Here is a 143,570-nt window from a genome sequence, read left to right as displayed (position 1 = left end):
CAAACCCAATGCATGTGTTAAAAAAAAAAACGTTTACTACTTACCCGAATCCCCGCGCTGCGGCAACTTTCTCCTTACATTAGCAAGATGGCCGCCGGGATCTTCACCCACGATGCACCGCGGGTCTTCTCCCATGGTGCACCGTGGGCTCTGTGCGGTCCATTGCCGATTCCAGCATCCTGATTGGCTGGAATCGGCACACGTGACGGGGCGGAGCTACGAGGAGCAGCTCTCCGGCACGAGCGGCCCCATTCACCAGGGAGAAGACCGGACTGCGCAAGCGAGTCTAATCGGGCAATTAGACGCTGAAGATTAGACGGAACCATGGAGACGGGGACGCTAGCAACGGAGCAGGTAAGTGAATAACTTCTGTATGGCTCATAATTATTGCACGATGTATATTACAAAGTGCATTAATATGGCCATACGGAAGTGCTGAACCCCACTTGCTTTCGCGGGACAATCCCTTTAACTCTTTCCAATCCAATTTGTATCCTGGTATTCCTAGGGGGCTTACTCTTTTTCTGCCGTTATACTACGGTGCTATCTGCTGGCTAAAGCCAGTACTGCATGAGATGACACGTTGGATAGGCTCCGACAGCAGAGAGGCTGGCAATATACAGTAAGAGAACCCCGACGGACGTCTTCCAACATCAGAGCTGTACAGCCTTAAATCATAATGTCTTCAGACGTCAGACAGTGGATTGGAAAGGGTTAATAACATGAGTTGTGACCCTGTGTGTTCATAAACTCCCAAGATTAGATGTAAGTTAGTATGTTAGGCTTAAAAAGACACATGTCCATCCAGTGCAGCCTATTAACCCCCAATGTTGATCCAGAGGAAGGCAAAAAAGAAACAATGAGATAAAAGCCAATTTTCCCCATTTAATGGAAAAAAATTCCTTCCTGACTCCAATCTCGCAATTGGAAAAAAAAAACCCGAATCACCGACCCTTTTGAAGTAATTAGTGATATAACATGTTATATGGTAAGGCTCAGGAAAGGCGTCCAGGCCACTCTGTTATTGAATATGCCATCACCATGTCCTCAGGCAGAGAGTTCCAGTCTCACTGCTCTTACAGTAAAGAACCCCTCCTATGTCAGTGTAGAAACCTTCTTTCCTCTAGACGCAGAGGGCGCCCCCTTGTTACTGTTGTGGTGGTTCTGGGATCGTTTCCTCTCTAAATATTCTGGTACAGGTTTTGTACTTGTTTCACTATCTGGTGGGACTGGTATTAGGTGAGACATGCTTGGCCTCACCTGTGGGTGATTTCTCAGGACTATTTAGGCTGGCCTGGTGCTGTTTAATTTTCAGTTTTCCTTTGACTGTGATAGTCAGAGTTGGGTGCTAGATCTCTGGTTTGCCTGAGTCTTCTCTAAGATAAGCACTGCGCTTGTTATTTTTGTCATCTTGTTTCCTGTGTTCATCTCCTATCCCACGTAGGGCCAACTAGTGACCTAGGTACATGGTCAGGTTCGTCCTTGTCAGGGCGGGTTACCTGCTTAGATGTGACATATTAAACAGCCTACAATTACTCAGTGGCATACCTTTGCTTATATCTTGGTATGGAGCCCATTGAGGTTTTGTCAGACCAGCTAAGGAAGCTGGCAAGTGAAGTCGCTGAGATTAGAGAGTGGCATCCGATTTTGGTAGCTCCAGTCCCAGGAGCCTAAAGTTGAGTTATGTGACCGATTCTCTGGAAATAGACAAGAATTTGTTTCAGAGAGTTTGTGGGCTTTACTTCAGGCTGCTCCCGTTTCCTCAAGTGACAAGTTACAGAAGGTGGGCATCGTCATTTCCAGGTTGCAGGGGGGCTCCACAGGCGTGGGCTTTTCCCTTGCCTCCCTCATCTGAAGCTTTGTCCTCTGTGGATAGTTTTTTCCTTGCTCTAGGTTTAATCTGTGACGATCCCAATCGCCAGTCACTGGCAGAGGGTAAACTGAGGGGTTTACATCAGGGGGACCCTTCTATTGAGGATTTCTGTGCTGAATTCCACTATTGGGCAACAGAAACGTAATGGAATGACCCTGCTTTACGAAGCCAGTTTTATTGTGGTCTGACCAATAAAATTAAAGATTTATTTATTAGTTGCAGTCTTGATGATGCTATGTCCCTAGTCATCAGAGTTGGTCGACAGATTAAAGAAAGGCATAATGAGCTGTCCTCTATTTCACCTTTCATGCCTGCTGATGGAGAGGAACCCATGTGATTGGGTTCATTAGTTGGCAATGTGAGGAGAGGGAAAAAGGTTCAGTTTAGAGGATGGTGCTTTTTCTGGAATCATACTGGACATTTTGTTTGGAATTGTCCTCGTCGTAGGTCTTGGCCGGAGGAACTAGGTGACCTGGAGGTTGGAGGGAAGTTCCCTCTAGGTCCACAGATTGCTTGGATATCGTCCTCCTGGCTGGTTCTTCCGGTTGAGATCCTTCTTGGGGGTGATAGTGATCCGATCACAGTTTTTCTTGATTGTGGAGCTGGTGTCCACTTAATCCATCATGAACCGGTCAAACGTTTAAGATTAGAGGTAAAACCTCTGGATTCACTCATTGCTGTGTCCGCCATCGACGCCTCTCCATTATCACAGAAGTTTTTGAAATTCTGTGTTTCGGATGTGTGTTTGATGATCGGATTGTTCCATACTGAGACTATCACCCTATAGATCATGGAATCCCTCCCGACGCAGGTAGTCTTAGGTTTGCCTTGGTTGCGTTTGTATAATCCTGTGGTGGATTGGGAAAATGGAGATGTCTCTAAATTGAGTCCTTACTGTAATTCTTGTTGTATATCAGTAAAGGTGTCTTCCATGCAAGTTGATGAATTGCCTGAATATATTACTGATTTTTCTGATGTCTGCCCCCTCCTAAACAAAGACAGGTTACCGCCTCACAGAGAGGGGGGTGGCTTTATTGAATTTATCCCAGACTGTAAACTACGGAAAAGCCGTATGCACAACCTAACTGCTCTTGAGAGACAGGCTCTTAAGATTTATATCCAGGACAGTTTAAGATAGGAGCACCTACGTCCCTCACATTCTCCACTGGCTGCCGGTATTTTTGTCAAGAAAAAGGACGGGGGTTTGCGGCCTGTCTTGATTTGAAAGAGCTAAATAAAATAATCAAGAGTAATCCTTACCCATTGCCTCTTATTACGGACCTGTTTTCTCAGTTAAATGGTGCCAACTGGTTCTTGAAGTTGGAATTGATCTGGATTATGGTTTTCTCCAGCAGGTTTCGGGGTATTTTGTAGCTTCCAAATTGTATAGTGTGCACACTTCATCGAGCAGATCAGACACAAGCTATCAGTCTCCTATCCAAAATGGCTCTCTGGTCAGAAACACCCAGACAGCCCCTTTTATTGTAAAGCATACAATGGGCGTGCAACAGGTTACATCAGTAACCTATAGGATTCTCATTTGTCGGATCATATAGAATCCCCCGCCTCTCTGCCCACCCTTCTCCAAGTGTTGATGTGGTGTGGACTTTGTCCTAGCTGAAGTCATTTCTGTGTGTGTGTGTCAACTCATTATTTAACTAGATTATGTGTGAGAAGTGGAAGAGGGCTAGGTAAACACTCAGTGTTGAACACAGATATACATAGAACACTATGAACATTACCTCTTAGAGGCTCTTGTGCAATTCTACGTACTCAGCTAACATTACATCACACATCTATTACCTGCCATTGTCTAGCAAATACCATGAGGAGATTGTGTGGCCATCAACCTCCACTAAGTTAAAAGTCATTACAATAGCATAATACATTTGGTTTATACAAATCGATAGACATTTTATACTAACTAATCATCATGTCTATCACAGAATTACGAGGGGCATATAATTTGATTTAGATTAAAGAGAGGGGCGAATGGAAAACCGCCTTTAACATGCCCAAAAGTGACTATGAGAACCTGGTGATGCCTTTTGGTCTGACAAATGCCCCTGCAGTTTTCCAGTCCTTTATTAATAAAGTTCTCTATAAATTTATCGGCCACTTTGTACTGGTATATCTCGACGATATTCTTATATTTTCCCCAGATTTTGATTTGCACATTTCTCATGATCGTCAGGTTCTTCAAGCATTACGCAATAATAATTTGTTTGCTAAAAAAGAAAAATGTGGGTTTTTTTCCGTGCAAGAGATCATATTTCTGGGATACATTATTACCCTAATAGGTTTCAAGATGGATCCAGAGAAGATCTAGGTGGTGCAGGACTGGGTGCTACCAGAAAATGTTAAAGCTCTTCAAAGGTTTCTGAGGATCACCAATTACTATCGAAAATTTATTAGTGTTTTCGGTGGTTGTTAAACGTCTGACTGATATGACAAAGAAAGGTTGTTTCCCTACTAAATGGTCCCCGACGGCATAACAATCTTTTCCTTACTTGAGGTATTTTGCAATGGCTCCGGTTACAGCGCAACCGAACTCATCCAGACCTTTCATGGTGGATGTTGATGTCTCGGAGGTTGGATAGGTTCTTTCCAAGGGAACCGATACATTGCAAAACATAAATTTACTACTGCTGAGCAAAATTAAGATATTGGTGACAGAGCTGTTGTCAATTAGGTGGGCTTTTGAGGAGTGGCGTCATCTCCTCAAAGGGGCTCGACATTAAGGTGATGCTTTTTATGGATCACAAAAACCTGATCTACTCAGAGCTAAAAGACGTAATCTTTTTTGCATTTCGACTTTGTAGTTACATATTGTCCTGGCAGTAGAAATGTAAGAGCCAATGCCCTTTTGAGAAGTTTTGTCCTGGTGGTTTTGGATGAACTTCCTGCACCCATTCTTTCTGATGGGGTTGTGGTGTCAGCAGTTTCATTGGATTTAGAGGGCAGGTCTGTAAATCGCAGGATTTAGCCCCCTCGAGATTTCCTGTGGAAAAGCTTTTTGTCCCTGTTCATTTGAGACTATAGGTGCTGTCTGAAATATATAGTTCCATGTAAGTTGGTCATCTGGGAATTATTAATACCCAAAAATTACAAGTATTTTTTGGTGACCGGAATTGTGACGAGATGTATATAGTTTTGTCTCTTCTTGTGAGGTTTATGCCAGAACAAGATCACCTCATAATCTCCCTGCCGGGAGGTTGCTGCCTTTGTCAATACCTGTGAAACCTTGGACTCATTTGTCTATTGACTTTACTACAGATTTGCCACCTTCTGAGGGTAACACTATCATCTGGGTTGTTTTTGATAGTTTTGGCAAAATGTGTCATTTTCTTGCTCTTCCCGGTCTTCCTAATGCTAAAACCTTGGCTAGATTGTTCATTACTCATATATTAAGAGATTACATGGGTTACAGCAAATATTGTCTCCGATTGTGGGGTCTAGTTTGTTTCCAGATTGCAGCGTTTTGTTTGCTAAGGTTGGGAATTTAGCTCTCTTTATCCTCGGCATATCATCCAGAGACTAATGGCCAGACAATGTGTGCCACACAGGCATGCCAGCCTGGGCTCCTCCAGCATCTATAGCAAACCGCATGCATAGCAAACACACACTCATAAATGTGGGTGTTAGTTAGTATTTTAGGTCCAAAACACGTAAGCTGCTGCGCCGCTGCAAGGCCACCGTGCTTATTCCAGAACTTACACAAGCTCACAATTAACTACATAAAATCACAGAGGTGAGAAAAAAATGTTCAAATTTGTAGTCATCCGTCCCCTACCCTGGGTTGAGTTGAGTGGCTGCTTAATCAGTCTGCACATGAACATTTTTGTTCCTCTATGTTGCAATCTGGCTTTCTGCATGCTACCAGGTTAAACGGCGATCGAGCCTTTCCTGTAGTATATATCCTGTATCTGGCTTCTTTTTCTGTGAGTTATGTCTAGCAGAAAAGTTACAACCACCAAAATCTACCTCAGAACATACAGTAAATTTGCGTCATGGCGTGACGGGAAAAGATTCCGCATTCACATATCGGGGCATACCGTTAATCTTCAAATTTTTCCAAGACTACCTAGACATGGGCCTCTCTCCCAGCACACTAGTGGCTCTTAGTGTATTCCATGACACTAAACTCACAGACATTAGATGGATCGATAAATAACTTATTCCCCTCATGGAACATGAACTGAGTTTTAAGAGCCTTATCCTTGACTCCGTTAGAACCCATAGACTCTATTCTCATTAGAGCCTTGGCCATAAATGCTGTCTTCTTAACAGCCATAACTTTGGCACGAAGGTTGAGCGAGTTTCAGGCCTTTTCAATCATCAATCATTCTTTAGGGTCACTAAAAATAAGATCATTTTCAAACTAGACCTTCCATTTGTGTCTAAGATAGCATCATCCTTCCATAGGTCCCAGGATATCATAAATCCTCTTTCTGCAATAAGCTGAAAAATGATCAGGAGCAGAAGTTTCACTGCTTTGATCTTAGGAGAGTTGTACTGCAGTACATCAGCTCCACAAGTCAGTAGAGGCTGGACAAGCGAAAAAAGGCAGCTAAAAGCTGTATTTCTAGATTAATCCGCCTAGCTATCACCGAAGCCTATGCAGCGCTAGATAAAACAACACTAGAGGGGCTTAAAGCCCACACTACTAGGGCAATGTCCACTTTGTGGGCAAAACGGGCCTTGGCTTCCGTAAAGCAGATATGTAAAGCAGCGGTATGAAAAAAAAAACTGCACACCTTTACTAAACATTATAGGTTAGATATTTGGGCAGAAGATTTAGCCTTTGGATGCAGGGTCCTGTCGGCTATAGTCCTGCCCTGATTTAATTTAATTGGTACGCCTCAGGTGGTGCTGTCATGGAGACAACAGGGAAAAGGTAGATTAGACTTACCGGTAATTGGGTTTTTCCAGGAAGTCTCCATGACAGCATCCGTACATTTTCCCCAAAATACTTTATTGCGCTCTTAAGAATACCATTATAAATAGTTATTTCAGTTAGGCTTCTACCTGTTAGGTTGTGCTGCTGGGACCTGTAGTACTATGGTTCCTAGAAGCACATTTCCACAGTTATAGCATGATTGAGCTAGCTGGGTGTGGTGATCTCCTGCTAGGCAATCCCCCGGGTCTTTGCTCACATATAAACCCAGCTCCTGTCAGTGTCTGTTTGGTGTCCAGGGTGAGCAGTCATATTTCCTTTGTTGCAGCTTGCTGTGTGACTTGTGTCCTGTTATTTCTGTGTTGCAGCTTGCTGTGTGAACAGTGTCCGGTGCTGCTGGATCATGTGTCTTGTTAGAGTAGGGACTGCAAGACACAAGGAGCCTTGATCGCGACCTTGCGGCTTAAGTTCATTGGCCAATGCACAGACTAATCCCTCATATTTTTATAACAGCAATTCCATCTGCTTTAGCGTGCAGGAATGTTTGGTGAGTGTGTTAGTCGTTTGTCCTTTGTTATGGCTGTCCGTGCGTCCAGTCCGCAGTATGCAGTTCTCTGTCCAGTTGGTGTTTCTTTCAGCACGTCCAGTCTGAATTCCATTTTAGGTTTCCTTGTTTGTGTTATCCCTGCCCTTTTTGGGCACATGATGTACTTGTGCTGCGCACGCATAACAATAAATAAATTGAAATATATATACACACATACACAAAAACCTCTTTCTCTTTGCTAGGTTAGTCTGTGTTGACTTTTACAGCAAAATATCACACCTTCAATTCATTCTTGTATTGTATTAGAACCTTATGGCAAGGTTAGTGGAGTGCAGGTGGGATTGCCATCCACTCTGGTGCAAGTGATAAAATCATGTGATCTCATAAGCAAAAAAAAAACATCTGAATATATGACGGACTTGGCTGCCCCTGGCCTGAAATCTGCTACCTTTCAGGGGCATTTTCAGCTTGGGGGGAAAAAGCGAGAAATCACATGGAGCCATGCCACTGATGTGCGCCCATCTTTGAAGCGGTTGTACCACGCCTTTACCTGTGTGGTGCCCATTGCTTCGTCCCCAAAGGCCTTTTGAATCTCGCGGATTGTTTCCACTTGGGAACCACCAAGCTTTACACAAAATTTAAAGCAGTAGCGTTGTTCGAGTTTTTCTGTCATTTTAACAAAAGAGAAAATCAGAGGGTGCTCACTTGCACTTCCTCACTCATCGCCTGCCTGCCGGCGACTGACCGCTTCTGCAGGTAGGAAAAAAATTCAAGAATGCACATTATGCTCACCTAAATGCGTGCACCAAACCCTGTGCCTCCTTAGCTTCATTTGTTTACGCACAAACAATTAAGTTTGGATACTTTTTGAACACACCTCCTATATGTTATCTATCTCTAAAGACATTAGTTGGTTAATGTATATTACTGGTAGTGTTCAGTAATTAATAATAGATTGAGGCTTGCAAGAATAAAATTTATATGTGAAATATGTGTGTGTGTGTTAAATTTATATATGTACACTCACCTTAAGGATTATATGAAGATTATATACTATATTACATACATATAGAAAGAGAGTTACATAAAACTAATTATCATCTCTTTCAGTATACTGGCCACTTAGGAAGATATCTGTTTCTAGCTTTTATTACTTAAAGGGGTTGTCCCGCGAAAGCAAGTGGGGGTATACACTTCTGTATGGCCATATTAATGCACTTTGTAATATACATCGTGCATTAATTATGAGCCATACAGAAGTTATTCACTTACCTGCTCCGTTGCTGGCGTCCCCGTCTCCATGGTGCCGTCTAATTTCAGCGTCTAATCTCCCGATTAAACGCGCTTGCGCAGTCCGGTCTTCTCCCTTCTGAATGGGGCCGCTCGTGCTGGAGAGCTGCTCCTCGTAGCTCCGCCCCATCATGTGTGCCGATTCCAGCCAATCAGGAGGCTGGAATCGGCAATGGAACGCACAGAGCCCACGGTGCACCATGGGAGAAGACCTGCGGTCCACCTTGGGTGAAGATCCCGGCGGCCATCTTAGCAAGATAAGTAAGAAGTCGCCGCAGCGCGGGGATTCGGGTAAGTACTATCCGTTTTTGTTTTTTTTTACCCCTGCATCGGGTTTGTCTTGCGCCGAATGGGGGGGCCTATTGAAAAAAAAAAATCCGTTTCGGCGCGGGACAACCCCTTTAATTTCATCCCCCCCTTCTTTCCCAGTGGCCTGCAGGAAGCTCCCATCTTGTTACACAAATAGTAATTGCTACAAAGTAGGTTTTTCACAGGGACCTTGCATTCCTTTGAGTTCCTTCATCAACTCAGGCATATGGATATTCGTTAAAAATGAAGAGAGAAAAGTGTAAAAAAGAAACTTTAGAGAACAAAGGCAAGATGGCGTATAAGAAAACATTATGGCTTCTCTCAAACTGATTGATTCCTGCTTTGACCTGTGTCTGTCCCACTCAGCTTTCCGGCCCTCTCATGCACACGCAAGTGGTTCTGGCTTGCATCTTCCTATGCAGTGCACAATCCACTGTGATCTACAGGCTGGTTACTTTCCTACCATTTATTGTGTCTCTTCCGTCTGGCCTGGGCAACTCCATATTGGGAACATGGCAACCCTCTTACCAGCATCATCTTGAGTACCTTCCGCATCCTCAGTCTTCGTGGAGCCCATGCTTGCATCATCTGCAGTGTCATCATTGTTGCACCTGTACCAAAGCACCATGTCTGTTGGACAATGTGCCGTACAGTTCCACCTCGGTCTAGCTGCAGGCTTGGAATAATGAAGCCCTCGTAGCCACCTTCTGCGGAGGTCCCACTGGCTGAATCAAGAACAAATATGCTGTCTGTGTCCTCCTAGCACCCTGGATCACTCTGTCTACAACAATTTCAGTTTTGAGACTATCGGAGAGAGATTTCCTTACCTGGCTCCAGCCTTGTAGCAGCCTCTATAGAAGTTTGTTTTTGTTCCAGTCGTAGAGCCTATGCAAGTCCATAGGATAACATTAACCTAAGAGCAGCATCCAAGGAGATATGCTGGTTAACCGTGTCTTTACTGTGGTGGCTACGGAAACTATGTCCAAGTCTGTATGGCTAAACAGTGAAACTCAATTGGTAAGGGCAAGTTGGAGAGACTGTATTAGGAAAAAACAGAACCCTCTCTGAAGTTTTCTCTTTTGATGCAGATGGTTCTGACCCCTGTTTAGTGGCTGGTGCTTTTAATTGCAAGCCCATTAAAATCAATCGGTGCTGTCCCTGCAATTACCAGTGCCAACGACTACACAGGAGGCAGAGCTAACCGCTTCCGCTTCGTTCCCCTGTGTGTTGTGGCGCGGACAGCAGGCACCCGATCAGCTGGGGCCCTGAATGGTGAAACACAGCTCATTAAAAGTATTTGCCAGAACTTGACCATATAGCAATGGTCTAATGAATCACATCTTACCTGCTGTGCATGGCCGGGAGCATGTGGGTTGTTTTTCTGAGGAAGAGATGGCACCAGGATGCACTATGGGAAGAAGACAAGCCGGTAGAGACAGTGTGATGGACAATGTTTTGCTGGGTCATTGTACAGACCAGTACCCTTTTCATGACAGCAGGATTCGCTAATGGCAGCAATCACTTTCAACAGGACAATGTGCCCGGCTGCATGCAGAAACCGTTCAGGAACATGACCGAGATCAAGGCGATGACTTCTCCCGGATCTCATCTGATCAAGAGAAACAAGTCATGGAGGCTGTACCGAGTAACTTACAGGATCTGCTGTGGACATCTTGTGTAGATACAACAGGACACTTGAGAGGTCTTGTAAAGCCGTACCTTGATGGCTCAGAGCATGATGGGAACCTACACAATATTAACTTGGTCTTTTAGCAGATCATTGGTGAAGAGCAGAACATCATTATTTAGTCCTGTTAAACCTAGAAGAGAAGAGGAGTCCTGTATGATGTATAGATATAGAGGAGCTCATGTATTCATCAGTGTGTGCTTGTGTCTCCACAGATGGACCTAGGAGAGGAAGCTGTGTCTGTACAGTGATACCACAGGGGCTTGGTTCCTTACAGTGTCTTATACTTGGATGCATCTCTGTAAGTCCAAGGACTTTATATGGTTCTTTGGATTCTCTATACCTTTCATATCTAAGTATTTTTTTCACTTTAATGTTTAGACGTCACATTGTTAATTTCCCCTAGTGGAATCTTTCATCTATAATATCTTACGGCCTTTGACCTTATTATAAGCATGGACACTTGAGCATCTGCTCAGTAGTGCTAATCACCCAGTTTCGATCTACACTTATAAAAAAAACCCTGACGTATCATTAGACAACCCACGTCTGAATCCATGCCAAGTCTGGTGGTCTCTCTTCTTTGCAGAATTTGATTTTTGTTTGCACTGTTGTCCAGCCAACAAGAACACTAGAGCAGACAACCTCTGCCATTCATTTGACTGCACCAACCTCTTCCCTGAGCCACCGCACATTCCAGCCCAAATTGTCTCTGCCCCCTTAAGTCTTCCGACACATTTCTCTGTGGAGGATCTTTATTAAGGACAGATTTGAAGTGAAGTAAACTGGTGTTGAAGGGTTTTTGAATGGCTCCCACAGTCCTCCATCAATTTAGATCTCATTTAAGGGGAGGCACTTGTGTCTGGGGTTGGCACGAGTGTTCTGTATTTCAAAGTGCCATGGAAATAAAACATGGCCGATGGGGTAGGAGACTGGTATGTAATGTGAGCTACTCAAGAAGACTGAATTTCAACCCCTATTACTATTACAGTTTCTATCGTTTTAGCTCTGCTCCAAAGCATACAACCAGTGTTCACTGTTAATACCTTTTATTCCCAACAGTCCCTCTCTTTTACCCTTGGTATACTCTTATCTACATCAGCACCTCTCTCCTGCCCTTGGTATACTCTGTTAACATTAACCCGTCTCTCCTTCCCTCTCCCATGTTCAGTTCAAATGCACTATTCACTTTCTTACATCATCTTAACCCCTTAGTGGTGGACCCATTTTATGCCCTAATGTCCAACTAATTTTTCATTTTTTTTCCCCCATCGTCGCATTCTTAGAGCCAAAACTTATGAAAGTCTAACTCTCACTTTGGGTGACTTGTCACTGACTACCCAATGTCCTTGTCTGCACATCATTGCTATGAATAACCTACTCTACAGTAGCAAAAAGGATGTGAAAAGAACTGGTATGGAGGCGCAACACTCTAAGCTACTAGAAGATGTAGATCAAAGTCCAATGTGTGATGGTAAAAGCACTTCTTTTTTATTATTTTTTCAGGAGGACAGGGGAGAAAAAAGTGCTTTAACCAAAAGTGCAGGTTAAAGCACTTTTTTCTCCCCTGTCCTCCTGCACACAGGACCTCCGACACATCCTATATATCTTTGGAATCGTGTCACCCCTAGGCATCCTGTTGTCCTATCCAGCCGAACTGACGAAGGGGTTCTTCCCCGAAACGCGTATTCCATTGCTGGTTTTTAATTTCTGAAAAAATAATAAAAAAGAAGTGCTTTCACCATCACACATTGGACTTTGATCTACATCTTCTAGTAGCTTAGAGTGTTGCGCCTCCATACCAGTTCTTTTCACATCCTTTTTGCTACACTTACGCCCACACTGGTGGAGCGTCATCTGGTTGGCAGCACCTCCACCATTCAAAATACTCAATCATTGAAAACTCTGTGTACTCCATAAATATTCCACTACCCTCACTGGGTCTTGCTCCACCCTCCTTTTTCATTTCTTCTACTCTACAGTAGGGTTGCTCATTGTGATTAGCCAGGTGATAAAATCACTGATTTTTGCAGAATTGGATCTGGTCAGCCTGACTCACTTTTTGACATACTTCAACATGGTGGTGCCTTTTCAGTGAATATGGCTCAGTGGTTAACAGTGTTGCCCTTCAGTGTTGGGTCATAGGTTTAAATATCGCCAGGGATAACATCTGTATGGATTTTGAAAACTCCACACCGATGTTGCCCATGGTCACATTTGATCCTAGAACTTTGTGTACAAATTTAAGGTTTTTTTTTTTTAACTCTTTATTCACCGTTTCATTTGGGGAGAGGAAATTAAAAATCAAACAAACTGCACAGCAGATCCTCTGAAGGATCCTCCAAGGCCTCCTTCTACCTCTATTAGCTACTGCGCAGCCACTACAAACAAAATAGAGCATACATATGCTACCATGTTTCCCCCAAAAAGACCTACCCTGTAAAAAAGCCCTAGCTTGATTTTTCTGGATTTTCAGGGGGGCTTGAAATATAAGCCCTACCCCGAAAATAAACCCTACTTAAATAAAACCAAAAAAATAGGAGTACATTACCAGTGCGATTCCTGCAGTCCTCAGCCATCCACACAAGATCCGTTCCCAATTACGGGATTCATAAATCCGGCCTCCACAAAGCAATGGTTGTGATTGGCTGAGCAGTGCTTGAAGAACCAATCCCAGCCATCGCAAAAGCAAGTTTCATGAATTCGCTGATCTGCAGCTCAGCCAATTCATAATTCCCGGCTTTAAGACATGATGACTGTGTTTTGCTCATCGAGCGCCGCTGTTTAGCCAATTAATGCAGTGCTCGAAAAAAACCAATCACATAGAGATGGGATTTATGAATCCTGTAACCAGGAAGTGATCCTGTATGGGCAGTCGAGGACTGCAGGAATCACATCGGGTCTCTGGAGAGCAGTGGAAGGGACCTGGATGGAGCCTGCTAGGTAAGTAAAATAAGACATTATGTCCAAAAATGCAAGCATTCATAGAAATAAGGTCTAAAAATGAAATAATATTTCCATGCAGCTTTGGGGGGTGATCTCAAAATCAATTCCACTGGTGGTCCCTAGGGACCCAAGTCCGACAATGCTTACAAATCCTAGTTCAGAGCACGGTTTAAAAAATTATTTCACATTCTGTTTATTGTTTGCATTCAGTTCCATCACATTTATCTTTATACTGTATGAACAAAGATGAAATCTATATATATTTTTTCTATGGCGCTCGGAATTCTCCTGCAGTGCGGGTGGATTCATGAATACAGTAAAAAGCGAGGTTCATGGTGACAATTCACTGTCACAGCTATGATAATAAACAAGGCTCCTCTTCTTTATTTCCACCATACTATTCATCCATGGATCCCTCTCACAGTTGACCTCAGAAAAATATAAATTGGGGCATTTGGCAGATTTAGTTCTACCCAAAAATAAACACTTTATAATGTCTGTGAGGAACCTGAAAAATTGGGCATCTTTTTTTGCTCTGATAGCATTGACCAGTAATCTATCTTCTTGTTTTTTATCTCTAGTTTTCAAGAACTATAAACTATATAACCGGAGTGCCCCTCCTCAAAAAACATATGTATGCCACAGCGGTAGCTCACTTGCTTAATGGTACTTTTTTGAGCAGGGGCAATCCGGTTCTCAGGAATGTTTCTTACAGCATTGGCACTCTGGCTGTATAATTTGTGTAAGGGGTTTGGATACTACTTTGCACATAGTCCTTTGATTAGCACCTTTTACAAGGGGGAACCACATTTGAACAAAAGGGACCCGATTATGCTATATGGGACTATTAGGTGTTGTAACAGGGTCTCTATAGCAGGGCCACCCTTCTCAGGGCGATCTCCCCGACTTACGATTTTTATACGACATAACAGCCAATACGGTCAAGTAGGGACAGATACTTATGGTCCTAGTTGTCTGTTACAGATGCTGAAGTGCCCTCTAGTCATGGTTCATTTTGAAGTATAAATGCCCCTGGGATCGTCAGACCACGTCTGAAACATCGGTAAGAAAGGTCACCCTTACATACGAGTCTTGATATATGCAATACAGAAATATCATTGGATTTTGCTTGGTACTGGTATAGTGCTTTGCTTTCTTGAACTGATGGGCATAGTACTTGTATTTACATTGTCATAAGATGATAAATTCCACCTACTTTAATTGCATAAAATAAATTATGCAAGTTATTATTTAATGTACCATATAATGTATTTAAAAGCACTGAAAAGTTTTTAGGTAGGGTGAAAAGGAAAAAAAAATCCACATGGGGACTTAAAGGGGTTGTCTCGCGAAAGCAAGTGGGGTTATACACTTCTGTATGGCCATATTAATGCACTTTGTAATATACATCGTGCATTAAATATGAGCCATACAGAAGTTATTCACTTACCTGCTCCGTTGCTAGCGTCCCCGCCTCCATGGCTCCGTCTAATTTCGCTGGCTTCTTGTTTTTTAGACGCGCTTGCGCTGTGCGGTCTTCTGCCTGGTGAATGGGGCCGCTCATGCCGGAGAGCTGCTCACGTCGTCATCGTAGCTCCGCCCCGTCACGTGTGCCGATTCCAGCCAATCAGGAGGCTGGAATCGGCAATGGAACGCAAGGAAGGAGAAGAAAATCCACGGTGCACCATGGGAGAAGACCCGCGGTGCACCGTGGGAGAAGACCAGCGGCGCCATCTTTAAAAGAAGAATAGAAGAAGCTGCAGAACGCTGATGCAGGTAAGTGCAATGTGCTTTTTAAAAACTAACCTATGCTTTCTTTTTAACAGGGCAGAATGCGGGGGTAAGTGAAAAATTTTTTTTTTCGCTTTCGCCGCGAGACAACCCCTTTAACTTTTTTTCTGCAAAAGCAGTATGAATGTGGGGACAGCAAATTTATAGAGCTTTTTATGTATTACCTTTAAAAAAGAAAGACCTTTTTCTTTTAAAAAGTTGTTTTCTGTTGTCCATACGTAAAAAAAATAAATATATATCATATATATTGATGTTGCATTAATTGGGGCCTGATGTGCAGTCAGCATTGAACACGGCATCCAAGGAGTTCAACAGCTGTGATCGGCACCAGCACTGTCATGGCAGGTGCCAGCTGCCAGAAACAGCTGGCACTCTCTGCCTTGGCTTCTGAACCCGCAGCATAGCCACTTGTGGTACCCTGCCATACACTTATGGTGGGTGATCATTAAGAGATTATTTTCAAGTGCTGTACAGATGAGAACAGGGGTTTAAATAGATTATATATGCAAGATGACAGGAACAATACAACTAAATGATGTACAAATTAATACAGAGGACTATGCCTGCAAGGGAAGCTGGAGAAAAATAGACAGTAGGTGGAAACTGCAGTGCCAGCAAGGCTAATGTAGACTGGAGTTTTTTCTGAAGGTAATGTAGATTTTTAGGTTCTTTTTGAAGCTTTCTAAGGTTGCAGCAAGTCTGATGGGTTGGAGTAGCAAGTTCCAGAATTTAAGTGGCGCATGAAGAAATCTTGGATATTTTGAACATGAATACATTCGAAACAAGAATGTGATTTTTCTAAAATGTGAATTCTGTGATTAGTTTTTGAAAAGTTATTTCCTTCTGCAAACATGTTTCTAGTTACAAAACCTTAAAAAGTCATCTCTCTTGCGTGACTTCTCTCATGTAGTACAAGACTTGATTTTTCTCTAAAGCATTTTCCACATAGTGAACATGAATACGGCTTCTCTTCTGTGTGAATTCTCTCATGTTTAAGAAGATCCGATTTATTTGTAAAACGTTTCCCACATACTGAACATGAATAAGGCTTCTGTCCTGTGTGACTCCTCTCATGTATAACAAGACTTGATTTATCTGTAAAGCACTTCCCACATACTGAACATGAATATGGCTTTTCTCCTGTGTGACTTCTCTCATGTCTAATAAGAGCGGATTTATTTGTAAAAGATTTCCCACATTCTGAACAGCAGTATGGTTTATCTCCTGTGTGAATTCTCATATGTATAACGAGGCTTGATTTTTCTGTAAAGCATTTCCCACATAGAGAACATGAATACAACTTCTCTCCTGTGTGAACTCTTTCATGTTTAACAAGGTCTGATTTATTTGTAAAACATTTCCCACATAATGAACATGAATAAGGCTTCTCTCCAGTGTGAATTCTTTCATGTATAACAAGGCTTGATTTTTCTGTAAAGCACCTTCCACATAGTGAGCATGAATACAACTTCTCTCCTGTATGAATTCTCTTATGTCTAATCAGATCTGATTTATTTGTAAAGCATTTTCCACATTCTGGACATGAATACGGCTTTTCACCAGTGTGAATTCTCTCATGTCTATTAAGCTGAGATTTTCCTGTAAAATGCTTCCCACATTCAGAACAAAAGTACAGCTTCTCTCCTGTGTGAATTCTGTTGTGCGTACAAAGACTGGAGCTTCTTGCACACTGTTTCCCACATTCACCACATTGAAACCTTTCACCTTCTTTCAGATCTGTCTGTGTAGTAACAATCTGTGATTGGTCAGGAGAAGGTTCCTCGTGATTAGGGGGATTATGAAAAAAGTTTGTACTGTGAAGTCCTGGATGTACATTAAGGGTAATACGATTTTCTCTTGATGAGTGGTGCGCGATATTTTCATTTTCTATATCTTCAACTTCTACTTTATAACTTTGCATAACCACCAGGTTTCCTTCAGAATATTTATTTGAATTTTCTGTTCGGATTAAAACAAATTTCATGATTTTTTAAAAATCATAAAGTAGACAAATTCATAACTTATTAAAATGAAAACACATTAAAGAAAATCTGTCACCTCTGAAAGCCCAACTCAAATATATTATATATAAAGGCGAAAGCCCTCGTTGACTGACTGCCTGGCCATTAATTCTCTAACCTTCTCGTATCGTACAAACATGAAGTTTGGAGTGACCATTCTTTAGAATAAATAGGGAAACTAATGGGGTCACAACTTGATTATTCAATTCTAAGTGAAAAAGTAAGTGACCCCCTATGTAATGTAACTAACACACATCTGTACTGCACAAATGTGAAATTTGGCATGACCATTATTAACATCCAAAAAGTTTTATTGTATTTAATTTAGGGCTGATTTACATGGTCGAGAAAATCACAGAAGTTCTGTGCGTTTGTGCGATGCACACAACTTGCGTAATTTATTAACCCATAGTTTCTAATGGGTTAATTTATATGGGTGTGTTCCCTCTCACGGCAATGCTGCCGCTTGTCGTCTTTAATATCACAGAAAACTTGCCCACTATTTACTATGTGCAGAGTGAAAAAAAAATATCAAAAGTACATGCGAGTGTGATGTGTTTTTTAATTATTTCCTATTGAAACAATGTAATTTTCATGCGTGTGCAAACTGCATGTACTGCGATTTCCTCCCATAAATGCAACGCACTGGCATAGAAATCACAGATCAAAAGGCAAAAGCACATGGCCGTATGTGCAGGTACGCTCGCTGCTACAGGGGGTAGTTACTAGAGTTGAGCGAACATACTCTGCCAAGCTTGATGCTCGTTCGAGTATTAGCGTACTCGATGGTGCTTGTTACTCAAACGAGCATCAAATCGTGTTCGTCCCCGCCCCAGCTTTTGGCTCCTCCCCGCTGTGATGTACCTGTTTTGGCCCCTCCCCGCCGCATCGCAAATTTTTCGTCTGGTAGGAAGGAGAGAGAGAGAGAGTTACTCGAGTAGAGCTCTCGAATTTTACGAAAAGCTCGACTCGAATAACGCGGACCCGAGCATTTGGGTGCTCGCTCATCATCTCTAGTAGTTGCGCATGAACAGGCTTTTTCTTCCTCAGGCAGTTAAAACACGATAGCGTGCGAGCTTGAAAAACACAGCAGGAATATTGGACTTGCCTTTTTCACGCGTACTATTAGCGGGTGAGAATACCGCTAATGAAAATTAAACCATTGAAATCAAGGTTTTTGTTTCGTCCCGTTATGCAGCCGTGATTAGCTCTAACATGAGGGGCTTAAAGTGTACAATCATATGTAATGTAGAAGTTTCCCAAAACAAATATGGTATTAAAGTGACTGCAGTCAGAAGCTCAAAAAGTTATATGCAAGTCAGTAACTGCAGGGGATTATTACCAGCTATTTATTTTCCTCAGTGCTTGCTGCTCTGCTACTTGTAGCTCAGTTCTATTAGGTCAGAGCTGTGATCTGTGACTACAATTTAGCTACATTGACTACAGGAAGTCTGATGTAGTCTGAGACACGCCCCAAGCCTCATCATTGGTTCAGGTTGCACCTCTATCCATCACCCTGCAGCTCTGCCTCCTCTGATTGGTTGCAGTGTAAAAACATAAGTCTAATACAAGCTAACCAAGTCGGTGAATGGAGAGTTGATATCCATTATAACAAGATCAGAATGATTATAAAAAGTATAAATTATAATGCACCAATGAAAAGAAATATTATGTAAATGCCACATGTGTACTTAGGGAGACTAACCTTAGTAAGGCCTGACGCACACGGGCAGATTTGAATTTCAGGATTCCGTGGCGGGTGTCTGCCCCTGGATTCGACAGCAAATACTGCCTATAGCATGCTATGGCAAAGTGATTTTTCATGCACATGAGCGGAAATCAATAGCGATTTTCGCTTGCGTAGGAAAAAAAAACTAAAAAAAAAATCACAGCATACTTCATTGCGGAAAGGTGGCAGGATCCGTGTCATCACCTAGTGACGGGGTGGGAAAATCTGTGCACACACATAAAACCATGGTTATCTGCCTCTCCTTACCCTGTGATGTAAGCGGCCGGTGATCCTCCATCATGACCTCCTCGTACAGATCCTGGCGTCCTCCTATATACTCCCACTCCTCCATGGAGAAATAGACAGCCACATCCTGACACCTTATAGGAACCTGACAACACAATATCCAGTCATCACCCAGACCCCTACTGTTACTGTATAATGTCCCCCATCCCCCGCAGCATCACCTCTCCTGTCAGCAGCTCCATCATCTTGTTGGTGAGCTCTAGGATCTTCTGCTCATGTATCGGGGAGGGAGGCTCTGTGGTGGGGAAATGACTCCTGCTCCATTCTCCTGACTCCTGGAGATGGATGATGGGAGTCACACCGTCCCCCGATGTCTTCTTCACTATTGTGTAATCCTGTGTATGGAGAGACACTGAGAAACATCATCATGTACACCATAATAAGTGACGTCACATCCCCCTTTCTAGAGGATTGCAATCTGCCCCCGTCCACCCAAACTGCCCTCATTACACTGCAAACTAGGAAATACCACTGCTACCCTCATATTGTGGAAGAACTCCCTCATCACTTTATAAGGCTTAAAAAATACAAGTCCATGCAGTTCAGTCAATTCTCCTGCCATGGTATTCCAAAGGAAAGTAAAAACCCTCCAGAGGATCAGCGCCCCGTCACCAGTAACCATAACCCGTAATATTATTACACTCAAGAAAGGCATCCAGGCTCCTTAAAAAGGAAGTCTGTCACCTCTTTTTGGACGTGTAAACTGAATTATATTATAAGACTAGCTGATATACCCGGCTTCGCCCGAGTTAATTTGGTACTGGTGTTTATCTGGTGTTCACACGGAAAATCTTATGAAGTCGTGGTTACTTTAGAGATACTGAGGAAAAAAAATATGTTCACCATTTTGCATAGTTCTCTGCGTTACCCAGGAAACACCACGGGAGGTAACCATGCGACGTTCCTTTATATAAAATGACATCAGGAAGTGAGAGAATTAGATTACATACGTAAAATTTGGACGCTAATTCTTTTGCGCATAAAATTGAATAATGGAGTTGGGACCCATTAGCTTTTCCTATTTATGACATGATCAATGCTCGTGCCAAATTTCCTGTTTCTATGACACCGGAAAGTGAAAAAATTACATTCCGCACGTAAAATTTTGACGCCAATTCTTTTGCGCTAGAATTGAATAATCGAGTTGGGACCCATTAGCTTTTCCTATTTATGACATAATCAATGCTCCTGCCTAATTTCCCGTTTCTATGACACCGGAAAGTGAGAAAATTACATTCCGCACGTAAAATTTTGATGCCAATTCTTTTGCGCATAGAATTGAATAATCGAGTTGGGACCTATGAACTTTTCCTATTTATGACATAATCAATGCTCGTGCCAAATTTCCTGTTTCTATGACACCGGAAAGTGAGAACATTAGATTCCGTACGAAAAATTTGGACGCTAATTCTTTTGCGCATAGAATTGAATAATCGAGTTGGGACCCATTAGCTTTTCCTATTTATGTCATAATCAATGCTCGTGCCAAATTTTAAGTTTCTAAGGCCTTGGGAAGTGACAGATTTAGATTATGTACGTAAAATTTCGACGCCAATTCTTTTGCGCTAGAATTGAATAATCGAGTTGGGACCCAATTACTTTTTCTATTTTGGAGATAATCTATGCTCGTGCCAAAATTCATGTTTCTACGATATCGGGAAGTTGGAGAACTTTTGGCGAGTCAGTCAGTGAGTCAGTGAAGGCTTTCGTCTTTATATATATATATATATATATATATATATATATATATATACATATATATATACATATATACATACATATATATATACATATATACATATAGATGTGGGTCTTGATGAGAATGATAGTTTAATCATCTTGAACAGGCTCTCCAATCGAAACTGGATGGACATATGTCTTTTTTTTGCCTAATATACTAGGTTATGTTACTATGAGTTTTGCTCATAGTAAGAGAAACCAAGTAATCTTGTAGATAGGATACCTTTTAATGGCTAACAAAAAGACATGATATTATAGCGACCTCCCGAACCTACTTGGGGTTCTTCCTCAGGCTTAATGTAATAGATCTGAAGGAGTGTGTGTATATGTGTATGTATGTGTATATATATATATATATATATATATATATATATATATATATATATATATATATTTCCATCTTTCTTTCTTTAATTGTGTGACGATGAGACCTCATCCTCACTTTCAGTTATTGTCCTGTTTCTCCAACATAAAGACCCCCAAGAGTACATTTGCAGCACAGAATCAGGTACACAACATCAGATGTGGAACGTGACTGTCCCGGGATCTTCTAGTCCTGCTGTGTGTTGGGGATTTGTATCCTGTTCGTGGCCAGTATATGTCAGCAGGTCTTGCAGCTCCTTACATTGCAGGGATAAATTCCTTTTTGTGTGTTGGAGGGCAATGCAAGTCTGATTTATGAAGTTCCTTAAATTTGGAGGTTGCTTGTATTATAGAAGGAGAGGGTCCGGATATAGGATTTTTAGACTGTCATCTTTGTGTAGGGTATTATGGGGTTTCTTTGCATTTTTCCTTAGTACGTCTATGTCAGGGCTCGAACCTGGGAACCCTTATGCTCTGAGCCCTCAGAAAAGGTTAAGAGGTACTACGAGAGGCCCAGAGGGGAGGAGTACGAGATGGAGAAGATCCTGGACGCTAGAAAAAACTTTGGTACCTGGTCCAATGGTGGGAATATGGCCCAGAGGAGAATTCCTGGGAGCTGGCCTCCAATATCCATGCCCCTTGGCTTCCTACGGAGTTTCACTGTAGTTATCCAGGAAAACCGGTTCCTAGGATGTCTGGTGGCCATCCTGGCAGGAGGAGGCTGCTGTCAGGACTCAAACCTGGGAACTCCTGTGCTCTGTGCCCTCAGCCTTTAAACCAGCTCCTACCTCTCTCTACCTGCTCCCTTTTAGAAGAAAATTGCTCTCTGTGTACAGACCACTGGCTTGTTCCTGACTATGTCTCTGCTGAATCCTCTGTACTGCATCACACCCCCGGCTGGCCTGACCACACTGCCCACCTTTGCTAGCTACCACCCGAGTCTTCAATCCAGTGCCAGAGTCATGACAGTCTAGCTGTGACTTGTAGGTCCCTACTAGAAGCACATGATAGTTTTCTTCCTTTTCTGTGTATTGGTATAGTTGACTTCTGGGTATCCTGGTGGCTCTGGTGATTTGGTCATCAATTAAGGTGAGATGGAAGCTCTGATTTAAAAATGTCCTTTTAAGATGATATAAATGTTCATCTCTGTCTGTTGTGATAAAGCAGATCCGGTTGTATCTGATGGCCTGGCTGTAGACAATGGACTTTTTGATGTGTTTGGGATGGAAACTGTCCCATCTGAGATATGTGGGCCGATCAATAGGTTTTCGGTAGAGTAATGTCTGTATGGAGCTGTTCAAAAATTTTATGATTGTGTCCAAAAAGTTGATTTCTGTATTCAAGCAGCTTAATGTCAGATTTTTATATAAATTCTTTAGTTATAAATTTTGGGGTGGGTACAGAAAGAAAAAAGGGAAATCAGCTTGTCTGGATTGAAACCCGGGAAGCATGTGGGAAAGAAAAACAAGAAACAGCTTCTCTACGAACATGCAGAGAATTATTAGAATAACAAATTAAAAGTAGGCGATTCTGCTTAATTATCCAAACAGATTTATGGTGGGACTGAATGCATTGAATCTCTCATGGCATTTTATTAGTTCTTGTTGAGTGTTGGTCCCGATGATTAAGACGTCATCAATGTAGTGGAAGTAGGCCAATGGTTTGATGGAGCAGAAGGCCAGGAAGTCACTCTCCAGTTTTGCCATGAAGAGGTTGACCTATTACATTGCCATTTTACTGCTCATGGTGGTTCCAGTGAACTGAAGGTATGTCTCTTTGCCAAAGGAAAAATGTTGTGTGTTAGGATGAATCATGTGAGTTGTAACACCAATTCATTGGCCTAAAAGGTGTACCTGGCAGGCAGTCAGTCCATCTTTGTGTTGGGATGTTGGAATATAAGGATTCCACATCAATTGTGGCCAGGATGACGCCATCGGGGAGGGGACCTATGGTTGACAGTTTGTTCAGTAGGTCCGTGGTGTCCTGCAAATAGCTGGTTGTATTTCCCACCAGTAGTTTGAGGACACCTTCCACCAATCCTGAGATTCTTTCAGTGAGGGTTCCCGCACCGGAGATAATAGGCCTCCCTGGGTTGCCAGCTTTATGTAGTTTTGGAAGCATGTAGAATATTCCAACCCTGGCTTTCTCCGGTACACAGTCCAAATGTTTTGTGGAGCCCACAGACAGGCTTCTGATGACCCTTCTCAATTCCCTCACATATTTCTGAGTCGGGTCTTGATCCAGTTTGGTGTAGTATCTGGTGTCCGTCAGCTGTCTGATGTATTTATGAGGACTATAGCGCCACCCTTATCTGCAGGCTTAATAGTGATCTTGTTGTTTTTAAGTGCATAGATGGTCCTTCTTTCCTTCATATTGATATTAAATGCTTCCTTTTTCTTTGGGTTGTTTTGAACCCCTTTCAGCATTGCTCTTTGTGCGCTTGGGCAACAGGACCCTCCTAGGGAGAGTAGAACAGTCCTGTATGTTCTCCATCTCTAGGAAATAACCCTGGACACTGAAGTCTTTAGTTTTTGTAGCTATGTTCAGTCTCACATCTCTATAACATATCTTCTGAAAGCTGTTTGCATTGAAACCTGGTTCACAATAAACAATTTTTCTTGAAGAGCAGTAACAATGGCTGAAGTAAAGTCTGATGTTCAAAAACAGAGTGCTAACTTCCTGGGGCGACAGCCCGGGAACGGACAGCCCAGGAAGTATAAAAAGTACACCCCCGTCTCCTTGGGACCCATCTTATAACCATCTTAAAGGGGTTGTCCCGCGCCGAAACGGGTTTTTTTTTTTTCAATAGCCCCCCCCCCCGTTCGGCGCGAGACAAACCCGATGCATGTGTTGAAAAAAAAAAACGGATAGTACTTACCCGAATCCCCGCGCTCCGGTGACTTCTTACCTACCTTGCGAAGATGGCCGCTGGGATCTTCACCCTCGGTGGACCGCAGGTCTTCTGTGCGGTCCATTGCCGATTCCAGCCTCCTGATTGGCTGGAATCGGCACACGTGACGGGGCGGAGCTATGAGGAGCAGCTCTCCAGCATGAGCAGCCCCATTCAACACGGAGAAGACCGGACTGCGCAAGCGCGTCTAATCGGGCGATTAGACGCTGAAAATTAGACGGCACCATGGAGACGGGGACGCCAGCAACGGAACAGGTAAGTGAATAACTTCTGTATGGCTCATAATTAATGCACAATGTACATTACAAAGTGCATTAATATGGCCATACAGAAGTGTATACCCCAACTTTGTTTCGCGGGACAACCCCTTTAACTTAAAGTTGATGGTGCTTATAGGACGTGGTAGGTTCCCTTTAGCACAGAGATTCACTTATTTTTCTTCTTGAACGGTGAATAATTACAACAGACATGAATGGACGACTGCCCGTGTTTATAATTAGGACATTACTATTGATTTAAAAACGATAAAAGTTTAGTACGAGTTAGGTTGCCTGTCCACAGCCGTGACAGAATATCGGTAGCAGGGTAGCAGGGGGGAGAACTGACAGGTCTCCACAGTGAGGCTATCTGATAGATAGGCTTACCGCAGAAAATTGCAGCATGCCGCGATTTGAATCCCGCGAGCGGAGAAACGCCTTGATTCTCCGCTCATGGACGTCGGGCTGCACTTTCCACAGTTAAGCCTATGGAAAGTGTTCACTGCGTTACCCACGGCCGGATTACAAAAATACATATGTTATAGTGAGCTTTTGAACTTACTGAGGGTTCTTCAGCAGGCTTAATGTCCATTATGCCTGAGGAAGAACCCCGAGTAAATTTGAACGCTCGCTATAATATATGTATTTTTGTTAGCCATTAAAAGGTATCATATCTACAAGATGACTTGGTTTATCTTACAGAGAACAATCACATATTGATCAATCCAGGTTGCTGTACATATGACAACAGGGCATTTAGGATAATTAGACCACAATTATTAGTAATCAATGCAGAAATCCAGATAATTCAAGTTGGTTCACCTTCCTGCAACTGTAGATCTGAAACTATGGGGGCAGGGAAGGAGGAGAAATTGATGCTAAATTTCAGATACCTTATCCTCTTGTTCTCGGCCCTCTCCTCCTCCTCCCCTCCGAACTACACTCTGGCCTCTGATCCTCTTGTTCCCGACTTCCTCCTCCTCCTCCCCTCCAGACTACACTCTGGCCTCTGATCCTCTTGTTCCCGGCTTCCTCCTCCTCCTCCCCTCCAGACTACACTCTGGCCTCTGATCCTCTTGTTTCCGGCTTTTTCCTCCTCCTCCCCTCGGGACTACACTCCAGCCTCTGATCCTCTTGTTCCTGGCTCTCTCCTCCTCCCTCCCTGCAGTGTACACTCCAGCCTCTGATCCTCTTTCCCGGCCCTACCTTCTTCCTTCCCTGCAGTGTACACTCCAGCCTCTGATACTCTTGTTCCTGGCCCTCTCCTGCTCCTCCCTCCAGACTACACTCTGGCTTCTGATCCTCTTGTTCCCGGCTTTTTCCTCCTCCTCCCCTCGGGCTTACACTCCGGCCTCTGATACTCTTGTTCCTGGCCCTCTCCTGCTCCTCCCTCCAGACTACACTCCGGCTTCTGATCATTTTGTAAATAACACAAAAATAATAAAAATGTAGAAGCATTCACCTCTCCGGTCAGCAGGTAGAGGATCCCCAAGGTGAAGTCTGATATTCTTCTGGTGATCTCCTTCCTGTCCTCGGCCATCCTTGGTTGGTCATTCAGGAGAAGGAGCGGATTGGATGAGAAGTTGAGAAAATGGGATGAACTGGAGGTTGTAGAACTGCAGGAACCTTTATAAAGAAAGGAGCGGCTGTAAATCCTACAGGGACATCATCATATGTGATATACAGAACCTCACTTATAGAGCAGCCACAGAAAAGCCGTCGCCATGTGGAGTAGAGGGGGATTCTCCGGGAAGAAGAGATCTCATGAGCTATAGGAGGAATCAGTCCAGGAGGGAAGTTCTGCTAATACATGAGAGCTAACGAGGCAGCAGCATCCTGGACACACAGACCTCTCATCCAGCATGTATTACTGGGAGGGACACAACCACATGAGGAGAGTCTGAAACTAGAAGCAGGTTGTAAACTGCATATCAGGGGTTCTGAAACTGAATGAAGCAATGAAAATTACAGTCTGAAACTTAAGTGTAATTTTTCAAAAACCTTGGATCCTGGCATCATGTTGATGTGACACATACCACCAACCTAACATTGCAAAGACAACTATAACCTTCATGGTAGCAGAATTCCCTAATGCCAGTGTTCTTTCTCAGCAGGATAATTAGCCTAGCCACACTCTTTGTAATGAGGAGAGTAATAGCCACATGTGACATGGCAATGGCCAAATTCAATACTTGGTAAGAGCATTGTAATGTCAGAAGCTCAGGTGACGTTCTCAAGACACCCAACTGTCTAGCAGAGGTGACTCTGAAGCACATGAGTGTTTCCAGAGCTCTGTAGCAGATGCAGCCTCTAGAAAGGAGATCTGGAGGCATTGGGGAAGTGTCTGCACATAATAGGCTGTGTGATAATTGCGGGGGTGCACAAGTGGAATTTCTGGGGTGAGGGGACTGATTTGAGAAGCACATGGGGCACAATGGGATGCACAGGGGCAAGGCTGGATGCTACTGTGAGACAATTTTATTTTTGTTAGCCATACTAAGGTATTCTATTGTAAGAAATAAGGGCCTTAGTATATGGTTATATAAGAGCAAATATTTCATTTAGGTAAATCAAAGATGGAGAGTTTAAGGTTGGATGCATATCTGAATGGAACATAGTTTATCAGTATACAAAATGCTCATTGATTACACAAATATCAAGGACATGTGTACACAAGACAATATTAAGGTGACCCTCCAGTCAGAAGCTGATAGAATGATGTGTAAGTCAATAACTTCCGCTGACGATTACCTGCAATTTACTGCAAATCTTCCTTTGTGACTGTTTTGTCCAGCTCTATGACAGAACTGTGATCTGTGACTATGGCTTATCCATAGTGTTTTCAGAGAGTCTGAGACCCGCCCCCTGTCTTACCATTGGCTCAGACCGTTACTCTATCCCTCCCCTTGCAGCTCCGCCTTCTCTGATTCTGTGCTGTGTATAAACACAAGTCCATCACAGGTTCAGTACAAACTCAGTGTTTGTAGAGCAGATTTCCAGGACTGCAAGAGCAAAAGGAGTATCTCACTGATTAATAATCTGGAATTTATAAACAAGATTACCAGGAAGCTGCCACATGTGTACCGAGACATGTCATTACACAGACAAGAGAATTAAAGGGGTTGTCTCGCGAAATCAAGTGGGTCTATACACTTCTGTATGGCCATATTAATGCACTTTGTAATATACATCGTGCATTAAATATGAGCCATACAGAAGTTATTCACTTACCTGCTCCGTTGCTGGCGTCCCCGTCTCCATGGCTCCGTCTAATTCTGAGGTCTTCTGGCGTTTTTAGACGCGCTTGCGCTGTGCGGTCTTCTCCCTTCGGCTCGGCTCTGCAGCATCGGCGTTTTGGCTCCGCCCCCTTGTACGCGTCATCGCATAGCCCCACCCCCGTCACATGCCGATTCCAGCCAATCAGGAGGCTGGAACCGGCCACGTCATGGGGCGGAGCTACGCGATGACGCGTACAAGGGGGCGGAGCCAAAACGCCGATGCTGCCGAGCGGAGCCGAAGGGAGAAGACCGCACAGCGCAAGCGCGTTGAAAAACGCCAGAAGACCTCAGAATTAGACGGAGGCATGGAGACGGGGACGCCAGCAACGGAGCAGGTAAGTGAATAACTTCTGTATGGCTCATATTTAATGCACGATGTATATTACAAAGTGCATTAATATGGCCATACAGAAGTGTAAAACCCCACTTGATTTCGCAAGACTACCCCTTTAAGGCTTTATAATAGCCGCTAGTGCCAGCAATTGCCCACAGATTATATACAAGGGGGTGCTGATAAGTCCTTGAGTTTGACTTTCTATCCATGACGCCCTGGAGGGAGTAGTCGTGGTACGCCATATCCTGGGGGTGAGCTGTGCAGCCGCCAGAACAAAGAAGTGCAACAGCCCTTTCTTTGCTTTGGAAATGGGTCCCGGAAATATTGATAGGAGGGCAGTTTCCGGAGTTGAAGGGGTTCTGTCATTAGAAAACAAAAAATCTATGCTTACCTATTTCTCCCCAGGCATCCTTTCTATTGAAACTTCTCTCTTCCGATCTTCTCCTGTCTCCTGCAGTTTCCCCGGGTCACCTTACCTCCAGTCAGTCAATTCTTTGTCTTCCAGTGACGAAGTGTCTATTGCCTGCATCCTCCTTCCTGCAGAGCAATATGCGCCACATCAATAGTGATGTAGCACTCATAGCCTAGCAGGAAGTGCCGAACTATTGCCGAGACCGCACATGCATGCTGTCTCTCTGCAATAGTATAAGAACTCTCGCGTCGTGACAGCACGCATGCACAGTCTCAGCAGTAGATCAGCATTCCTTCCTAGGCAGTGAAAATTAGGTCTCTAGTGACATAACCTACACTGACCTGCAAGAAGAAGAATGCATATAATGAACGGATCATAAGAAGAAGAAGAAGAGGATCTGGCCGGCTGGAGGCGAGGGGGACGGAGAAGATAGGTGAGTAGAAAATACGTTAAGAAGACTGCCTGGGGAGGAATAGTTAAGTATTCTTTCTTTTTTTTTTTTTTTTTAAATGACAAAATTCCTTTAAGGCAACAGAGGAGTCGCACGCTAAGCTGTAGAGAGACAATATCTCGCCAGAGGCGGCCACTGGAGGACATTCCCACCATAGGTGGATAATGTTGCCCATCTCAGAAGAGCATCTCCAACATAGGGGAGAGTGCTGACAGTACATTTTATGTAGTTTCCCGGGGTTCTGTACCATTGAATTAGAATCTTCTAATCAACTCCTGCAATCGACAGGATAGCACTATCTTGTGCTATAAGAGGAAGGCCTTGTGCCAGAACTCCACCGGTAAGCACATGCCTAGTTCCCTCTCCCACATAACCATAAAACTCGGTTGGGAGTCCCCCATCTCTCGATTCAGCAGCGCCTTGTAAATCACCGAGAGAGTGTTTGGGAATGGGGGGGGGGGGGGGGTCCATGGATACACACCGAGCCTTGAATTGGGTTTGGGATCTGGTGAGGTTTTCCCCCAGGTGTCAGTGGAGTCCAAACTTCTTAACTGAAAGTATTGTAACCAGGCCCCAGCGGGAGTCAAAGATTCTCTAAAGAAGTCCCTAAAGGGTCTCAATCCTCTTTGTGAGTAAACATCTCTTAGATGTGCTAGGATGTCATGCTTTAATCTTGGTCTACATCGCCTCCAGACAAATCTAGAGATCAGACGGCGGATGTTCATTAAATAGGACCTGTTTTTGGAGACCTGCCGGTGGCCGCAGCAACACGTACACTGTACAAGTTGCTACTTTTCTATGCCAAAAAAGTCATTTTACTTAACTGGAAGCACCCTGGGAGGCCGACCAGGAATGCATGGGTTCGGGTGGTCAACGCCGAAATCCCGATGTACAAACTGACATACATGGCCAGGGGATGCCCTGAAAAATTTGATAAGATTTGGGCTGGTTGGGTGAGTTGCTCTGCGACGGCGTCGGGAGAGCCTAGCTAGGTGATAGAGAGGGAGTGAGGGAGAGGGAAGGACACAATGAAGGACATCTGTTCAACTTGTTCCCCAAGTTAAAACCCTATTCTTAGAACCTTTTTTCTGTTTTCACAATTTTCCTTAAAAGAGTCGCACCAGAGGGTTGGGGGGGGTTTCCTTTTAATTTCCTTAATCTCTTTTCGCCTCTTTCTCTCTTCCTGGTTGATTACAGCTAATTCATTTCAAGGTTAAATTGTTGTTTAGTAATAATTGATAAAGTTAAAGTTTAAAAAAGAAAAAAAGCTCTAGCCAGGCACTATGTATCAAGAAGAAATGAACGTGTATATACAGGTAAGGCCTATTCTTATCCTGTTTACCATGCAATGTACTGTCCACTGAATCTGACACCTGTGGTGTCAGCTGCCTATGTTTGTATGTTGATTAATCAACTTCTGGCTAAATAAAGTTCCTTTAAAAATAAAAAAAATCGGACCTGTTTAGTTTCATGGGTAGGGTCTGGCATAGATATAGGAACCGTGGCAAGACATCCATCTTAACGGCGTTAGCTCTGCCAAACCATGATAAATATAATGGGCTCCATCTCTCCAGATCCCTGACAGGAATAGTTGCAAGTTTAGAGAGAAAGCCTGGGAAGTGTCCGCTGGCAAGTGTATCCCTGAGTATCTGATGGAGGTATGATGCCATCTAAAGAGGATCTCCCTCTCTGGCAATGTGATATTTAGGATCTCGGATTTTGTTAGATTAACTATGAAATCACAAACCCTCCCGAATTCCTGAAATGACGATACACAAGCAAATCATCCGCGAAAAGTGAGATCTTAAACTCAGAGCTGCCCACTGTTGCCACTTTAACCCCTTCATGACATGGCCTATTTTGGGCTTAAAGGGGTTGTCCCCCGATAGCAAGTGGGGTTATACACTTCTGTATGGCCATATTAATGCACTTTGTAATATACATCGTGCATTAAATATGAGCCATACAGAAGTTATACACTTACCCCCCCCCCCCCCTCCGGTGCTGGCGTCCCCGTCTCCATGGCTCTGTCTAAAGCTGCCTTCTCCTTCCATTAGACGCGCTTGCGCTGTCCGGTCTTCTGCTCTGTTGAATGGAGCCGCTCCGGCGTGCTCGCGCCGGAGAGCTGGTCTGGGTTTTTTACTCTTTTTATTTTTGCTTTTTTTTATTCATTTTTTTAATCTTTGTTTTTTTACAACATTTGTGTCCCTCTGAGGGACTTTGACCACAGCCCTGATGATCGCTGTCATAAGGCATGGCAGGGCTACTGCTCTGCCATGCCTTATCGTTTATACAGCGATCTCAGGCACAGGTAACACAGGACACCAGTGTCTGGCATCCTGTTACCATGGCAACAGGCCGGGCTCTCACAATAACATCGCGAGAGCCGGCCGGAGACGCAGAGGGAGCGCGTGCTCCCTCTGTGAACTCTTTCCCTGCCGCGATCTACTGTTGCAGCGGGACACCGGCTGTGACTGACAGCCGGCTCCTGCTGCGGGATATCGCAGGATCATATGTGATCCCGCGCTATCCCCAGGATGTAAGTTTACGCCCTGTTGCGGGAAGTACCCCGCTCCCAGGACGTAAACTTATGCCCTGGAGTGGGAATGGGTTAATAGTCGTTTCGTCTGATCGCATTAGTGAAAGACTCCATGACAAAGATGGCTCTAAACATTGTAAGAGAAAGAGTTGGGTCCATAACTCAGGATCATGTGGACATGAGGAGGTTGTCTGCCAAGTGGGTCCGAATTGTTTGCGAGCAACTCTAAAGTGTGCCTGAGTACAAGTGTTACGTGTGCTGCTGGAACATGTTGTACTATTGTGATTCCAGCAGCACAGCACTCTCAGGGTTTATGATTGAGCTGGCTGGGTGTGGTACTGTGTGTTAGCCAATCCCCTGGATCTGTGCTCACATATAAACCCAGTTCCTGGTCAGTCTCTGCATGGCCCCTAAGGTGAGCAGTCATGAATGCTTGTCTGGTGGGGTTTGCAGTGTGATCTGGTTCATGTCCGTTTGTACGTTTAAATTCTGTCAGTTTTGTGTTAGCTTGCTGTGTCCTGTCCTGTTGCAGCGTGTGGTGAACTCTGTCCGGTTCTGCTGGACTTCTGGTTAGTGTAGGGACTAGCAGTATAACCAGGAGCCGTGAAGTGGCCTGCTAGCTTTCAACATCTTATACAAAATGTCAACCAATACCTGGTATTTATATTCAGCTTCCAATCTGGTACTAGTGGTTGCATGTTGTGTGCAGTGTATTCTGGGTCTGTCATGTGGCATGTTAATGCATCCTGTTCTGGTGCGTGGCTCCTGGGATCAGCTAGGGCCCAGATCCGAAGACCGCTGGGCTGCCCTTATTGGGGCAATGTCCCCGCTTAGGTAGGGCACTGCCAACCTCCTTGTAGCACAGGTTAGTTTGCAAGACACCTGTGTGTTTACCTAGTCCTCCCCCTTTGGTCACGATCGTAACAACAAGCCTCTTGGGGAATTCTGCATTGTTTTCAGCAGGCTATTGATGCCTTCCTGTCTCGACTGTTGACAATGGATGAGACAGATTTTTATGCATGACACTGAGTCAAAAGAATAAAGACACAGTGGTTCCCCCGCATTCAAAGAAGTTCAAAGTGCAGAAGTCGTCATCAAAGGTGATGGCATCTGGGGCGTGGCCTGAGCATGGAGGAGTAAAGCAGCGTTCCCCGGAGCTCCGCCGCTGCTATCACTCAGACGACCCTTCTACCGACACCATGCAGCGCCTACCCACAGTAAAGAGGGGAGGAAGAAAGAGGGGAGACCCACCGTCCACCAGCAGCACCCCGATCAGCCGCTATCTCAGCGGCACAAGCCCCGCCGGGACGCCGATCAGCCTCTCCAACATGGCGCCGGCAGAAAGCAGTGAGAGCGCGCCCGACCGCACTAGGAACCCGGAAGCACCAACACCGTCATGGGACAAGCAGCAGCAGGGGGCTCTCAACGGGAGAAACCCTCCCTTGGATAGCGGAGCCCAGACAGAGCACTCGCCGGGCAATGCACACGCGGCAGACAACCCGCGCTACACACCCAGCACGGAGCCAGACTACCATGTGGAAAGGGCACCAGCCAGCGTGGGGGACCCGGCGGCGCTGCCGCAACAACAGCCACGGCATAAGGTCAGTGAGGGGACGGGAGACCTGCAACAGGGAAGGCACCAGAGCACCCAAGCCCCAAAGAAGACCCCCCAGGGACTCTCACCTGCAGCAGCAACCATCACTGAGGCACTGGGGACACCCCACAGCGGCAGCCCCCACGACCATAAGAAGACCAAGGGCAGTACAGGGGAAATGACAACCAGCCGGAACAGTCATGGGCCCACAGCAACAAAAAACCCCACTCGCCCCACAACCCCCCTGACGAGAAATAACAGCAGCCCCAACCCGGATATCGCGGGCCATGACGATCCAGCGCGTCGGGATCCAACAGGACCCCTCAACATACAGGGCCCACCACAAGATGATTCGCAGACTCTACAAGCACTATGGGTCATGATCCGCGCCTTGCCCACCAAAACGGACCTGGAGTCACACCTAAAACGCATAGAAGAAAAGCACACGGCAGAAATCAATGCAATCAACCACTCAGTGCAGGAGCTGGCAGAACGGGTCACGGTTCTGGAACAGAACACGGAGACCCCGAACATGGACTTTCAACAAATGGCGCTAACGATCGAAAAGCAACAGAAACAACTCAGAGAACTGACGTTCCACCTCGACGACATAGAAAATAGAGGCAGACGCAATAATCTCAAACTAAGGGGCCTCCCAGAAGACATTCCTCCAGAAGACCTCTACGACCATGTGACCACGATTTTCAACAAGCTTCTACAGCGTCCCGATAATAGGATGATTGAATTGGACAGAGTCCATCGACTACAAGGCGGAAGAACTCGGAACCCAAATTTCCCAAGAGATGTAATCTGTCGAGTACATTTCTATAGACAGAAAGAAGAAATCCTACGTTTGGCATGGGAACAGGGTCCCATAAGACACAGTAACTCGGACATAACAATTCTACCAGATCTCTCCAAACTGACACTTAATAGCCGGAGAATGATGCGCCCCCTCCTGGAGGCTGCACGAAAGGCGGAAGCTACTTACAGATGGGGACACCCCTTCCATCTAATCCTGCGAAAACGCGGCCGACTCTTCACGGTCAGGTCACCGGCGGACCTAGAAGGGGCATTTGACTTCCTTGGAGTCCCCACAACATCAATCCCGGACTGGACCACACCCCAGGAGATGGCCCCACCCAACATGTGAAACTCAGGGGTCCCACGGTTCCCTGCTTACACAGACACAAGCCCGCGAATATGACGGTTCCCGCCCCAGGTTGGAGATCTGACCCTGACCAAGCTCAGACTATCACACAGGACCTCACCCCATAGGTCGCCACCACCATAACGACCTATAGGTGGCCACAATACCCAGGAGTACCGGACTACCTCCCCCCTGGACCCTGAAACATTCAAAATCTTGTCACCCACCCAAAGGCCCCCTCTTCCCCCCCACCAATAGGCGCGGGAACCACTACCCCCATGCTTATACCTTTCACGCCACCCACCCACGTCCGACAGTTTACCGACGTAGAAGTCACAAAATGCACAAGATGCAGCGGCATGGATCGCCGGAACCACTTGGATTGGATATTATTGACTCTAGCCATAGTCACATCCCAACGAACACGTTCCAGTGATCCGACCCTCTTTTTGTCTCGGCGCTCCACAGCCCCGAGATTTGGAGCGGCTTGCTCCCGAACGCTAGACCACGTTTCCCCCAGTAGGGCCACAGGGCTCCTGACACTCACCCCCCTTTTTTTTTGGCGGGAGTTCAGGACCTCTGACTAACTCGGAGAGAATAGAAAGTTTTGTCTTGTCTACCCCCAACCCCCCACCTATTTACCCTCACGTTTTCTCCTACCCACCTATAACCTAACCCCTACCACTACACACCCACCCAGTGGCCACACAGGACCGACTTCAGCTCACCGCTTAAAAGCCCCGTGGTGGTACCAGCTGACCATGCCCCCGGCTTCTTCAAACCTCACCGTTCTCTCTCTTAACGCACAGGGCCTGAATATCCCGGAGAAAAGGTCCTCCATCCTCCGCCTCCTCTGGAAGAAAAGAGCGCAAGTAGCCTTCATACAGGAGACCCACTTCCGTGATGGAGGGGCCCCTCGATTCTCCGACGCCAGGTTCCCGAACGCGTACCACTGCCTGAATCCAGTCGCCAAATCAAAAGGAGTCTCGATCTTAATCGCCAGCTCTATTCCGTGGGAGTACACAGCAACGCGATGCGACTCCGAAGGAAGATATTTATTCGTCAAAGGTAAGCTCGCCAGCACTCCAGTCACACTCGCGACCATGTACCTCCCCAACTCCAACCAGATCTCCTTCCTAGAGGGGGCCCTGGAGGAGCTGGAGGAATTCAAAGAAGGCACACTAGTGTTGGGGGGAGATTTTAACATCACGCTAGAACCACATACAGACACATCAAAAGGCAATAGTTCTCTCACACTGTCAGCACACCGCAAGATCAGGAAGACGCTCCACAAATATCAGTTGATAGACGCCTGGAGAGTTATGCACCCCGACACCAGAGATTATACGTTCTTCTCACCCCCTCACAACTCATACTCTAGAATTGACTTCTTCCTGATACACCACTCAACCCTCCCCCTACTAGCTGCAGCAGAGATAGGCAACATCACACTCTCTGACCACGCACCTATAACCCTCTCTCTGACACTCCCCACGATACATGACAAAATCTGGCATTGGCGCCTAAACGAATCCCTCATGCACAACCCGGAGACATCAGAAGACATCCAAAAAGCCATAACCAACTATTTTGAAAACAACTGCACTCCAGATGTAGAGCCACTGACGATCTGGGAGGCACACAAATGTGTAATTAGGGGTTTTCTTATAGGACTGGGGTCGCGTATTAAGAAAGAAAGAGGAGCTCACCTACGAAGACTATTAGATCAAATCCAAACGCTCGAACTCCTACACAAATCCACCCAGGACAGCACCAGAGGGGCAGAACTAGCCCAACTGAGGGACCGAGTGAGAACTCACTGTACGGGACAGGCGAGGAGCTCTTTAGTAAAATGTAGACGCCACTTTTACGAGTTCAGTAACAAACCAAGCCGCACACTAGCCCGGGCCCTTCGGACCACCAGAGCAAAAACATATGTCCCACATATCTCCTCCCCCTCCGGCCAAACAATGCATCAACCGCAGCAGATAACGGACGCGTTCCGCGCATTCTACCAATCCTTATATAACTTAACTCCTTCACGGTCAGAACAAGAAAGAGCCACACGAAAAGCCAAAATCCAAGAATATATACAACAATCAAACATGCGGGGGATCACACAAGAGGCAGCAGACATGTTAGAGGACCCAATTACGCAAACCGAACTGGCGACAGCACTCTCCGAAACCCAAACAGGAAAATCTCCCGGCCCCGATGGACTCACTCTTTCATACTATAAAAAATATGCAGAGACCCTAACCCCACATTTCCTACGGGCATTTAACTCTATCACCACAGGAAAAGAGATGCATAGAGACACACTTAGAGCGCATATCACAGTAATCCCGAAAGAGGGAAAAGACCCCTCACAATGCCAGAGTTACCGTCCCATCTCTTTGTTGAACGTGGACCTCAAATTGTTCGCAAAGATAGTGGCAAACAGGATCTCCCCCCTCTTGCAAAACACAATCCACAGAGACCAGGTCGGATTTGTCCCACTTAGAGAATCTAGAGATAACACAACAAAAGCGATTAATCTAATCCACCTGGCCAAAAAACTAGCTATCCCCACCTGCCTACTGTCCACAGACGCCGATAAAGCGTTTGATAGAGTGGATTGGGATTTCCTGTTTGCCACTATGACCCACCTGGGACTAGGCCCGAGAATGTTAAAATGGATCGAAAGCCTGTATTCCTACCCAACGGCCTCGGTCAGAGTTAACGGACAAATCTCATCCCCTTTCTCGATCTCGAACGGCACAAGGCAAGGATGCCCCCTATCACCCCTAATCTTTATCTTATGCCTGGAGCCGTTCTTAGCCCAAATCCGTTCCAATCCGAACATAAGGGGGATCAAACTCGCTGACACGGAACACAAGATAGCAGCCTATGCAGATGATCTGCTATTCTTCATCACCAATCCTCGAGTCTCATTGCCAAACTTACTAGCCGAAATTAAAAAATACTCAGAGCTCTCAAACTTCAAAATTAATTACCACAAATCTGCGGCACTCAACATATCCCTCCCACAATCGTTAGTCAGTGAACTTAAAAATTCATTTCCATTTACATGGGCCGATAACCAAATCCAATACTTAGGCATAAGTCTTACCCCCGATGTGGAGGGCCTGTACGCTGCGAACTACCCCGCACTCTTAAACAGAATTAGAACGGATCTGAACTCGTGGACCGGAGGTTTCCATTCATGGTTCGGAAGAAGTGCAATCTGTAAAATGAACATCCTCCCTAGAGTATTATACCTGCTCCAAGCGCTCCCCATAAACGTTCCCAGAAAATTTTTCCACCAACTATCTGCTCTCACATCCAGATTTGTCTGGGCGGATAAGCCAACACGCATTGCCCGTAACACCCTAATAAGACCTAAAAGGGAAGGAGGCCTGGGCCTCCCGTGCTTTACACGATACCATCAAGCTGTCCACTTGACCCGAATAATAGACTGGCACAGACACGGGCCCCTCAAACAATGGGTTAGCATAGAACAAACAGTTACACCCACTTCACTGAAGGTTCTACCATGGACACAGGAGCAGATCACCACGGACCTGAGCCACCACCCCACAATAGGTCCCACCATGGCGATAGCAACGAAAATATTGCCTAGGCCAGACATTGCCCCCAGACCCTCCCCAATGTTCCCAATCCTAGGTAATCCTTCGTTCCCCCCAGGGAACGAAAACAGCGCCTTCCTCCTCTGGTTTCGGAACAATAGATTCCGAGCTGCACACTTCCTGCACGAAGGCCAATGGCTATCCACGGAACATATGACCAGAACGCAAGACCTGCCCCCAATGCCATTCTGGCAAACGGTACAACTGAGGCACTTTCTACGCTCCCTCCCTCACCCCAATTTATTCAATCGGCCCAAAACTCAGTTTGAGACAATATGCAGTGCAGAGGGCCCATCCCGACACACGCTCTCACGGGTGTACAACATCCTCAATACACAACTAGAACCCCAAACCCCGGGCTTCATCCGGAAATGGGAGGAGGACCTTAACATTACACTCTCCCAGACAGAAAAAGGAAAAATCCTCACGCTCATTCATTCCTCATCCATATCCAGCAAAACTCAGGAGACAGGATACAAGGTGCTTACACGCTGGTATAGGGTGCCCACCCGTCTTAACAAAATGTACCCATCGGTCTCCCCCTTGTGCTGGAGATGCGGTACGGCGAGAGGGACCCTCTTACACATCTTTTGGGACTGTCATGTGCTGGCGAGCTTCTGGACGGAAGTCTGGCAGACTACCTCTATCTTTACTCAATATCCCATCCCAAAAACCCCAGCCTTTTTTCTCCTGCACCATAATGAGATTCCTCTTTCAGTATACAAAAAATCTGTGGTACGCCACCTGGTCGCAGCAGCGAGGTCCTGCATACCGAGAACCTGGCGCCAAACCACCCCGCCTTCGACAGCTCTATGGCTCAACACAATACAGGGGACGCTGGAGATGGAGGACCTTACGGCCACACTTAAAGGCACCCAAGAACAATTCACGAAGACCTGGTTCCACTGGCTTGAGTTTCAGAACTCAGCAGAATACCGCAGACTACTAGAAGCCAACCACTCAAGGTTATAGTCTAACCAGTCTAACCCCCCCCCGACCCCCACACACCTCATAGCCCCCTCTACCCAACCCTAAACGCCCCCCACTGTATCCTGTTGTGTGTCTTAGTTAATGTCTGTTTTTTATCACAAAGACCGTTGGAGTCCGAAACCCACTTAATTGTTCTCTTTTATTTTTATTTTTGAGACATGGCTCAGACAGTCACAACGTAGCCTAACTATAACAGTCTGCCCTTGTCTTAAACAAAAGATCGTACGGCGCGGTTTTAAGGCTGGACCGTACCCATAGGTTTAAGTTCAAAGTTTTCTTAAAGTTAAATATTAAGGTTCGTGCCACCAACCGGTAGAAAAGAATAAGTTTGAGCAGGAATAAGACGAGGACACAGCTCAAAAACATTGTACTGTACGAATGTTTGCAGATGACCATTAATGTTTTTTGTATTAAATTTGAAAACGATAAATAAAGAATTTATAAAAAAAAAGGTGATGGCATCTGTCTTCTGGGATATAGATGGGATACGGCGTGTGCATGACCTTTGAAAGTAGTCTACTATCATGACTCTGTATTACACAACTCTTCTGGATACACTGAATGAGGCATTGAAGTCAAAAAGGTGCAGAAACTTAACCCAAGGTGTCAAGTTCTTACACGACGATGCCTCGTCCCGTCCAATGGCCATCACCCAGAGCAAACTGGCTGTTCTTAGCTTTCTAGGTACTGGATCATCTTATTTATCGGATTTGGCATCCCTGGACTATCGTCTGTTTTCTAGTTTGAAGATAAACCACAAATTTGCCTCAATTTCTGCCGGATTTGCAGTAAATGATGATGCAGGGTTGGCCGTCCAAGCAAAAGAATTCTATTTTGATGGGTTAAAGAAGTAGGAACATCACAGTCAAAAGTGCATGGATATCCGAGGGGACTATGTAGAATAACTGTGAAACTGCATCGTTCTCTGTCAATTTTTTGTGGTCAAAGTTGGGGACTTATTAGCACCCCAGGGTATACATACAAGTGCCTCTCCTTTACCTTGTGATTTAAAAGGCTGGAAGTCCTCCATCATGACGTCCTCGTACAGATCCTGGTGTCCTCCTATATACTCCCACTCCTCCATGGAGAAATAGACAGCCACATCCTGACACCTTATAGGAACCTGACAACACAATATCCAGTCATCACCCAGACCCCTCCTGTTACTGTATAATGTTCCCCATCCCCCGCAGCATCACCTCTCCTGTCAGCAGCTCCATCATCTTGTTGGTGAGCTCTAGGATCTTCTGCTCATGTATCGGGGAGGGAGGCTCTGTGATGGGGAAATGACTCCTGCTCCATCCTCCTGACTCCTGGAGATGGATGATGGGAGTCACACCGTCCCCCGATGTCTTCTTCACTATTGTGTAATCCTGTGTATGGAGAGACACTGAGAGATATCATCATGTACACAATAATAAGTGACGTCACATCCCCCTTTCTAGAGGATTACAATCTCCCCCCCCCCCCCCAAACTGCTCTCATTACACTGCAAACTGGGAAATACCACCGCTAACCCCACATCGTGGAAGAACCCCATCAACCTATCCTGAAATGTTACTCCTGGAGACCTAATCGACTTGATTACAGATGTCAACCTTCACGTGAATTTAGTTAAGGACTCCAATTTTTCACAGTACAGGATCAATACATTCACGATATGGTTATTTAACACTCAATAGGTTGCAATTCACATCACAACCACTAGGTGGTCACATACAGTAAAGCAGCTCATCTTGTGCTACTTATCTTTAAGGCCCTTTTACATGGGCCGACAGTCTTTTGGACGACTGTAGGAGCGTTGATGTCACCGCTAAGGTAGTCCGTGCTTGTGCAGAAGATCATTAAAAGTCTTGCCACCAGCTCCCTCGCTTCTCACTCAGTGTTCACCTCCTGTGGGAAGTACTGAGCGGGGAGCATTTACACATTCAATGCGATGGCTGTGATTGGTTTATCGAGTGCTGCAGTGATTGGTATCGAACGACGCGGCTTAGCCAATCAGAGCCAGCGCTTCCTGGAGGCTAGATTTTTAACTCCCTATCCAGGAAGCGCTGGCTGATGACTACAGACAAGGGTGCCAGAGCTTCAGAGGAGAAGTGCGGCGGAGCGGACCGCACCTGTTAGGGGATGTATTGTTTTTATTTTTGTTTTTAAATGCACCTAGGGCTTATTTTCGAGGTAGGGCTTATATTTCAAGCCTTCAAAAAATCCAAGCAATCGCAATATTACTGCGAGAAAACGCAGCAACATCTCAAAGAACACAGCTGCAATATTGCTAGGATTTTCTTGCGGTGATATTACTGTCACCCGTGTGAAAGAGGCCTAATGGTTAAGATCAAGACTTTGACTTGGCTATTCCAAAACACAAATCTTCTTTTCCAACTATTCTTCAGTTGATCACTTGTATGTTTTGGGTCATTGTCCTGTGGAATCACCCGATATCTCTTCAGCTTGTGGACGACTATTCTTACCTTCTCCTGTAAGATGTTTTAATTAACCTTAGACCTCATTGTTCCACAATGATCACAAGGTGTCCAGGCCCTGAAAAGAAAAACCCCAAACCATGATGCCCCTCCACCAGACTTCGCAGTCAAATAAGGTTTTGGTGTATGTCTGCAGTGTTTACTTTTCCTCCACACTGTGTATTTCTGATAAAAACTACAACTTTTGTCTCATCACATCCATAGAACATTTTCCAGAAACACTGCAGAACATCCAAGTGGTCTTGGATCTTAATACTGTAATGTGTTTTTGGCCAGCAGAGTCTTCCTTCATGGTATCCTTCCATGATCACCATGCCTGGTTAGGGTTTCTCTAAAAGTGGATGCATTAACGGACATTTCTGCATTCTCTGGAGGGTTTTTTAAGACTTTTGCTGTTCCTCTTGAATTCTTTCTCAACTCTTTCAGGATTGACTGTTCTGCTCTTGGAGTGATATAACCAAATACCTAGGGAGAGTAGAACATTCCTGAATGTTCTCCAGCTGTAGATAATAACTGGGCATTGTCGAATACCCAGAACTTTAGCTTTTGGAGCCATTTCCAATGTCATGCATCTTTGTAACACATCTTCTGAAAGTTGTATAAACTGAGGCACAGCTTTTTAGAAAAACAGCCTTGTCAGTAACCAGGCTTTATGCGCTTTTATTTAATAAGCAAAACACTTGTGAAATCTGCACCTGCAATCACATCTCCTTAATTGTAACATATTTTCCCAATTAGCTCTTGCAGTAGTCATTGACACAGATGTTCAGTTTTTCTCCCTGCACTGTGAATAATTTCAATAAAAGACATAAGCAATATAACTTTTAATGATTTATAAGCTACATTGTGTTTCACTGTAATTGTGACTTAGATACACGCAGAGATCATTTTATTAGTGCAGAAAACCAGGGTACTGCAAAGTATTCAAGTCGTTTGACTGTAAATATGAAACTATTGGAAAAGAAAAGTCCTCCCCTCCAAACTACATGCCGGCCTCTGATCCCCTTGTTCCCGATCTTCTACTCCTCCTCCTCTCTAGACTACACACCGGCCTCCGATTTCCTCGTTTTCGGTCCTCTCCCTCTCCTCCCCCTTCCCTCCAGACTACACTCCGGCCTCTGATCCTCTTGTTCCCGGCCCTCTTCTCCTCCTCCCCTCCAGCCTCTGGTCCTCTTGTTCCCAGTCCTCTCCTCCTCCACCCCGGTCTCTGATCCTCTTGGTTACTTACCATTCTCATTACTCCTATAACATTACTATCAGTATATTGATTACATGATACATAACTGACCATATTGGTGGCCGATCTTCATGTTTTCTGCTGGTCTCTTGGAAGCTCTTATACAGGACACTAGACTCTTCCTATTACTCCCCATTATGGATTTCCATTCCCGATGACTTGGTAAATACTACAATAAAGATGATAGAAATGTAGAAGCGCTCACCTCTCCAGTCAGCAGGTAGAGGATCTCCAAGGTGAAGTCTAATATTCTTCTGGTGATCTCCTTCCTGTCCTCGGCCATGCTTGGTGGGTCATTCAGGAGAAGGAGCGGATTGGAGGAGAAGATGAGAGAACAGGATGAACTGGAGGTTGTAGAACTGCAGGAACCTTTATGAAGAAAGGAGCGGCTGTAAATCCTACAGGGACATCATCATACGTGATATACACAACCTCACATGTGAGACGCCTTCCCCAAACCAAGTCCTGTCCCTTTTTTTTTTCATCACATGGTATTTTTTCATAACAAAGATGATAACCCCATTCCTCATGCGTCATTGTGATAAATGTGTCCCAATCTGTGCCTCCTCTTATCGTACCCCAATACTGACCCCAAGTCCAAGAGATGTCATGTGGGGGCAGCAGCCTCATGTAACACGTATGACGCCAGCAGAGGGTATCACAGCGTCAATACAACCACAGGAACACGTGATGGAAGCTTACCTTACAGCTGGGAGAATGGTTGATAACAGAGAGTACAGGGACTGCCAGCAGGACCTGATCTGCAGCTGGAAGGACCTGTGTGATGTCATCATCATGTGATCAGTCCTGTGAGTGGGAGGAGCTCAGCAGTGGTGAAAATAAGTAGTGGTTGAAGGACCTGTGATGATGTAATGGTCATGTGACACGAGGGGGCGGAGCTCTGGTGTGGTGATGGATTTAGTGTCTTCTCTTCTATAGACTCCGCAATTATGTGAGAGCAAGGAGGTCGGGGAATGCTGGGAGGTGTAGTTCTCTCCTCTTATACCTAACCCAGCTGTGTAGGAGCCATCTGGTCAAGCTGATGAAATCACTTAATACCAATCAAGAAGCCACTGTGAGAACACAGTATGGGGAAACAGATTGGTTAAGGATCGGCAGAGGCGTCCGGCAGGGTTGTATCCGCTCGCCCTTCTTGTATAACCTATATGCGGAAGTGATCATGCGGAAAATGGACCGAGACGAATTGGAAATCTGGGTGAAAATAGGTAGAAGAAACAATCTCTGTTTTGCGGATGACACAACTCTGCTTGCAGAAATAGAAGCTGGTCTGAAACAGCTGATATGTAAGATTAAAACTGAAAGGGAAAAAATGGGCCGCTACCTGAATGTAAAGAAGACTAAAATTATGACAACTGCAAAAAATCGACAGCAAGGCCATAGAATGCGTGCGAGATTTCATCTTCCTTGAGTCAAAACTTGGCCAGACTGGAGAATCTATGCCAGAGATAAAACGTAGGATAGCATTGGGGTGAAGTGCAGTGCTAAACATGGACAAAATCTGGATAAAGTAGAGATATCGGTATAGCAACTAAACGCAGCATAGTGCAAACCACTGTTTTCCCCAGAGCCATGTATGGATGTGAAAGCTGGACTGCGAGGGAAGCTGATAGAGGGAGGATTGATGAGTTTGAGCTGTGGGGCTGGTGAAAGCTGCTGCGTATGTCCTGGATGGTGGGAGTAACAAACAAAGAAGTCCTGAATCGTATAAGACCTGATGTATCACTGAAGGGGAAGATGACCGGACTCAGACTCGTGGACGACAAGATGACCAGACTCACTGAGGACAAGATGACCAGACTCAGACTCACGAAGGGCACAATGACCGGACTCAGACTCGTGGACAACAAGATGACCAGACTCACTGAGGACAAGACGACCAGACTTAGGCTCACGGAGAACAAGATGACCAGACTCAAACTCACGAAGGGCACAATGACCGGACTCAGACTCATGGAAGACAAGATAACCAGACTCAGGATCACAGAGGACAAGATGACCGGACTCAGGCTCACGGAGGAAAAGATGACCAGACTCAGGCTCACAGAGGACAAAATGACCGGACTCAGGCTCACAGAGGACAAAATGACTGGACTCAGGCTCACAGAGGACAAAATGACTGGACTCAGGCTCACGGAGAACAAGATGACCGGACTCGGGCTCACGAAGGGCACAATGACTGGACTCAGACTCATGGAAGACAAGATGACCAGACTCAGGATCACAGAGGACAAGATGACTGGACTCAGGCTTATGGGTTGTGGCCATGTAATGCAAGCAGAGTTGCTAGAAAAATCTATAATGCTTGGACAGATCAGTAGCAATAGAAGACCCGGTCACCAAAAGACACAATGTCTGATACTATCAGAGCCAATACTGGCATGGATATCACATAACTGAAAGAAGCCGTGCAAAACTGAAAACATGGAGGGAGCCTTTAGGTTCTCAGAGGGTCATGAACGACTAAACGGCTAACAACAACAACCTATTACACCTCCTCTCTGTAATATCATCTCCTCTGATATCACATAACAGGCTAAGCATGCTGGGAGTTATAGTTCTCTCTTTGTATACCCCCTTCTTATAATGTCCTTAGATATCACAGACTGTTTGGACAATCTGGGACTTGTAGTTCTCTCATCTTAAGGGTTACCTAGGAGGAGATGATGAGCGCTGGCTGCACTTCCTCCTGGTTGTGCCCTGACCAGCCCCCTGTCCTAGTCCTGGGCCCTCTGGGCAGTTGGGGCCCCTGAGACATTATAGCTCATTATCACTTCCTCTGCCCTAACGCTGATCTCATCCACAATCCTTCTTGCACTCGGCTATTTCTGTTGGCCCGATTGAAGATGAATGAAGCGGCACATGTGAGACTGCTGTTACATTCAATCTCATCCTCACTGCAGGGGGGGTGTGCTACAAGCCCATTGTGAGCAGGAGAGGGGGACATGGGACCCCCTTTCTCAGGATTGGTGTGGGTTTCCAGTTATGTTTAGATTTAGCTCTTTGCTTCTTATCAAACAACCAATGTCCACTGTCAATGCGCTCCATCCACATCAGCCCCTTTCCTTTCCTTGGTACACTCCATCCACATCAGCCCCTCTCACCTTCCCTCAGTGTGCTCCATCCACATCAGCCCCTCTATCCTTCCCTCAGTGTGCTTCCATCCACATCAGCCCCTCTCTCCTTCCCTCGATGCGCTCCATCCACATCAGCCCCTCTCTCCTTCCCTCGGTGCGCTTCCATCCACATCAGCCCCTCTCTCTTTCCGTCAGTGTGCTCCATCCACATCAGCCTCTCCTTCCCTCAGTGTGCTCCATCCACATCAGCCTCTCTCTCCTACCCTCAGTGTGCTCCATCCACATCAGCCCCTCTATCCTTCCCTCGGTGTGCTTCCATCCACATCAGCCCCTCTCTCCTTCCCTCGGTGCGCTTCCATCCACATCAGCCCCTCTCTCCTTCCCTCGGTGCGCTTCCATCCACATCAGCCCCTCTTTCCTTCCCTCAGTGAGCTCCATCCACATCAGCCTCTCTCTCCTTCCCTCAGTGTGCTCCATCCACATCAGCCTCTCTCTCCTTCCATCGGTTCACTTCCTCCACATTAGTCCCGCTCTCCTTCCCTTGGTGCACTCCATTCACGGTCACAGGCACTGGATTGGAGCTTCAGGTGTAATAGCTGCAGGTCTGGGGAGTAGTCAGGGAAGAGCCAGAAGTCAGCAACGGGAGGTTTCGGTTTGCAGTACAGATAGATGAGGCAGGTAGCGTAGTCAGAAGGGAAGCCAGAAGTCATATTAGAAAGTCTTGTAGCAATAGCAGAGGAGCAAGCAAAAGTGGAGCTTGATCAATCAATGTTGTGGAGCAGAATAATCATGCGCTGGTGCAGTGGCAGGGTCAGGCTTTTATAATGAGCCCAATCAGGAACAGAGGCAGGGTCAGGACCAGGAGGCAGAAACTAAATAACTGAAATCAAGGCTGAGAGTTATGCAAGGAAACTGTCCACAGGTTGGATGGCTCAGTAGTGAGAGCTATCGACTAGAGCAAAGGAGGTCCCTGGTTTGAGCCCTAATAGTTGGCCCCTCCTTTGAGGATGGTCTCCGGACATCCCAGGACCTGGTTTACCAGGGTACCTCTTGTGAAACTCCCTTGGAGCATGTATATTTTCTTCTGGCTTGGAAGAGTTTTCCTCCGGCCCGTATCCCTGCCACTGCACCAGGTACTGAAGTTTCCCTCAGGTGTTTTCGGGAGTCAAAGATTTCCTCAATGACCAACTCATCGGGCTCCTGAACCTTCACAAGTGGGGGAGGTGGTTGCTGTCTCCTCTTGAAGGTCTTCTCCTGGAATAGCTTTAGCAGGGACACATAGAATACTGGATGGATCCTTAGGCTGCCCGGGAGCTTCAAGCGGAAAACCGCCTGGCTGACCCTTGCTGAAATTGGGAAAGGTCTGATAAACCTTTGCTAAATTTTGGAGAAGGCACATCGGTCTTCAGATTTCTGGTGGATAACCATGCATTCTCTCCAACCCAGAAAGGAGGAGCTGCTTGACAGTGTCGGTCTGCCACTTCTTTGTAGGCCTCCTGAGCTTCCTATAAAGCCTCCTTTAATTCCTTCTGAATGCCGCCAGGCTGTGGTTGACCGTAGTGACAGGAGTGTTAGCAGGAAGGCCAGGAATGAAAATGTGGACCATCATGAATAAGTGATGCCTGTGTCTGTCAGTCCTACCCTAAACTATGCCACACCTCTGCTAGACTTCCCCTGCCACTGGTAGTAGCCAGCCAAGGGGAAATGCTCTGCTCAAGCTGCTTAATAGTCTGTCCTGATACTGCTGCATTTTGTGGTACCTCACCACTGCCAGAATGAGATTTGTCATTTTGACCTTGTATTAGCGATCAAGGAGGGTGGCCACCCAGTGATGATCTGATGTTTTGATATGGGCTATGCAACATAAGTGCACTTATATACCTCAAAGTACCTAAGAGTGATGACCCACATTCCTCAGGGTCAAACCTGAGAGTGTCCTCCAGCTGGTCCCAGTGTCATTGTCTCTGAGGCCCTATTCCAGCAGGCAGACAACATGGATGGCCATACTAATCACTGCGTCATCATGACTGACCATTTCAGTTGTTTCCTCAAAGCAGGCTAAAACGGCACACACATTCTTGATCTATAACTACTGCACAGGCATTAAGTACCCAACCTTCATACGGCGTCTGCTAATGGCTTACATCATCTGGTACTCTGTGATTGCTGTCTGCTGCTGGCTTTGCCTCTGCAACATGTGTAATGTGGAATTCCACTGTGTAGGTATGTCACAGATGAAGTGGTTCAGTGGTAGCCCAAGCTGTCACTGCCCCTCCGCCAGAAAAGAGGCAGCTGGGGGTAAATGCTGCTTCCTAGCATTTTCTAGGACTGGATATAAACCTGGGTAATTGGTTAGGAAGCGTTGGACTACTAGATTCATCACATGGACCCGGCCAGGTATGTGTGTAAGCTTTCTAATGTGAAAGGCTGCCAGCAGGTCAGCCCATTGTCACACACGGCCTTGCCTGAGTTCAGTTTGTATGGGGTTATCCTGGGCCTGTAGAGCCATCAACAGCTCTTTAATGGTAGCTGTGCTCCCCTAGGCAGATAAGCTTTAGCACAGTATGGTGCCATTTCCCACGTGCCGCGTTGTATGGAGGCTGCGTTTTATGAGCTATCAATACAGATATGTGTCAATGTGTCAAGGGTGTTAAAAGGTGGAGAAAGAATAGGAGAAGATTGAGGGGGTGAGGAAGAAACAGACAAAAATGATCATCCCACAGCTCTTGGGAGTACCGTGAAACGATGACCACCACTTTTGGCTTCATGCCCCACCTCCAGGACATTGAGCTAGTGTGCTGTTAAGGATGTAAAATGCTCCTAGCCAAGCTTGCTGGACCATATATCCATGTTCAGGTGCACCCTGCCACTGACAGGTTTCTGCAATGACAGGGACAGATTAGCACTCACATGTTGGTGCAGGGTAAGGACGACTTTTTGAGCAAAGAGGCGGTGGCTTTGCATCTAGTACTGTAGGTTAGCATGGAGCATCACGTTGCAGAAGGTGTCTATGTCCACTAGCCTGAAGGGCTGCATTTCCATTGCAAGCAGCTGTGCAGTTCTTCCCTGTGCTGTGCTCCGAGTGACTAGTAATGATGAGTGATTATTGGAATAATCAGATTGGGAATAATCGGCCCAATTTTCCAAAAAGCCCACCCACTGTGCACTATTTTTGCTACTTTTTGGATGAGCACCGTGTTCCCCAGCTGTGTGGCTGTATTCCCACGCAATGTGGGAGACATTGACTGTATTAGGGACCTTCTGCAGGACAAATTAGTGAACCTGATTTTTATCCTCATTGACTTTAATCTGGATTGGACATCCTGATTCCTGACAATTTTTGTAAAATTGGACTGATTTTGATCTAAAGTGATTATTTCAAGAATCACTCATCACAACTGGTTAACATTCATTGAACGTGTTCTCCATCAACTTGAAGGATGTACTGTAGAACTCTCAGTCAGCGTGCAACAAGCTCACCACCATTCATGACTTCATTACCAAAAACTCTCACAGAAACATGGATTCAAAAGTTTGGCACCGCTTCCCTCACTGCTCTATCTTATGTTTGGCTCGACTTTACCCATAGCCTCAGACCTGAGAACAGGTGATGGAGGAGTAAAGCCATAGTCACACTGTTGAGAACGAGGCACGTTCGAGATTCACAGGCACAATTCGCATCACACACATGGACACCCCGTCCGTGTGCTTTGCGGGACACTGCACATATATCCTATTCTTGTGTGAGAGTCGCATGAAAATAGGACAGGCAACAATTTTTCAAACTTGGACCATTGGTCCGAGTGAAAAATCACTCATGTGCATGGTTAGTGAAATGTATATGACTCCATGTCCAAGCCTATGCGTAGACATTTTGTGAGCAAGCAGCCATCTTCTGTGTCAATTATTTTGTACTTTTCCTTTAACAAGATTTACTAAAATGTATTGAAGAATAAGAAGGGACCTCGATGATTAGAACATTCCAAGCCCCCAGATTGAATGTCTCAGGTTCTTGCACCCTGTTCTTCTCTCTCTCTCTAAACAATTACTGTTTCTAATTAAAGTATCTTTATTTTCTGAGAAGTTAATCATGTAGGATTCTACTGTTTCTGCGCTGCTTTTCCTTCAGCAATTTCGATGTTAAATTCCTTATCTTATATATTTATGTTTCTTTGACAAATGGTAATAAATGAATTATAATATATTTAAATTATTGTAATTAGATCATGTGCCTCTATAAAAGCTGCTGTCTGTCAATCAATAAGCAGATAACTTTGATCACGCTAAGAGTTGATGTGGTGATAGTTATTCTCCTGAGCTCAGCTTATCTGAATTTGGACCCCAACAGCATATCGTATAGCAAATATTGGTTTGCACTAACCGCATGAACCCCTTCAAATGAATGGAATAATTTTTTGTGCGAATTCTGTCCTTGTCAGATACAGACAGAACTCGTGCGTGAATATCAGCCGTGTGAATACGGTCTAAGTGTTCTTCTTTATCAACAATGTACTGCTTATTCCCTCAATTACCTCACTCACATTACCCCCCTCTTTTGAAGACCACTGTCTGACTCTTCCATCCATTCTCCCTGCAGGTGGTGATTGTATACCGCCCCCGGGCCCACCCCACCTGTTCTTGAATGGGTTAAATAAATCTTTCCTTTTGCTCTAATAGCATTTCTCACTGAGATGAAAAGGTAACATGACTGCATTTGGCCCTTACCAGAAGCGGTGGCAGTATTTGAAGATGTACAGACTATACTGGGGTGAGATTTATGGTGAATTTGGAACTTCAGTGGAAAAAGAGCACAAGATTTGTATAGTTGGACACTGGTGTAATAATTGTCTGTGTATACATTGTACCCCCTTGTGTAAAAACGGCCCAATGAGCTCCCAAACAATTTCCCCATTTATGCCAATGTTGTCTAAGGGATTAAGGTGGATGTCCCTGCTTTCATGTGTAAAGAAATTGCAGGTATATCCTGTAGTGCTCTTGCACACCTTATATAACTTGACACCATACCTGGCGTGTTTAGATGGGATAAAGTGCCGGAAGGAAAGCCGGCCCTTGCAGCTCATCAGGGACTCATCAACTGACAGGTTTTTCTTGGAGGAATACATATTTTGAAAAGATTTTTTTAGCAGGGAGATTAGGGGCCTCAAGTCATACAATCTCTCGTAAGCAGGGTCATCTCTTGGGTGGACTTGGAAATTATCGGACAAATTGAGGAAATGCATTAGCTTTTCAAAGCGGTGTCAGGGCATAACGGATGCAAATATAGGGGTTGCGGGCACAGCACTGGTAAACCAGTACGCGCAGATGGAAGATATTTTTTAACTAATCCCATTAATGGCACGATTCCCCCAAATTGTTTTTATTTCTAAAACACTGATGGGGGTCCATAGTCTCAAATAGACAGAGGTGGGAGGCTCCGCAATAAATTGTCCAGCATAGAGGTTTATCTGCTGGACAATTAATTCTATGACGTTATCGCTAATAAATAAAAAAAATCAAAAGGTGGCAAAATTAGCGACATCCAGATTTATATCCGAAGTCGCTGCAAATTGGGGTATTTGGGGGGGGGGGGGATGAATCTGCAGAATCCCAGATTGCAGGAGGCATCGTAGTACTCAGCCCTGATGGCCCAACAACTACTTCAACCAGAATGGCTGAAATGTTAAATCAGGGCTCAATCCAGATAATCCACGCATATACTCAACCCACCCATTGATGAGGTAAAATGAAGGCCGGTGAGGATGTGGCTCTGCGGAAGCTTTAAAACCAAGTGTGTCTCCTCCCCAAGATGTCAGACCCTCAGAGTGGCACCTAAGTTGCAGTCTGTCCATACCCCTTTCTACGGTGCCTCCCTGCTTATCAGGGCTTTTGGAGACACAATAGACTGTTAGTTTCTCTAATTTTGTCCCTTTTGTTTAATACTTTTTGTGTGTACTCATACGCGCCTTACTTTTTATGTACATCATCTTTTGTATTTTGTTATCTAAGCACTGATACCACTTTTTGTAGAATAAAGATTTAAACTTTATTATTCTTCCTTCAATGCTTTAAGGAATCCATGACTCTGAAATATGGTGATTGGATTGGTGTAGTGGCTGACCTACCTGTCAAAACCGGTCAGTGGTGACAGTGAGGTGTGTTGGGGTTAGGCCTTGCACGGTGCTATTTGGGCAGCATCTTGTGTGAGTGCAGGATCCAGGGAGCTCCAACTAAATCAAACTTACAGGTTTGACCCGGGTGTCAATGTCACGGGTTGGTGACTGTCGGACCCATAAACTGTCATGCATGACAATTGGTCATAGCAGTAGTGTTGTGATTTGTAACAGAAGGTATGATGACAAGGTAACATGGCTGCATACATTTGTATATATTTGATGTCCTCAAGGGTAACCTGGTTTTGTCCTGTAAGTTCTTTGAACTAGTGAAGAACGTTTATTACAGAAAAGAGCTATGGAGGGTTATTCTCCCTTGGAGAGGAGTGTCGTATTTGCCACCTAAGCCTAGGTTGTGCAGGAAGGGCAGATGGAAACTGTTCCTCCAAATTCAACATTTTCCCTCTTGTGCTGATGAGGATGATCCCATGAAGATGGATTGTTGAATATTCATAGTAGGTGCCACCCTATTACCTCACCGTTCAGTCCTAAACCAGGGATTTATCTAGTAAATTAGAGGGGAAGTGGTGCCCTGCTACCCCTTACTGAAGCGACCCAACATCACATACCATCACATACCCTGCTTACAATTGACATAGTCGGTAGGATGGCTGTGGCAGGCAGAGTGCAGATACGGACTTCCCCCCCAAGGACTGTATATGAAATTTGCCAGGTTGTTAGGGAAATGGTAACATTAAAGCAGGGAAATATTAAAAAGGGTTGAGTGGTGCCCCACTACCCCTCTTACTGAAGCAGCCTGGCATCCAAGCCAGCAAGTACCATCCACAATTCTTCAAATGGACTAATGGGCAGTTTTAAAACCTAACTCAAGGGTTGGAATTATAAAACGTGTGGGACAACAGAAATGTATGCACATTTTGAGAGGCCAACAAATGCTGAGATCTGTGACCTCCTTCCTAGCCTCTGACAAAGGGGTTCTGTCACTAAAAAAGAAAAATGCTATTCTTATTTATTCCTCCCCCATCAGTCTACTTACCAGATCTTCACTCCCCTTATCTTCTCCTGTCTCCTGCAGTCCAGGGGCTCACTTCAGCTCCAGCTGCCTGATTCTGCTCCTTCCTGTGAGGTTAGGTACATTAGGTTGGCAGTCTGCCAATTTACGTTATGTCACAGCTTACAGGCCAGCAGGAGGGCTGCCTATCTTCTTCAGAGATTGCTCATAAGAGCTGTCTCTGAAATAGATTACAATTCCTTCTTAGGCAGTGAAGCTACAGCACAGCGATGTGACCTTCACTGACCCAGCAGGAAGGAGTTTGTGATAAAGCAGCCTTCATAACAAGCTGGGCCCAGCCTGCAGTGAGCTGACCTGGGGCAGTGGAGAAGCTCAACCAGAAGATGTGATAAGGAGACTGACAGGGAAGGAATAGGTAAGTTTAGATATTTTTTTTTTATGACAAAACCCCTTTAACGACTTGCTGTACGATATAGGCCTTCCATTTTTTTTAATAACTGCTTGCTTATATTGCATGTCACTTTAATGTCTTTTTTATACAAAAAACTTTCCACTTAGTTTTTGTATTAAAGGGGTTGTCTCGCGGCAGCAAGTGGGGTTATACACTTCGGTATGGCCATATTAATGCACTTTGTAATGTACATCGTGCATTAAATATGAGCCATACAGAAGTTATTCACTTACCTGCTCCGTTGCTAGCGTCCCCGTCTCCATGGATCAGTCTAATTCTGATGTCTTCTTGCTTTTTTAGACGCGCTTGTGCTGTGCGGTCTTCTCCCCTTCTGCTCTGTCCAGGCACGAGCGGCGTTCTGGCTTCGCCCCCTACTACGCATCACATAGCTCCGCCCCCTCACGTGTGCCGATTCCAGCCAATCAGGAGGCTGGAATCGGCAATGGAATGCACAGAGCCCATGGTGCACCATGGGAGAAGACCCGCGGTGCACCATGGGAGAAAACCGCAGTGCATCCCTGGGAAAGGGCCGGCGGCCATCTTTGGGAGAAGATTTTTTAAAGTCCTTATTTCGTCGGATCGGTAAGTAGTAAGCGGTTTAAAAATCGCTTTAATTTGCTATTTTATGCCAGGGGGGGTCACAGGGGGAATGGGGTAAGGTAAAATTTTGAGGTTTGCCGCGAGACAACCCCTTTAAAGCTTAAAACTTCCCTTGTTATTCTGAACCTATAGAGGCAATAGTGCTAACCACTTGATTCCCGGAGAACAGTATAGTTGTGACTTCTGGCTCTTACCAGAAGTGGTGGAAGAGAGTACTTGGAGGTATATGGACTCTGGTGGGATGCAATTTATCCAAATAAGGATTAACCCCTTGCAGTCACACCCATGTCACATGCTGGGGTCGTACATACATGGCACCCACATTATTATTTATTTAAGAGCACCATTAATTCTAAAATGCTGCACATAGGACTACATGGGTTTAAATACATTACACATGGAAAATGACAGGAACAATAAGCATGGACTAAGTGTCTTTCAAAAACACATAGGGAGAGAGAAACCTGTCTGTGAGGGCTTACAGTCTACAAGGTGAAAGACACCGTAAGTGATGGTAGAAGTTGCTGCTTGAGTGGTGGTGGCAGCAGGGTTCCTGTATAGTTCAGGCTTTTCTGAAGAGGTGTGGTTTCAGGTTTTTTTCTGAAGGGTGATGGAAGTTCAATGAGTTAAGGTATTGAGTTCCAGAGTACATGTGATACATGAAAACCTTGGAGATTTGAAACATGAACACATTCCAAAGAAGAATATAGTTTCTCCTTCACTTGGATTCTCTGAGGACTTGTAAAATTTAATTTTCTTATAAAACATTTTCCATATCTAGAACATCAAAACGGCTTCTCTCCTTGTGCGACTTCTCATGTTTAACAAGATCTGATTTATTTGTAAAGCATCTCCCACATACTGAACATGAATACGGCTTCTCTCCTGTGTGAATTCTCTCATGTTTAACAAGATCAGATTTATTTGTAAAGCATCTTCCACAGACCGAACATGAATACGGCTTTTCTCCCGTGTGAATTCTCTCGTGTTTAACAAGATCTGATTTATTTGTAAAACATCTTCCACATACTGAACATGAATATGGTTTCTCCCCTGTGTGAATTCTCTCATGTTTAACAAGATCTGATTTATTTGTAAAGTATTTCCCACACTGTGAACATGAATATGGATTTTCTCCTGTGTGACTTCTTACATGTTTCACAAGATCTGATTTATTCCTAAAGCTTTTTACACATTCTGAACAGGAGTATGGCTTCTCTCCGGTATGAGTTCTTTTATGTATAATTAGTTTTGATTTTTCTGCATAACATTTCCCACATTCTGAACATGAATACGGCTTCTCTCCTGTGTGAATTCTCTCATGTATATTAAGATGTGATTTTGCAGCAAAAGATTTGCCACATTCTGAACAGACATATGGCTTCTCGCCTGTATGACTTCGCTGATGTGTAATAAGATTTGATTTCTGACTAAAGCATTTCCCACATTCTGAACAGGAGTATGGCTTCTCCCCTGTATGAATTTTTCTGTGCGTACAAAGACTGGAGCTTTTTGTAAACTGCTTCCCACATTCACCACATTGAAATCTTTTCCCCCCTTCCTGGCCCACACTTGTGGTAACAATCTGTGATCGGTCAGGAGAAGCTTCCTCATGACTAGGGGGATTAGATGATAGATCTGTACTGTGAAGTCCTGGATGTACATTAAGGGTAAGGAGGTTTCCTCCTGAAGAGTGCTGCAGGATATCTTCATCTTCTACTTTATAACTTACTGATAACATGAAGTTTCCATCAGATTTCTTACAGGGATTTTCTGTTGAGATTAAAAATTGATTTAATGGTCTTTTTTTTTTTTTTTTTTTTTTTTTTACAAATCACAAAGACACATTTATAAACTTTCTATTAAACTGGAAACAAACATGCAGATTTTGATGAGGATTATAGAAAATCTGTCACTTCCAAAAATCCAAATGGACTATAATAAGCAGCTGGAGACACCAAATCAAAATTTGTATTTTCTTCTTTTTTTCTCACTTCCGTTCTCCTGCTGTATGCCCACAAATGTGTCATGCCCTGCATGCAGATTGAGTCAATCTATGAGTTCACTGTATGATTTTGTGGAGCTTGGTCATCTGTGAGTTTAGAGCACAGAACACAAGTGACCAGATACATGAAAATTACAGGGGATTAAAATGGTTGACAATGCTAGAAAACAATTTGCAAATGGCAACAAGATTTTGCCACATTTGCAATGGCCTCTGCCACAGGACTATAGCTTTAATAAAAAAAATTATTCCTGCTTCTAGCAGACACACATGCTGCCCACCACAAATGGAGTAAAAGTGGGGGAGCCATCACGTTTAGCATAGTCGTCTTGATGCAAATTTGATTACTGTTAGGGAGAGTGTTCATAGGGGCTCTGGCTACAATTATGCAGCAGGTTGTGTGGAGGTGGTGAAGTCTTGTATATACAGCAGGAGGTATCTTAAGATGTCATTGGATATGTTCTAAGGTGCAATGCTGTATATTTTACACATCATGATGCTGGCAGTGCAGACGATTATACAGAGCCAGTACTTGTGATGAGTATATGTAATTTCTTTAGAATGATATGGTGGCTAAAAGAAGCAGTATCATACTAGTAGCAGTTATATTCTTGTACATAGGGAGCAGTATTATAGTAGTTATATTCTTGTACATAGGGGGCAGTATTATAGTAGTTATATTCTTGTACATAGGGGGCAGTATTATAGTAGTTATATTCTTGTACATAGGAGACAGTATTATAGTAGTTATATTCTTGTACATAGGGGGCAGTATTATAGTAGTTATATTCTTGTACATAGGGAGCAGTATTATAGTAGTTATATTCTTGTACATAGGGAGCAGTATTATAGTAGTTATATTCTTGTACATAGGGAGCAGTATTATAGTAGTTATATTCTTGTACATAGGGGGCAGTATTATAGTAGTTATATTCTTGTACATAGGGGAGCAGTATTATAGTAGTTATATTCTTGTACATATGGGGCAGTATTATAGTAATTATATTCTTGTACATAGGAGTAGTATTATAGTAGTTATATTCTTGTACATAAGGAGCAGTATTATAATAGTTATATTCTTGTACATAGGAGGCAGTATTATAGTAGTTCTATTCTTGTCCATAGGAGAGGATAGACGTGTAGGGAGGAGGCATGGCCTCTGACCCAGGAGGAAGTGAGGGCAGCTGGGCTGACGATCCTAGGAGAGCCCAGAGCCTGGAGTGTGGCTTGCAGCATGGAGATCAAGAAAGTGGTAACCAGGAAATGGTGGCTGGTGAGATTACTGAATCATGTAAAGCATTTGGATTGAGTATGAAAGTGACTAAGAAAAGTTTATTTAAACTGGAAAGACAAATTTTGAAGTTAAGAGAAGAGATTAAGATAGAGACGGATGCAAAGACAAAGCTGATGAAGTGTGAGTGCCTGGATAATTGCACACGTGAGCTCGCTATATTAAAGGAGCAACTAGACAAAGAAGCAAATGCAATACCTAAAGTAGAAAACTGGGCAATGGAGAAAAAGAGGGAGGCCAGAGTGCAAAACATGAAAATTAAATAAGTCATTGAGAAAAAAGGTACTGATTATAATGTTGTGTATAGTATGGTGGAGCGGGGAACCCCTCTGAGATGTGTGGGTGCAGCGCCAGGAGGGTCACTTCTTTCAGGGTCACTGAGTATGGGAGCTGAGCTATCAGACTCTGAAAATGCTGCTAATACTCAGGAGCAAAAAGTGACAGCCAATGAGGGGTTAATTGCAAAGGACTCTGTTTGCAGTGCTGATGAAATGAATGCAAGTAGTAATCTGGTGTATGCTTCAGGGACTGACATTGTAAATGAAACACCGTGCAGTGTAATGAGTGAAGAGACAACTACATCGTCCGGAGCAGATATGGTGGAGATTTGTGAAGGTTCTCAGCCATCCGCAGAGGTGTGTGTACAGCAATCTGCAGGACAGTCTCATACCACCGCAGGTGTGTCTGCAGGACAGTCTCATACCACCGCAGGGGAGTCTGCAGGACAGTGTGATGCCAGTGCAGGTGTGTCTGCAGGACAGTCTCATACCACCGCAGGTGTGTCTGCAGGACAGTGTGAGACCACCGCAGGTGTGTCTGCAGATCAATCAGGAGTCAGTAAGCCTGCTGATGAGGAAAGGTCAGGCACTCATCCCTCTGCTGACCATCCACAATTCAACAGACTATACTCCAATGTCACAAAACCAGCTCCCCCTCCACCACAGAGGAGAAACGCTGTCAGGATTAAGTACACGGGGCCAGAGGAGAACATTCCCTCCAGACTGTACATTGGGAAGAGTCTCCTAAAAGACTTTATGAAGTTTAAAGCCTCTGAGGTGTACGCTCTGATCCATATCCCCTCCAGCAGGATCTACGACATCAGCTTTAAGCTGCAATATGACTTGGATGCATTTTGGAGTATATATAATGACACAAGGGGACAGTCAATCTGGGAGTATCTCCAGGTGATCCAGCTGTCCAAGCCTCAGGTAGTGAGCGCCACCATATTGTTCCAGTCTGAGGTGGTGGCGCTGGCAGATCTGGAGCACTGGCTGAGTAGGCAATGTATGATCATGAACTACCCAGAAAAAAATCTATGATGAGGAGGGAATCTGGAATAGTGGATATACTGTAAAGATCCAATTAGAGCGAGCCAATGGTGTGACCAGACATCTACCGCACTCCTTCTATCTAGGCTCAGAGAGAGGAATATGCTATTACCCTGGTCAGCCTCGTCTATGTCATAGGTGTGGGGGCAGACACCTCGCTCTTAACTGCTCTCGAGTCAAGTGTTCATTATGTGGACAGTTTGGACATTCAAAAAGCGATTGTAGAGGACCCGTCATGTGTAACCTGTGTTTAGGAGCAGGTCATACATTCCAGGAGTGTCCACATGCAGAGCATAATAAAGGAGGTGATGATATCTGCATAGAGCCCATGGAGGAAGGTAAAGAGGACATCGCCGCAAGAGCAGAAACAGCCCCAGAATCCAACAGTCCTAATACTAATGTAGTGCAAAGTACCAGTGACCCTGCTTTAGAGACTGATAACTCACCCGCTGCACTACAAGTACCAGCAAAGGGAGAGATGCATGGTCCTCCCACTACAGTACAAGTACCAGCCACCGAGAAGGCATCTGATGAAAAAAGAAAAATCCTTGCTGTAAGAAGTGAAATATCCCCTGTTGTACTACAAGCACCAGCTATTGAAGAGAAACCTCATGAAAAGAAGGAAATATCCAGTAAACCTGTTGCTAAATCACCTAAACAGCAGACATGTAAGGCTACAGAACCCTCCGACCGAGCCGCACGGCCCAGACGCCCCTTCTGTGGATCAAGGAGGGTTCCAGGCCGTTAAAAGAAAGAATAAAACTGCAGATCCTGCTAGAAAAGTCACTGCAGCAAAGAAAACCCTGGATCAGCCGATGCCGGCCATAACCTCCGGACAGTATGGAGTGCTGGGAGAAGAATCAGAGAAGTCAGAAAAAGAATGCATCTCTTTACATAACTCTGATGACGACTTTCAGGAAGAGGAACCTCAACCATCAGTGTCCACCAAAAGATGGGGCTCTGCAGGTGATAGCAGCGGCGGAGAAAGAAAAGCAAGAAAGACCAGTGACTTAGATGAGTTTGAGAGTCTGCTCTATAAATGTGAACAGTGTGAAGACTAAGAACAGGAGGCAGGCGATCTACCAGCGGCTGTCAGAGGAGAGATCTGATGTCTTCTGCTTACAGGAGACCTACCTGAAGAGTAATGCTGATGTGTATGCAGCCAGGAGGGACTGGAGACATGGAGCGTCATTCTGGTCCTTTGGATTGGAGAGAAATGATGGTGTGGGAATTCTCTTCAATAAGGACATAGAGGTGGAGAGGGTCCTGGAGATCAGTCCAGGCCGGTGCCTGATGCTGGACTTTATAATGGACACTATATATTATAGAGTTATTAATATTTATGCTCCTCAGACTAGAAAGGAGAGGAGGGAATTGTTCCAGCTGATGAAGCCGTACTGTTTTACATCCCGGGTGTTTATAATGTGCGGGGATTTTAATAGTGTCTCCAGTAATGTAGATAGAACCAGTAGTCACAAACAACTAAGGTATGATGAGAACTTCCTCAATAATCTGGTTCAGCAGGCTCATTTAGTAGACCCCTATGGCTCCCAATATGCTAAGAGATCTTACACCTATCATAAGGGAGGTAATGCCAGCAGAATAGATCGTATCTATATTAAGAAAGGCATGAAGTGCACCAAGTATAGGATCAGCCCCATAGAGTTCTCTGATCATTGTATAGTGAGTGTTATACTGGGTCAGGATGGGACCGGGGTCTGCGGTCGGGGATACTGGAAGATGAACAGTTCGCTGCTGCAGGATCCACAGTTTATTGAGGCCTTCACTACCTTCTATAATGAACGGAGGACCACCCAATGTATGTGTGATGATACGGCAGAGTGGTGGGAGTGCATGAAAGGGGACATCAAGCAGTTTATGATTAGAGCTGTCAGAAGACGCAGTAATGTGGAGTACATGAAGTATTCTATGCTGAGACGACAGCTGAGTCGCTTGTATGGTCGGATGAATGGTGGGGAGAAGGTGGACGGAGCGAGCATCAGCCAGATAAAGCAGAAGATGAAAGAACTGCAGTATGATTGCTTCAAGTCTCTTAGAGCTGAGGGACAGTTTGATAATTGGAGGGTTTACACCCCTGACCCTTTTATTGCCTGTAAGAATAGGGTTAGTAAGAAGTTTATGACTGGGCTATTAAATGAGAACGGTACGGAGCAGTCAGAGCAGAAGAAACTCCAACAGATCATTGGAGATTACTATGGGAATCTTTTCCAAGGGGGGCAGATTAGGGAGGGTGACATTAAATGCTATCTGAAGAGTGCGACTCTGCCCAAATTAGACCCAGTGCAAGCAGAATGCATGATTGTGTCCATAACTGAGGAGGAAGTGAAAAGAAGCATCGACTCCTTAAAGCCCAAGAAGAGTCCGGGGCTGGATGGCCTGACCAGCGAGTTCTACAAAGAGTTCAGAGACTTACTAGCTCCAGACTTGGTGCAGGTTTATAATGATTGCCTCTCTGCAGGGAAGATGCTCGACTCTCACTGTAAATCTGTGTTGGTTCTTTTGGCAAAAAAGGGAAATTTAAAAGATATTAAAAATTGGCGTCCACTGACTGCTAAATACGGATTATAAAATCTTGGCCAAGATCTTGTATTATAGGCTAAGTGATGTGGCAGATGAACTAATTATTGCTAATCAGACATGTGGTGTGAAAGGCCGAACTATAGAGGACTCACTACTACTGGTGAGAGAGGCCATAACCTATATGAAACAGCATGGGGAAGGGGCGTATGTGGTTGGCTTAGACCAGAGTAAGGCCTTTGATAGAGTTCATCATGGCTACTTGTATCAGGTGTTGTTGGAGTATGGCCTTCCGGTACGCTTTGTACAATGGCTGCAGGTTCTCTATAAGGGAGCGGTAAGCCAACCTCTGATTAATGGTCATCTAGGAGATCCCTTCAGGATTATGTCAGGGGTGAGGCAGGGTTGTCCTCTCAGTCCACTATTATATGTCTTTAGTCTGGACCCATTCCTGAGAAAGCTACAGGCTGATGGGGATTTACAGGGGTTGAGGTGTCATCTTCATGGGAAAGTGGAAGTTATAAAGTTTAGTGCTTATGCGGATGATGTGACACTTCTGGTGACTTCTGCAGATGATTGTGCAGCACTTGAGCAGGACATAGCAGAATTTTCCAGAGTCTCAAATTCGGTGGTGAACATGGAGAAGAGCGAGGCATTGTGGTTAGGGAGAGATAGCGAAGTCTTTTCGGTGCCCTTCAGGAAAGTTCAGGATAAAATTAAAATTTTGGGAGTTGTGTTTGGAAAAGTAGATGAAGGGAAGGTGAACTGGGAGGAGAGGCTAGCGGTGTGTGAGCAGAAGGAGCGGAGCTGGAAGCATTGGAGGCTGACCTACCATGAGAAGGTCGGCCTTATGAGAAGATTCCTGCTTCCACTCTTTTTGTACATCTCAGTGGTGTTTCCAGTGCCAGATAGTCTGCGGCCCAGACTAACAAATGTCTTCTTCAACTTCTTGTATGGTAGTAGGGAGAGCATAGTGAAGAGGAACATTGCCTATCTCCCTCATAGGGAAGGAGGACTCTCCATGCCTTGTCCAGAATTATTCTTAAACTTGATGTTTTTGATGAGAAATTTCTCATTCTGTAAAAAATTCGGTGCAGAAACCTTGGTGCGATCTGTTCAGGAGCCAGATCCAGCAATTTGTATCTGTATGGTCGGTAGGTGATGCCATTAAGAGGATCTCGGGACGTATTAAGAACAACGTGTCTTGGTATGGAGTACATGTCATCAGTAAGATCATTAAGTGGAGGATTTTGTATGATGAGGTCAGATTGTCCAGTAGGAAGGGGATCTATGACAAATTGTTGAGATCTCAGTTCAGTGTCCAGATACAGTTGAGGGATGCGCCACATTTAGATGTGAAACAGACTGCACAAATCTTACAGGATTCTAGAGTGCCGACACACATGAAGGATGTGGCATGGCTGGCATTTCATGGGAAGATGTATGTCAGAGACAATTTGAAATGTCGCAATGTAACAAATAGATCTTGTCCTAGAGAAGAGTGTGGTCAGTGTGTAGAGACAATGGAGCATCTTCTTTTAGACTGTCCATTTAGTAACCAGGTATGGGAGGCTGTGTCCCTGGCCCTGCAGTTACCCCAACTGAGAAGGCAGCCATATTGTCAAGTAGTGTATGGAGACTTCCTGCCTCATCTTAGTGAATATAACAGAAGTACTCTATATGTGATAAATGTGGTGACCGTGTACCATTTGTGGTGTGCAAGATGCTGCCTGGTCATCAATAAGGAAGTCAACTCCTGTAATAATGTCATGAAGAGCATCATTGAAAGTCTGAAAACAGTATATAAGAAAGACCTAGAAAACAATGTACATAGTATAAATTGGAGGAGGATTCGGGTACCAACTTCTGTGCGGTTGTTCTAAAGTTTATTTTGTTCTGTTTTTCTGTTTTTGTTTTTTTGTTTTCGTTGTTGATTCTTATGTTTTCCGCTTATGATTTTATTGTAAATATATTGTAATGATTTTGTTACAAGTTTTAAATAAAAAGATCATTATAGTAGTTATATTCTTGTACATAGGGGGCAGTATTATAGTAGTTATATTCTTGTACATAGGAGCAGTATTATAGTAGTTATATTCTTGCACATAGGGGGCAGTATTATAGTAGTTATATTCTTGTACTTAGGGGGCAGTATTATAGTAGTTATATTCTTGTACATAGAGGGCAGTATTATAGTAGTTATATTCTTGTACATAGGGGGCAGTATTATAGTAGTTATATTCTTGTACATAGGAGGCAGTATTATAGTAGTTCTATACTTGTACATAGGGGGCAGTATTATAGTAGTTATATTCTTGTACATAGGGAGCAGTATTACAGTAGTTATATTCTTGTACATAGGGGGCAGTATTATAGTAGTTATATTCTTGTACATAGGAGCAGTATTATAGTAGTTATATTCTTGTACATAGGGGGCAGTTTTATAGTAGTTATATTCTTGTACATAGAGGGCAGTATTATAGTAGTTATATTCTTGTACATAGGAGCAGTATTATAGTAGTTATATTCTTGTACATAGAGGGCAGTATTATAGTAGTTATATTCTTGTACATAGGAGCAGTATTATAGTAGTTATATTCTTGTACATAGGAGCAGTATTATAGTAGTTATATTCTTGTACATAGAGGGCAGTATTATAGTAGTTATATTCTTGTACATAGGGGACAGTATTATAGAAGTTATATGCTTGTACATAGGAGGCAGTATTATAGTAGTTATATTCTTGTACATAGGGGACAGTATTATAGTAGTTATATTCTTGTACATAGGGCAGTATTATAGTAGTTATAGTCTTGTACATAGGGGGCAGTATTATAGTAGTTATATTCTTGTACATAGGGACAGTATTATAGTAGTTATATTCTTGTACATAAAGAGCAGTATTACAGTAGTTATATTCTTGTACATAGAGGGCAGTATTATAGTAGTTATATTCTTGTACATAAAGGACAGTATTATAGTAGTTATATTCTTGTACATAGGGGGCAGTATTATAGTAGTTATATTCTTGTACATAGGGAGCAGTATTATAGTAGTTATATTCTTGTACATAGGGGCAGTATTATAGTAGTTATATTCTTGTACATAGGGGGCAGTATTATAGTAGTTATATTCTTGTACATAAGAGGCAGTATTATAGTAGTTATATTCTTGTACATAGGGGGCAGTATTATAGTAGTTATATTGTTGTACATAGGGAGCAGTATTATAGTAGTTATATTCTTGTACATAGGGGCAGTATTATAGTAGTTATATTCTTGTACATAGGGGGCAGTATTATAGTAGTTATATTCCTGTACATAGGAGGCAGTATTATAGTAGTTATATTCTTGTACATAGGGGCAGTATTATAGTAGTTATATTCTTGTACATAGGGGCAGTATTATAGTAGTTATATTCTTGTACACAGGGGGCAGTATTATAGTAGTTATATTCTTATACATAGGAGCAGTATTATAGTAGTTATATTCTTGTACATAGGGGACAGTATTATAGTAGTTATATTCTTGTACATAGGGGACAGTATTATAGTAGTTATATTCTTGTACATAGGGGACAGTATTATAGTAGTTATATTCTTGTACATAGAGGGCAGTATTATAGTAGTTATATTCTTGTACATAGAGGGCAGTATTATAGTAGTTATATTCTTGTACATAGAACAGTATTATAGTAGTTATATTCTTGTACATAGAGGGCAGTAATATAGTAGTTATATTCTTGTACATAGAGGGCAGTATTATAGTAGTTATATTCTTGTACATAGAACAGTATTATAGTAGTTATATTCTTGTACATAAAGAGCAGTATTACAGTAGTTATATTCTTGTACATAGGGGACAGTATTATAGTAGTTATATTCTTGTACATAGAGGGCAGTATTATAGTAGTTATATTCTTGTACATAGGGGGCAGTATTATAGTAGTTATATTCTTGTACATACGAGGCAGTATTATAGTAGTTATATTCTTGTACATAGAGGGCAGTATTATAGTAGTTATAATCTTGTACAGAGGGGGCAGTATTATAGTAGTTATATTCTTGTACATAGGGGGTAGTATTATAGTAGTTATAATCTTGTACATAGGGAGCAGTATTATAGTAGTTATAATCTTGTACATAGGGAGCAGTATTATAGTAGTTATATTCTTGTATATAGGGGGCAGTATTATAGTAGTTATATTCTTGTACATAGGGAGCAGTATTATAGTAGTTATATTCTTGTACATAGGGGGCAGTATTATAGTAGTTAAATTCTTGTAAATAGGGAGCAGTATTATAGTACGTTAAATTCTTGTAAATAGGGAGGAGTATTAGGCCGGCTTCACACAGGCGTACGCTCAAGTGTGACTTATTTGCAACGTGAACGTTGCGCTTTTGCGCATTTTACTATACTTCTTGCACTGTCAAGGACATTGTACATTGGAGTGGAACACATCCGTGCCATGTTTTAAAAGGCTGCATAGCCTAATCACCATGAGAAAAGTTAAATATTCAGGCCTCTGCTACATGTCTACCAAGGGAAATGCATCATAGGAAGGGGAAGTCTGGAGGGTCCCTGTAGAGGCTCCAGAATAAAATATTTTTGTATACACATATATATGAATATATCTACTGCTTCTTACCTTGTGATGTAAAGGTCTGGTGATTCTCCATCATGAAGTCCTCGTACAGATCCTGGTGTCCTCCTATATACTCCCACTCCTCCATGGAGAAATAGACAGCCACATCCTGACACCTTATAGGAACCTGATAACACAATATCCAGTCATCACCCAGACCCCTCCTGTTACTGTATAATGTCCCCCATCCCCCGCAGCATCACCTCTCCTGTCAGCAGCTCCATCATCTTGTTGGTGAGCTCTAGGATCTTCTGCTCATGTATCGGGGAGGGAGGCTCTGTGATGGGGAAATGACTCCTGCTCCATCCTCCTGACTCCTGGAGATGGATGATGGGAGTCACACCGTCCCCCGATGTCTTCTTCACTATTGTATAATCCTGTGTATGGAGAGAAATATCATCATGTACACAACAATAAGTGACATCACATCCCCCTTTCTAGAGGATTACAATCTGCCCCCCGTCCACCCAAACTGCCATTATCACACTGCAAACTGGGAAATACCACTGCTACCCTCACATTGTGGAAGAACTCCATCACCGCATCCTGGAGATCTCATCCCCTTAACTATACACTCCTCCTACCATCTTGCCTTCATTGACTAAACAACTTGCATTAGAAATATCTCAAGGAAGAATTTACAGAGGTCACCAAATCCAATTTCAAAATGCTGTACTTTAAAGTTGTTTAACAACAGTTTATGAGGCTGAAAAAAATAAATAAAAGACTGGTCCATCCAGTTCAGCCTATTCTCCTACTATACTGATTCAGAGAAAGGCAAAAACCCTCCTGAGGATCAGTGCCCCGTCTCCAGTAACCATAACCAGTAACATTATTACACTCAGGCAAGACATCCAAGCCCCTCTTGTACTCTTTTATCAAGTTCCCCATCACCACGTCCTCAGGCAGAGAGTTCCACAGTCTCACTGCTCTTACAGTAAAGAACCCCCTTCTATGTCTTTATAGAAATCTTCTTGCCTCTAGAGGTAGAGCATCCCTTTGTTATAGTAACAGTAGAATATAGATGCTGAACTATTGGCAAACATGGAGACTCCTGTGTCCCAAACAATACTCTTCCTGCTGAGCTACTAGGCAGATTGTTACTACTGCACTGGGCTACATTGAAGTTGCGACCCCTGCAGCCTCTATTGCTACTCTACTGCTCTGACCCGTGACTCCAGACCGCTGCACCTCCCCGATGACTTGGTAAATACTACAATAAAGAGGATAGAAATGTAGAAGCGCTCACCTCTCCGGTCAGCAGGTAGAGGATCTCCAAGGTGAAGTCTAATATTCTTCTGCTGATCTCCTTCCTGTCCTTGGCCATCCTTGGTGGGTCATTCAGGAGAAGGAGCGGATTGGAGGAGAAGATGAGAAAACGGGATGAACTGGAGGTTGTAGAACAGCAGGAACCTTTATGAAGAAAGGAGCGGCTGTAAATCCTACAGGGACCTCATCATATGTGATATACAGAACCTCACTTATAGAGCAACCAGAGAAAAGCTTCTCAGAGCCGTCGCCACGTGGATTAGAGGGGATCCCAACACCAACAGTTATACCTACAGGGACCAGGAGGAGCGGCTGACAGGTAATGCTGGAGGTACTGCAGTGTATAAGGGGGCAGCAGATGCACAGCTCACACACCGCTAACCTCCACATGTAACATGTATGACCCCAGCAGACGGTATCATAGCATCACTACAAGCACAGGAACACGTGATGGAAGCTTACCTTACAGTTGGGAGAATGGCAGATAACAGAGAGAACACCAGGGACTACCAGCAGGACCTGACCTGCAGCTGCAAGAACCTTTGATTATGTCACTATCATGTGATCAGTCACATGACTTAGCGGAGCTCAGCAGTGGTGAGCATTAGTAGTGGCTGAAGGACCTGTGAAGATGTAGTTAGTCATGTGACACAAGGGGGCGGGGCTCCTGCATGGTGATGGATTTGGTGTCTTCTCTTCTATAGAAGCAGATTATGCACGTTGGATACACAATCCTAGTCAGCATCAGCGGTTGTGAACGGTTTGTCTACTTGGGCCGTACAATCACCAATGACGGGGATGCCGAACACAATGTAAACTGCCCTATCGGGAAGGCTTGTTTAACTTCCCATCATCTGCCCCCTATATGGGCCGCCTCACTCCGATTATAAACACAGATACGACTTCTGGACACTACGGGGATCCCCGCTGCGGTCTACGCATCAGAAACATGGAGAGGACCGCGTGTATCAGTTGATGTTTCCCAATAGCAACGCCTTTATCGCCTGTTTAAAGTCCCTTACCGTAATCAGGTTACCGATGACAAAATCTACCACCACTCTGGTGCCCGGACGCTCCATTCCTGAGTCACCGAAGGCCGACTCCGTTCCGCTGGACTCTACGCCTCCCTGAGACTGACAAGGATCGCTGTCTGATGGAATCCAGAAAATAGGAAGCGCCCTTGTCTTCTGCTCGTCTTCGTGTTCACACGGACGATTCACCTAGGGTGGTTTCACATCTGTGCTCGGAGGGTTCCTGTTCCATTCCACGAGCCGAACAACTCCATCTTATGATGAAACTGAACAGCGCTGAACGGACCTCACTGACTATAATGGTTCTGTTCGCTTTCCGCTCAGCTGCAGCGCTTTACCTTCCGGTATTTTGTGCCGGATCTGCGATGGAACCTCCGGAACACAGATGTGAAACAACCCTTATATCACCCTTAACCATCTGGTTCCACCATGCACTAAGTCCCTCTCATAGGTCACTAACCCATCTGCTCAGCCTCTCCATTCTTCTACTGGGGACCTCTCTTCTAATCCTGGTCCACCTTCTGTTTCTACTCCATCTTCTTACCTGTCCTACAAAAAAACCCTACAAATCATGTTAATATTTGTTGGACGTCTTCTCCAGTCTCCCTTAAGTGCTCGCTCTGACACTTGGTCAGCATGTAACAAACGCCTCACTACGAGTTCTTCATTATAAGGTCACCTGCTTTCTCTCACAGACCCCTGGATTCAGTAGTATGGCACCACTTTCCCGGCTCTATCTTGCTTTTACTATACTTTTCCCATACCTCCATACCTGAGAACAGGTGTGATGGAGGAGTAAGCATTCTTCTTTCCCAACAATGCACTCTCCAGGTTATCCCCCCCGTAGCCTTACTCACATCCCTCTCTTTTGAGTTCTACTGAGTCTTCCAGTCATTCTTCCTCTGAATGGCAGCAGTTTACTGCTCCCCATTCCCATTCCACCTGTTCCCGGATCACTTTGCCACTTGGCTTCCCCATTTTATATCATGTGAAATTCCAACTCACTATGGGTGACTTTAACATCCCCCTTATAACCCAATCTGCCTCTCAGTATTTATCACTAACACAAATTTAATGGAGGAATCAATTTCCCCCACATAAAGGACTATAAGCTTGTGTCACAAGCCCACATCATCCTCAAACTTCACAAATCTAACCTTAGAACAAAAGATATCTGCCCGGCACGACTGCAGAACATCCTTCACCTCCTATACACAGAACTACCGGAAACCATTGAAAATAACCCCCTGTCAATAAAAATCATTGGAAGAGAAGATACCCCCCGATTATTCACTGCATGGAGGGAATAGAACAGACTGCTTTGTGGCAGCCACACATCTCCTCACACATCCCTCTATCTGTCCATCATTAAAAAAAACAATTTTCAAAATAACAGCCCATCCAGGATTTTTCACGAATGGCCCACCGGGAGAATCAATTCAATAGACAAATTATTACACAAAAAGGAAAAATATATCCTGTCCTGCGAGGAGATGAGGCAAAAATTCCCCGAGCCTTTTCTTATGTACAGGCCAGGCATTATGTCCAACAACTTTTACCAGAATTCCGAGACTTTGATTAGAATTCAATAGGAAACAACTGGATCTCTGGGCCAATGACTACATGGGAATTGATCTCTAGATTGTACAGATCGATTTGTAATATGTGTGAGGGATCAGCTTTAGGACAAGTTGCAGTCTGGGCGTAAACTGTCAGAGACAGTGACACTCTGGATAAAGTTCATAGTCCAGGCTTCGCCTGGGTTTATTTCAGCACAAAACAGAGCAAAAACAGGCCTTAACATCAGGCCAACATAAAGTAACTCCTGCTCATCTGAGCATTTACTAGACATAGACCGACCCGGTCTACTCACTTGTAAAACAAACGCTTGCTGCACACAGCCAGCCTGGCTCTCAGACCTGCAGAGGTCTCAGCACACACCTCTCCTAGGTGTGGAGGTTAAGGGCTTCTCCCTGTAAACCTCTCGCCTCTGGCTCTCTTAGCCCACTTCTCTCCAAGACCTGCAGGCCCAGGCTTTATAAGGCCTGGTACCAGCCTCACCTGGTATGTGGGAGTGGTCATCCCACCCTTCGCTTCGACCACTCCAGGAAATGCCGGCCCGGACTATGCGGCTTGGAGCCACTGCATTATACTACAATGTGTCAGTAACCTAGTGTTACTGATACCCAATTGCTGGCTTCCTCCACCGAGCCCAGGCTGCTCGGTGACAAGTATATGTCCAAGCCACTTTGTCGGTCACTGTCTCACATATGCAAGAATTAGATGATGTTAATTCTGGAGTTAAAAAGTGGTCTATGAATGCTCCAGATTTAACCCCCGTGATGATTCTAGAATCAATGTCATCTGCTCATAAGTATCTACCTTCAGCCAGATTCCTAGAAATGAGAGCGCAAATTACCCTTATATCTTAACTCCGGCGAAGGGACACCACATGGGCATATATATCACCTAAACTGCTTTAAATGTAAAGTACCAAAAGCTAACTTGTACCATTGTCTATGGCCTTGCCCCCTAATACAGGCCTTCTGATCATGAATCCATAACTATACCACAACACACCTGATGCTGTGGGTGATCTTTGGTCACTTAGACCCCAACAAATATTGTTGCTCAGCAGGGACACGAAAACGATTACACTTCATAGCAGCTGCAGGTCTGAAGGCTATCTTGCAGACGTGATTGCAGCCAACAGCACCACCTATCAAACTATTTTTGGATAAATTTGCCTTTCTTTTCCAAACGGACTGGGCCAAAACATTACTCTTTAAAGAGAATGGTACAATCCTTTTTCATTACTTGGGGAGCTTTATCCAGATGCTACCACAGAGACTTAAGGATAGGCTCAAAAATTATTTCTATTACACATGCTGGTTTCAGGAACAACTGGGGGCGCCGGGGATTGCAGAGGGGAGTGGGGGGGGGGGGGGAAGAGAGCTCCCCCCTGTTCCCCACTGCTACAAACTGGACCCACCAGTACCCCTTCCATATTTTGGGGTCCGCATACTGAGGAAATACCCAAAACATAAAACCGTACATAACAGCATAAGAACAAACCCTCTTAAAATAGTGGAAACTTTGACTCTCATACATAGGTAGATATCATTTGGTTAAAATGGTGGAATTTCCACATCTTTTATACAAACTACACACTCTACCAATATACCGAGGATGAAAAAAGAATAAATTACTTCTAGCGTACATTCATCTGGAAAGGAGGCAAAAGCAGAATCCCCTTTAACATTCTAAGACAACCAAAACAAAATAATGGAATAAACCTCCCTAACATAAGAATATACAATGTACCGACGATGACCAAAATAACCATAGATTGGCTACAACAAAAATCTGTCTTTACAGCATTTAAATCCCCCGACTTATGTTCGAGAATCCCATAAGGCGCCCGCAATTAGATCGCAGGTTGCCATGTGGATGTCATGGTATCCGGGGCCTTCTGAAAGGCCCCAGGGCTGCCATTGCAGAGTGCCTATCAAGCAATGCCTGTCAGATCACGATACCATGGAATGCTATGGCATTACATCATACTGGAGGAGCGAATAAAGCATTACAGGTTCTTGTCGCCTTTTTGGGAGAAAAAAAAAAGTAAAAATAGTAAAAACTTTTACTGTTAAAAATAAGAAATAAAAATTTAAAAAAACTTTTCCCATATTTATAATAAAAGAATCTAAATAATAAAACAAAAAAAAAAAGCATATCTGGTATTACTGCATCCATACAAGTCCGATCTATCAAAGTAATGCATTATTTACCCCGCACGGTAAGCATTGTCAGAACAAAATTAAAGAATGCCAGAATTGCTCTTTTTTGGCATTGTTTCTATGATAACTTTATTCTATGGGTCAGTACGAGTACTACGATACCAAACTTATATCATTTTGGTTTTTTTTTTGCTGTATTATTTGTATTTTTTTTCAAAGATATTTAATTTCTTTTTAAAAACTAAAACTGACCTGCTGGTATTTCCACCCTCCACTAACCGCCCTCATTCTGACATCTCCATCTCAGTGTGTGGCACCACCATAACTCCTAGACAACATGCCCGCTGCCTTGGAGTCATATTTGATTCTGATCTCTCTTTTACCCCCTACATCCAATCTGTGGCCCGAACCTGTCAGCTGCACCTCAAGAACATCGCAAGAATCCGCTCTTTTCTCACTGTGGACACGCTAAAAATGCTTACTGTTGCCCTCATCCACTCCCGGCTCGATTATTGCAACTCGTTGCTGATCGGCCTCCCCTGCACCAGACTCTACCCTCTCCAATCCATCCTGAATGCGGCAGCCAGGCTCATCTTCCTGTCCAGCCGCTACCCGGACGCCTCTGCCCTGTGCCGGTCACTGCACTGGCTGCCTGTTAAATACAGAATTCAATTTAAACTCACCACCTTCATCCACAAAGCCCTCCATAGCGCAGCGCCCCCCTATATTGCCTCCCTCATCTCAATCCATCACCCAGCCCGGGCTCTCCGCTCTGCTAACGAAACCAGATTGAGCTCCCCTTTAATTCGAACTTCTCATTCCCACCTCCAAGACTTCTCCAGAGCAGCACCGGTCCTCTGGAACGCACTACCAAAGGCTACCCGAGCAATCCAGGACTCGCAGAACTTCAGGCGTGCTCTAAAAACGCACATCTTCAGGGAGGCATACCGAATTCCCTAAACAAACCCCTCTGTACTCCGCCTGATAACATGCTCCCTGACCTACTGACTGCAATCCCTGCTAGCCATCATAAACCGCTCCTGCAGTCATACTGTTTCTGCCGTCACACGGCTAAATGTCTGACCATTGTCTATGTGTATAGCATCCCTCACTCTCCACCTCGCCATACCGTGCACATCTCCAGCCCCTTTACCTTCTGTATCACCCCACTACTTGTAGTATGTAAGCTCGTTGGAGCAGGACCCGCACCCCTATTGTTTCCATCAATTGATTACTATGTAACCGGGGTTCTGTAATGTTTGTACTTTTGTCTTTCTGTATCCCCTGTCTATGTAAGCGCTGCGGAATATGTTAGCGCTATACAAATAAAGTTTATTATTATTATTAATTATTTTCTACCGCCATCTTCTGCGCACAATAGGCTTTTCATTTTTCCGTCGACATAGTTGTGCGAGGGTTCATTTTTTGTGGGACGTCATGTAGTTTGTGTTGGTTCCATTTTTGAATACATATGACTTTTTGATCGTTTTTTATTGCATTTTCTCTTGGAGACAGGGGTGCCATATGGGACCATACAGGGGATTTAAATGCCGCTGTCAGAAATGACAGCGACATTCAAAAGGTTAACAGCCCCAATTCGCCTCATGGCTCATCGCAGCTGTTGCCGCCGGGTGTATGAAGAGAGGTCTTAAATATCAAGTAAGATCAGGACAACAGCGGGTAACGGTACAGAAAAGATCAACAATGAAGGATTTGAAGCAGTTCAAGACTTCATCTTCCTTAGAATGCAAATGGGGCGCAATGGAGAATCAGGACCCAAGATAAAATGACAATTTGCACTAGGTCACAGCGTAATGTTAAGTACGGATAAGATCTGGAAAAACATAAGCATTGCAATGAAATGCCGGATAGTCAATCATCTTCCCAATCATAACTGCGAAAGTCGAACACTGAAAAAAGTGAACTGGGGGAAGATTGCTGCCTTCGAACTTTGGTGCTGGAGGAAACTCCCAAGATTTCCTCGGACCGCCAAGATCATGAACAAAACAGTCCAAAACCGCATCAACGTAAAGTTTTCATTGGAGGGCAAAATTACGAAACAGACTCTCAAACTTCGGCCACATAATGCGAGCTACTTCATTAGAAACATCGATAATGCTTGGAGTGGTCAGCGGAAAAAGAAGACCCGGCCGCCAAAGAACACGCTGACTTGATACTGACAAAGCCGACACTAAGATGCAGATGATTGAACTGCAAGAAACCGTACAAAACAGAACCGCTGATCCATGAAGGGTCTGAGAGTCGCTTTACTTGTTCACTAAACTTAGTGGTTATAGGCATCCAAAATGGAGGTACAGGATGTGACCAAACAATAGGAACAGGCTTTCTGTCAGACTGTGGCTGATCTCCTTCCCTCTGCTCCTCACTAGATGTGCGGCTGCCAGTTCTCTTCACACTGAGGACTGATAATCCTCCTCCTCTGCTCACACTTGAAGCAGTTCCATTATTGCCCAAGATACTCCTCTCTGTGCTGATCTGCTATCTGAGGAGACTCTCTGGTCCGCTTTCATACCACTGAGATAATCGCGCGAGATTTGTGTGTTGCAAGACGCACATGAATATGAACCCTATTCTTTTGAATGGGGTCATTTACATTAGCTATTTGATCCCGCATTGCTATGAGGGAAAAAAATTGCGGCACGTCCGGTGTTTGGGCATGCCCTCGGAAGGCATCGCCATTTGTTTTCAATCAAGCCCGCAAAAGCATTGCACAGTATGCGAGGTTTCCCAGCCGCGCTGGAGGATCGCTACTTCCCTGAAGTGATGTGAAGTGTTTTTGACACTGAAACGCCTCGCATCCATGGGGAAATCGTATATTCCTGAGCGTGATATCCCGCCGAGTTTCATGGCCCGATATCGCATTCGCCCGTAGGGAAAGTAGCCTTAAGGGACTCTTTCATGTAAATCAGGTAATGTGTGAGGTAAATCAGGTAATGTGTGAGGTAAATCAGGTAATGTGTGAGGTAAATCAGGTAATGTGTAAGGTAAATCAGGTAATGTGTAAGGTAAATCAGGTAATGTGTAAGGTAAATCAGGTAATGTGTAAGGTAAATCAGGTAATGTGTGAGGTAAATCAGGTGATGTGTGAGGTAAATCAGGTAATCTGTAAAGTAAATCAGGTAATCTGTGAGGTAAATCAGGTAATGTGTAAGGTAAATCAGGTAATGTGTAAGGTAAATCAGGTAATGTGTAAGGTAAATCAGGTAATGTGTAAGGTAAATCAGGTAATGTGTAAGGTAAATCAGGTAATGTGTAAGATAAATCAGGTAATCTGTAAGATAAATCAGGTAATCTGTAAGATAAATCAGGTAATCTGTAAGGTAAATCAGGTAGTCTGTAAGGTAAATCAGGTAGTCTGTGAGGTAAATCAGGTAATGTGTGAGGTAAATCAGGTAATGTGTGAGGTAAATCAGGTAGTCTGTAAGGTAAATCAGGTAATGCGTGAGGTAAATCAGGTAATGTGTAAAGTAAATCAGGTAATCTGTAAGGTAAATCAGGTAATCTGTAAAGTAAATCAGGTAATCTGTAAGGTAAATCAGGTAATCTGTGAGGTAAATCAGGTAATCTGTGAGGTAAATCATGTAATCTGTGAGGTAAATCATGTAATCTGTGAGGTAAATCATGTAATCTGTGAGGTAAATCATGTAATCTGTAAGGTAAATCAGGTAATCTGTAAGGTAAATCAGGTAATCTGTAAGGTAAATCAGGTAATCTGTAAGGTAAATTAGGTAATCTGTAAGGTAAATCAGGTAATCTGTAAGGTAAATCAGGTAATGTTAGGTAAATCATGTAATGTTAGGTAAATCATGTAATCTGTAAGGTAAATCAGGTAATCTGTGAGGTAAATCAGGTAATCTGTGAGGTAAATCAGGTAATCTGTGAGGTAAATCAGGTAATGTGTAACGTAAATCAGGTAATGTGTAAGGTAAATCAGGTAATGTGTAAGGTAAATCAGGTAATGTGTGAGGTAAATCAGGTAATGTGTAAGGTAAATCAGGTAATCTGTAAGGTAAATCAGGTAATGTGTGAGGTAAATCAGGTAATGTGTGAGGTAAATCAGGTAATGTGTAAGGTAAATCAGGTAATGTGTAAGGTAAATCAGGTAATGTGTGAGGTAAATCAGGTAATCTGTAAGATAAATCAGGTAATCTGTGAGGTAAATCAGGTAATCTGTGAGGTAAATCAGGTAATGTGTAACGTAAATCAGGTAATCTGTGAGGTAAATCAGGTAATGTGTAACGTAAATCAGGTAATCTGTGAGGTAAATCAGGTAATGTGTGAGGTAAATCAGGTAATGTGTGAGGTAAATCAGGTAATCTGTAAGGTAAATCAGGTAATCTGTAAGGTAAATCAGGTAATCTGTGAGGTAAATCAGGTAATCTGTGAGGTAAATCAGGTAATCTGTGAGGTAAATCAGGTAATCTGTGAGGTAAATCAGGTAATCTGTGAGGTAAATCAGGTAATCTGTGAGGTAAATCAGGTAATCTGTGAGGTAAATCAGGTAATCTGTGAGGGGCCTGCTAACTACCCAACAGCACTAACTGATCTCCACTAACTTTCCTTTGTACCGTGTTGTGTTGTTGAATTTTACCTAATATAAGCTCCTCCCACTTGCCTAGCTCTAATTGCCTAGCTGTGCGAGTGAGCACAGACTGGACGATTAACCCTTATTGTGCCACTTAGTAAAGCCCAACAACCATCTGTATAATACAAATAAGTAAATCATACAATTTGGCATTAAGACATTACTGTAACCAATACAACATATCACGGTGCTGTTGTACATTGACGCCACCAGAAGCTAGGGGTGACAGGGTTTAGGTGGAGGAATGCCCCTGTCAGGTCCCTAGCTCCCGATTGGCTGGCGACCTAACACAGGTCAGAGGCCGAGAGCAGCGTGGAAGGAGTTTGTGCTGGGATGGAGGGTTAGGGGTAGTTTAACAGTTAGGACTCATGTCCACGGGCAAAAGAAGAATTAAAATCCGCAGCGGATTTTAAGTCTTCTCCCGCTCGCGGATCCGCACCCCATAGGGATGCATTGACCACCCACGGGTAGATAAATACCCATGGATGGTCAATAAAAGGGAATAAAAAAAAAATGGAGCATGAAAAAAAAACGTGATATGCTCCATTTTCGTGCGGGTTTCCCATGGGGACGGCTCCCGCAGGTATGGAAGCCGTCCGGATCCGCGGGAGACCTAAAATAAGAATAACTTACCCGCAGCGGACCGGCCACGTCTTCTCTTCCTCACGGCCGGATCTTCTTGCTTCGGCCGGCGGATGTGCCCGGTGCATGTGCGCGGCACGCCGACGACGTGCCGAGTACATCCGCCGGCCAAAGAAAGAAGATCCAGCCGTGAAGAAGAGAAGACCTTCCTCGTCCGCTGCGGGTAAGTTAATTCTTATTAATTCTTCTTTTCAGCCTCATGTCCGCGGGGCAGGAGGGACCCGCTACGGATTCTCCATGGAGAATCCGTAGTGGGCCTGATTTTCCCCGTGGACATGAGGCCTTAGGCTTACATTATTAGCTGTGAATGCTTCCATGTGAGTGGTGCCGGCATTTACATGGAAGCATTGACACCTAATAATGTAAAGCTAACTGTGAAACTAACGCTAACCCTGCATCCCAGGCAAAAGTCAGTGCGCACTCCTAGGTCCTTGCTGCCGGTGTCCCCTGCAGTGAGAACCGCAGGCCCCCGTCTGCCCGCAGGACCTTGCCACCCGTGTCCCCTGCAGTCAGAACCCCAACCCCCCCATCGCCGGCGGCAGGACCTTGCCGCCCTGGTTGCTTAAGTTCTACCCTCCCCCCCAGCCACCGCCGCCTTAGCAACTAAGGCAGAAAGGGGGGTGAGCGGCAGCAGCGTTAAGGGGGGAGAGCAGGAGCTGAGGAGAAGCAACAGTGAATGCCGGGGTTACTCACTGCAGCCCAGCAGAAGAGACAGCACCGGAGGGTTGAGTGCAGCCTATCAGCGCCAGAGTGGTGAGTGCAGCCAATCAGGCACTGGGGCGTGACCTAGCTGTCAAGCTCCCTAACACTTGGCTACGCCCACCACTTCCAGTGGCGTCAAGGTACAACAGTACCACATATCACATTGAGACACACTGCTGGTGTTCCAAACAATTTTTTCTGGGTACCACATACATTGTGGCTGAATGACCTGTGATGATATCATCACCATGAGATGAGTCACATGAGGGGTGGAGTTCCTGTGCCACATTCCTAGTGAGAAGAATATGCAAAAAAGGAAGATGGAACAATACCTCTGCAGCGCCAACTATTGGATAGCAGCATTCCTGCAATCAGTCTGACCCTATATACAGGTCTTTATAACAATGATTGGGAATTGAAAACCAAACCAGAATTTATACACAGACAGCTGTTTCGGGGTTTTTGACCCTCATCAGTGGGCAGTAGATTTCTGGCTTGGCTAGTGGGAGGCCTATGATGTGTGTCGGCTTTTGGTTTTCAATACGGTTTCATCCGTATTTGAATATTTCCCAGAGGAGCAAAGATGGCCTTATAAGTCTCCTCTCACCTTCTAGGTGCTCTCCTTAAGTAAAAATGATACCCTTCCGACCCTCGTGAGAAGTGATAATGTTCTACAAGAGATGAGGGTTTTTCTCATTAAATAGGAGAAGTGAAGCCGCCAGAAACACATGAGAACACGTGATTACCGGCACAATGGCGGCTCACCCCGTCTATGACTATCAGACCATCCAGAACACTGGAGATGGATGGAGATGTATTAAAGCGGAGTTCTAATTAGTTGTTATGGGCAACAGAGACCGTTTTCATCTGCTCTATTGTGCTTTTTCTTTTCCTTATCAGTCAAATAAAGACAACGGGTGCTTTACGTGTGGGGATGATATTTAGGCCAAAGACCATTGACACTCCAGCATATATCTATACTACAGGTGTGTCCTCGCCTGACTGCGGCTCTGTTGACCTGAACTCTGAGTATCACTTCCAAGCAGAATTCGGGAAAGCTAGGTATACAGGCAGCGAGTCAAGCAAATAATGGTGGTACACCTTCACTTCGATCACTAGAAATCTGATTGCTCAGACACCCTCCAGTGGGGAGGATGCCTTAAATAACCCAGGATGTCTCTAGATGCACCCAGCTTTCTATCTGCAGTCTAAGTGTTGGACCTCTAAGAAGCAAAATGAGCATGCATGCCCTTCAGAGAAGAAAGCTGGGGAAATCCACAGCATGGCAGGCTATGGGATGCCAGTGGCCACCACCAGGGAAGATGCGAAGAAGTTCCACTGACTGTGGGCATACCACTATTACTTGTGTTTACAAGTAGTGCGAACATGATGTAAAGGAAATAGGTTGTTACAGCACAACTCCTGCTAGGACTGTGGTCAGTCACCATCCTCTACCCTGTACAGCCACTGGCATCTGCCTGTAGATCTCGCTCACATTCCTATACCTTTCTAAACAGGCTGTACGACAGCGAACCAGATAGCAATCACGTCATTTGCTTATTCAAAGGATAAATCGTCTCGTCTACAAGCACCCTAAGCTCCAGTTTGTGTTCTTCTGGTTTATACCTCTGCTTGACTCTGATTATCCTGACTTCTGTGTGCCCTGGACTTTGCCTATGTTTCCAGGTCACACTATTTATCTGCCCCCTGACCCCTTGCCTGATACCCTTGTTGAAATTGATGCTGCCTGACCCGACCTCGCCTGGTTTACATCAGTGTTCACACCCTCAGGTACTGCACCTCGGTGTTGTGTAGCATCAACAGCCATACTACTGAGAGGATTTCTACTAGTACAGGATTGGAGACCCCACAGCGAACACCATATTCTGCTTGGAGGGGTCAAGAGTGAAAACTGGAGATGCCCACATGCTGCCTCTAGCTACAGCCCTAAGCCAAATCAGTGTGTGGCAAAGCAGATCCACATCCATCTGCCTGACACAAGTACCATATACAATTAGGGGTCATCAGCATAGAGATGGTAAAATCTGGTAAAAAACAATTCTGCTGATAGTTTTTTCAATAGAGACAGAAAGAGGAAAGGGACCTAGTATGGAACCCTGAGGAACCCCAACAGTAAGAGGGAGAGAAGATAAAGAACAGCCAGTAATTTATACACTGAACAAGAGATCAGAGAGGTAGGAAGAGACCCAAGATAGAGCAAAGTCCTTAAAACTAGTAGAGAGGAGCATAAGAGACCCTGGAGGTTCCTTCTAACTCTACGATTCTATGATGCTGGACAGACATCTATCTGGGATGATTTAGTGAAACTTGCATTCAGCAGAAGGTTGAACCCAATGACCTTGGAGGTCCCTTCCAACCATTCTATAATAATGCGCAAAAGTTGGTGCGGCACAGTGTCAAATGCTGCAGAGAGATCTTATGAGTAGACAGTACTGCCAATGATCTCCATTCTACCCCTGATGTAAGACTGATATCCTACATAATCCAATCTTCCCACAGCCATCTGCAAGACTTTTCTCAAGTTGTTCTCTACTGGAATGTGCTACTCCAGATAATCAGGTTAGGCCTCATTGTCTTGGGCGGGTCGGAATCCGCTTGTGGGAACCCGCAGTGGAATCCGACCCCGCCCGTAGCAGAGAACACTGCGGGTTCACTACTTACCTGCCCGGGTCTTCATTTTCTCCCCTGCAGATGTGTGCGGGCGTGCTGATACACATGCGCAGTGGAGATTTTTTTCTTGCTTTCCGGCAGGATCCGCGGCACATCCAGTGTCATGGAGCGTGGCATGCTGTGAATTATGGCCGTGTGAGCCTAGCCTTAGACTGACTCCTTCATCCAGCACTATCCAATAAAAGCAACGCTAACCGCTTGGGGTAGCAATTATCGTTCAAACAAATAAAAATGAACGATAATCTTTCGGTCTAAGCGCGACACAAACTGAACGAGAATCGCTCAATTTGCGTTCATCGTCCATTTTACACAGGCATAAACATGATTTGCTTATCGTTCGATTTAAACAACAATCATTTAGTCCCTCTCATTCACTCATACAGGAATTGAACGATTCTCGTTTGAAGGAGCCAACAAAGTCACAAAACATGAAGAACAAGTGAGATCAAGTTACAGTTTGGATAAAATGTCACAATATAGAACGGATGTTATGCTGCAGCTGCTTAAATGAATGTGACACATAGGCCGAGCTCACATGACCATTAGCGCCAGCATGCCGCGCACGAATCTCTCGCACACTGCAAGACAGCAATGACATGCGTACTTGCTGTGTGGCGCAAATCTCCATGCACACCAAGATAGAGCATGCTGCAATTTTTTTTTTTGCTCATTGCTTTACCTCGAGTCTTGGCTGTGCTTAGCCAAACACAGCCAGCACTCGATGAATGGCTGTGATTGGTTCAATTACTGCCATTCATCGAGCGCCGGCTGTGATTGGCGAAGCGTCAAAAGACTCGGGGCAGGGAGCGGTGGGGGAGAGCGGGGCCGTCACCCGAATCTTTTGAGACGAGCAGGCAGGTACTCGCATAAGGCACTACTCGCTCGACTAGTTTGCCTTAGCGAGTACGCTCGCTCATCTCTAGAAACTACAGGATGCCCCACATAGACTGAGCCCTCATACAGCCATATCGATGAAAAAAATTTAAAAAAAGTTACTTTTTTTCCCAAAGATATTTTATTTTTTAAAAATAGTACAGCAATTGTAAAACTATATAAATTTGGTATTGTTGTAATCATACTGACCCACAAAACAAAATCATCATGTCCAAAGATGTCAGAATTCCATTTTTTCCCTATTTCACATTTTGGTACAGTATATGGTACAATAACTAGTACTACTGACAAATTAACTACACCACCAAACCCATCAAGGAATGGTGGGGGGCTGTTGAGTAACCTTTTATCTCCAAGTCAACGACTGGTTCTAAATCCCATCGAGATGATGGGTAGAAGTGATGAAAGACTGGCTGTGCAGGATCTGCATGGATCAGTATGCAACATCCGTATCTAGAAACCCAAACTGGGAGCGCAACATAAAAAAGGGAAGAGTAGAATGGAAAGCTTTGCACGTCTTCCACGATTCGGACCTACTCCTAGTTGTGGCTTACAAACACTGATGCAGAATACTGACCAAAACAAGTGTGAATGGGACTGCGTAGTAAATGCTTGCTGGAGATTCTTATACGCCGAAGAGGCAGCACCGGGTATTCGAGCCACAGAAGGAAATAGAAGATCGGTGATGTTTTTTAACAAATTATTGCAAATTCAATGTATTATTTATGTCCAGTTCCATCACTTTTATCTTCATACTGCATGAACAAGGTCCAAATATTGATTTGTGCACATATGGTAAAAAATATAAAAAAATGAAGTTTCCATGGGACATCCTTACTTTTTCTGTCACACTGGATTTTCCAGCAGTGTGGGTGAAGCGCTGGATACAGTAAGAAGCGAGGTTCATGGTGACATTCAGTGTCACCGCTATGATTAGACATATTCTTTTCTTCCTTATACTCATCATACATTTCCTCCATGGATCATGCTCCCTCAGTAAAATATAAAATTTAGGCATTTTGTAGATCCAGGCTAATTCCACCCAAAAACACTGTTTAATATTTGGGAAGAACCTGATGGGTTCAAAAATTTCAGTTTTCGCTCTTATAGCATTTGCCCTATTATTACTTATTTTAGAGCATTGTGAATCCCAGGATGCTGTACAGATAAAAATGGGATTACAGGGGTTATCCAAGGACATAATATGTTGCAAAATCTTTCTGAGCTTGTAGTAGTGAAATAAGGCTTCATGTCCACTGAATAAATGGAATTAGCAAATCCACGCGGGTGTCCCGCACGCGTGATCCGCGCCCATAGGGATGCATTGGACACCCGCAAGTAAGTAAATACCTGCGAATGTCAATGTTCCCTGCCGCGCGGATCGCACGTGCGGGAAAACACCCACAGCATGCTGCATTTTCTTTGGGTCTCCCGCAGGCTTCTATAGAAGCCTATGGAAGCCGTCCGTATCCGCGGCACACCCGCAGCTGAATTTCTGCTCTCCGGCGCGGGAGGGCAGGAGTTCCAAAAAAAAAAAGTGCACGGCTGAGCACATCCGCCAGGCCGAAAAAAGAAGATCCAGCTGCGACGTAGGGAAGATCCGCAGCGTCCGGACAGGTAAGTAAAATTCAATTTTCAGGCCTCATGTCCCCGGGAAAGGAGGGACCCGCTGCGGGATTCTGCATGGAGAATCCGCGCGGGCCTGAATTTCCTAGTGGACATGAGGCCCAACAGATTACATGCTCACCCTTGCACCCTCGCTACTATCTTGCCAGCTCTCTAGCTCTACTAGTCTGCACTAACAGGTGCAGAGAGTTGGCAATGACGTCCTCGAGAAAAGGTTCATCTTACTTCTGCAACCAGAGTCTTCCTTCAGCCGGTGAATAGGTGCAGTGCTCATGTGACCCCCTTGTCATGTCGTCATCAATTCCCTCCCAGCAGTGAAGCACAGCAGTGACTGGAGAGACGGCGAGATGGCAGCGGTGGTTGAACAGGTAAGGGTGAGCATGTATTCTCTTATTTCACTACTGCAAGTTGAGCAATGTTTTACAGTAATACTATGTTCCTAGATAACCCCTTTAAATACATTAAAACAAATCTAGGCTAATTCCACCCAAAATAAACACCGTTAAACGTTGAAGATCATGATAGCTAAAAATCTTTTTTTCCCCTCCTACAGCATTTCCTAAACCAAAATTTGGTTTCTTCTCAATGTGAATTCTCTGAAGATTTTCAAAATTTGGTTTCCTTATAGAACATTTTCCACATATAGCACATCAGGACGGCTTCTTTTCGCTGTGACATCTGGTATGTTTAGCAAGTTTTGATTTTTCTGTAAAACATTTTCCACATTCTGAACACGGAAATGGCTTCTGTTCTAAGTGAGTTTTCTCATGTTTAAGTTGACTTCTTTTATGTTGAAAGCATTTCCCACATACTGTACATGAATACGGCTTCTCTCCTGTATGAATTCTCTCATGTTTAACATGACTTGATTTATCTGTAAAGCCTTTCCCACATACTGAACATGAATATGGCTTCTCCCCTGTGTGAATTCTCTCATGTTTAACAAGATCTGATCTATTTCCAAAGCATTTCCTACATTCTGAACATGTAAATGGCTTCTCCCCAGTATGAATTCTCTTATGTTTAGCAAGTTTTGATTTCTCTGTAAAACATTTGTTACATTCTGAACATGGAAATGGCTTCTCTTCCATGTGACTCCTCTCATGTTTAACATGACTTATGTTATGTTTAAACCACTTCCCACAGTATAAACATGAATACGGCTTTTCTCCTTTGTGAATTCTCTCATGCCTAACATGACTTGATTTATCCGTGAAGCATTTCCCACATACTGAACATGAATACGGCTTCTCTCCTGTGTGAATTCTCTCATGTTTAACAAGATCTGATTTATTTGTAAAGCACTTCCCACATTCTGCACACGTAAATGGTTTTTCCACTGTGTGAATTCTCTCATGCTTAATATGACTTGATTTATCTGTAAAACATTTCCCACATACTGAACATGAATATGGCTTCTCTCCTGTGTGAGTTCTTTCATGTTTAAGGAGATCTGACTTATTTGTAAAACATTTGCCACATTCTGAACATGTGAATGGTTTTTCCACTGTGTGAATTCTCTTATGTATAATAAGTTTTGATTTCTCTCTAAAACATTTGCCACATTCTGAACACGGAAATGGCTTCTCATCTGTGTGACTTCTCTTGTGTGTAACAAGACCTGATTTATCTGTAAAGCATTTTTCACATTCTGAACATGAATATGGTTTCTCTCCAGTGTGAATTCTCTGGTGTATAACAAGACTTGATTTATCGCTAAAGCATTTTTCACATTCTGAACAGGAATACGGCTTCTCTCCTGTGTGACTTCTTACATGCCTATCAAGATGTGCTTTTTTTGTAAAGCATTTTTCACATATAGAACATGAATATGGCTTCTCCATTCTGTGAATTCCTGTTTGCGTACAAACACCTGAGTTGTCCGTGAGCTGCTCATGACATTGAAACTTGTTCCCCCCTTCTTGACCCATACTTGTTGTAACAATCTGTGGTCGGTCATCTCCTGAAGAGTGCTGCGGGATATCTTCATCTTCTACTTTACAACTGAAGTTTTCTTCAGAGTTCTTACTGGGATTTTCTATTAGGATTAAAAATGGATTTAGTAATTTTTTTTCAACATACAAAGAACTAAAATATATAACTTTCCTATTAGGGTGGAAACAGAGATGCAGTTTTGGTGTACTTTTATTTTTCAGCCAAAACCAGAGATGAATCTAGCAGGAAGGAGATGTAGAAGTCCTTCCTTTATATTTACCATTTCTTTTTGTATTCACTTCTAGTTTTGCCTCACCGGATTACATCAAAAAATGCACCATTTTTAATTTCAGCCTAAGGGTACATTTACATGCGGAGGATCTTGGTGCAGCTCCTCACCAAGATTTGTTGCAGATTTTGGTCCAGATCTGCACCAAAATCAGCACCACTTAGTGTTAATTATAATGTGGATTTGCAGCAGATTTAACTTTTTATATTGAAGGGGTTACATCTGCTGTGAATCCTCACACCAATCATGCAGATTTTGATGTGAATTTTCCACTGGGAAAGGTCTGCACCAATTCTGCTACGTGTGCATGTTAAGGTGCAGTATCTTTAAAATATGAGGGTCATGTAAGAACTAGTGGTAACACCCCACTATATTTTCAGTATAACAAAGTCAGAGAAAATGTGTTATATAGTACAAAAATAGAGGCCAGGAGTGTTATCTATAGTGTCATTTATACTTTTTCCATCAACCAGAAGGTTTCAACATCCGTCACACGACGCCATCTCACCAAGTACCGCCCTATAACAATGCTCTCTCGACATAAGCAGATTTCAAAAATAGAAATTTATCCTACCGTTAATTCCCTTTCTTGAAGTCATCGTGAGAGCATACACATGGAGGTTGTCCTCTGGACTCCTGCTAGGACAGGAAGCGGAAGAGTATAAAAGCACCTTTCCCCACCTGACCACCAGTGTGTCCCAAATAACTACAGTGACTACGTCCTTCACCAGAAGACGTTCCTTATTGTACTCAAACACCTTTAAAACTGAAAGCAGCCACGTTAATCTCATGTAGGAAGGTTTGAAGAATGTGAAGGCAGGGAGGGAAAGCTCGTATGTGGTCATGATGACTTCAAGAAAGGGAATTAATGGTAGGATAAATTCCCACTTTCCGATCGTCATCATGACAGCATACAAATGGAGGAATACCAAACCATAGCGAAGGGCTAAGGGTGGGACCACAGCCTGTAACACCTTCCTTCCAAAGGCTGTAACTTGACCGGCCTCCAGATCTAGTCTATAATGTTTAACAAAAGTGTGATTGTTAGATAATGTGGCGGCTCTGCAGATTTGATCGGTGGAGGAGTGAGCTCTTTCTGCTCAGGAGCAAGCTATGGCCCTGGTGTAGTAGGCTATCAATCCTTTGGGGGGGGGGGGGGAGGGGGGACGCCCTGAGATTTGTAGACCTCCTGAATAGCTTGTCTAACCCATCGGGCGATTATATCCTTAGAAGCGGCCTTTCCCTGGCCAGCCACTGAAATTGAATGAAGAGATTATCAGCATTTCTGAAGCAATGTGTAGTGGCCTGCATCTGGACCTACAAAATAGCAATGTTTTGGCCTATTGGCCTTTCTCAAGCTTGAGAAAGGCCAACAGGCCTAAACATCGCTATTTTGTATGTGATGGGAGAATAAATTACTCTATGGTTTGCACCCCTGCATGCTGCTGAAGTTTTTTCTTTATATGATGGTAGTGTGCATTGATCGGGCACTGGACCACTAACAGTTTGTAGGTCTCAGGTTCCTTCTAGCGGACATCCCAGCGGCAGATCCGGCAGAGTCCTGAAGAGCACCTGTAGGATTTTGAGCCCGCCTGCTTACACCTGCAGAGCTTTCCTTGCAGCTGCAGTATCTCCTTTTCAAATCTTTGTCTTAAGCCATGCCCCCTTGGGTTGTGGCCGAGGCTCAGAATGTCTGACGTTAGTCCAGCCTCAGACCAGGAAGAAGACAGTTCTTTCCGCTGGTAAGACCCACGAGGCGGCCGCTGCGGGTCGGTGGACCCTTACTTGAGCTCCGCCCGCACAGACACCAGCGTAGCCCAGGCGGGACGCCACCCCCTGAGGGGGCCGGGCTGTGAAGATGGAGACTGCTCCCGGACCTCCCTTGGGTCCCTGCCCTGGCTGACACTGAAGAAGCCCAGAAGGCTTACTTTCCCCTTGGGGAGGTCAGGGAGTATCCGTAGAGATCTTCTGTCTGCCGTCCTATAGGGACAGAAAGACACTAGTGATAAGGTGAGGCGGAGGGGGGTGGGGGAGAGGGGTGCTTTTATACTCTTTCGCTTCCGGTCCCAACAGGAGTCCAGAGGACAATCTCCATTTGTATGCTGTTATGGCGACAAGGGGAAATTCAGGTTTCTTGTGCCATTTAAACTCGGACTCGTAGCTCTGTGCCCATTTTTTTTTATCAATTATAATAGTACGACTCAGAAAAGATTCTCCTTCTCTTTCATATCGAGCCCGATGGGGCGCAGGTACTTCCATACGGTGTCAAGCTTGAACCTCGGAAATGTTATGTTGAACCCATCTGCTAGCGACTTCTCACATTTAGAGGTGTTATGTCAGAGTCGTGTTTATCTCTGCAACCAAATCTTCTCATGTCCATTACGGCTCTTCTTCCAGCAGCAGATGGCAATGTGAGATTTGTCCGTGACCATCACAGGCCTGTCTGCTCTGGCCTCATGTTAAACATTATCATGTCCTTCCTTAACCCTCTAACACTATATGACGTACGTTTACATCATGGCAGTGTGGTACTTAATGCAACAGTTCATAAACATACGTCATGTGGATAGCGCAGGACCAAAAGCTCCCACGGTGGGAGCCGGTTGTAACTAATGGCCAGCCTCCCGCTGCAACACCCAAGATTAATGAGAACGTCGATCTCCGCTTTAAACCCCCTACATGCTGCGATCTATGTAGATTGCGGCAGGCAAAGGGTTCACAGAAGGAGTACGCTCCCTCTGTGACGTCATCAGACCCCCCACAATGTGGAATACTTGCCATTGCCTATGATCGTTATTGTAAGCAATAAAACACTGTAGTACAAAAGTCCTGCAATGCATTATCATAGCGATCAGAGCGGTTATGGTTCATGTCCCCTACAGGGACATACAAAATGTAAAAAAAAAAGTTAAATAGTGCAAGACAAAAACCCCAAAAAAGAAAATTACAAAAAAAAAACCAAAACATTTTGCTCACTTTTGCCTATTTTTATAAAAAAAAACTCACTGGTTGCGCGATATGCATGCAACAAGCGAGGTTTTGTAGCCCATGTTTCCCTATGGAGCCTTCCTCTCTGTTGCATCTCATTGCATGAAAACGCGTTTTTTATGCGGTGCAATGCAACTTTGACAGTAGGAAGTCCTACATCAAAGCCATAACCTAAGCCCTCGCTGCAGGGAAAAATTTAAAAAAAAAAGGATACATCACCTTAGAAACACAGTCTGGCACAGCTGCAGCTTAGGCAGTGTTAGCCAATCAGAGACAGAGATTCCAGGAGGCGGGGATTTTTCAATCCCCGGCCAGAAGAGATGAAGAAGCTACAGCGGCGCCCGGCAGCGCTTCTAGGTGATGTATACTTTTAAAAAGATTTTTCCCTGTATCTAGGGTTTATTTTCGCAGTAGGGCTTATATTTCAAGCCCCCCCCCCCAAAATTTTATCACAGTGATGCCGTGTCGTCCGTGGAAGGAAGGAAGCCTTATGCTGCATGATTAACACTGGAAAAAAACTGGAACAAACAAACAAAAAAAAAAAGCTTTTCTCTCCCTGCTATAAAAAAATTTTTATAAAACTTTTACAATACATCATACGTACTCAAAAACGGTACAAAAAAAAACTACAGTTCGCAACGCAAAAAAGTCATCGTACGCCCATGTGGACTGGAGAATAAAAAAGTTGTGACTTTTGAAAAGTGGAGATGAAAATCCCCCCAAGTATTGTTGCGTCCTTAAGGGGTTCAATGCGACTACATATTTCACCACTTTTTGATATGGTAGTACCTGTTCGCCACACGTTTTTCACAAGGTTTAGTGACACTTTTGCGCGCTCCTGAATTTTCACAAAATAAATCTGCTAGTGTTGAGAGAACATTATGTTATGGGGCGGTATTTGGTAAGATGATATTGTATGATGGATGTTGACACTTTCTGTTTGGCGGACGGAGTATGAACGCTACTATAGAGAACACTCATGATCTCTATTTTCGGATTACATATTTCATGTTTTCTTTAACTTTGTTATACAGCAAACGTAGCGGGCTCTTGGCAATTTTTACATGATCCTCGTATATATTAGGAAATTGCTTATAATGTTATCTTATACCATAATTAACCCTTTACAAATTTTAGCCTTAAGAACAAAGAGAATTTTATTTTTGTTTTTCCTATTCAAATTCTATCAACTAAATTTTTTCTTAAGCTTCACAGCTTATTTAAAGACTAGTAATTATTAGAAAATTATAGTACCGGTGTTTCTGGTGGCACAATGCAGTACTTACTAATATAATATAGTGAAAGAGATTGGAGTTGTAAGCACACGGCTGCTGTTTTTGGACCTGTGATAACGTCACCATCATTGCGCCTCTAGGATGTTTGATAGATAATAGGTAACTCTGCTACATGCACATCACAAACATACAGCTTTCCTACATGCACATTATATACACACAACTTTGTTACCATGCACGTATCAGACACACACACACACACACAGCTCTGCTAAACGCATGTCTCACGAACACAGCTCTGCTACACGCACGTCACATGCACGCAGCTCTGCTACACGCACGTCACATGCACGCGGCTCTGCTACACGCACGTCACATGCACGCGGCTCTGCTACACGCACGTCACATGCACGCGGCTCTGCTAAACGCACGTCACATGCACGCGGCTCTGCTAAACGCACGTCACATGCACGCGGCTCTGCTAAACGCACGTCACATGCACGCGGCTCTGCTACATGCACGTCACATGCACGCGGCTCTGCTACACGCACGTCACATGCACGCGGCTCTGCTACACGCACGTCACATGCACGCGGCTCTGCTACACGCACGTCACATGCACGCGGCTCTGCTACACGCACGTCACATGCACGCGGCTCTGCTAAACGCACGTCACATGCACGCGGCTCTGCTACACGCACGTCACATGCACGCGGCTCTGCTACACGCACGTCACATGCACGCGGCTCTGCTACACGCACGTCACATGCACACGGCTCTGCTACACGCACGTCACATGCACACGGCTCTGCTACATGCACGTCACATGCACACGGCTCTAGTACACGCACGTCACATGCACACGGCTCTGCTACATGCACATCGTCACACACACACAGCCCTGCTAAATGCACGTGCACACACACAGCTCTGTTACATACATTCTTCATCCCATACAACAGGGATCACAACTAGCAAAGCAGAGTCCTGCACACACTTATCACCCCCTGGTCATATGACCCCGGACTACTCCCACACAGGTGACTGATCCCATGACGGTGACATCATCACAGGTCCTGTAAGCACATGGCTGCTGTCCGGTTCTGCAGGTTTTTAATAAAGTGAAGGACCTGTGATGACGTCACCTTTTTGTGATCAGCGGCGGAGGTCAGAGCCCAGGTGACTGAATACATGATGGGAGTAGTATCCAGGTGATTGTCTTTTATACTCCGTGGAAACTCTGAATTCACTTTCTCCATTCGTTATTACATACCTGGGGTAACATCTACTGGAATCTCCTCCTTCACGTCTCTCATACACGGATGATCGTCCATCATCCACTCTTCTTCTACCTTCACTTTAATATCAGTCAGATCTTCCCCCTGCTTTATCATATGTAATAATTCAGTATAATACAGCAGACAGGAGGAAAACCTAACAGATCAGCAGAAGAGACCCCCAAAATCTACAACTGCAAGGCCCCCCCCCCCCCCTATATAGATCTGGAATAGGGCTCAGCATGATCTACCTGATAGTCCTCTGGGACATCGGGGTCTTCCTCTGAACAGTCCTGGGAATACAGAGGATGGGGACATCTCTCCGGGGGATTTCTCCTACTGGCCCCATCTGTAGGAAACACACATCGATGATCAGAGGATGATGGGAGTAGTATCCAGGTGACTCTCTTTTACACCCAGAGGAATTAACTTTCACCATTCCTTACTATGTACCTGGAGTAACATCTACTGGAATCTCCTCCTTCATGTCTTTCATCCACGGGTGATCATCTATAAGCCACTCTTCTTCTATCTCCACTTTAATAACAGTCAGATCTTCATCCTGAGTTGTCATATATAATAATTCAGTACAATACAGCAGACAGGAGGAAAATCTAATAGAGCACCAGAAGAGACCCCCAAAATATATAACTCCAACACTCTCCTATATAGATCTGGTATAGGTCGAGAATACCAAAAGAATATCTACATGTGTTTCATCAACTACATCAAGGCCTTTGACCACATTGACCATGACAAACTATGGCAGGCCCTAAAAGTGCTGGGTATATCAGCATATATAGGCAAGCTGATAAAATCACTTTATACCAATCAAGAAGCCACTGTGAGAACACAGTATGGGGACACAGATTTGTTTGGGGTCGGCAAAGGCATCTGACAGGGCTGCATCCTCTCGCCCTTCTTGTTTATCCTACATGCAGAAGTGATCATGCGGAAAATTGACCTAGACGAGTTGGAAATTGGGGGGAAAATAGGTGGAAGAAGCATCAACAATCTCCGTTATGCTGATGACACAACTCCGCTTGCAGAAACAGAAGCCGGTCTGAAGCAGGTAACATGCAAGATTAAAACAGAAATTGAAAAATTGGGCTTCTACCCAGATTTAAAGAAGACTAAAATTATGACAACTGCAAAAAATGGCCAAATCCAAATCAAAAACCGACAAGGAGGCCATAGAAGGCATGCGAGACTTCATCTTCCTTGGCTCAAAAATTGACCAGGCTGGAAAATCTATGCCAGAGATAAAACGTAGGAAAGCATTGGGGCGAAGCACAATGCTAAACATGGACAAAATCTGGAAAAGTAGGGATATCAGTATAACAACTAAACGCAGGATAGTGCAAACCACTGTTTTCCCCAGAGCCATGTATGGATGTGAAATCTGGACTGCAAAAAAAGTTGATAGAAGGAGGATTGATGCGTTTGAGCTGTGGTGCTGGTGAAAGCTGCTGCGTATGCCGTGGATGGCGAAAGTAACAGAGAAGTCATGAATCGTATAACAACCGATATTTCACTAGAGGGTAAGGTGACCAGACTCAGACTCTCGCGGGGAGCAACATGACCGGACTCAGACTCTCGCGGGGAGCAACATGACCGGACTCAGACTCTCGCGGGGAGCAACATGACCGGACTCAGACTCTCGCGGGGAGCAACATGACCGGACTCAGACTCTCGCGGGGAGCAACATGACCGGACTCAGACTCTCGCGGGGAGCAACATGACCGGACTCAGACTCTCGCGGGGAGCAACATGACCGGACTCAGACTCTCGCGGGGAGCAACATGACCGGACTCAGACTCTCGCGGGGAGCAACATGACCGGACTCAGACTCAAGGGTTGTGGCCATATAATGCGAGCAGAGTCGCTAGAAAAATCTATAATGGCTGGACATGTCAGTGGCAAAAGAAGACCTGGCGCCAAAGAACACGATAGCTGATACTGTCAGAGCCGATACTGGCTATGGATATCACACAATTGAAAGAAGCAGTGCAAAACCGAAAACATGGGGGAAGCCTTTAGGGTCGCCGAGGGTCGTGAATGACTAAACAGCTAAGGATAGGGCTTAGCAATCATCTACCTGAAGGTCCTCTGAGGTATCAGGATCTTCCTCTGGACAGTCCTGGGAATACAGAGGACGGGAACATCCCTCCGGGGGATTTATACTACTGGCCCCATCTGTAGGAAACAGACGCTGAGGATCAGACGATTATGGTAGTAGTATCTAGGTGGTCCTCTTTCATCCCAATGAATGTTTCACCTCCTTACCCAGCTGATCAGCCATTGTATCAATCTCCTCTTCATCTACAATCTCATCTTTAATATCAATCAGATTTTCACCCTAAACAGACAAGAAAAAAAATGATCTTTATTCCGGCAATTTATGGTCAGGTTCTGGCGAGACTTCAATCTCCTCTACCTGATGGTCCTCTGGGACATCGGAATCTTCATCTGGACAGTCCTGGGAATACAGAGAACTGGGGCATCTCTCTGGGGAATTTCTCCTACTGGCTCCATCTGTGGGGACACAAGCACACAGTGATGACTACATGGGCCCCTGTATATCTATATATCACACACGGCTCTCAGCACCTTAACTTCTATACCAACATAATACAGTCAGCCCCAAACTGAGATCCCCGGCTCGGAGCTGCTGGTCCATAGAGACTCGGCTTTCACTCCATCCTCATGGAATCAATTTTGGGTAGGTGGAAGAAACTCAAACATTTATGTAGGACCGCAGCAGTTCATTGTGGTGTCCATCCATAGGTCTCAGAAGACCCAGGGGGTCCATTCCTCAGACCATTAATCTACCTTCACCAGTCTCATGGGAAGGCGTCATTGATTTATACTGGCTGCACCAAATTCTGATCTCTCATCAGTATAGTACAATCAGAAATCTGTCTGGGACTACATAAAGAGACAGAAGGATTGGAGAAGTCAACATCCACAGAAGATTTGTGCTTAGTTCTACTTGATGTCTGGATCAACCTCCCCGCCGAGCTCCTTCAAAAACTGTGTCTAATACTGGGGAGGTTGGGTGGCAGGATACCTGGAGAACTAAACACCCTAACTCTCGAGCATTCTCCTGTTAGTCTGCGGGTAGCAACTCCCTTGTTTGCATTGACTATATATTTGGAAATGCTCGGGCCTGTACTGCAACAGCAAGCATTGAATACCTAACCAGGGGGGGGGGGGAGGGTGTCAGATCATTGCCCCCTTCTGATTGAACGTAGCACATCAGCTGACCGGGCCAATAGACATGGATGGGGAGTGCATCCCTTCTGACTGAGTCTCTTCACCCCAAATGATCGAACCCCTGACCAACTAAATACCTTCTTGGCAATAAACGATTTTAACACCAACTGTTATGGGAAACTCCTAAAGCTTTCCTCCGTGGCTGCTTAAAATCATCCATCTTGTTTATTAAGCCCGCATGCACACAGGCAAGTCAGATACTGCGTGCAGAATCCCGCAGCGGAATACGGCCCTGGCAGCAACATCTGTGCGTACCTGCTTTCATTTTCTTTTTTCTTGCTACGGATGGTTCGCACGGCTCGCCAGCGGACATGCGCAGTACAGATTACAATTTTTTTTTTAAACTCCTGCTTTTCTCGCAGAACCCGCGGCCTATCCGCAATGTTAATTGTGGACGGGCTGTGTGTCGTACGGCTGTCATTGACTTCAATGGCAGTCCATGTCGAATCCACAGAAAAACAGAGCATGCTGCGATTTTTCATCCGTGAGCAGAAACTGCAAATGATTTGCGCTTGTGTGCATGAAAAATCACTTTTGCATTGCATGCTATGGGCGGTATTTGCTGTGGAATCCAGAGGCAGACGTCCGCTCCGGATTCCGCAATTCAAATCCGCCGGCGTGCATTCACCCTAAGAGGAACTCTTCCCGAAGTGAGAGAGAGATGGCCTCTTGCTATTCGAAATTGGAATCGATTTACATTGCGGATCCCTCTGATAGTAATAGGGCCCAATGGTTGCAGCGGGGTAGGCAGTATCTTGCACTGCTGCAGGAGAGGGGCCATAGATCTACCTTTTTTGCCAAACATGATCTAGGTAATCAATTGAGTAGTTTATTGGCTCACCTAGTCTATCGCCATACTGCATCCTCTCCAATACTTCGCATTAGATCTGACGTGGGGGAAATTCTTACTGATTTTGGCACTTCTACGTGAATTGTATAACACCAGATTTAGCCACTCCCATCAGGAATTTGGTGATTTCTTAGGCAACATTCCCTTCCTGACTTCCACCTCAGCCCAAAAAACCTTTGTGGATGCCCCTTTTTTCCTGACTGAGCTGTTGGAGGTCCTATCCAGTCTCTTGGCCACAGATCGCAGCTTATGACAGTGGATCTTTACCTGTATCCTTCTATGAAGCTGCAATCATACTCCTTTTAAAACCTGACAAGGATCCCCTTGAATGTGGCTCCTATCAGCCAATATCAGTACGGTAGTAACTATAGATTCTAAAATCCTGACCAAGATGTTGGTGAACCGACTCAACTCCATAATAGTAGACCTAATTAATTCTATGCCTGGAAAGTCTACATGTGAGAATCTTAGAAGGGTTCATGTGGTCAACTTAATTGGGGCAAACAGGGGGAGGACTGAACTCTAGCCTCTTTAGATGCCACAAAGGCATTTATTTGACTCTATTGAATGGCCCTTTCTGCTATATGGTTTGCAAAAATTTGGCTACGGGGATGTCTTCACCAAATGGGTGTCCCTAATATATAAAACCCCAATGGCAGCAGTCTCGGTTAATGGTTCATGTACCTCTTATTTTCCACTTTATAGAGGTACGAGACAGGGATGCATTCTGTCCCCTCTACTATTCTCATTGGCCATTGAACCGTTGACTATCATGCTCAGCGTGAGCCCATCATATAAGGGTATAGTTATGGCGATCGAGAGGACCGAGTGGAACTATATGCTGATGATCTAATGATATTTTTTTTCAAACCCTATAACCTTCCTTCCCATATGCAATAGATCTTCTAAACAAATTTTGTGATTTCTTGGGACTCCATATTAACTGGACTGTCTGCCCTCGTGCCCCTCTCCTCAGAAAGTCACCTATGTAATGCTATCAACTCTATCCGGTGGGCTGCTCACTATGCATAGGTTGGCTTCACAGATTTGGAAACAATGCAAGTCGATCTGCAAATTCTTTGATATAGTGGCCGATGCCCTTATGGTATAATTCTGGACTTTAGGGGTTGTACTCCCTCTGGGATGCACATGTTTGGGAGCAATTTGGTATACAGACATTAATAGCCTGGTTTGTTTTGACCAATTACAAACGAAGTACGAATTGCTTCGTACCCACTTTTATAGGTACCTACAGGTTAGACATGCACTAAATGTGCAGTTCTCATCAGCTAACCCGTGCATATCACACTACCCCTTTAATGGTACACAAAAAGCCCTTGTTTCAAAGCCCTATCTCTGTCTCCACCTCTAATATTCACAGGAACATCGTCAATTATTCTAAACTTGAGCTGACTGACTGCATGACCTGCTGTCAGAAAGTGTTTATCTATGTTGATATATACAGTGGGGAAGAAAAGTATTTAGTCAGATACCAATTGTAAAAGTTCTCCCACTTAAAAAGATGAGAGAGGCTTGTAATTGACATCATAGGTAGACCTCAACTATGAGAGGCAACATGAGAAAACACATTCAGAAAATCACATTGTCTGATTTTTAACGAATTTATTTGCAAATTATGGTGGAAAATAAGTATTTGGTCAATAACAAAAGTTCATCTCTTTATTTTATTATATATCCTTTATTGGCAATGACAGGGGTCAAACGTTTTCTGTAAATCCTCAAAAGGCTGACACACACTGTTGCTGGTATGTTGGTACATTCTTCCATGCAGATCTCCTCAAGAGCAGTGATGTTTTGGGGCTGTCGCTGGGCAACTGGCCAGGCCACTCCAGGACCTTGAAATGCTTCTTACGAAACCAATCCTTCGTTGCCCTGGCGGTGTGCTTGGGATCATTGTCCTGCTGAAAGACCCAGCCATGTTTCATCTTCAGTGCCTTGCTGATGGAAGGAGGTTTGCACTCAAAATCTCACGATACATGGCCCCATTCATTCTTTCATGTATACGGATCTGTTGTCCTGTTCCCTTTGCAGAGAAACAGCCCCAAAGCATGATGTTGCCACCCCCATGCTACACAGTAGGTATGGTGCTCTTTGGATGCAACTCAGCATTCTTTCTCCTCCAAACACAACGAGTTGTGTTTCTGCCAAACAGTTCTACTTTGGTTTCATCTGACCATATGACATTCTCCCAATACTCTTCTGGATCATCCAAATGCTCTCTGGCAAACTTCAGTCGGCCCCGGACATGTACTGGCTTAAGCAGGGGGACACGTCTGGCACTGCAGGATCTGAGTCCCTGGTGGCGTAATGTGTTACTGATGGTAGCCTTTGTTACGTTGGTCCCAGCTCTCTGCAGGTCATTCACTAGGTTCTCCTGTATGGTTCTGGGACTTTTGCTCACCGTTCTTGTGATCATTTTGACCGCACGGGGTGAGATCTTGCGTGGAGCCCCAGATCGAGGGAGATTATCAGTGGTCTTGTATCTCTTCCATTTTCTAATTATTGCTCCCACGGTGGATTTCTTCACACCAAGCTGCTTGCCTATTGCAGATTCAGTCTTCCCAGTCTGGTGCAGGGCTACAATTGTGTTTCTGGTGTCCTTCGAGAGCTCTTTGGTCTTCACCATAGTGGAGTTTGGAGTGTGACTGCTTGAGGTTGTGGACAGGTGTCTTTTATACAGATAGCAAGTTCAAACAGATGCCATTACTACAGGTAATGAGTGGAGGACAGAGGAGCCTCTTAAAGAAGGAGTTACAGGTCTGTGAGACCCAGAAATCTTGCTCGTTTGTAGGTGACCAAATACTTATTTTCCACCATAATTTGCAAATAAATTCGTTAAAAATCAGACAATGTGATTTTCTGGATGTGTTTTCTCATGTTGTCTCTCATAGTTGAGGTCTACCTATGGGTCAATTACAGGCCTCTCTCATCTTTTTAAGTGGAAGAACTTGTACAATTGGTATCTGACTAAATACTTTTTTTCCCCACTGTATATCTGTAGGTATGTAGAGTTACCCATGGGTGAGTGGCTACGATTGTCTCATCTGTATCACATTCTGGTAGACGCGGTTGAGGCTACAGTGGTCCCCTGGGTAATTGAATATGCTGGGACAGACGTATTAGCTGCAGAGTTTATCTGCAGCGACACTTATTGTTATGTCTCTTAGAGGCCTAGCTGTTCTTGGGCCATGTAAGTAGGAATCCCGCGGGCTCTCTGGGGCATCTAGAAGCTTAGTGTGCAGGTGCTGAGGACACTTTGGTGTTCCTCTTTGTGGCGAGATTCCGTAATGGGTGATGCATCTCGCGCATCTGCTGATGACCCTGTATAACCTCCGGGGCACTGGGTGTGTATTGCGCACGCGCTGGAAGTATATTGGTATTTACCAGTATAGCGAGGTATCGCGAGAGTTGCCGTGTCCCGCGCACGCGCGGTGGGCTCATTGATATCAGCGACACTGCGCATGTGTTAGAACGGTATCAGTATACATCAGGGTAGCGAGATATCGCGAGATTTAATGTATCCCGCGCATGTGCTGCAGGTTCCTGGGTATTGATACTATGCTATGGATTGATGATATGTCCCTCCTGGCGCCAGCTGACGACGACATTTACCCCCGGTAGGAGTTTTTAATTACTCGAATTGTTTTAATGGGTGTGTGTATATAAGGGTGTGTTTTAGGGTGTGTATTGAGCTTGACAAAGATCCCAACGTCACTGTCTGTCAATACTTGGACCATGTGAATAAAGTCCTTTTAAAAGATCTGAAGATTGCCGTGGATGCTGCTTCCTCTATACTGTTTTTCACCCCTTTAATGGTATATTGCGTTCCCAAGGTCCTAGGGGCCTCATCTCCACATTATATTCCCATCTCGTATTAGCCAAAATATCCCATGCAACCCGGCACGCTTTAACAAAATGGAGGACACTTATACCCACATTAACGAATGATACATGAAGTATTGGAATCACCTTTATTTGCCTCTCTGGCAGCAAATATTAAGCTGATACACCTATACATTATAAACCAATGCAATCGTACCCCTGCAAGGCTACGCAAAATGGGTCGAGTGTCATCAACGAACTGTATTCGTTGCTCATGCAGGTATGCTGATTTTTGGCATATGATCTGGGAGTGCCCTGCCATTCAGGATTTTTGGGGAGAGGTCACGAGCCTCCTCTCTGAGATCTTGGGGGTCCCTGTACCGATGGGTTCTGAGATTTGCCTGTTTGGGGTACTTGATGAGATCTGGCAATATCACATAGGAAAATTCCTGAGAGAAACTCCATTTTTAGCCAGGAAAACGATCGCTTTATGGTGGATGGATCGGAAAAATCCCTCATTGTCTATGTGGAGAAAACTGGTAAATTCAGTTGGGCCATTTAACTACTTGGTCTATAAAGGACGTCAATGTCCTAAAAAGTTTGAGAAAGTATGGGGTCAGTGGTGCAGTTCCCCTCTCACTTGTTATCCTCCACGCTTGCTCTCTTCGTCAATATCGGTGCTCCAGAGGGGCTTCTGATAGCTAGTCTACTTCGAGATGAGACTCATGATCCTCTGGATTTAGATTATCCATATTAATTCTGGTTGTTCAGTTGTGGTAATTGCTGAAGGTGCTTAGTTCTCCCCCCCCCCCCCTCCCTCGCTCTTTCTGTACACCAAGTTACTGTGTTTTATGTACCAAACTTTTGTTTTATTGTGCTTTGCTTGTATGTGGATGAACATACCGTATATACTCGGGTATTAGCCGAGACAATAAGTTTCACCACAAAAAAATGGTAAAACTTATTGGCTCGAGTGTAAGCTGAGCTATACTCGAGTACATACTAGGTGAAAAAAAAAAACTCCCAGCCGGCGTCTGTGTCTGTGTGACAAGCTGCTTGAGTTCTCCCCGCTGTCATCCCACGCCGTTCTCTCTGCTTGGCTATGTCAGTGCTGTGTAAGTAAGCGCTGTGATTGGATTCAGCGCCAGCCAATCACAGCTGGCGCTCGATCCAATCACAGCGCTTACTTACACAGCACTGACGGCAGGGGATTTGAAAGCTGAGCAGGGAGATGACAGCGGGGAGAATTCTAAAGCAGCTTGATTGGCTGTGAATGATCGAGGAGCACCGGCTGTGATTGGCTGACGCTCGATCCAATCACAGCTCTTACTTACACAGCGCTGACGGTGGAGGATGACAGAGCCGAGCAAAGAGGATGGTGGGGGATGACAGCGGAGAGAATTCAAGCAGCCTGCTGCACCGCCGCCGGAGACACAGACGCCGGCTGGGAGGGGAGTATGGAGGGGTTTTTTTTTACGCCTTCCCTGACTTGAGTTTAAGCCGAGGGGGGCTTTTTCAGCACAAAAATATGTGCTGAAAAACTAGGCTTATACTCGAGTATATACGGTACTTCAAGAAAACGAGTAAAAAAAACAAACTGCATATAACCTAGAAGAACTGATGCTGTTGTGAAGGTAAAGGGCGTCACACCAAATACTGATGCGATTCAGATTTCTCTTTTGTTCGCTCACTTTGCATTTTGTCAATTGACCCCAGAACTATTAGTACTTCTATTTTTGAAAGCATTCTTACTTTTAGCGCGTTTTTTCCACAGCTGCCTAAAACTTTTACACAGTATTGTATATAGGCACATTAAAGGAAAAGAATATTAATACCCCCCATCAGACTGAATAAAACAGAAGCAAAAAAAAAACCTCCAAAAATACCGACAAAATAAAACACGCATTTCTTTTTTACAATAAACTGTATTAAATATAAATCAATAAATAATACTCTCATTTTATATCATCACGACTGTAACAATCCGTACAGTTAAAAACAACAAGTATATATTCCATGCAATAAAAATCAAAAGACAAAACTGAATTAGCGAAAAAAAACCTCTAAATTGCGCAGTCATGTATATGCTGCATAAAATGCCACCTACATACGGTACACTGAACTAAAAGGAAAAAAAGATATGAATGCAAGGGGGACGTGTCAAAAAAGAATGATGGTACTACCAGCAAAGAGTGACCCAGTCCTCAAGGGGTTAAAAGGATCACCAGCAGTTTTGTTAATGCTCAATGGAAAGAGCGGAGAACGCTTTAGACAGAAGGTCTGCCAATCCTAGAGCAGCAGGAGTATAAAAGTTTCTTTTCTGATTGCGGGGCATCTGACAAATGCCAAAATACACTCCGCTGGCATCTATTGGGTGAATGTAGCTCTACGGATAGGTTTGACTTATACTTCAAATGTAAGTCTCTAACACAATACACAAGGAACCCAAATTAGTGAACTTTTACATTCCACATGTATGATGGCATTAAGGCTTCACCACACGATATAAAATTCTTACCTGGTGACATAAGCGGCCGGTGATCCTCCATCATGACCTCCTCGTACAGATCCTTCTGTCCTCCTATATACTCCCACTCCTCCATGGAGAAATAGACAGCCACATCCTGACACCTTACAGGAACCTGACAACACAATATCCAGTCATCACCCAGACCCCTCCTGTTACTGTATAATGTCCCCCATCCCCCGCAGCATCACCTCTCCTGTCAGCAGCTCCATCATCTTGTTGGTGAGCTCTAGGATCTTCTGCTCATGTATCGGGGAGGGAGGCTCTGTGATGGGGAAATGACTCCTGCTCCATCCTCCTGACTCCTGGAGATGGATGATGGGAGTCACACCGTCCCCCGATGTCCTCTTCACTATTGTGTAATCCTGTGTATGGAGAGACACTGAGAAATATCATCATGTACACAATAATAAGTGACGTCACATCCCCCTTTCTAGAGGATTACAATCTGCCCCCCATCCACACAAACTGCCCTCATTAGAAAAACTTTTTCCTCTTGACCTATAGGATGCCCCCTTGATTTATTATTAGTAAAAATCCTTCCTCCAGACTACACTCCGGCCTCTGATCCTCTTGTTCCCAACCCTCTCCTTCTCTTCCCCTCCAGACTACACTCCGGCCTCTGATCCTCTTATTCCCAGCCCTCTCCTCCTCCCTCCAGACTACACTCCGGCCTCTGATCCTCTTATTCCCAGCCCTCTCCTCCCTCCAGACTACACTCCGGCCTCTGATCCTCTTGTTCCTGGCCCTCTCCTCCTCCTCCCTCCAGATTACACTCCGGCCTCTGATCCTCTTGTTCCCAGCCCTCTCCTCCTCCTCCCTCCAGATTACACTCCAGCCTCTGATCCTCTTATTCCCGGCCCTCTCCTCCTCCTCCCTCCAGACTACACTCTGGCCTCTGATCCTCTTATTCCCAGTCCTCTCCTCCTCCCTCCAGACTACACTCCGGCCTCTGATCCTCTTGTTCCTGGCCCTCTCCTCCTCCTGCCCCCAGTTTACACTCTAGCCTCTGATCCTCCTGTTCCCAGCCCTCTCCTCCTTCTCCCTCCAGACTACACTCTGGCCTCTGATCCTCTTGTTCCCGGCCCTCTCCACCACTCCAGACTACACTCCAGCCTCTGATCCTCTTGTTCACAGCCCTCTCCTCCTCCTCCCTCCAGATTACACTCCGGCCTCTGATCCTCTTATTCCCGGCCCTCTCCTCCTCCTCCCTCCAGACTACACTCCGGCCTCTGATCCTCTTGTTCCTGGCCCTCTCCTCCTCCTCCCTCCAGTTTACACTCTAGCCTCTGATCCTCTTGTTCCCAGCCCTCTCCTCCTTCTCCCTCCAGACTACACTCTGGCCTCTGATCCTCTTGTTCCCGGCCCTCTCCACCACTCCAGACTACACTCCAGCCTCTGATCCTCTTGTTCACAGCCCTCTCCTCCTCCTCCCTCCAGATTACACTCCGGCCTCTGATCCTCTTATTCCCGGCCCTCTCCTCCTCCTCCCTCCAGACTACACTCCGGCCTCTGATCCTCTTGTTCCTGGCCCTCTCCTCCTCCTCCCTCCAGTTTACACTCTAGCCTCTGATCCTCTTGTTCCCGGCCCTCTCCTTCTCTTCCCTCCAGACTACACTCCGGCCTCTGATCCTCTTGTTGCCGGTCCTCTCCTTCTCTTCCCTCCAGACTACACTCCGGCCTCTGATCCTCTTGTTCCCGACCTTCTCCTCCTCCTCCCTCCAGACTACACTCCGGCCTCTGATCCTCTTGTTCCCGGCCCTCTCCTTCTCTTCCCTCCAGACTACACTCTGGCCTCTGATCCTCTTGTTCCCAGCCCTCTACTCCTCCTCCCTCCAGACTACACTCCGGCCTCTGATCCTCTTGTTCCCGGCCCTCTCCTTCTCTTCCCTCCAGACCACACTCCGGCCTCTGATCCTCCTGTTGCCGGCCCTCTCCTTCTCTTCCCTCCAGACTACACTCCGGCCCCTGATCCTCTTGTTGCCGGTCCTCTCCTTCTCTTCCCTTCAGGCTACACTCCGGCCTCTGATCCTCTTGTTGCCGGCCCTCTCCTCCTCCTCCTACCCTCCAGACTACACTCCGGCCTCTGATCCTCTTGTTCCCAGCCCTCTCCTCCTCCTCCCTCCAGATTACACTCCGGCCTCTGATCCTCTTATTCCCGGCCCTCTCCTCCTCCCTTAAGACTACACTCCGGCCTCTGATTCTCTTGTTCCTGGCCCTCTCCTCCTCCTCCCTCCAGATTACACTCCAGCCTCTGATCCTCTTGTTCCCAGCCCTCTCCTCCTCCTCCCTCCAGATTACACTCCGGCCTCTGATGCTCTTGTTCCTGGCCCTCTCCTCCTCCTCCCTCCAGACTACACTCTAGCCTCTGATGCTCTTGTTCCTGGCCCTCTCCTCCTCCTTCCTCCAGACTACACTCTGGCCTCTGATCCTCTTGTTCCCAGCCCTCTACTCCTCCTCCCTCCAGCCTACACTCCGGCCTCTGATCCTCTTGTTCCCGGCCCTCTCCTCCTCTTCCCTCCAGACTACACTCCGGCCTCTGATGCTCTTGTTCCTGGCCCTCTCCTCCTCCTCCCTCCAGATTACACTCCGGCCTCTGATCCTCTTATTCCCGGCCCTCTCCTCCTCCCTCCAGAGTACACTCCGGCCTCTGATCCTCTTGTTCCCGGCCCTCTCCTCCTCCTCCCTCCAGATTACACTCCAGCCTCTGATCCTCTTGTTCCCAGCCCTCTCCTCCTCCTCCCTCAAGATTACACTCCGGCCTCTGATCCTCTTATTCCCGGCCCTCTCCTCCTCCTCCCTCCAGACTACACTCCGGCCTCTGATCCTCTTATTCCCAGCCCTCTCCTTCTCCCTCCAGACTACACTCCGGCCTCTGATCCTCTTATTCCCGGCCCTCTCCTCCTCCTCCCTCCAGACTACACTCTGGTCTCTGAACCTCTTGTTCCCGGCCCTCTCCTCCTCTTCCCTCCAGACTACACTCTGGCCTCTGATCCTCTTGTTCCCGGCCCTCTCCTTCTCTTCCCTCCAGACTACACTCCGGCCTCTGATCCTCTTGTTCCCGACCTTCTTCTCCTCCTCCCTCCAGACTACACTCCGGCCTCTGATCCTCTTGTTCCCGGCCCTCTCCTCCTCTTCCCTCCAGACTACACTCCGGCCTCTGATGCTCTTGTTCCTGGCCCTCTCCTCCTCCTCCCTCCAGACTACACTCTAGCCTCTGATGCTCTTGTTCCTGGCCCTCTCCTCCTCCTCCCTCCAGACTACACTCTAGCCTCTGATCCTCTTGTTCCCTGCCCTCTCCTCCTCCTCCCTCCAGACTACACTCTGGCCTCTGATCCTCTTGTTCCCAGCCCTCTACTCCTCCTCCCTCCAGACTACACTCTGGCCTCTGATCCTCTTGTTCCCAGCCCTCTACTCCTCCTCCCTCCAGACTACACTCCGGCCTCTGATCCTCTTGTTCCCAGCCCTCTACTCCTCCTCCCTCCAGACTACACTCCGGCCTCTGACCCTCTTGTTCCCGGCCCTCTCCTCCTCCTCCCTCCAGATTACACTCCGGCCTCTGATCCTCTTGTTCCCAGCCCTCTACTCCTCCTCCCTCCAGACTACACTCCGGCCTCTGACCCTCTTGTTCCCGGCCCTCTCCTCCTCCTCCCTCCAGATTACACTCTAGCCTCTGATCCTCTTGTTCCCTGCCCTCTCCTCCTCCTCCCTCCAGACTACACTCTGGCCTCTGATCCTCTTGTTCCCAGCCCTCTACTCCTCCTCCCTCCAGACTACACTCCGGCCTCTGACCCTCTTGTTGCCGGTCCTCTCCTTCTCTTCCCTCCAGACTACACTCTGGCCTCTGATCCTCTTGTTCCCGGCCCTCTCCTCCTCCTCCTACCCTCCAGACTACACTCCGGCCTCTGATCCTCTTGTTCTTGGCCCTCTCCTCCTCCTCCTACCCTCCAGACTACACTCCGGCCTCTGATCCTCTTGTTCTTGGCCCTCTCCTTCTCTTCCCTCCAGACTACACTCCAGCCTCTGATCCTCTTCTGTGTTCCGTCTGAGTTCTTGTGTGAACTGGACTTAACAAGCAGTGTATGACCAAAAAAAACACACCAGATAATCCATGAGCAAATAGGGACTTCAGGTGTCACGAACTGTCCCTTCTAAAGTGGCCCAATCACACTAGGTAAGTCCCCTTCATTTTATTTGGGAATTTATCTATTTTCCTATCCCAGGAGCACTGCTTTTGTTTATTGGCTATTTATACCCAGGACTGTGACGGTAACACGGGGGCGTCTCCTACATCTGGATGAAAGAAGGTTTCTACAATGATATAAGGGGGGTTCTTTAATCTAAGAGCAGTGAGACTATGGCACTCTCTGCCTGAGGACGTGGTGATGGCAAATTCGATAAGCGTTCAAGAGAGGCTTGGAAGCCTTGCTTCAGCAATACAATATTATATGTATGTAATGTTATAATCACTAATAACTGCAGAAAGGTTGTTCATCTGGAGTTATTCCAATTGCCAGGAAGGAATTTTCCTTCCTTTAAATGGGGAAAATTGGCTTCTACCTCATTGGTTTTTTTTTTGCCTTCCTCTGGATCAACACTGGGGAAAATAGGCTGAACTGGATGGACATATGTCTTTTTTTGCCTTAAATACTATGTTATTACTATCGGTGCATTGGTTACATGACACATAACTGACCACAACTCTAAACTAAACTGAAGCAACCAATGTCAAGCAGCTGCTCCTAATGCAAAAAGGGTCATGGGGTGCATCAAAAGAGGTCTAAGGGCACATGATAAGAATATTGTTCTTCCTCTTGACTAATCACTGATCAGACCACACATGGAATATTGTGGACAGTTTTGGGCACTCAAGAAGGACATATCAGAGCCTGAGCAGGTTGATAGTCGGGCAAAATTGGCTTCTACCTCATGGGCTTTTTTTGCCTTCCTCTGTTCAACAATGAGGAGGATTGGGATGGGGAAATGGCTGGAACTAGATGGATATATGTCTCTTTTCACTGTATCCACTATGTGTGGGAGTGTACACCAAGCATCCACCCCCCTCATTATCAGGAGGCAGTGTGAGTGCGTGTTTTATCGGTGCCCTCACAGGTGTTATTGGGTCCTCCATTTGGTAGTCAGCTCCCTGCATGGTGAGAGGAGGATGCATCTATATGCTCTCCTCACCCAGTAAGTAACGGCCATTTTTTGTGATTGTTTTTAATCCTTGATTTCCCATTCTGTGATGCATTTATGTCTCTTTTCAGCCTTACCCACTATGTTATATGACTATTGGTGGCCAATCTTCATGTTTTCTGCTGGTCACTTGGAAGCTCTTATACAGGACACTGGACTCTTCCTATTACTCCCCATTATCGATTTCCCTTCCCGATGACTTGGTAAATACTACAATAAAGAGGATAGAAATGTAGAAGCGCTCACCTCTCCGGTCAGCAGGTAGAGGATCTCCAAGGTGAAGTCTAATATTCTTCTGCTGATCTCCTTCCCATCGGTATCCATCCTGGGTGGGTCATTCAGGAATGTGCGTGGCTAAGGAATAAGATTTTTTTAAAATTAGAATGGGGATTGGCTTTTTTGGTCCTAAATCTTGGCATGAAGCGTACCAATCATGAGGAAGCGTACGGAAGAGGAAACAGTCTAACATTCCTAGGGAATTCTATCAAACCTATCATTCTGCATGTGCCGTTTTGATGCTTCCCATGCTCAGGCATAATCCCCTTTTTCATACTACCTATTCCAAGAATCACCTCTCCCAAGATATAACAAGGCGTCAAATCACTGCCCTCCCAAGGTATCATCTCTCTCCCCATCTCAAAGTTCTGTATTGTGTCTCCTGCTCTCCAGCCATCTTCTCTCCCCTTTTTGCACATATATCACATCTGCTACTCCTCAGGTATCGTCTCTTCTTCCTGTAACCTGAATTGCATCCTAGGATAGTGAAAGAAGCAACAGGGGTAATTGCTGAACCACTTGCCGAAATCTTTGAAAATTCATGGAGAACAGGGCAAGTCCCAGCAGATTGGAGAAGGGCAAATGTTGTCCCTGTCTTCAAAAAAGGAAAGAAGGTGGACCCAGGAAACTACAGGCCTGTGAGTCTGACTTCTGTACCGGGAAAGATCCTTGAACAAATCAACAGATTTAAACGTTTTTTTTTCTGTTTCTGGTTTGCAAATAGGTCGATTTACCTAAATTTGAGGTGCTGAATTCAGTGGAGGAATTGTATCTATCATGTCTCCAGGAAACACAGCACTAATACAGAGACAGTAATACAGTATTGGCAAATATTGACTGGTTTTAAATACAAAAAGAAATTATGCCCAGAACTAATGTTTTTCTGGTGATGTATTTGTGATAGTGAGACCAAGAAAACCACCAAGATTTACATATTGCAACGTTCAAACGGATTTGGTTGGGCAAAATGGGATGATGAGGCTTTTCTTTTGAATAGTGTCTTATTATTTCCCTAACATCTTAAGGATGTCTTGGTGAAAGCGTTCACCGTGTTCATCACTGAAGGCACCCACATTTTTCTGGGAAGAAGTCAAGGTGTGAAGGTCAACAATGGATTTTTGGAGACATTCTACCCCCCTTGTTCTTGTGGCTGTCCAATAACTAACTCACTATGGATACATAGTTACTGTCTTTTCTGTTGTCCCAAAAGCCATTCACTGTCACTCTGGAGGAGGACCAAGCAGCTAATTCAAGGGTTTAATATCAAAGGTTAGATCTTTAAGTAATGTTATGATTTGTGCCCTCCTTTAGCTTCGCTTTGCTCAATTTGGGAAACATTTCTGTCAAATGTTTCCCAATTTCTTGACCTCAGTGGTGGGAATAGGGAGTAGAAAGTGGCGCTCTGTGAGCCTTCGTATTTCCTCAGACTCGTAATCTTGCTGCGGTGCGGCGGTCTCACACAGAAGGCGCTCAACAAGCTGCTCCTGGAACTGCAGGAAGGCGAGCGTTCCCGGGGCTTCTTGTAGAGCATGTAGGCATTCCAGGTAGTGATAATAAGGCAGATCAGTAGAGGGGCCCGAGACTGAAGATCGCGTCGCGGGACATCGCCAGAGGCCTCAGGGAAGACGTTTTATCTCCCTTCACCAATTGGATCAGTGAGCCCTAGACGGCTCTGGGCTGCCTTTTGTAGCCGGGAACAAGAAGATTTTAACCCTTTCCAATCCACTGTCTGACATCTAAAGACATTCTGATTGAAGGCTGTACAGCTCCGATATCGGAAGACGTCCGGCAGGGTGTTCTTACTGTAGATTACTGGCCGCTCTGTTGTTGGGGGGGCCTCTCCAGCATGTCCCATACCACAGTACTGGCTCTAGCCAGCAGATGGCACCATTGTATAATGGCAGAAAGAGAAAACCCCCCTAGGAAACCCTGAATCCAAAATTGGATTGCAAAAGGTTAAATTTCCCCGGCGAGAACGAGATCGCGGGGGGACACCGCAAGAGGCCTTAGATAAATAGTTTTATCTCCCCTTACGGGACCGCACACGGGACTGCAAACGCTATTCAGTAGCCAGGAACTGTAACGCTCCTTGAGCCCGCAGCTTTATTCTGCAGGGCTGACATGTTTTCATGGCCTTGTAGAATAAAGCCCAGACACGGGGGACATGAAAACACATATATGTGGTCACTAAGGGGTTAATATATCTGCCGGTGCACGATGCGCCTAATACAGACAGAAGCGCACACCTCTTCGTATCTTAGAGGCTCCTCCGTGCGCCGACACCAAAATCTCTGCCAGCTGGAGGACATTTCTGGTATAACGTGCGCAGTTTCTGGCGTACATTGTATATAAACGTGTTATGACCGCACGGCATCTCCAGCTGGAGTGTCTGCAGGACGGAGGGGAGAGCGCTGGGCAGGTTGGCGCACGTGAAGCGTCCATTGTGCGGTTCGTACGTGACTAGTATTCGCACGCGCCGCGGCATGCGTTCGGGGCTCTTGGCAGCACTGAGGAGGTCTACAGGTATGGATGTAGCTCTCTTCGCACCCACCGGCTGGGGTCACCATTAGTTTGTAGGGGGGAAACGTTACTGACAGATTTCCTTTAAGGCCAACACACTGAGAAATATCCTGCTGGCTGATAACAGAGAGAACAAGAACTACCTGCTATAAACACCGACCAGGACCTGCTGTGCTGCAGCCGTGATGCTAAACCCCAGGCACGGAAGGACCTTGTGATGTCACAGGTCAGGTGACATCCTCCCGTCACATGACTAGCAGGGGGCGTGGAGGGGCGGAGACTGCACCAGCGAGGGGGGTTCGTCTCCTCTTGCTGAGCAGAATCATTAACCTCCTGCGGGCGGTTTTAGAGGAAGCGTGGCCCCGGGCAAAGTTAGAAATGGGGCCCCAAACACCGAAATATACTTCATTAACCCCTTAAGGACGCGGCCTTTTTTGTTTCATCTCTTTTATTTCTCCATCGCCGTCGCTGTATGAGGATTGTGTTGTTTGCGGGACGAGGTGTATTGTTCAATGTTACTATTTAAAGGGGTTGTCCCGCGAAACAAAGTGGGGGTATACACTTCTGTATGGCCATATTAATGCACTTTGTAATGTACATCGTGCATTAATTATGAGCCATACAGAAGTTATTCCCTTACCTGTTCCGTTGCTGGCGTCCTCGTCTCCATGGTGCCGTCTAATCTTCAGCGTCTAATCGCCCGATTAGACGCGCTTGCGCAGTCCGGTCTTCTCCCTTCTGAATGGGTCCGCTCGTGCCGGAGAGCTGCTCCTCGTAGCTCCGCCCCGTCACGTGCCGATTCCAGCCAATCAGGAGGCTGGAATCGGCAATGGACCGCACAGAAGACCTGCGGTCCACCGAGGGTGAAGATCCCGGCGGCCATCTTCGCAAGGTAAGTAAGAAGTCACCGCAGCGCGGGGATTCGGGTAAGTACTATCCGTTTTTTTTTTTAAACCCCTGCATCGGGTTTGTCTCGCGCCGAACGGGGGGCCTATTGAAAAAAAAAAAAAACTGTTTCGGCGCGGAACAACCCCTTTAATGTACTGAAAAAGTAAAAAATAAATAAGTGGAGTGAAATGAGAAAAAAATCTGCAATTCCGCCATCTTTGGGGTTTTTTGTTTCTACGGTGTTCTCACTGCAGCAGACATGACCCGATAACGTTACAGTGTGGGTGGCCCGATTAGTGTAATAACACGATTAGATCATGGGTTTAGCTGGACTACCTTTAAAATATAAAATATCTCTGAAAAAACTCCAGTCCTTTCCGGCCGCCGTCTTCGGACAGACATAACCTTTTTATGTTTCCGTCGTCATGTTGTGCGAGGCTCTTATTTTGCCGGACGTCCGATGGTTTCTATTGGTTCCATTTTGGAGTATATATGACTTTTTGATCGCTTTTTATTACATTTTTTCCTGAAGACGGGGTGACCAAAAGAGCGCAACTCGAGCGCGTTTTTTTTCTGGCGTTCAGCGTGCAGGATAAATGATGCGTTACTTTGATAGATCGGACCTTTATGGGTGCAGCGATACCAGATATGTTTGGGGTTTTTTTTATTTAGAGCTTTTTATTATAAAAATGGGAGAAGCTGATCGGAGCGGGAGGCGTCTTACAGATGTATATGCATTGTATGGAATGGGATCGACCCCCGTACACCCTCCATACACACACCGAACCTCCATGATGTAAATGTGCATCCTGGAGCATTAAGGGGTTAACACAATGTCACATCCAAGACATTCAGGAGGCGGTGTGCAGAGTGCTGCAGAGCGGAACTCCAGTACTCCCCCAGCTACTGGGGATGCCAATGCCAAGTGACCCGATATGCCTGTTGGGCGTTTTGGATGAGGAGCACTGGCAATTGAACGATGGGATATTTCTTCCACAGGTGTTGTTCCTGGCCCGCTGGATGGTCAGACGGGATCCAACGCTCTCAATGTGGCAGAAGTGGTATGCACCTTTATGGACTGAAGTGCACATTTAGAGGGGTGTGATGTCAGGCAGGCCCCTTTATGAATGAGGGAACCAGACATCTCCACTAAAATCTACTGCAGGGTATTTATACTTTTTTACACCCCTCCATATCACATGACAAAAGGAATTGGGCTGTAACCCTTTCACTGCTGGAAATGTGACCTGCGCTCCTTACAGAGCAGTGAAGACAATTTGGTGCTCAAGGATTATTCAGTGTAAACATTCCAGGGCCACTGAGCCCTGTAACATGTATAGCAGAGCTGGGGGGGACATTACACACTGAGCCCTGTAACATGTATAGCAGAGCTGGGGGGGACATTACACACTGAGCCCTGTAACATGTATAGCAGAGCTGGGGGGGGGGAACACACTACACGCTGAGCCCTGTAACATGTATAGTATATGTAGCAGAGCTGAGGGGGTGACATTACACACTGAGCCCTGTAACATGTATAGCAGAGCTGGGGGGGGGGGGGGGGACGGGACATTACACACTGAGCCCTGTAACATGTATAGCAGAGCTGGAGGGGGGGGGGGGGGACATTACACACTGAGCCCTGTAACATGTATAGCAGAGCTAGGGGGGGGGGGGGGGGACACATTACACACTGAGCCCTGTAACATGTATAGCAGAGCTGGGGGGGGGGACATTACACACTGAGCCCTGTAACATGTATAGCAGAGCTGGTGGGGGGGACGACACATTACACACTAAGCCCTGTAACATGTATAGTAGAGCTGGGGGGGGGGGGACATTACACACTGAGCCCTGTAACATGTATAGTAGAGCTGGGGGGGACATTACACACTGAGCCCTGTGACATGTATAGCAGAGCTGGAGGGGGGGGGGACATTACACACTGAGCCCTGTAACATGTATAGCAGAGCTGGGGGGGGGGGGGGGACATTACACACTGAGCCCTGTAACATGTATAGTAGAGCTGGGGGGACATTACACACTGAGCCCTGTAACATGTATAGCAGAGCTGGGGGGGGGGGGGACATTACACACTGAGCCCTGTAACATGTATAGCAGAGCTGGTGGGGGGGGGGGGGGGGACACATTACACACTAAGCCCTGTAACATGTATAGTAGAGCTGGGGGGGGGGGGCATTACACACTGAGCCCTGTAACATGTATAGTAGAGCTGGGGGGGACATTACACACTGAGCCCTGTAACATGTATAGCAGAGCTGGGGGGGGGGGGGGACATTACACACTGAGTCCTGTAACATGTATAGCAGAGCTGGGGGGGGGGGGGACATTACACACTGAGCCCTGTAACATGTATAGTAGAGCTGGGGGGACATTACACACTGAGCCCTGTAACATGTATAGCAGAGCTGGGGGGGGGGGGGGACATTACACACTGAGCCCTGTAACATGTATAGCAGAGCTGGGGGGGACATAACACACTGAGCCCTGTAACATGTATAGCAGAGCTGGGGGGGGGGGGGGGACATTACACACTGAGCCCTGTAACATGTACAGTAGAGCTGGGGGGGACATAACACACTGAGCCCTGTAACATGTATAGCAGAGCTGGGGGGAGGGGGGGGGGTGACATTACACACTGAGCCCTGTAACATGTATAGCACATGTAGCAGAGCTGAGGGGGTGAAATTACACACTGAGCCCTGTAACATGTATAGCAGAGCCTGGGGGGGGGGGCACATTACACACTGAGCCCTGTAACATGTATAGCAGAGCTGGGGGGCGGGACACATTACACACTGAGCCCTGTAACATGTATAGCAGAGCTGGGGGGCGGGGACACATTACACACTGAGCCCTGTAACATGTATAGCAGAGCTGGGGAGGGGGGGGACGCGACATTACACACTGAGCCCTGTAACATGTATAGCAAAGCTGGGGGGGGGGGGACATTACACACTGAGCCCTGTAACATGTACAGTAGAGCTGGGGGGGACATTACACACTGAGCCCTGTAACATGTATAGCAGAGCTGGGGGGGGGGGGGACATTACACACTGAGCCCTGTAACATGTATAGCAGAGCTGGGGGGAGGGGGGGTGACATTACACACTGAGCCCTGTAACATGTATAGCACATGTAGCAGAGCTGAGGGGGTGAAATTACACACTGAGCCCTGTAACATGTATAGCAGAGCTGGGGGGGGGGGGGGCACATTACACACTGAGCCCTGTAACATGTATAGCAGAGCTGGGGGGCGGGGACACATTACACATTGAGCCCTGTAACATGTATAGCAGAGCTGGGGAGGGGGGGGGGGGGGACGCGACATTACACACTGAGCCCTGTAACATGTATAGCAGAGCTTGGGGGACATTACACACTGAGCCCTGTAACATGTATAGCAGAGCTGGGGGGGGGGGGGCACATTACACACTGAGCCCTGTAACATGTATAGTAGAGCTGGGGGGGGGGGAACACATTACACACTGAGCCCTGTAACATGTATAGCAAAGCTGGGGGGGGGGACACATTACACACTGAGCCCTGTAACATGTATAGTAGAGCTGGGGGGGACATTACACAATGAGCCCTGTAACATGTATAGCAAAGCTGGGGGGGGGGGCACATTACACAATGAGCCCTGTAACATGTATAGCAGAGCTGGGGGGGACATTACACACTGAGCCCTGTAACATGTATAGTAGAGCTGAGGGGGGGGGGGGGGACACATTACACACTGAGCCCTGTAACATGTATAGCAAAGCTGGGGGGGGGGGGGATACATTACACACTGAGCCCTGTAACATGTATAGTAGAGCTGGGGGGGGGGGAACACATTACACACTGAGCCCTGTAACATGTATAGCAGAGCTGGGGGGGGGAACACATTACACACTGAGCCCTGTAACATGTATAGCAGAGCTGGGGGAAGGGGACACATTACACACTGAGCCCTGTAACATGTATAGCAGAGCTGGGGGGGGGGGGCATTACACACTGAGCCCTGTAACATGTATAGCAGAGCTGGGGGGGGGGACACATTACACACTGAGCCCTGTAACATGTATAGCAGAGCTGGGGGGGGGGGGGCACATTGCACACTGAGCCCTGTAACATGTATAGCAGAGCTGGGGGGGGGGGCACATTACACACTGAGCCCTGTAACATGTATAGTAGAGCTGGGGGAGGGCGGACACACATTACACACTGAGCCCTGTAACATGTATAGTAGAGCTGGGGGGGGGGGGGGCACATTACACACTGAGCCCTGTAACATGTATAGCAGAGCTGGGGGGGGGCATTACACACTGAGCCCTGTAACATGTATAGTAGAGCTGGGGGGGGGGGGGGGACACATTACACACTGAACCCTGTAACATGTATAGCAGAGTTGGGGGGGGGGGGGACATAACACACTGAGCCCTGTAACATGTATAGCAGAGCTGGGGGGGGGGGGGACATAACACACTGAGCCCTGTAAAATGTATAGCAGAGCTGGGGGGGACGGACACATTACACACTGAGCCCTGTAACATGTATAGCAGAGCTGGGGGGGGGGGGATACACACTGAGCCCTGTAACATGTATAGCAGAGCTGGGGGTGGGGGGGGGGGAATACACACTGAGCCCTGTAACATGTATAGCAGAGCTGGGGGGGGGGGCAATACACACTGAGCCCTGTAACATGTATAGCAGAGCTGGGGGGGGGGGGGGGCACATTACACACTGAGCCCTGTAACATGTATAGCAGAGCTGGGGGGGACGGGACATAACACACTGAGCCCTGTAACATGCATAGTAGAGCTGGGGGGGGGGGGGCAATACACACTGAGCCCTGTAACATGTATAGCAGAGCTGGGGGGGGGGGGCACATTACACACTGTGCCCTGTAACATGTATAGCAGAGCTGGGGGGGACATTACACACTGAGCCCTGTAACATGTATAGCAGAGCTGGGGGGGACATTACACACTGAGCCCTGTAACCTGTATAGCAGAGCTGGGGGGGGGGGGGGACATTACGCACTGAGCCCTGTAACATGTATAGTAGAGCTGGGGGGGGGGGACACATTACACAATGAGCCCTGTAACATGTATAGCAGAGCTGGGGGGGGGGGGGGGTCGTAACACACTGAGCCCTGTAACATGTATAGCAGAGCTGGGGTGGACATTACACACTGAGCCCTGTAACATGTATAGCAGAGCGGGGGGGGGGGGGCATTACACACTGAGCCCTGTAACATGTATAGTAGAGCTGGGGGGGACATTACACACTGAGCCCTGTAACATGTATAGCAGAGCTGGTGGGGGGGGGACACATTACACACTAAGCCCTGTAACATGTATAGTAGAGCTGGGGGGGGGGGGACATTACACACTGAGCCCTGTAACATGTATAGCAGAGCTGGGGGGGGGGACATTACACACTGAGCCCTGTGACATGTATAGTAGAGCTGGGGGGGACATTACACACTGAGCCCTGTAACATGTATAGCAGAGCTGGGGGGGACGGACGGACATTACACACTGAGCCCTGTAACATGTATAGTAGAGCTGGGGGGGGGGGGGGACATTACACAATGAGCCCTGTAACATGTATAGCAGAGTTGGGGAACTGAGGGATTTTCGGCAGATGACAGTTCAGTAGACTTCTGCAGTAATGAGAAGGCAGCACATTGTCTGTCATATGTAAGTTCATGTTTGTGGTGAGGACGGCCCTTTGGTTCTCCTGGCCTATGGGCCCCACAATTGCAACCCCTATTGCTATGTCACTGCTCAGGGTGGGTGCCACAACCTGTCTGTATGTCACGTTGTGCTCCTTAGACCTGTAGTACTATGTTTTTTCAGGAGCACACTTCCACAGGTGTGGGATGATTGAGCTCCAGCCAGCCAATTACCACCGATCTTGTGAACATAGATATCAGCCCTTGTTATGAGAGGGTGCTGGTCATTTATTTTATTATCTCATTCCCACTTATTACTTGGTGTTATACATGCTACTAGTTTGAGTTGCTTTTCCCACCTTCCTTGAAGATGGTCTGGACATCTGATCTTCCCGTCTGCATGTTATGTGGGCACCTTGTACCTTCCCTTTAACAGGTGCGGCCTCCAGCCATCTGATGTCCTGTACATTGTCAGGTGGATGATATCTGATACGCTTCCCTTCATGTCCTACGCTCGTTCTCCTTGGAGTGTGGACACTTGAACTAGCGCCTGTTTTATCTATGAATGCATGAGGTTCTGAACAGGGTTTTCTTCTGTCTGTGGTGTGCGGACTTTAGGTGTGAACAATGATGTGTTCAGTGTGTTGTCTGAAGGTGTGGACTACTCTTGGTGTGAACAGGGTCATGTTTAGTGTGTATGTTGTATTTCCCTTGTCTGGTGTTCCTGCCTGTTACCATCTGGGGAAGGCAGGCCCCTAGGTTCCAGCATGGGGATATCCCTATTGGGATGATCACCCTACTTGTAGGTACGGTTCCCTTGTTGTGGTTTTAGTTGTCTTGTTAGTGTAGGGACTCACAGTACGAGGGCCCTTGACGTGGGCTTGTGAGCTTGCAGATTCAGGCCAAAATACAAACCCATACCTCATATTGAGCGTGCAGAGAGCCATTCTTATTTTTCATTCTTGCAGGTTTAAGGTATAGCTGTAATAAAATCCCTTATAAAAAGTGATTCAACTCTGGATTGGCTGGAGATCCTCTTAGAAAGTGCTCACTTCTTTCTCTAGCTCCCCTGCAATCAGTGGTGATACTAGGTGTCTCCCAGATCTCTATAAACTGAATTCCATCTGCTGATGGAAGCACCAAATTTAACAGCAAACCTCCCATCCAGGTGCGGCAACACAGGGAGCACTGAAGGGTTCTACCACAACCGCAGAAGGATCCCATGAGGTCAGAGGAAAACAAACTTTGCCTTCTTGACCTCCAATAGCATCTGATATTGGATGACGAGAGGATGACTCCAGGCTCATTCAGTGGCTCCTATCAGGGACTTACACCAGACAGCTAACCTCCATGCGCTTAAAGTTTGGGGGAGAGAGGTCCTGCAGTCCTCTAACATTAAAGATCTGAAGGAATCTTTGAAAGAACTGAGATAGCTAAGCCTCAGCTACCTTAACATTTTCCAACATGAACCATGGACAGGAAACAAGAACCGAGGAGATGAAAGGTGTTCCCACATTTAAAGAGATCTGGGATAATTCTGTTTCCTGCCTGGATGGGAGGTGGTCTCTCTCATGGGTGCTGTAATGGGTGTAAAGGAAAACATTTTAATCAAAGTACCATATTTTTTGCTTTATAAGACGCATCCCCCCGGCCTCCCCAAAGTGGGGGGGAGTCAGTGCATCCTATAAAACGAACATGCCGAACTTCGGACCTGGCCGGCAGCTGTATGAGTAGGATCGAACATCCTCACACAGCTGCCATCTAGGACCGCATACATAAACATACGGGAGGAGAGCTGTCAGTACTAACTGCTGATTGGTGGGGCGGGGGAGCAGCAGTTCGTATGGGCGGCTTTTCTCACCTGCTGTGTGATAAGGATCGCATGTCTTCTCCTTAGCAGCCACATGTACGAACTGCTGATTAGTAAGCTGGAGGGAACTGCTCCTGTTCCCCCACCACCACCAACAATCGGAAGGTCTCCTCCACTTCTCATCACACAACTGCAGGTTCCATAGCCGGGGAGGGCAGCCATAGGTACAGCTTATTAGTGCCTAGCTGTGATGAAATGTATACCTCATACCTCACCATAATCCGATGTGCCATGCAGGGTTCATTAAACGTTGGGTGACAATAATGGAGTCATCATTAGGGCTCTTTCTCACGGGGAGTTAGCTGTGCAAAAATCACGAGCTTAAAAAGCACGCGGCTATTAGAATTACATGGATTCTTATGGGAACGTTCAGATTCCTTCATCTGAGCGCTCCCATAGGAAACCATAATAGCTCTAATAGTTCTAATAGCTGCGTGTTTTTTACGCATACGATTTTTGCGCACCTAGTTTCCCATGTGAGAGAGGCCTTACACTGTCACTCAGCTCTTCCAGGATCCTGAATGCCAGCTGTAAAATTATACCATATACATCGCTATAACTAGTCAAATATGGCATTGAGGGCTCCTGGGATGATGGGTGACAAGTAATAAGATCGCCGGTTTGTGTTGGGTGTCCGCCGTGTCAACAGTCGGCTTCAGGGCTTTTAAAAAAAAATGAGGTAAGATGGAAAATAAAAACACAACAGCGCCAATGATTTTTGGGTCTTGTCTATATGGCGCTCGCAGTGCAGAGGAAATGACGTTGACTTTATTCTGTGGCTCAGTGCGATTGTGGAAACAGCAAAGTTTATTGAATTTTTTATTCTGTTTTCTTACTTTTAAAAAGTAAACAACTTTAGAGAAAATTGCTTCCAGTTGACATTTCCAAGGCCCGCAACTTTATTCTTCCGTTCTTGGAGCGTTGTGAGTAGAGATGAGCAAACGTGCTCGTTTAGAGCAATTACTTTTTTCAAGCAACTGCCTGATCGGGCGAAAAGATTCGGGGGACGCCGGGGGTAAGCGGGGAATTGTGGTGGGGAGTGGGGGAGGGAGAGAGAGAGCTCCCCCCTGCTATTCCCCGCCCCCCCGGCGCCCCCCTAATCTTTTCGCCCGAGTGGGCAGTTACTCGAAAAAAAGCGATGCTCGATCGGGTAATTGTCCTAAACGAGCATGTTCGCTCATCTCTAGTTATGAGGGCTTCTCTTTTGCGCAGAGTGTGGAATAAACTCCTTTAGGGACTTGGTGTTCAGGCGATTCCCTTATGTAAAAAGTTGTGCCTTATTTTTAGCTTGTTTAGCAAAAAAAAAAAAAAGATTAAAGGGAACTGCTATCAATTTTCTACAATACAATCTACAATATACCTTTTAACATCACTGCTAATGCAATTTCCTTATCGTTAATTAGTTTCGCAATCCGTGCCCCGGTACCTTTACAATCTGCTTTCGAATTTTTCCTGCGATATATAAAATGGGTTGCGGAGTCAGATTTTTCTCCCAGCACCGTGCCAGGCCGCCCTTGTTCTTGATCGGCATGCATACTAATGCTGTAACCCCACACAGGTGGCATAGTAAACCCTGCCCACGCACCTCAGCTCTCCCTTACTTGCTGAGACTTCAGCGGTGTACTGCGCATGCGCCTTGAGGATCAGTACTCCGACAGTCATCTGAGCTCAGACACAGTGGGAGTAACGATCCTCAAGGTGTACACGCAGTACGCTGAGATTACAGCTAATAGGGCCCCCTGTCCACAGCCGACGCAGAATAGCGCTAGCGATATTCTGCCCCGGGGGAGGAGGGGGAGCCCTGACAGGTCTCCGATATGAGCTTATCTGATAGATAGGCTCACCGTAATCGCAGCGTGCAGCAATTTAAATCCCGTGAGTGGAGAATCGCTACATGCTCCATTTTCTGTGAACTCCCGCCCAGATGGCTTCCATTGAATCCATGGAAGCCACCCGATATGCGGCACACCCGCAGCTGACACTGTGGACGTTCCGTGGAAAAGCAGGAGATTTTGAAAAATAAATGCACTGTCCCGGCCTTGCAGAAGAAAGAAGATCCGTCTGGGACACAGGAGACTGCACCGCATCCAGAAAGGTAAGAAAACGGTCCATGGCCGCGGGCAAGGGCGGATTCCGTGCGGGAACCCGCACTCAGAATCCATGTGTGCCAAGGACCAAGCCATTTTTTTTTCAACAAGCCTTGTAATAATGACTGGGAATATAAGCCACAGCCAGAGTCTCCTGCAGACAGACTGTTTACCCGGCATATTGTGGCGGTGCTGGGGACGTCTGCATGCACTTATTTTAACAGGCTGCTTCTCCAGCAGGAAGTTAGAGCGCCACCCAGAGGAAGCAGCTGTCATGTGGAGAAGTCATTAAGTGCAGGAAAATAAAAAGGCTTTCATAAAAAGAAATCAATGCATCCGGGCCGGGTAATCCCAGCAGCACCACAAACCGCACTGTACAAGGAGCACCTCAATAATGATACATCCCCTTTAAGACGGCACCTGGGCAGTTTCAGATGAGTGTATTGTAGCACCTCTGTAATACACACCTGTTCCAGGTGACTCTGGACCGTCATCAGTATTTCCTCACTCTTTGATCTGTATTTACCTCCATATTTGTATTTATTGGGTTTTTTCTGCAGGGTAAATATAGATCCGTATTTGCCCAACAGAAAATAATACCAATAAATGCAAATATGGAGGCAAAAATAGGTCATGCTGCGTTTTTAAAACACGGCCGTGAAAACTAAGTCCATGTGAATAGATACATAGATTTAGGTTAGGCCGGTATTATGGTCCCCAAAACATGGACCAAATACAGTCGTATGAAAACGGCCTTTTTATAGTAATCTTTTTGGTTACTTGTTTGAGGAAGTACAATGGACTGAATAATGGACACTAGAATCCGACTTTTCTCCGCAGAATGACTGGTTGGCTGCATCTTTCTCAATGGAAATGACTGGGTTTTGATTCAATGGGAGTAACCAATAAGGAGCAGGAATTGAGTAACCCATTTCAGGGGAGGTAGAAAGCCTTGTCTATAGTTAAAGGGCTTCTGTCATCACCTATGAGCCCCACAAACTATGTTATAGGGCTCAAAAGGTGAAGCGGCAGGGGGGCCGTGTAGCTGCTTTTTATACTCACCCGGTCCCCTGTTCCAGCAATGTGCCCCCGAGAAATCAGCTCGACTTTTTTCACAGGGCTGTGTGACCACGCTCTTCCACTCATCTCTAAAAAGCAGCTCCACTGAACCCCCCATCCTCATCCCCTATTCCTGTCCCCTTACCCTTGAGCCCCATAACCTAGTGATGATAGATGTGCACTAACTTATTAAAGCAGAATTCCCAATATGGACATTTATTGCATATCCACACATACATCTGATCGATATGGGTCCCGCCACAGGAACCCACATCTATGTAGGGAACAAGGGTCTCATGACTCTTTTGGTACGTGGGGTAGGGTATGGTGGTAAAGGGTAGATTGTTCGTGACGCCAGCCTGTAGTCAGCCCTAAACCCACTATGAGCAAAAATAAAATAGAAAAATGGTGGATGCAGTCCCTTTCCTGAAAGGTGGTGTAGTCCCTTCCCCCGGAGGGTGGTGTAGTCCCTTACCCTGGAGGGTGCTGTAGTCTTCAATGCAGATGTAGGTTGGTGAGAAGGGAACTCCAGGAGTCAGGTTAATAGTTTAACAAATGAACAATAATGTATCTTTGGCAGATGTCGGCAGTGGGTTAAATTGATACCATTCAATACTTCGTTCTTCTGTAAGCAGATACAGGCACTTCCTTTGTATTTCTCTTCTTGAGGTAAGTAATTACAGGCAACACATCAGTATCTATATTTTCTCACTTTGCTTATGTTAGCACAGGAACCACATCTGTACTCCGTATTTCATCAATATACGGTAAATACAGGAAAACACTTCTGTACTCCCTACTTTACACTTCTCTTTCTTCTCTTTATGGGTATAGATCTCCTTTTTCTCCCGCCTCTTTATCTGTACTTGAACAGTTTCTTTCTCTATCCTGCTACAATTCTTCTTCCTATCTCGTCATTACGATCTTTCCTATTACTTACTACACCTTCGCCTTCTCAGCGCACGGTAATCCTCCTTGTTCTCGCTCCTGTTCTGGTATTGTCCTTCCACCTCGCAGGTCTCTCTCTAACTTCCAACTGCTCTTATAGGAATTTTCTAACCAACCCGTGTGGACAGCTGCTCCACCAATCACGGGCTGCCCTGTATCTTCACTGCTCTGGCAGCCAACCACTAACCTAATGCTGGGTGGTATCACGGCCAATGGGAATGAGGAAACTGAAGCCAATTGTGGACAGAGCTGGTTGTCAGGCAGATTATACAGGTGGCAATGGATTTGAAATAAACACTCTTAAAGACATACACATATTCTATATAAAAGTGACCACATAAGGCCTTTTGTAGTGCCCAACTCTGGACCACTACAACCGTGTGGCTCTGTCCACTCACTGCAATGAAAGTTATGTAAAAGATAAACCTGGCTGTCCAGCTGTAAAAAGAAAAAGAAACCGACACGCATGGAAGTTGCGGCTATAAACAAAGTGGCGGCAAACAGAGAGGAGCGAACAAGATATTCCGTTTGTGGTTGGGTAAAGCTACGCAGCCAACGTTCTTATTATATAGCTGGAAAGCCCCTTTAACTCCCTAAAAGGTTAATGGAAAAAGCTGTGCCCAACCAAAGCCAACTCTATTCACTCTACACATGGATTTTCTGGCCACCTCCGCAGTTCTTCACACAATTCTGGGTCCAGACTTTATTCCTTTAATTCCGCTGTTCCCACACTGCTGCTCCCTACTTCTCTGTTAATGATGTGACGTGATACCATGTCCTGTGACCAAGGTGGCCAATCTCCACCATGTGATGTGACTCATCAGTGCTTTGTAAAGAGAGCAAAAACCCTTTTAGGTAAATTAACAAAATTCAATTTACCAAATGCCGAATAGAAGAGATTTATGACAAATGAGAAAAAAAAATCACTTTATTAAAGAAAAAAAGTAACATCACAACAATGCGGCACATCATGTTAGAAGCAGAATGATGGGAGATCATTGGGGGGCTGTCGGTAAAGAAACGGTAATTTATGTGAAAACCCTGCTCTGTGATTGGTCAAACAATTGTTTGTTTTTGTTTAACCTTCTTGAGGACCATAAACAATTCAATTGAATTTGGGGACAGCTTAAAGCTATGGGGACAAATCTGTTCCTTGGTCCTTAAAGGGTTAAAGTAAAACACCAAAAGTAGTCTTAGCATTTGATCTTCAAAGTATAAAAGCTAAAGATGCTTCTACCTCATTGGGGCATTTTTTGCCTCCCTTTGGATCACATTGGTGGGGTAATAAGCAGAACTGGATGGAAATATGTATTTTTTTCGACCCAGCATCCAGGTCTTCAAGACCGCACCAAACGGCCCTCTTCCTTATTTGAGGCATTCACAAGATCCCTTCTTAGTACAAGCATATCAGAAGCAGGAGGAGTATTGGGATTGTCAAAGCAAAATGGATCTCGACCCACCAGCCTGATACTGGAAGGAAGCACTATTGGTGTAGTAATAGGACTCCTTATAGCTTTTATGGCTCCTCCCATTTGTCTTTCCTATTTCTCTGCTATGGTTTCTTATTGATAGGGAAGGTGAACATGGTGAACTACTGCCAAGACCAAAAATAGACAGTGTGTGGGTGGTCTATAGAAAGAAACTACGGGCCTCCGACCACAAACAGTGGTGCTAGTCTTGTACTGAAGATATTGTTGTTGATGCGTCTACTTCTCTTTCCCAGACCATCAGCAATATAGTAAAACACAATTCAAGAAGGAGGGGTCCAAGTATCCTTCAAGGAACACACTATAGATTGACTCTAGTGAGGATGAGCCTGTTCAACAGGAGGAGGAGTTAACTAATCTGTTTATTCTAAGACAAGGATGTTCTGGGGGGTAAATCTATGCTCTCCATAGAGGATATGCACCAGCTGGTTAAGCATGTAAGAGCCACAATAAAGCTTCAAGATGTTCATGAACTCTGAAGATGCTATGTTGGAGGGGTTACGTCCAAGACTCCAGTTTCCCTGTCCATATAAATATTGTTAAAGACCAATGGAAGAACCCAAATAGAATATTCTTTGTGCTCTGAATTATCAAAAGGAAGTACCCGTTTGGTGAAGCAGACTCTAAAGTATAGGATAAACCGCTTAAAGGGGTTGTCCAGTTGTAAACTATTGATCATCAATAGTAGCGCAGTGGGGGGTCCATCACCAAGGACCCCTGCAGATCAGCTGTTTACAGGGCCGATGCGCTCGGCACTAAGCTGATTTCTGCAGAAAGCAGACAGCTCCAATCCCACAGTAGTGGACAGGCTTGGTATTGCAGTAAATAGACAATCCTTCGTTGTTCAAACAACCCTCCCTGGGTGAGGAGAAGAAATGCAAACGCCAAGACCAGTCCTGGATCCTGGACCATTGATAAAGACCTACATTTAGAGGTCGAAACGCTGCACCAACTATTTTAATATGGAGGATTAAAAAATATGAACTTTTAAAACACAACTATTGCTGTCAAGACCATATTTTTCTATGAGGCTTGGTATTGCAGACATTGAACTGAATGGGAACTTTGCTGCAATAGCAAGCCTGGACACTGCAGTGAGAATGGAGCTGTCTGCTTCCTGCCGAAATCAGCTCAATGCACCAGATCAGAAACAGCTGACCGGCTAGGATCCCACATTGTGAACCCCCGTTGTTCTACTATTGATGACCATCAATAGTTTGTTTACACCTGCACAACAGCATTAAAATAGATGCCCCAGTCAAGATGACAAAAAGAAATCTTTACCATTTAAGAATCTGGGTTCTTTACCAGATGCTATGTCCTCGACTACAGCCTTGCTCATTAGGAGTCTGGCTCTCCCACTTAGAAGGACATATTAAACAAAGAAAACCTTAAGGGATCCTTGCTATTGCCGTAGTCTTCCTAGCGGGCACCTCTGTAGCTACAGTAAGGCTTTCTGCCCATACTGTGGCATTAATTCTGCCAGGAGGGCTTTGTGGCTAAAAACCGGGAAGTGGTGCTCAGCCTCATAGATTATGTGCTATTCTGTGGTCTGAAGAATCCTTCTTTGGTCCTCCATTGGATGATCTTCTAGAAAAGGCACCCAATAGAAAGAAAGGGAAAATATTTTTGCAAGTTTTTAAATTTTAAAGGAGTTGTCTGTTTACAGGAGATCCTCGCTTCAATAGGGCTGGCTCCACTAGCACAAAAAACTGAAGTATACTTACCCCTCCATGGGCGCCAGGATCCAGCACTGCAGCCCATTGCGGTCCTCATGATTGTTGTACCAGATTAATGTCACAGGAAGTCAGGTGACCACTGCAACTCCTGGCATCACGGCGCTCAGTATGTGAATGCCTATGCCAGAAGAATGATCGGTGACGCTGCAGCCTCTGATTAATTGCAACAGTCATCCGAATTCATGTGACAACTGTCACAACAATCACTGGGGCTGCAGAACTGGATTCCAGTAGAGGGGTTAATATACTTCGGTTTATTGAAGCGGGGTTGTCCGGTAACCAGACACAATAACAGCAGGACAAGTTAGAAGATGCGTTCAGTCATGTCCCAATTCATTCTTCACACCATAAATATCTAAGAGTAGCGGTTTCTCAGAACTCCTGGGTGCATCTTCAACATAGAGCTCAGGACCTTTCAAGCTTCAAGACTCTCACAAAACTATGGGAGAGATATCATCATATTACATGACCAAAGATATCCTGCTAGTGCTAGATCTACTCATCTCTAAACCAAACTGGAATATGGTTTCTTCTCAATGTGAATTCTCTGAGTTTAGAAATTTGATTTCATTGTAAAAACTTTCCTCATAAAACAGCTGCGTTCCTGTGTGAGTTCTCTCATGCTGAAGATGACTTGATTTATGCGTAAAGCACTTCCCACAAAATGAACATAAATGCGGCCTCTCTCCTGTGTGAATTCTCTCATGTTGTACAAGATCAGATTTCTTTGCAAAACATTTCCCACATTCTGAACATGAAAATGGCTTCTCGCCTGTATGAATTCTCTCATGTATGACAAGATCTGATTTATTTGCAAAACATTTCCCACATGCTGAACATGAATACGGCTTCTCTCCTGTATGAATTCTCTCATGTTGAACAAGATCTGATTTTTTTATAAAAGATTTCCCACATTCTCTACATGAAAATGGCTTCTCTCCTGTGTGAATTCTCTGATGTATTGTAAGTTTTGTTTTGTTTATAAAACATTTCCCACATTCTGAACATGAAAATGGCTTCTCTCCTGTGTGACCTCTCTGATGTATAACAAGGCTTGATTTGACGCTAAAGCATTTCCTACAATCTGAACATGAAAATGGCTTTTCCCCTGTATGAACTCTCTCATGTACAACAAGATGTGACTTTTTTGCAAAACATTTTCCACATTCTAAACATGAATACGGCCTCTCCCCTGTGTGAATTCTTTTGTGCATATAAAGACTTGAGCTTTTCGTAAACTGTTTTCCACATTCATCACATTGAATCCTTTTCCTTTCTTTCTGACCCGCACTTGTGGTAACAACCTGGAATCGGTCAGGAAAGAATTCCTCGTAATTAGGTGAACTATTTGATAGGTCTGTATTGTAAAGTCCTGGATGTACATTGAGGGAAATTAGGTTTTCTCCTAAAGAGTGCTGCGGGATATCTTCATCTTCTACTTTACAACTTAGTGACAACATGAAGTTTCCCTCAGAGTTCTTACTGGGATTTTCTGTTGGGATTAAAAATGGATTTTGTGATTTTCTAACCACAAAGACAAATTTACGGTTTTCTTATTAGGCTGAAAACACACCGGTAGTCTTCAGTGCAGTTTTTTGAGCCAAAGCCATTAATAGTACCAGGAATTAAAAGTAGAAGTCCTACTTTATATTTCCTGTTCTTTTGAATCCATTTCTGGCTTTGGCTCTATAACTGCATGTGCAAAACATTGAAATAAAGAGAATGGTGCATTAATGTTGGGTCACTCACAATTCCGGTACCTGTGAGCGGTGGGGGTCCTGGATCTCAGAACTCCCACTGATCAGATAGTTATCACCTAAACTGTTGATAGGGGATGAGTTAATTTCATGGGATACTCTCTGTAGGCTGTATCCCCAACATGCCGCTTCTAGCGCATTTCAGTGGGGTTTATACAGGATTTGTGTTGTGCATATTAAGTGTACATCAAAAACATGCATTTTATTGCAAAACATCACAGTTTTGTTTGCAGTTTTGTGATGCAGTTTCCAGTGGGGTGGCTTATACAAGTGAATCACATTAAAAGCATGTGCACCTGATTGGCTGTAAACTGCATTTAAAAAACACGGCACATTATGGCAAAATGCCACAAGTTTTCAGACAGCATTTTCACTGTGAGAATAACATGTACTTTACATATCGCTGGAGAAATGTGCTAGGAGTGCCATGTGGGAATGAAGCCTTAAGAAACCTGAATGGACTTTCTCCATTCATTATTACATACCTGGGGTAACATTTACTGGAATCTCCTCCTTCACGTCTCTCATCCACAGGTGATCGTCCATCATCCACTCTTCTTCTACCTTCACTTTAATAGCAGTCACATCTTCCCCCTGATTCATCATATAATAATTCAGTACAATACAGCAGACAGGAGGAAAATCTAGCAAACCAGTAAAGACCCCAAAAATTGACTGCGTTTCACCCCTATATAGATCTGGTATAGGGCTCAGCGTCATCTACCTGATAGATCTCTGGGGCATCAGAATCTTCCTCTGGATAGTCTTGGGAATTCAGAGGACGGGGACATCTCTCCGGGGGATTTCTTTTATTGAGTCGATCTGTAGGAAATGACAATGACAAAATAGATTATATGCAATGATCAGGTGATCGGCGTATTATCTAGGTGACCCTCTTACACCCCATGGAAGTCTCCCCTCCTTACACTGCTGATTGGCCCTTAAATCCATCTTCTCTTCATCTGTAACCTTACCCTTAATAGCAATCAAATTTTCACCCTAAAAAAAAGAAAACGTTGAATAATCTTTGATTCCATCACTTTATGGTGATCTTACGGTGAGATTTCAACATCAATCTACCTGATAGTCCTTTGGGACATTGGGTTCTTCCTCTGGACAGTCCTGGGAATACAGCGGATGGGGACATCTCTCCGGGGGATTTCTCCTACTGGCTCCATCTGTGGGGACACAAGCACACAGTGATGACTACATGAGCTCCTGTATATCTATATATCACACACGGCTCTCAGCACCTTCACTTCTATACCAACATAATACAGTCAGCCCCAAACTGAGATCCCCGGCTCGGAGCTGCTGGTCCATACAGAGACTTGGCTTTCACTCACTGTTTACTGTCACATTTTCAACAGGAGAAAGAGACTCAGATATTTCTGGATTTAGATGGATTTCTACATCAGACAATCTATTATCAAATATTTCATTAGGGAAAGCAAGATTTTTGTAATTGCTGTAAAATCTCTTTCTCATCTTGTTCACTGTGGGACACAGCTGAAGAAAAGTATTAGCATAGACAAGGTTGGGTGGAAAATGAGTCCCTGTAAGAGAAGATCTTCTAATAGAGGAAGGCACCACGGAGAGTCGATCAACTGGTCGACAAGATCTGCGTACCACTCCCTGCAGGACCAATCTTGGGAGGTGAGAATTATTGGAAGGAATTCCATCTTGATCTTCTTGAGAAGTTGTAGAATTAGTGGGAAGGAGGAAAAGATGTATGGAAACTGGAATTTTGTCTATTGAATTATTAGTGCGTCCACTGCTCGAGCTTGGGGGTGCTGAGACCTGGTCACAAAGATTAGCAGTGTGTGATTGATTTTGGACGCCAAGATGTCCATGCCCGGTTGACCGAACCTTTGATAGAGTGCTTGAAAGACTTTGGGATGTATTTCCCATTCTCCAGGATCAACTCTCTCTCTGTTGAGGAAGTCAGCTATCCAGTTGTCTATATTCAGTATGTGGACTGCTGAGAGCGCTAGAAGGTGTTGTTGAGCCCAAGTCAGTGTCTTTTCTGCTTCCTCCATGACTTTGGTGCTGCGAGTTCTGCCTTGATGATTTATGTACACAACGGCCATTGTGTTGTTGGTTTGGACCTGAACTGGCAGCCCTGTCAACTGGAGAGCAAAGTGGTGCAAGGGCAGGAGGATGGCTCAAAGTTCCAACACATTTATTGGTAATGTGGCCTACATTCCAGTCCAAGTGTCTTGTGCCAATAGATCCTTCAGAGTATCCCCAAGTTGGAGAGGCTGGCATCCGTGGGGAGTACTTGTCATTGGAGGGTCAGAAAGGAGTGTGCCAGAAGGATCCGTGGGGACTCCAATCAACAAAAAAGGAGTGCTGAAAATGCAGAGGTATTCAGATCTTTTAATTGAGAGAATCCATTAACTTGTCCCACTTCAAGGGGATGGTCCACTGGAGATGCCAAGCGTGAAATTTACCAAAAAAAAAAAAAGCACCTCGATGGAATGGACCATCACCTGCAGAACTCTCATACTTTCATGAATGGTCATGGGGTTCGGAGTTTGCAGACAGAGTACATGCTTCTGGAGGAGTAGTAATTTTTTCGCTGGCATTAGTACACAGGCCTGAGCCATGTCAAAGGAGAAAACCAGAAAATACAGACATTGCGACAGTGGGAGGGATGACTTAGGATGGTTGATGATCTATCTGAACCTGTATAGGGTGTCCAGAGTGATGTGGAGACTCTAGATTGGCAACAGGGTCGGGGCTTTTACAATGTTGTCATCAAAATAGGGAATGCCCACTATTCCATTGGAGTGGAAGACACCAGAACTTTTGTGAAGACTCAGAGGGCTGTAACCAACCTAAATGGAAAGGCCATGGATTGGGATTCGAGCAGTTGGCGAAAAGGAGAAATCACTGATGTGCTGGGCAGATGGGTACATGAAGATAGGCATCCTTGATGTCGATGGATGACAGAAAGTCCTGCGGTTCCATAGATACAATGACAGCTCAGTGACTCCATGCAAGAATGTCGGACTTTGACATACTGATTCAATTTCCTTAGGTCCAGAACACACCTGACAGTGCCATCCTTGTTGGGTACCATGATTAGACTAGAATAGGAACCCACAAAGTGTTGATAAGGAGGAAACGGGACAGGTTGTCTATCACTCAAATTAAATTTTGGGCCTTCAAAAGGGATCACAGAATTCTGGAACTGAAGCAGTGACCTGGGTGGTAGGGTAGAAAATTCTATGGCGTAACCTGAAGACATGACCTCCCCCCTGGCATTTGAGACATCGGCAAACCAAGTTTCCCTCAACAGGGAGAGCCACCCCTCACCGTGGATGAATCTAAAGATTTAGCGGAAGAAGACTTGGATGGCTGAGCACATGGGCACCAAGTGGGCCTTGGTTTGAATGAAGGCCTTCACTATCGTTCCTGTAAGGCCTTTTCTTTTGCAGAGGTTATGCTGGTCTCTGTCTGTTTCTGATAGGTGTGAACTCTTACCACCAGCGGCCTCCAAGATGATCAAGTCTAGCTTCTATAAAGTCTTGAGCCAACAAGAGGAAGTCCTGTTAAGGACTTTTTGGAAATGGCATCTGCGTTCCAGGACTTCAGCCACAGGATCCAGCGCGTGGCTATGGAAGTCGCCGATGCGTGAACTAACAGTCTGAACATATCTAGTGAAGCTTCACATAAAAACTGAGCTATCTGATGCTCAATGTCTGCTAATTCTTCCAATGGAGAGCGTGAAAGAATACCTCAATGTAGTTTTTTTAGCCTCTTCAGTAGAGGCCCTGCTGACTCAAGTCGAGGCAAACATGGCCTGAGTGCTGACCCTACTGCTTTAAAGGAAGTTTTGGCTAGTGACTGTAATTTTCCTGTCACGGCATCTCGAAAAGATGAAGCGTCAGCCATAGGGAAGGCGGTGTGTTTAAGGTTTTGGCTTCCATTCTGCACCCATTATTTAGAATAGCAAAAAGTTTTTCACCCTGATACAATATCAGCAGACTTTTGTAAAAAATCTGCTTAAATTTGTTGATAATTTTTACTATAGTCTGAAAAAAGTGGGTGTTGACTTAGAATTCATTTTTTGAATCGGTCATTAAACTCTTTTGTATTTTTCTCTACTGTGCCCGCTCCTCTATTCATCATCCATGGTTTAAACCGTCTTGCTTTCAGACGCGGATTTAATTAGATTTTTTTTTCATAATTTGAGGTTTCTGAATATGAACGTTTATATCTGATATATTACCATAAGGTAACTGGCTTGATGATACACCTAGGGTGGTTAGACGTAGCTTTGTGTTAGATGACCGGGGCTTAATGTAAATTAAAGAAGTAACTTTATTATGGACAATATGCCATAAAGTTACTTCCAAAAAATTCCACATAATGCTGTCCCACAAATTGTAGTTATATGGATTATCATGCACATATGCAAGGAAATCTGGTATCTATGTCCCCCCAAGACTCCGAATAAATAAGAGGTAATCTATGAAGTGCCCGTTCCAGACGATACTATTATAGAAAAGACTGGCCGGAAAAAAGATGTAATGCTCATCCCAATATGTCAGATTTGCTCGGGAAGGCGAACACTTTAAGCCCACAGGGGCCTGGACATCTTGTCAAAACTTGAGGAATTCTATGGTAGAACACAACCTCTTACAGTAGAATATAAGGGCCACCATCCATGACCTCAAGATGAAGAGACATTGGGTGATGCAACAAGCCAGTGAAACAAAACACACAAGTAATCGACTAAAGAATGGTGGACAATCTGATTTTTATTTTGGAATGGCGAGTTCAGACCCTAAAGGGGTATTCCCATCCTAGCAAGTTATCCCCCATCAACAACATAGGAGACCTCCAAGATCTCACAACTAAAGTTGCTCGTTGCGATTAGTCGAATCAGGCCAATTTTGACAGACAGACACAGAGACTTGCATTACTGAGGTCCTTGGTTCAAATCTCATCAAACACAACATCTTCTACACAGACTTTGAAAAATGTCATACAGATATTTCTCTTAGTCAGATCTGAACCAAAGATTTCAGTACTGCAGGGGAGCAGTGCTAACCACTGAGCCACCACACTTGTTCTTTCTTCTCGAGAGGAGGAAAAGAAGGAGAAGAATAAACACAAAGAGAACATAAAAACTTCATACAGATACTGTCCTTGGACAGATTTGAACGTAGAACTCCAGATCTGAAGAGATGTGGTGGTTCAGTAGTTAGCACTGCTGCCTTGAAGTGCTAGAGTTCTAGGCTCAAATCTGTCCAAAAAACCCTATTAGGAAACATTTGGTGGAGGCGATTTCTTCTAAGGGGGGTCTAATCCATCTCTTTCCATGTTACACCCTTGTTCTTTCACTCTGCCAATCCCTTCACTAACTAACCACCATTCAGTTAAAAAAAAAAATCATCAATACCATACAATGCTATCCACAACCTGTCCTCTCCATACATCTCTGACCTAATCTCCCTATATCTCCCCACATTCAATCTCCAGTCCTCACAAGACCTCGCTCTCTGCTCTCCTATACGTGTGCTCCTCACGCAACCATCTCAAAGATTTCTCCCATGCATCACCTATACTCCAGAACTCACTACCCAACACATCAGAATCTCCCCCATCTAAGAAAACTTCAAAAAGAACTTGAAAACCCTCCTCTTCAGAAAAGTCTACAGGCTACAGTAACCAGACTGTCACCACTACATGAGTAACTTCTACCCTCACCTACGGTCTCCATCCTCCTTCCCTTGTAGACTGTATGCCCTTGTGGGCAGAGTCCTCCGTCCCATCTGTATAATAATCCTTCTTACCTTGTGATGTAAGTGGCCGGTGATCCTCCATCATGACGTCCTCATACAGATCCTGGTGTCCTCCTATATACTCCCACTCCTCCATGGAGAAATAGACAGCCACATCCTGACACCTTATAGGAACCTGACAACACAATATCCAGTCATCACCCAGACCCCTCCTGTTACTGTATAATGTCCCCCATCCCCCGCAGCATCACCTCTCCTGTCAGCAGCTCCATCATCTTGTTGGTGAGCTCTAGGATCTTCTGCTCATGTATCGGGGAGGGAGGCTCTGTGATGGGGAAATGACTCCTGCTCCATCCTCCTGACTCCTGGAGATGGATGATGGGAGTCACACTGTCCCCCAATGCCTTCTTCACTATTGTGTAATCCTGTGTATGGGGAGACACTGAGAAATATCATCCTGTACACAATAATAAGTGACGTCACATCCCCCTTTCTAGAGGATTATAATTTGCCCCCCCCGTCCATCCAAACTGCCATCATTAGAAACACTATTTGTTCTTGACCTGAAGGATGCCTCATTGTAATGTAAATGACAAACGGTTTGTGAAAATCCTCCCTCCAGACTACACTCCAGCCCCTGATCCTCGTGTTCCCAGCCCTCTCCTCCTCCTCCCCACCAGACTACACTCCGGCCTCTGATCCTCTTGTTCCCAGCCCTCTCCTCCTCCTCCCCACCAGACTACACTCCGGCCTCTGATCCTCTTGTTCCTAGCCCTCTCCTCCACCTCCTCCCCTCCAGACTACACTTCAGCCTCTGATCCCCTTGTCCCCGGCCCTCTCCTCCTGGTTACAACGTGCCTACTTACCCGTCTCATTGCTCTTATAACATTACTATTAGTGCATTGGTTACATAATACATAACTGACCTTAACTGTATACTTAACTGGAGCAACCAGTGTCAGGCAGCTGCTCCCAAAGCAAATAGGATCATGGGGTACTTTAAAATAGGTCTAGGGACGCATGACGAGAACATTGTTCTTCCTCTTACAAGTCACTGGTCAGACCACACGTGGAATATTGTGGACAGTTTTGGACATTGGTACTCAATAAGGACACATTAGAGCTTGAGTGAGTTCCAAGATGGGCAAATTTAGCTTCTACCTTATGAGAATTTTTGTCTTCTTCTGGGATCAACAATGAGGGTGAGAATGGCTTGAGCTTAACGGACATGTCTTTTTTCAGTTTTACACGCTATGTTATGTTATTATTGGTGACCGATCTTCATGTTTTCTGCTGGTCACTTAGAAGCTCTTATACAGGACACTGGACTCTTCCTATTACTCCCCATTATCGATTTCCCTTCCCGATGACTTGGTAAATACTACAATAAAGAGGATAGAAATGTAGAAGCGCTCACCTCTCCGGTCAGCAGGTAGAGGATCTCCAAGGTGAAGTCTAATATTCTTCTGGTGATCTCCTTCCTGTCCTCGGCCATCCTTGGTGGGTTATTCAAGAATGCGCATAGCTAAAGAAAAAAAATTTATCAAGTTTTACAATAGTTTTTTCTTTTTTTTTGATCATTTATCTTGGAGTAAAGTGTAGCAGCCATACGGAAGCATACAGAAGAGAAAACTATCTAATCTACCCAGGGAGTTCTGTCAAACCTATTATTCTGCGTGCACCATTTTGATAAATTTGTCACTGTGCACCTGCTCTTCTGCATCAATTCTGGTCTTCCCCAAAACAGTATAGAAGGGAAATATCCAGGTTCAGCCTTTGGTTATCTTGTGCCCAGTGTGGGATTATTTTGACATCACCTCCCCAACCAATAAAGAACAAAAAACTTTGAAAAAATGGTTAGACAAGTCGACTATTTATCTAAAATTACAATAACACTAGAAAAGATCCAAAAATGCAATAGCTAATAAGGTGCAGAACAGGCACAATCGCCATAAGGCCGGCATGATGGCCGTAGGGTAGGCACAATGGCCGTAGGGTAGGCACAATGGCCGTAGGGTAGGCACAATGGCCGTAGACCCTGGTTCCAGTGAAATATGTTTTTGTGTTTCCCACTCACCTCTGTGATTTTAAAATTACAGTAACCAAGCAAGTTTGAAAATAATTTTCCCTTTTCTATTGTTTTTCAAGTTCCATTCCTAAAGAAAACAATACATCTTCATGGTCACAGACTACATACAAGCCCTGAAGAGTCTGATCCTAAAGTTATACTTGTTAGGTATAGGGTTACCGATGCGGGCGCTGGCGGTCACGCTCTGCTCCTCCTGGCGCCGTGGGTGTCAGTGCGGGCAGCTCAGGTCGGGGCTACCCCGTGTTGGTGGTCGCCCACTCCTGTCGGCAGCGCGTGCTCGGGGACGCGATCCCTCCGGCCAGCCGCATGGCTCTCTGTATAATACACGGCCCCGGGGAGAGCCGGTCTTATCTCCTCTAGGGGCGTGTCACCTTTCCCCGCCCTGTTTGGGCATGGACTTTCACATATCAGGCTGCTGAGTGCTAGCAGAGGTTGCCAGTAGTTGGTTATACTTAGCTCTGCTAGCACCCGCATATACTGAACCCGACAGGTTTGTTCTTTGACCCAATTTTGCCCTTGATTCCGTTTCGGTCTAAGGCTGCCTGTCCACGGGCATTGCGTTGCTATGGAGAGCGCTTCGCCCTCTGTCCATGAGCAGAGAATCATTGCAATTCTCCGCTCGCGGGCGGCAATTCGCAGCATGCTGCGATTTGCCGCGATTCTCCGCGGTCAGCCTATCTGTCAGATAGGCTGACAGCGGAGATCCGTCTGCCGGCTCCTGCTCCTGGGCGGCGGTATCCCAGGAAATGATTCTTTGCTCGTGGACAGGGGGGAAGCGCTCTCCATAGCAACGCCATGGGGAGCTTTCACTGCGTTCCCTGTGGCTGGATTATCGCCGCGGGGGAACACAATTCAAACCCACCCGTGGACAGGCAGCCTTAGTCCCTTTGTACTGCGCACGTGCCTCCCCAGTTTGACTTGATTTTCCCTAACTACTCTCTGTGTTACCCTCTGTCATTTTGCTCTCGGGAGGTTTTGACCCGGCTTGTTTTGACCATCCGTCCCCTGTCCCTCTCCCTTGGGGTCCTTGTCACTAGGTCAGAGCAGGGACCGCCGCCCAGTTGTCACCTTGGGGCTTAGCCCAGGGGGGCAAGTAGGTAGGGATACAGGAGTGGGCTGGTGTAGGGAACTCCCCTGGCTATCTGTCCCCTACCAGCCCTAACAATACTCTTTTCGCTGTTCCCTAATTCTTGCTAACCTACTGAATTAAAGATCATCTATTCTCTGCAATATTATGTTTTCCCCTCAAAAATGTAACTTACTTTCTCCCTCACTCAGTGCAACGTCTTACAAGCGCTGGATAGAAGCCGCAGGTGTAGTAGCCTTGCAGGTCACTAGAGAGTAGTCAGGATAGCCAGGAGTTGTTATCGGGAAGTCTCGGTTGCAGTACCAATGGATGAGGTGGAAAGCGTAGTCAGATGGAAAGCCAGAGGTCAGCAACAAATAATCACAATTTGCAGTATAATGAATGAGGCAGGTAACGTAGTCAGGAAGGAAGACAGAAGTTGGTATCGGGAAGTCTTGTAGCAATGGCAGGTAAAATAGAAGCTGGGTCAAACGCTGTGGAGTAAAATAATGCAGGAGTGTCAGGGCCAAGTTTTTATAGGAAGTACAATCAAGACAGAGGCGGGTACGAGGTAAACAGGAACAAGGCTAGGGTATGCAGGGGAATTTTTCCAAAGGTCTAATTGGCTCAATAGGGAGAGCTGCTGGTCAGGGAACAGGAGGTCCTGTGTTCGAGTTCCAGGATCATCTCTCCCTCCTTCCCTCATCTACTTCCCCTGCTCAGGTGTAATTGCCTCTTACATACTATCTTCTCCTTCTTCTCCAAATCGAGGGGTGACTATTAATCCTTGACCTCTGCCTTTGACACTGACCTCCTCCTTGCTATGCTTCACTCCATCGGCCTAAAGGACACTGTTCTCTCCTTGTTCTCCTACTATCTCTCTGACCGTTCCTTCACTAGCTCTATCTCCTCTCCACTCCCCCTCACTGTTGGGATTGCTCCTTGGCCCTCTTCTCTACTCTATCCACACAGCCCCAATCAGACAAACCATCCACAGATTTGGCCTCCAATATCAACTCTACCCCCCACCACACAGTTATACACCTCTTCCCGTGACATCACAGCATCATTCCTCCAAAATATCACTGTCTATCTGCTGCCTCTAACACCACGTCCTCCCTTTTTCTCAAACTTAACCTCTCAAAAACTGACCTCCTGGTCTTTCTGCCCTCAACTAGCCGACCTTCAGCCAACATCTCCATATCAGTATCTGGCACCATCATAACCCCCAGACAGCAACCCCGCTGCCTTGGGGTGGGGAGGTGGTGGTGGGGTGGGGGGGTCACACTTGTTTCTGAGCTCTCCTTAACCTCCATATCCAATCTCTGGTCCAAACATGCCACCTGCACCTCAGGAAAATTGTGAAAACCCAGCCGTTGCTCACCAAAGACACGCTAAAGACACTCGTTGTCGCCCTTATCCATTCCCGCCTCGACTACATTGGCCTCACAAGCTCGCCTCCAGGACTTCTCTACAGCCTCACCGATCCTCTGGAATGCTCTACCCCGAAACATCCAGACAATCCCCAATACACCGAACTTCAGATGTGGAGATATGTGAGGGCACTGCCCAGCATAGCACGAACTTGTTAGGCCTCCTTCAGACGGGCGACATGGCATCGCTGCGAGAAAATCGCAGTGATATCGCATCGCTGAGTCTTCTTGTTGCAATACCACAATTTTGCAGCGCTACAAAGTCGCATGTGACGCTTGAAATATAAGCCCTACCCCGAAAATAAGCTGTAACTAAAGAGAAAAAAAAAGAAGTATACATCACCTCTCCCAGGCTGTCCGGGGCGCTGCCGCAGCTTCTCTCCAGGTCCCGGCACTGATCTTCTTCTTCATCTTCTGAAGGGGGATTGAAAAATCCCCGTCTGCTGGAAGCGCTGGCTGTGATTGGCTGCTGCTTAGCCAATCACAGACAGTGCTCGAAGAATGGCTGTGATTGGTTCAATCACTGCCATTCATTGAGCACTTGCTGTGATTGGCTTAGCGGCAGCCAATTACAGCCAGTGCTTCCAGGAGGCGGGGATTTTTCAATCCCGACCAGAAGAGAAAATGATCAGTGCCGGGACCCGGGGAGAAGCTGCGGCCGGGCTGACAGCGCGGGGGAGGTGATGTATGTGTAGTTTTTTTCCCTGCAGTTAGGACTAAGGGTGACTACCCACTAGGGTTTGCGAATTTGCTGCGTTTTTTTTCCCCAGGTGTCTATGGGGCTTTCTGATGTTAAAAACGCATCGCGGCAAAATCACAATTTACCGCGTAATCGCGATTTTGCGCAATAGAATTTTAACATTACAAGTCCCATAGACCCCTGGGGGAAAAACACTGCGGGTTTTGCAGTGAAAAACAACTGTAGTGGGTCGTCACTAGTGATGAGCGAGCATTGCCCTTAGTGAGTAGTGCCTTAGCGAGTACCTGCCCGCTCCAGAGACAAGGTTCGGGTGCCGGCGGTGGGCAGGGAGCTGCGGGGGAGAGCGGGGAGGAACGGAGGGGGAGATCTCTCTCTCCCTCTCTTCCCCCCGCTACCCCTTGCTGACTGCCGCAACTCACCGCTCCCCCGCGCCGGTACCCGAACCTTGTCTCTCGAGCGGGCAGGTACTCGCTAAGGCACTACTCGCTCATCTCTAGTAGTCACCCTTAGATTACAGCTCCGCCATTGGCTACTGTCAAAGGTGCATCGCACCAAATGAGAACCGCAACAGAGAGGAAGGCTCCATAGGGAAACATGGGCTACAAGACCTCATGAGTCGCGGGTATATCGCCGGACCCCCGAGGTTTGTGTGTCGGGGTGTTGCATGGTACAAAACATCTCATGTGTGAAGGGGCCCATAGGAAAGCCTGGGCTTCACATACATGTGATGTGTAGCATTGTAGCGGCGCGCCTGTGTCGCCCCCGTGTGGCGGAGGCCATACTGACATTTCTTTTACGGCCGGGCTCACATGAATGTATCTGAATTGTGCCTTTTACACGCAATGTACGAGCGCAGAACACACGGCGAGCGGCATCATTCACGCTTGCATATAATTATTGCATCTATTACGCTATGTTATATTTTACCGCGTATTACGCGCGTGCCGCCTACTGTTTTCTATGGGAGCATGTGGAATGCACATTGCGTCTGCACAGCGGTTATTTACGCATATTGCTAGGAAACACGACAAGAAAGTTAAAAGAAGAGGAAGTAAGCGGGACGCCGCTGGTAATAAGACAGACTGTCCGCTATCCTGGTAAGATGCTACGATTGTACGCAGCGTTTTACCGTACGGTTGTAAAGTCGACGCAATGAGAAATGTCCTGCTGGCTGATAACAGAGAGAACAAGAACTACCTGCCGTAAACACCGACCAGGACCTGCTGTGCTGCAGCCGTGACGCTAAACCCCAGGCACGGAAGGACCTTGTGATGTCACAGGTCAGGTGACATCCTCCCGTCACATGACTAGCAGGGGGCGGGGACTGCACGAGGGTGGGCGGGTCGTCTCTTCGTGCTGAGCAGAATCATTCACCTCCTGCGGGCGGTTTTAGAGGAAGCGTGGCCCCGGGCAAAGTTAGAAATGGGGCCCCAAACACCGAAATATACTTAATTAACAACACAGTTACATTCCCGATATTCAGGGGGCGGCGTGCTGCAGAGCTGAACTCCAGGACTTAAGGCATGAACACGACCTCCTGTGCGCGGGCGATTCCTCATTGCGGTACCCGCGGCGATAATCCACATGCGGCTAATGCAGGAAAGGCTTTCCATAGGATAACGATATCCGCCAGCAGACGTATAAAGATCGCAGCCTGCCACAGTGAGCCGGTCATAATGATGGTTCATCACAGAAAAGAGGGGTGACTTTAGTGTTCGCCCGCGGTGGAAATCCACTGCGTTAAAACACAACGCCTGCGAACAGGCCGCCTACCAGGACTACATAGTACCTCCAGGCAGTGATCATATATTACCTCCATACAGTTATTATATACTACCTCCATACAGTTATTATATATTACCTCCATACAGTGATTATATATTACCTCCAGGCAGTGATCATATATTACCTCCAGGCAGTGATTATATATTACCTCCAGGCAGTGATCATATAATACCTCCATACAGTTATTATATACTACCTCCATACAGTTATTATATATTACCTCCATACAGTGATCATATATTACCTCCAGGCAGTGATCATATATTACCTCCAGGCAGTGATTATATATTACCTCCATACAGTTATTATATACTACCTCCATACAGTGATTATATATTACCTCCATACAGTGATTATATATAACCTCCATACAGTGATTATATACTACCTCCATACAGTGATTATATATAACCTCCATACAGTGATTATATATTACCTCCATACAGTGATTATATATTTCCTCCATACAGTGATTATATACTACCTCCATACAGTGATTATATATAACCTCCATACAGTGATTATATACTACCTCCAGGCAGTGATTATATATTACCTCCATACAGTGATCATATATTACCTCCAGGCAGTGATTATATACTACCTCCATACAGTTATTATATACTACCTCCATACAGTGATTATATATTACCTCCATACAGTGATTATATATAACCTCCATACAGTGATTATATACTACCTCCATACAGTGATTATATATAACCTCCATACAGTGATTATATACTACCTCCATACAGTGATTATATATAACCTCCATACAGTGATTATATACTACCTCCAGGCAGTGATTATATATTACCTCCATACAGTGATTATATACTACCTCCATACAGTGATTATATATAACCTCCATACAGTGATTATATACTACCTCCAGGCAGTGATTATATATTACCGCCAGGCAGTGAATATATACTACCTCCAGGCAGTGATTATATATTACCTCCATACAGTGATTATATACTACCTCCAGGCAGTGATTATATATTACCTCCATACAGTGATTATATACTACCTGCATACAGTGATTATATACTACCTCCAGGCAGTGATTATATATTACCTCCATACAGTGATTATATACTACCTCCAGGCAGTGATTATATATTACCTCCAGGCAGTGATTATATATTACCTCCATACAGTGATTATATACTACCTCCATACAGTGATTATATACTACCTCCATACAGTGATTATATATTACCTCCATACAGTGATTATATATTACCTCCATACAGTGATTATATACTACCTCCAGGCAGTGATTATATATTACCTCCATACAGTGATTATATACTACCTCCAGGCAGTGATCATATACTACCTCCAGGCAGTGATTATATACTACCTCCATACAGTGATTATATACTACCTCCAGGCAGTGATCATATACTACCTCCATACAGTGATCATATATTACCTCCATATAGTGATTATATACTACCTCCCTACAGTGATTATATACTACCTCCATACAGCGATTATATACTACCTCCAGGCAGTGATTATATACTACCTCCAGGCAGTGATTATATACTACCTCCAGGCAGTGATTATATACTACCTCCATACAGTGATTATATACTACCTCCATATGGTGATTATATATTACCTCCAGGCAGTGATTATATACTACCTCCATACAGTGATTATATATTACCTCCAGGCAGTGATTATATACTACCTCCATATGGTGATTATATATTACCTCCATACAGTGATTATATACTACCTCCATACAGTGATTATATACTACCTCCATATGGTGATTATATATTACCTCCAGGCAGTGATTATATACTACCTCCATACAGTGATTATATATTACCTCCATACAGTGATTATATATTACCTCCAGGCAGTGATTATATATTACCTCCATACAGTGATTATATACTACCTCCAGGCAGTGATTATATACTACCTCCAGGCAGTGATTATATACTACCTCCATACAGTGATTATATACTACCTCCAGGCAGTGATTATATACTACCTCCATATGGTGATTATAAATTTCCTCCATACGGTGATTATATACTACCTCCATACAGTGATTATATATTACCTCCAGGCAGTGATTATATACTACCTCCATATGGTGATTATATATTACCTCCATACAGTGATTATATACTACCTCCATACAGTGATTATATATTACCTCCAGGCAGTGATTATATACTACCTCCATATAGTGATTATATTCTACCTCCATACAGTGATTATATACTACCTCCATACAGTGATTATATATTATCTCCATACAGTGATTATATACTACCTCCACACAGTGATTATATACTACCTCCATACAGTGATTATATACTACCACCATACAGTGATTATATACTACCTCCATACAGTGATTATATACTACCTCCATACAGTGATTATATATAACCTCCATACAGTAATTATATACTACCTCCATACAGTGATTATATACTACCTCCAGGCAGTGATTATATATTACCTCCAGGCAGTGATTATATATTACCTCCAGGCAGTGATTATATATTACCTCCATACAGTTATTATATACTACCTCCAGGCAGTGATTATATATTACCTCCATACAGTGATTATATACTACCTCCATACAGTGATTATATACTACCTCCATACAGTGATTATATATTACCTCCAGGCAGTGATTATATATTACCTCCAGGCAGTGATTATATATTACCTCCATACAGTGATTATATATTACCTCCATACAGTTATTATATATTACCTCCATACAGTGATTATATACTACCTCCATATAGTGATTATATATTACCTCCACGCAGTGATTATATACTACCTCCAGGCAGTGATTATATACTACCTCCAGGCAGTGATTATATATTACCTCCATACAGTGATTATATATTACCTCCATACAGTGATTATATACTACCTCCATACGGTGATTATATATTACCTCCATACAGTGATTATATACTACCTCCATACAGTGATTATATTCTACCTCCATACAGTGATTATATACTACCTCCATATAGTGATTATATATTACCTCCACGCAGTGATTATATACTACCTCCACACAGTGATTATATACTACCTCCAGGCAGTGATTATATATTACCTCCATACAGTGATTATATATTACCTCCATACAGTGATTATATACTACCTCCAGGCAGTGATTATATACTACCTCCAGGCAGTGATTATATACTACCTCCATACAGTGATTATATACTACCTCCAGGCAGTGATTATATACTACCTCCATACGGTGATTATATATTACCTCCATACAGTGATTATATACTACCTCCAGGCAGTGATTATATACTACCTCCATATAGTGATTATATTCTACCTCCATACAGTGATTATATACTACCTCCATACAGTGATTATATATTACCTCCAGGCAGTGATTATATATTACCTCCAGGCAGTGATTATATACTACCTCCATACAGTGATTATATATTACCTCCATATAGTGATTATATTCTACCTCCATACAGTTATTATATATTACCTCCATACAGTGATTATATACTACCTCCATACAGTGATTATATATTACCTCCATATAGTGATTATATTCTACCTCCATACAGTTATTATATATTACCTCCATACAGTGATTATATACTACCTCCATACAGTGATTTTATATTACCTCCATACAGTTATTATATATTACCTCCATATAGTGATTATATTCTACCTCCATACAGTGATCATATATTACCTCCAGGCAGTGATTATATATTACCTCCATACAGTGATTATATATTACCTCCATACAGTGATTATATACTACCTCCAGGCAGTGATTATATATTACCTCCATACAGTTATTATATATTACCTTCAGGCAGTGATTATATATTACCTCCATACAGTGATTATATATACTACCTCCATACAGTGATTATATATTACCTCCACACA

The 143,570-nt window shown here is 45.2% G+C and overlaps 3 protein-coding genes across 3 annotated transcripts; all 3 read right to left on the bottom strand.

Annotated features, from left to right (window-relative positions):
* Positions 1 to 15,110: 15,110 nt before the first annotated feature.
* On the bottom strand, positions 15,111 to 23,205 carry LOC136578720 (zinc finger protein 154-like). The gene is made up of 5 exons (XM_066578897.1): positions 23,048 to 23,205; positions 22,419 to 22,792; positions 19,558 to 19,748; positions 19,358 to 19,481; positions 15,111 to 17,299 (listed from the first exon to the last, which is right to left on the bottom strand). Exons 1-5 carry the CDS (start codon positions 23,203 to 23,205, stop codon positions 16,212 to 16,214), a joined length of 1,935 nt encoding a protein of 644 aa, XP_066434994.1. The 3' UTR covers positions 15,111 to 16,211.
* A 31,143-nt stretch (positions 23,206 to 54,348) lies between these two features.
* On the bottom strand, positions 54,349 to 101,386 carry LOC136578556 (zinc finger protein 271-like). The gene is made up of 10 exons (XM_066578691.1): positions 101,269 to 101,386; positions 93,219 to 93,316; positions 93,068 to 93,140; positions 92,880 to 92,977; positions 91,235 to 91,343; positions 91,033 to 91,130; positions 90,778 to 90,889; positions 83,839 to 85,095; positions 83,490 to 83,496; positions 54,349 to 55,555 (listed from the first exon to the last, which is right to left on the bottom strand). Exons 1-10 carry the CDS (start codon positions 101,351 to 101,353, stop codon positions 54,811 to 54,813), a joined length of 2,682 nt encoding a protein of 893 aa, XP_066434788.1. The 5' UTR covers positions 101,354 to 101,386; the 3' UTR covers positions 54,349 to 54,810.
* A 21,331-nt stretch (positions 101,387 to 122,717) lies between these two features.
* Positions 122,718 to 139,119, bottom strand: LOC136578545 (zinc finger protein 773-like). Its single transcript, XM_066578682.1, has 9 exons — positions 139,032 to 139,119; positions 135,898 to 136,195; positions 133,964 to 134,071; positions 132,598 to 132,971; positions 127,871 to 127,968; positions 127,717 to 127,789; positions 127,515 to 127,612; positions 127,276 to 127,384; positions 122,718 to 126,525 (listed from the first exon to the last, which is right to left on the bottom strand). The coding sequence occupies exons 4-9, from the start codon at positions 132,680 to 132,682 to the stop codon at positions 125,567 to 125,569; spliced, it is 1,422 nt and encodes a 473-aa protein (XP_066434779.1). The 5' UTR covers positions 132,683 to 132,971; positions 133,964 to 134,071; positions 135,898 to 136,195; positions 139,032 to 139,119; the 3' UTR covers positions 122,718 to 125,566.
* Positions 139,120 to 143,570: the final 4,451 nt, after the last annotated feature.

Source organism: Eleutherodactylus coqui, chromosome 9, assembly GCF_035609145.1.
Source record: "Eleutherodactylus coqui strain aEleCoq1 chromosome 9, aEleCoq1.hap1, whole genome shotgun sequence".
NCBI classification, from domain to species: Eukaryota; Metazoa; Chordata; class Amphibia; order Anura; family Eleutherodactylidae; genus Eleutherodactylus; species Eleutherodactylus coqui.
This window is presented reverse-complemented; position numbering and strand designations above follow the sequence as displayed.

Bases quoted from the DNA above. Each gene is read 5' to 3' on its own strand.
- LOC136578545 (XM_066578682.1), bottom strand. From the start codon at position 132,682: ATGGAGGAGTGGGAGTATATAGGAGGACACCAGGATCTGTATGAGGAC. The intron at 127,969-132,597 runs GTAAGAAGGATT...GTGTCCCCACAG, and splicing joins CCGGCCACTTACATCACAAG to ATGGAGCCAGTAGGAGAAAT. The intron at 127,790-127,870 runs GTAGATTGATGT...TCTTTTTTTTAG, and splicing joins ATGTCCCAAAGGACTATCAG to GGTGAAAATTTGATTGCTAT.
- LOC136578556 (XM_066578691.1), bottom strand. From the start codon at position 101,353: ATGGAGGAGTGGGAGTATATAGGAGGACAGAAGGATCTGTACGAGGAG. The intron at 92,978-93,067 runs GTAAGGAGGTGA...TGTTTCCTACAG, and splicing joins TACAATGGCTGATCAGCTGG to ATGGGGCCAGTAGTATAAAT. The intron at 90,890-91,032 runs GTAGATCATGCT...CATATGATAAAG, and splicing joins ATGTCCCAGAGGACTATCAG to CAGGGGGAAGATCTGACTGA.
- LOC136578720 (XM_066578897.1), bottom strand. From the start codon at position 23,205: ATGGCAAAACTGGAGAGTGACTTCCTGGCCTTCTGCTCCATCAAACCA. The intron at 22,793-23,047 runs GTTTGGATAATT...ATTTTTGAACAG, and splicing joins TTCAGTCCCACCATAAATCT to CTCCATACAGACATTACTCT. The intron at 17,300-19,357 runs GTAAGGAGAGGC...TAATCCGAACAG, and splicing joins CCGGCCGCTTACATCACAGG to AAAATTCAAATAAATATTCT.